This window comes from Lutjanus erythropterus, chromosome 19 (genome assembly GCF_056507025.1).
Source record: "Lutjanus erythropterus isolate fLutEry1 chromosome 19, fLutEry1.hap2, whole genome shotgun sequence".
Lineage (NCBI taxonomy): Eukaryota > Metazoa > Chordata > Actinopteri > Lutjaniformes > Lutjanidae > Lutjanus > Lutjanus erythropterus.
Window position 1 is genome coordinate 18,069,822 of NC_139335.1, and position 121,896 is coordinate 18,191,717.

The 121,896-nt window shown below is 38.7% G+C and overlaps 8 protein-coding genes across 18 annotated transcripts; 5 read left to right on the top strand and 3 right to left on the bottom strand.

The window, feature by feature from the left end:
- Positions 1 to 31,655: 31,655 nt before the first annotated feature.
- Positions 31,656 to 37,715, bottom strand: LOC146309620 (GTPase IMAP family member 8-like). The gene is made up of 6 exons (XM_084744326.1): positions 37,521 to 37,715; positions 35,220 to 35,942; positions 34,245 to 34,958; positions 33,794 to 33,915; positions 33,022 to 33,667; positions 31,656 to 31,923 (listed from the first exon to the last, which is right to left on the bottom strand). The coding sequence occupies exons 1-6, from the start codon at positions 37,558 to 37,560 to the stop codon at positions 31,739 to 31,741; spliced, it is 2,430 nt and encodes an 809-aa protein (XP_084600452.1). The 5' UTR covers positions 37,561 to 37,715; the 3' UTR covers positions 31,656 to 31,738.
- A 2,639-nt stretch (positions 37,716 to 40,354) lies between these two features.
- Positions 40,355 to 54,193, top strand: atad5a (ATPase family AAA domain containing 5a). 2 transcript variants are annotated; one of them, XM_084744285.1, is made up of 21 exons: positions 40,355 to 40,418; positions 40,690 to 42,491; positions 43,284 to 43,362; positions 43,469 to 43,627; positions 44,161 to 44,284; positions 44,371 to 44,631; positions 45,151 to 45,299; positions 45,579 to 45,729; positions 45,857 to 46,183; positions 47,422 to 47,518; positions 47,659 to 47,732; positions 47,827 to 47,963; positions 48,057 to 48,234; positions 49,046 to 49,213; positions 49,354 to 49,596; positions 49,703 to 49,767; positions 49,880 to 50,069; positions 50,773 to 50,918; positions 51,019 to 51,860; positions 52,459 to 52,617; positions 54,013 to 54,193. In XM_084744285.1, the coding sequence occupies exons 1-21, from the start codon at positions 40,365 to 40,367 to the stop codon at positions 54,089 to 54,091; spliced, it is 5,484 nt and encodes a 1,827-aa protein (XP_084600411.1). In that variant the 5' UTR covers positions 40,355 to 40,364; the 3' UTR covers positions 54,092 to 54,193. The 2 variants fall into 2 exon arrangements, with proteins under 2 accessions (XP_084600411.1, XP_084600412.1); XM_084744286.1 differs by having other exon boundaries at positions 51,022 to 51,860.
- Positions 54,194 to 57,484: 3,291 nt separating this feature from the next.
- Positions 57,485 to 65,190, top strand: adap2 (ArfGAP with dual PH domains 2). Its single transcript, XM_084744803.1, has 11 exons — positions 57,485 to 57,833; positions 59,773 to 59,897; positions 60,007 to 60,098; positions 60,363 to 60,451; positions 60,724 to 60,836; positions 61,782 to 61,931; positions 62,039 to 62,122; positions 62,377 to 62,439; positions 63,224 to 63,301; positions 63,402 to 63,630; positions 64,891 to 65,190. Exons 1-11 carry the CDS (start codon positions 57,746 to 57,748, stop codon positions 64,917 to 64,919), a joined length of 1,140 nt encoding a protein of 379 aa, XP_084600929.1. The 5' UTR covers positions 57,485 to 57,745; the 3' UTR covers positions 64,920 to 65,190.
- Positions 65,191 to 66,268: 1,078 nt separating this feature from the next.
- rhot1a (ras homolog family member T1a) lies at positions 66,269 to 88,858 on the top strand. 3 transcript variants are annotated; one of them, XM_084743666.1, is made up of 21 exons: positions 66,269 to 66,659; positions 70,640 to 70,698; positions 70,901 to 70,982; positions 71,086 to 71,129; positions 71,935 to 71,988; positions 72,117 to 72,169; positions 73,284 to 73,392; positions 75,452 to 75,553; positions 75,696 to 75,794; positions 76,010 to 76,118; positions 76,249 to 76,369; positions 76,940 to 77,024; positions 77,181 to 77,326; positions 77,535 to 77,635; positions 78,006 to 78,136; positions 78,660 to 78,743; positions 78,891 to 79,013; positions 79,455 to 79,657; positions 81,561 to 81,683; positions 82,317 to 82,403; positions 87,675 to 88,858. In XM_084743666.1, exons 1-21 carry the CDS (start codon positions 66,623 to 66,625, stop codon positions 87,790 to 87,792), a joined length of 2,070 nt encoding a protein of 689 aa, XP_084599792.1. In that variant the 5' UTR covers positions 66,269 to 66,622; the 3' UTR covers positions 87,793 to 88,858. The 3 variants fall into 3 exon arrangements, with proteins under 3 accessions (XP_084599792.1, XP_084599791.1, XP_084599793.1); XM_084743665.1 differs by lacking the exon at positions 82,317 to 82,403; XM_084743667.1 differs by lacking the exons at positions 81,561 to 81,683; positions 82,317 to 82,403.
- Positions 88,859 to 90,674: 1,816 nt separating this feature from the next.
- On the top strand, positions 90,675 to 96,941 carry LOC146309624 (uncharacterized). The gene is made up of 10 exons (XM_084744864.1): positions 90,675 to 90,753; positions 90,844 to 90,921; positions 91,121 to 91,153; positions 92,305 to 92,391; positions 92,557 to 92,654; positions 94,021 to 94,259; positions 95,197 to 95,300; positions 95,381 to 95,456; positions 95,542 to 95,607; positions 96,754 to 96,941. Exons 1-10 carry the CDS (start codon positions 90,691 to 90,693, stop codon positions 96,801 to 96,803), a joined length of 894 nt encoding a protein of 297 aa, XP_084600990.1. The 5' UTR covers positions 90,675 to 90,690; the 3' UTR covers positions 96,804 to 96,941.
- Positions 96,942 to 98,577: 1,636 nt separating this feature from the next.
- Positions 98,578 to 103,767, bottom strand: c19h17orf75 (chromosome 19 C17orf75 homolog). The gene is made up of 10 exons (XM_084744863.1): positions 103,420 to 103,767; positions 102,919 to 102,993; positions 102,282 to 102,407; positions 101,372 to 101,509; positions 101,136 to 101,190; positions 100,896 to 101,015; positions 99,946 to 100,010; positions 99,648 to 99,787; positions 99,446 to 99,549; positions 98,578 to 98,946 (listed from the first exon to the last, which is right to left on the bottom strand). The coding sequence occupies exons 1-10, from the start codon at positions 103,560 to 103,562 to the stop codon at positions 98,731 to 98,733; spliced, it is 1,182 nt and encodes a 393-aa protein (XP_084600989.1). The 5' UTR covers positions 103,563 to 103,767; the 3' UTR covers positions 98,578 to 98,730.
- A 2,016-nt stretch (positions 103,768 to 105,783) lies between these two features.
- Positions 105,784 to 114,869, top strand: LOC146309626 (BUB3-interacting and GLEBS motif-containing protein ZNF207-like). Of its 8 annotated transcripts, none has more exons than XR_014772460.1 (13): positions 105,784 to 105,919; positions 106,927 to 107,053; positions 107,144 to 107,282; positions 107,363 to 107,545; positions 108,406 to 108,481; positions 108,575 to 108,645; positions 108,813 to 108,967; positions 109,740 to 109,832; positions 111,339 to 111,566; positions 111,764 to 111,902; positions 112,368 to 112,891; positions 113,490 to 113,546; positions 114,069 to 114,869. XR_014772460.1 is itself a non-coding variant. In XM_084744518.1 (12 exons), exons 1-11 carry the CDS (start codon positions 105,879 to 105,881, stop codon positions 112,529 to 112,531), a joined length of 1,416 nt encoding a protein of 471 aa, XP_084600644.1. In that variant the 5' UTR covers positions 105,784 to 105,878; the 3' UTR covers positions 112,532 to 112,555; positions 112,811 to 114,869. The 8 variants fall into 8 exon arrangements, 4 of the variants coding, with proteins under 4 accessions (XP_084600644.1, XP_084600642.1, XP_084600645.1 ...); XR_014772461.1 differs by having other exon boundaries at positions 112,368 to 112,555; positions 112,811 to 112,891; positions 113,490 to 114,869; XR_014772458.1 differs by having other exon boundaries at positions 112,368 to 113,546.
- A 611-nt stretch (positions 114,870 to 115,480) lies between these two features.
- Positions 115,481 to 121,029, bottom strand: LOC146309627 (sterile alpha motif domain-containing protein 9-like). The gene is made up of 2 exons (XM_084744187.1): positions 121,005 to 121,029; positions 115,481 to 120,236 (listed from the first exon to the last, which is right to left on the bottom strand). The coding sequence occupies exons 1-2, from the start codon at positions 121,027 to 121,029 to the stop codon at positions 115,606 to 115,608; spliced, it is 4,656 nt and encodes a 1,551-aa protein (XP_084600313.1). The 3' UTR covers positions 115,481 to 115,605.
- Positions 121,030 to 121,896: the final 867 nt, after the last annotated feature.

Sequence of the window (121,896 nt, forward strand, 5' to 3'; positions counted from 1 at the left end):
ACTGCCAACACCTTTGCAACTAGTTCTCAGAAATCTGTGATCAAATGGAAACATGGTGTGAGCCTAAAATGGGCAACCACATAAGCTTTAAAGAAGTGCCATGGCTAAATGCTCTACTCTCTGGGACAAGGCACACAGATCTGATCAAAGATGACATCAAGGATTCAGGAATGATGGGACTACTGATGGAGAGAGAAAAAATTGTGGTAGGATTTGACGAGGGATTTTGGGACGATGATGAGGATTTCAGTTTTGTCACTGCTGAGTTTAAGGACGTTAGTTTGTATCCAGGCTTTTATATCAGAGTGGCAGGTTGTGTAAAGCTGAGTGTCATCAGCGTAACAGTGAAAACAGAGGCCATGGCCGCGCATGATGTGACGAAGGGGAAGCATGTAGAGGATGAAGAGAAGGCGTCCGAGCACTGAACCTTGGGGGACACCTTGAGTGACTGGGGCTGTATTACAGTTGGATTTATTGATGCTAATGAACTGGTGGTGGTCAGAGATGTATGACCTGAACCATAAATAAATGCAGAAATAAATAAATACACTTCCGGCAACCCTTTTTGGCTGAACTGTCCCTTTAACTTGTAGACTTTGATTTTGTTTTTCACTGTCTGAATGCGCCTGAATTCTTTAGTGATGTAAAAACAAAAAATAAAAAATTTACATTAAATGAAAACAGACCATCAATCAAACAAAAAAGGGAATGGGATTATTATCTCACCGCAGTAGCAAACAATGCCTGACTGTTATGTATAATACCATGACGTAAACACTGGTCTCCATACCTCGCCAAAGCTTCATACCCCACCATCCCTGAGCACACACACACACACATACACTTATTGGCACTTGCACATGCAGAGGCAGACATTTTGGCTGGTCCAACCCCTGCCTCACTGTCTTCACAAACAACTGTTGTTGATTTTACAGTGTCTGTGATATCGTTCTCCACCAGATCCAACAGGCGTGTGTTTGTGTGCATGTGTGTGTTTCTGTGTGTGTCTGTGGTCGTTCTTGGCGCAGCGTGTCAGCAGTGGAAAGAGCTGGGGGGAAATTTTGACACTTTTCCTTCTATAAAAGAGGCTGTGAGACCTGGAAACCTCTACGTCCCTCCTGAGGTTAGACTTAGTTTGTCTGTCTTATAAAGGGTCGCTTCACCCAAATAATAAAAAACATATTTTCTCACTTACATCTGGTGGAATATGGCCATGCAGAGGGTTATATCTGCCCAGGTTTTGAGACATCTGTCTCGGAGATTTCTGCTGCCATGAAATTTTATTTGTTTTTCCAAAAAATTATCAGCAGCATCCCAGACACAACAGCCCTGTTACTCTTAATGACCCACAGAACACACTGTCAGCAGTTCTCATCTCAACTATTTCTTTCCTAGAAAGTTTGAATAAACTGATCCCTCTCAGCTTACCACACCTCCACACTTTTTACTCCAATTATATTGCTGTTATTGCACATCATTTTCCAGTCTTAAAAAGAAGATAAAACCATTTTGGTGGAAAGTGCGCATTCCTGGGCAGCTGACTGACATTTAACAGTTAACTACAAAATCAGTAATATGTATTTTTCCTCTTACCCGTAGTGCTATTTATCCATCAAAATTGCTTTGGTGTGAGCATCTATCAAATATAATGGGACCAAATGGCACTCAACTTGTCATACTGAAAGTGCAAAAAATAAAGAAAGAACATAAAAACATACATCTGAAAAATTCAACACTAGTGTCTCTTTCCAGATACCATGAACTGATTACTCACAATAATCCCCAGACCTTGTTGTGAGCAGTTTCATGTATGCTTAGGTACATATGTGCATGCAGATATGTATGTATGTATGTATGTATGTATGTATGTATGTATGTATGTATGTATGTATGTGTATGTATATATATATATATATATATATATATATATATATATATATACATATATATATATATATATATATATATATATATATATATATATATATATATATATATATATGTATATATGTGTGGATTGTCTTGAGTAAGCAGGTCATAATTTCAAGAAAGAGACATTCCTGTCGAGTGCCATCCACCATCATGTGTTTCTCAGTGGAGAGTTCCTTTTATTCCCCTGCTGCTCATTCCACCTTAAAACTACTTCATGCTGTTTACCCCTGCACCCTGCATTTCATTGCAGGAGATAAATATCACACCCAGTCAGTGTGTAGTTCCTCTACACACCAGCCAAAACAGATCCCAGGCGTGGGTGTAGATTTCAGAAGGGACGCAGGGGAGACATCCCCCTCAATATCACAACATGTGCATTTGTCCACACCACTAAAACCATGAAAGTAGCAGATGAATCTTATTTTGACGAACCACTAGAATGTCTCTGTTAAAGAAGGTGGTGGGAGTCTCCAACCTCAAAACCAATGTTTGCAGTCTGCCAGAAATCAGTTAGAAAGAAGCAGCAATCATGAACAGTTGATAATCATTATATTCAATTATATTTTGAATTGTTCCGGCACCTGAATTGTGTGTTTTCCGTCACTTAAATGAGGACAGAATGCAGGGAAGTATGTGTTTAACTTTCACAATTTCCTGTGTAAGGACCCCCTGACACCCCACTTCACATGAGTCCCAGTGTGGAAACAAAAGCTATATGCCTTTGGTCCCAGAACTGACACCCCACAGGTAAATACTGAACTTAGAAAGACTGCTCTCCATTACTTTGCATTTAAATAAATTTGACTTAAATGGCTTTTACAATCTTATCTCAATGGATGTGAATTCAGACTTTTAATTTGGGACCTTTTTGTCAATGTGTGTTTGTTTCTGATGTTGTTTTATGTGTTTTTCTGTATCTCTTGCAAAGGAGAATGAAATCATTTTTTTTAAAAAGTTGTTTTGTTTGACAATTCTGTCAATGTCACAATTTAAACTTTTCATGAATAACTCAAAAATAAGGTGAAGGTACATTATTATTGTTATTTGTAACCTGTTTCTGTCAGCACATTGAAAACACAGGAGTTGGATTTGCAGCTTCATCTAAGTTGGCCTCTTTGAGGAAGAGGAGAGAAACAGTAGTGTGTTTAAGGTGTAATCAATATTTGCAGTGTAGCACCACCTGTTGAAGCACTGCCAGTCTTGCTATATTACAACCTTTGTTTTCATAGCCCCGTACTGAGCATATAAATGAAGACGTATCTGCACATCAGTGTACATGAGAATGTCCTCCTCTTTGTCAGATGTATTATTTGGGGTTTCATTCACAAGCAAAGTTTATGCTGAGTCTGTTAAAATTGTTTACATGTGTGATGTGTGTAAACACACTGTGGAAGACCCAGTCCTGGGTTTCAACCTATATGAAATAATAAAGTTTTTTGTTTTTTTTTATCATCTGCACATCAGAGCCAACAAGAAATTTGTCCATGCAAATCTATTATCACCAACAGAGTCAATAGTTCAACAGTTGTAAAAGTCATTAGAAGCCACTGCCAGAGCGTCTGTACCACACTATATCACAGCTGCATGTCTGTTAGCGAGCCGACACGGCAGCAATAGGATCACGCAATATGAAACAATAAAGTAGATGTGAAGGAATTTTTTTGTTGTGGTGGAAAATACCATCTCATTTTCAGATGCTTGCCCTTAACTCTAAACTACTTTACACTTGACAGCACTCTTTAATGCACTATACATTTATTTGACAGCTATAGGTACTAGTTACATTTCAAACTAAGATGGTACATTCAAAATATTAGAGCTTAAGCAATTAGTAATTATTTTTGCAATTTTGATAATCAGTTAATCACTTACAATCAATCGATAATTAACTGAATATTTTTAGATTTATAATTTATAATTTTTTTTTTTTTAATTCAGAATTTTAAAAAATCTACAAATTAAAAAGTAATGAATAAAATTTTTTGTCACATCCCTAAAAAACACATGATAAGCTTATAAAATGAAATACATTTGAAGATTTGACTTCTTTTGGTGTGTGACCCCTAAACAAAAAGCGGAGTGGGGCCACATGTCATGTTTCAGATGCGTGTGAGCTGCCCTCTAGATCTCTCACATGCTTTAATTAAAATAAAATAATTGTAAAATACTGGGGTTTGCTTGCTTGCATTTGCTTATACAGAAATTTAAATGCAGGGTTGTAACTTGTAATGGAGAATGTTTACTGTATGGGTAAGTAATGATTCTGAGTGTTTCTTCTTCCATTGCTTAAAAACAAATTAATTTCATTGCACTTTAGACTAACATTGACAGCTTGATGAGGTCAAACACCTGCTTACATTTCTATCAAGTCATAAATAAATAAACACATAAATAACATGCTGGCTCATAATGGGTGCACAAACATTATTTTATTATTATTTTATTATGTTCTTCTTTTTTCTTATTATTCATAGCAATAATGTGAAGCAAGTGAGTCTGTGTGTAATGAGACAGACATTAGGAGTTGGTCTTATTTAATGTGCAGTGTTGTAGTGTGCAACAAATTGAATCCTGAATATAATTCATGTTTGTTTCACAAATGAAAACCAACTACTAACTGTGTTGGGTTGGTTTTTATTTACTATCTATTATAATAGAGAATAACCTAACCATTTCATCTTTTGGCCCAGTGAATCTATTTGTAAAATATATATATATATTTAAATGAAATCATCACTGACTAAATTGAGATTTACTTACACTGCATGCCTATTTAGTTATTTTGTGCTATTTATTGTGTCATCTGCATACAAGGACTGAGCCCACATGAAATTATAAAACACAAAAATACGTTTGTGGTGGTGAAATAATCGTCAGAAATACACATACGTCCTACATTACAATGCAGATCAAGAATCCTCAAGAAATGTAATGGTCATCAAATAATCAAATAATGAGCAATAAAAAAAAATGGAATCTTAATTTTCAGTCTCATTTATGTCACACAACAAAGTCACTTTTTCAGTGAGACAGTTAAACCTGCTGGTTACAGCCCGTGCTAATTTACTGAACGCGACTGTGCCTAAAGTCAACTTTAACTTTTACTTAAATTGCCTCACATAAGGCTCCATGCTGCAGCTGCTTTACAGCAAACCAGCTTTCCTTACACTTGCATGTTTATATCCCCGCAATATTATGTTTTACATTTACAAAGAAGGGAAACATAAGTTTTTCAAGGCAGGAGTAAATCAATTCTAAAATCTTTTTTTCTTTAATAGAAAAAAGTGGAAAGACTAAAAAGCTCTTTTTAACATATATATTGTCATATTCAGGGTTCACGATATGAATGAACTGTGAGTTTTAAACAGTTTTTCTCCTGTAATGTAACTTTTTTTGTTTATAATTATGAGGTATCACATTAGATTACATTTAAAACATTGGTTAAAAAAAAAAAAGAAAAAGCACGAAAAGACAAATTACAAGATACATTATTGATTAATCTCACTTGGAACAATATTATTTAACTAATACCATTTTATTTTAGCTATTTAATAATTATTTATTATTTAATTGTTATTATTATACTGCATATTATCCCACCATAAATCCCATCCTACTGATTATATACATATACATACACATACACATATACATCATACATACATACAAATGTAATAAAATATACACATATATTTTTTTCCCTGAATTGTTATCTGTCATTTGCAGTGATTTTTTTTATACATATTACAGTCCATGTTATCAGTTTTTGCAGGGCTGTAGTGAAGTAAAGTGAGTAGCAGCAAACATCCGATATGGGCCAAGAGCTTCTTTAACAAGTGCAGGTGGTGAAAGGCAGCGTTAGGACCGGAGTGTGTGCTAATGGGCTGCTCTCAGCACAGACAATAATAATAACAACAACAAAGTGCAGCGCTGAACGGGCCCCCTTCAACCGTTTCCAAATGTCATTCCAGGCCTGCATGTAATGAGTCTCAGTGCAGAGTTGAATGGTTGGTAATTGCTGAACAGGGGAAATGGTTTGTCACCATAGCTTCCTTTAGTTTCCCAGCTTCCTCTGCCTGTGTGTGTCTCTGTGTGTGTGTGTGTTTTGACATCTGTCCTTTGGTGTGTCAGAGTAGTGTGTCCCCAAACTCTAGGCCTGACCTGATTGTCTGCACGCTGCAGGGAAGTGACCCACAAATTGATGACGATAAAAAAACAAAAAGGAAAAAAGGGAGATCAGTTCATTAGATGTCTGAGTTTTTTTTGCAGGTGGTGCAGATATCTTTTTGGATAAGGAGGAAAAGGAAGGAAGCTGCATGTAAGCGTGGAGGGGAAATATGGCTTTCTGTGTCTGCTTATTGTATTTGTCAGTGTAATAAGAGTCGAGAACCATGCTAGCAACTCTATGAGGCTGTACTTTGGGAAAACCATACATTTAGCTAAATGCTAACAAGTTATGTTAAGTGGTAAATTCCGTGACATACATTAACCAATGCACCCAAACATGATCTTTTCCTAAACCTACCCAAGTTATTTTTGTGCCTTTATTTTGAAAATCTACCTAGACAATCCATATTTATTATTGCTAATTTTACTGTAGAGCTCTGCATGAGGGGAGGATTTTTTTTTGTTTGTTTGTTTGTTTTGTTTTGTTTTTTTGCCCTGAACCAAACCAAACAAATATGCAAATATTGGAAGCTTTAGCAAAAATGCAAATCTCCATTCTCCTCTGTTTCAAGTTGATCTGTGTATTGGACATAACAGCCTATTTTTATACCGTCACAACTCAAGGTCTATTTACTACCTTTTTTCCAGAGCCTTCAGACATATTACATGGTTTGCTTGGTTGTCATGGGGTCGGTTGTTAACATGCTTGACATCTTTTCTTCCATAGCATTTTTAGGACTTGTACCGAGCACCATGTGAAATGGATGACAGCTGGACCTTGACCTCTGTTTTGTAAACAGAAATGTTCAATCTTCTTGTTTATATAAACAAAAAATAGCGTAAAAAATTATAGGAAAAAATTTGTTCAAGGATAATTAACATTATGGTGCTGCAATATATACCCATGTTAATTGTTTCATGTCCTAAAAAGAAATTACTGTATAGAATTTACAGCACAGATATCATTTCTGTGGGTGTTCATATGTGTGCTTATGGGAAACAGGAGATGGGTTTGCGAAGAGGAGCAAAGGAGGGAGAAGAGAAATATTCAACCTTAGAACAGAGTTGTGGTATTGTAAAGAACTCTTTGCCCGGGTGGCGATTTTGTAAAGGGTAATTTCCATGTCATATCTGATCAAATGTGACGTTGCTGAAAGAGTACTTTACCCCACACTCCCTTCTCCAGTGTCCAGGTTTCTTTACATCCAGGGTAACAGTTTCCCCAAAGAAAATCAAACAGATTAGACACATGCCAAACATATCAATGTAAAGACCATAGTTTTTGGGGGTTTTTTTTAAAAAGGGGGGGTGTTTTGTTTAATACCCACAGTATATGCTAGTAATAATTGGCAACAGCTCCCCACATAGAGTATACTTTTCCAATAGCTGGAAATATGCACATACAGAATGGTCTTCCTTCTGCTGCACTGTTGCACATACCATGTTGAATGAGTGAAGGACAGACTGCATTTCATGTTGATATTTTTTTCATTAATATCTGAATGATAACTACGTTTACACTTCAATGCATTGTGTTTGTGTGTGCGCACGAGAGAGAGTTTTGCCACCACATCTGGCCCTGTGTGTTATTGCAGAGGTCAGGGGTCTGCTGGGTCTCTGCAGCCACCGCTTGTGTGTGTCTGGAGCGGAGCTGCAGGTGAACGCCACAGGCTGATAACCACAGGTCAGGGTCATTAACTCTGTTCTGTGGGTGTGAGTGAGACTCGGAGAGGGAGGGTGCTTTGAGGGTGAACAGGTGGCGATCTGGTGTTCAAAGACAGGAGGAGACTGTAGGAAGACTGTGTCCCAGAGAAAACACTGAGTACAACTTGCTCCGCCTAAAAAAACTGCAGCTGGTTTGATTAGCTTATAAGGTGCCCTCCAAATACTTCTATGCCATTTGCTACAATAGCTTGTCTAGTGGGTTAATTTGCTAACATGCTAAGTCGTATAACTCACTTCTCTGACAACAGCACCACAGCTTCAACGTTCTACTTTGAAATTTCTATTCAAGGCCAAAATTAGCGTCTTAGATAGCTTGTTTCATGTAGAGTTCATTCATTATTAATACTCACTGTCCACAGAATGAATAAGTGTCTGTTTATGAGGTGTAAGAAATCCTTAATAATCTTTTAGAGGTCACAGTCACTGAACTCAAACTCCAGATTGTGTATTGGCAGGATTTACGACCTGTACTGCAGCCCTCGACGAGATGGTGAACAAGATGCTTTGATTTCACTTTTGGGGAGCTCTCATGTTGTCAGTTTCTAACATATGTCAGTGGACAATCTGGACAAGCTAATAATGAATTAATTATATAAAATAATAGACAAAATAATCGGATTTAATGTTTTATTCCATTCTTTGTAAACAATGTGACATCATTATAGCAACATAGGGTCATGCATGTTTGTTTTACTGCCATTCTGTCAGATTTTTTTTTTTCTGTTCCTTCCAGAAAGTGTTGTCCGTCTGTGGTCTACCGTCCTCAGTCTGACTGAATCCATGTAAATGCAGCATAAAACCCAAGTTTAAAAATACCAGACTTTTCCTTTAAATTTCTATCTCAAGCAGCTTTTTCTTTTAGTATTGTGTTTACAGCTGATATGTATAGGGAGGTGAGTGAACCATTTTTGAAACGCTGGATTACTCCTTTTGGGCTAAAAAAGGCAAAACATCTTTTTCTGATTCAGGTTCAAGGGTGAAGAGAAGTCCGCCCGCTATTTTTAGCGCCAAGTCCAAGATGGCCGACCTTTGTCCTTTCTCTCCCAAGGTCAGGTGTCAGGGGTGAAATGTCGGCAGGCTGAAATGACAGTTTATTTTTAGTGCAAACAAGACTGCTATTTAAAGAGCTACATAAAGAGGCTGGTCAGATAATTATACCACCGGTTGGTCGGCTGCCATTTATCCACCCACCCTACCGGTCAATTGCAGCCATATGTGGACAGACTAGGGGGTCTGCCCTGCTGCCACCATCTGTGTGTGTGTGTGTGTGTGTGTATGTGTTTGCATTAATTTTCCCCCATGTAAATGTTGGCATCTTTCCTTTCCTGTGTTGAAAATGTACACCACTTCATATGCTCTTGTGTGCTTGTTCATGTAAATGTAACCATTTGTCTTATGTAACCATGTAACCCAGTACATGTGCATCCATGTGTGTGTGGTTTCTCTGCATAAATGTTAGTGTCTCCCAGTTGCTCTGTTGTTAGTGTGGCTTCAGCAAAACCCTCTCTTCAATTTGGCTTCAAAACTCAAAACACACTGTCCACCCTTGTGCAGCCGTCCTCCCAGTGTGGAGGGAATCATATCAAACTGAATCCTTCTGAAACGTTGTTTACACCGCGCCCTCTCAAACCACCCAGATGCTTCACTGAGGATGACAGTTTACACTATGTTACAGCAAGGTAGTGTGGATGAAAAGACAGATGTCCTCCAGTGTGACTGAGGCGCATGACGAGCACATGAAAGAGAAGAGGTACTCACTGCTCAAAATGTACAGCATAGTTTTAGAAGTCAAAAAGCAAGAATACGTGTTGAATAACTGCGTATTTGACAGAAACGCTATTAGAATATAATAGTCAGTGGTAGATAGAAGACTGAAAATCTGCACTCAAGTACAAGTACTGCACCATTACTAAAATATTGCTCACTTACAAGTAAAGACACAGGTACTTAAATAAAAATTTAGGCAGTGACAAAACAGCAGTACGTGATGAGCTGGGATGAGAACATGTTGCCAAACCTGTGCCAGCTGCAGCATTTTGGGGCTTTTTATGTTCTGGTTTTCACTGGCCCATTAGCAATCAGAGCACCTCATTGGCTACAGAAATTCAGATGAAAGGTTTGGATATTTATTCAAATTATTCTCAGTCCTCAATTATGATTTTAAAATGAACTAAGTAGATTACACAGTACAATGTAAACTTAAGCATGAGTAAGTAAGTAAAGTACAGACTTGAAAATGTATTCATACATTTAGTACAAATTACAGTAATGAGTATTTGAAAATAGTTACTTCCACCCCTGATAATAGTTTACATAATGTAATACTGTTATTGTGTTGCAGTTGCAGGAGTAAACTTCAGACTGAGAAAAGCGCAAAATCAGTGTTTTGGTTTTATTTTTCAAGTCAAGGATAGACGCTAATATTAAGTACAGTCCCCACAGGCCACTAAGACTACGTTCACACTGGAAGTAAAAGTGATCCTGATCTGATCATTTTGCTCTTTTGTGACTCAGAAATGATTTTCTCATGCCCGTGTGAACAGCACAAATCACATGGAATCTTTTCAAGTCTAATTCCGGCCACTTTCGTATGAAATCCAAAATCAGAAAGACATTTGAATTTTTGTGTTCCCACCTCAGTCATCAGAATTCATGTGACTTTTATTATTGCCTGAGCTGTCTTGCAAAGTTCATCTAAGGGGAGGCTCGCAGTCTCAGACTTTAAAAAACCCCAGAGGGATGCCTCCAAGAGCGACACTACAAGCATACCTGTAAAGTAATACTTTGAAGCATAATGGCACTTATCAAACTGCTTTGAATTTATGGAAATGTAATATTAAATATAATACAGGCTATATGATCGCATGATTGCGATAAAGTTGGACTTTATACTAATATAGAAAACATCAAGGAGGTTGCATTTCCCAAAAAAAGAAAACAATGGAAAACACCTGGTGACCACATGCACAACAAAACTCCCTACAATACCACTGTCTGTGTCATGACTAAATTCTCACGAGGCTTTGGGGCTGACTTACCAGTTTCACTTTGGTATCAGAGGTAAAGTTTCTTCATGATTTAGCTCTTTCTCTCTACGTCTTGGACTTTCTCTCTGTGATCTCTCCTGCCTTTGCTTTCAGTTTCACTCTGCCTCCTTTGCTCTCTTCGCTCCAGTGTTTCTCTCAGCCACGTTAGTGATGACTTTCTGAGCTAAAATTGTCATGCTCAGCTCCAGATATGAATCAGCAGCCACTTATATCGTAACTCATTTATCTGTTATAGCAACATGAATCAATACTGCAGAGGTTGCTCTCATGATTCAGTGATTTCATTGTCCTGACCCCAGTGTTTGATTTTAATCATTAATTATTTATAACAATCAGAGCAGTAAGTTCCACCACAGTCCAGAGCAGATTGACTTAATGGAAACAAGTGAGACTCTACAGCCACAGTGGAATGCTGTAATCACTGTGTTGTGCACTGTAATGTTTTCCTAACTATTATTATTATTATTATTATTATTATTATTATTATTATTATTATTATTATTTTGTTGTCTGTTGTCTTGCTGTACAGCTGGAGAAATCCTGTTAAAGTTGATCTAATCAAACATTTGCCTTGGTCCTGAGTCGAGAATCAAGGAAGGGGGACAGAGAAATTACGTATTTAGCGACAGAGAAAGACAGCTTTTAAAAACTTACAGTTGATATTTGAGGCTTTGAAGGTTATGGAGTCAGAACTTTGATCTTTGAAGCACATCGAAGTACCTACACTCTTGACTGCATCAAACAGAGAACACATTACCTAAATTTCCCCGTGTAGGACACAGAAGAAGATGTGAGCAGGTGGCTGCTGGGCGGTGGAGGTGGTGAAACTTTGTTTGCATGCAGCACACAGGGTCAGTCAGTCAGTCAGCAGCACATTGGGGGGAAATCACTGTGGTTTGTTTAGTCAGCATGATTCTAGAGTGGACCACAGCGCAACCTGCTTTGGGGGGAAACTTTAAGTTTCTACAGTGTTATGAATGTGATAAGTCCATGTGATACCATTCCTTTCATCAATGGAAAAATGAACTCACTCTTTCCAGGCTGAGCTGCGACACTGGCAAGAAAATGAAAATGCTAACATCAAGTTGCCAGCTTGCTCACAATGAAAATGCTACCACGCTAATGTTTGGCAGGTTTGCCATGTTCACCATCTTAGTTTAGGCTGTTAGCGAGCTAACTTTTGCTAAATAGCAGGAAACACAAATTACAGCTAAGGCTGATGGTAATGTCATTATTTTACAGGTATTTTACAGCAGCTGGACAAATGGAAAATGTGACCTGATGATGACACTCGGGTGATCATCAAAGTTATTAAAATCCATCCCGAAGGAAATGAGTGTGTGTACCAAATTTGATGGCAATCCATCCAATAGTTGTTGAGACATTTTGCTCAAAACCACAAATGCCAACAATTGTGGTAGTGGTGGTGAAGAGAAAAGCCAATTGATCAGCAAAGGCATTTGGATTCATTCTCTGAAAACCATAAATATCTGTACAAAGTTTTGTGGCAATCCATCTAGTAGATGCTGCAAAATTTCACTGGGTGTGATTACTTTGACTTTAGAACCATTACATTCTCCAGTCTTGCCGAAGTTGCCAAAACTTTTATTAAATATTTTCATTTTTAAAAAGTGTTCAGTGAAAAGAAGTAAAAAAGAATCAATTAATTTTACATTCACTGTATTTCCCTTCACTGGAGCCTTCAAGTCTGTGTGCAGAAATTATGCAACATGCAGTGTTTTAACTAAGGGTGTTTCAATCAGGATTTTTGGGGCCAGTCACTGATCACAGAAAACTGTATTGGCTGTTGTGCAAGAAAACAGATGAGTTTGCTAAAAAAGATTTTGATAACATTTTAAAACATAACTTTTTAAAATCAGCCTATGGGATATTAGAATGATTTTAGCATCTAATGATTAAAATGTAAATAGCATATATAGACCTGAGAAGCAACATAAATTTCATGATAATTTTGTTGTAAGCTTTTACCCACCACTGTGGCAGACAGTCCTCCAAGATTTACTCACCAAATGGAAAATCTACCTGCATATGACACATGGCAGGAGTTAATTTTGGATCCTGCTGTTTTGTCATCTGATCAGCTGTTCTGATCAGTCCTTATATAGACCAAAGATCAAAATATTTAGAATGAAAATCATCCAATAACATTGGTGGCCAATGGATGAACACCATTACTTTTAAATGTTTGACCTGAGTAACAAACTCCATGTACAGTAACATGGAGATGCTCAAAGCTCCATTATGCATCCATGATGCATGCATGTGAGTTGTTACACTTTGATTTTTGTTGCTTACAGTTAGTGAGTTAATTGATGATTATCACTTGGTTTGGTCATGCTGTAAAAACTAAAAACAAAGTGGAGACAATAAATGGACCAATTAATTTCAGACTCTTAATGTGTGATGCAAATTTTAGAAGCACAGGAAGTCAGTGTAGTCAGAAGTGTGGACATGTAAGAAACAGGAGAGAGACAGAAGTTAAAGAAAGAACCGCAGTTTCTGGTGAGTTCCAACATCAATCAGAGGCTGAGCTGAACACAAATTCACAGAAACACCCTACAGACACAGTCTGTGCATCCATTGCTAGCTAGCATACAGCCTGTGACTGTACAGTTAAAACACTAGCTGTTTGGGGCACATAAGGCAAATGTTTTTTGCTTTGTCTGAACACACCTTTAGTTCTCTATCTCAGTATCATTAAGGGTTCTAACAGTCAGCTGCAGGTCAGGGCAGATCTTGCTAACACAGGTAACAAAATATTCAGAAAAAAGGCAGAATCAGAGAAGAGAAAGCTGGAAGAAAACTTGTATGTTTTGTTCTGAAGAGTTGCTTTGGACCCTGTAGACTCCACACTTCTTTGCCCACTGATCCCTATCAACCAAACAGACGGCTGGCGCTCAGTAGCTCAGCTTCCGCAGCAATTACCTTCTCCCTCGAGACAATGGCAGAAACTGAGAGTATAGGCTGCTTCTCTGTGTGTATGAATGAGCGAGTAAAAGTGTGTGTGCATGTGTATGTGTGTGTGTGTGTGTGTGTGTGCACGTGTATGTGTGTGTGTGTGTGGGGGGGGGGGGGGGGGGGGGGGGTGCATGCTTATAGTATGCTTAAGTATGCATTTCTGTGTGTGTGTATGTGTGTGTGTACGTGGTTTCTGCTCTGAATCCAATCCCCAAAGCGGCCGTGTCAGAAAGTTGAGCTTACTCACACAACCAAAAATACCCATAATCCCTCCACATGCCCACATGAGGTATTTAGTTTCCCCTTGACACACGGCCCCCAGCTCCTGAAAGTTGATGCACTCTGAGGTTAAGCCAGTGAGACAGCGAACAGTGTCAGAAATATTTGATTTGTCATAATCACACCATTAGCCTTGTGCAGTAGGTGGGGCTGGTGTGTTGGGCTGAGCAAGCCCCATGATTGGTGGATTGCAGCTAAATTGCCCATATCGGAGATCAGTCAGTGGCTCTGTGCATATATGTGCGTGCACACATTTGTAAAAGAAGGACATTTCAGTTCTGTACATCATAGGGCTCAAAAAAATAAAATGTTATTTTTTAACAATGGTTTTTGACATGCATGTGCATGTTAGCTTATGCATGCACCATAGAATTAATTATATACGTAGAATTATATTATTATAAATTAAAATAATAAATCGATAGTCAGAATGGTCAGAACATCAGTCTGCATTGATCTATTGGTGAATGTGGGTGATTCTTACAACTATGCAAAGCTGCTATACACTGTAATCAAAGCTTCTCCCTCAGCTCATGAATTCCTTGCAGCAACTGAAGGAAGCACAACTGATCTGCAGCCTCTGAGAAGTGCCATGCCAGACCACAGTGCTGTGAGACACAGCCTCTCATTGTTTACCTTCATTATTTTGCCTAAAAACAACACCCGGCTGCTACAGTATAACCATACAGATCTCTGAACACACCAGATTGGTTGGTTAGGACTCAATTTTAACCTTTTTTATGAAGGAGACAGCAAGGCTCATCTGCAAAAGCTTTTTAGTAATAAGTTATGTGACTATGTGTGAGGTAAGATATGTTAGAATTATTTTGTTGCTAAAATAGCGACATCTAATAAAATCATCAGTAAATCACTTCCTTTTTACTGATGAGTGGTCATTATCATGTTTAACTGTGACTGGTGCAGGTGTTTCAGAGTGATGAAACCAGTGACGTGACTGGTCAGAGACTATGGTCTTTATTATAGTTACGAAAGGACACGGACAGCTGCAGACCTCGTGGACGCCTATTAGTTCTGTTTATACTACTTTCTGGAGTTCTCTTGGAGGAAGCACTCCTCACATGCAACAGTTAAATGGCATCTGTAGTGGCTGCATGAAAAGGTCCACAGACAAGCCTGCGAATCACAACAAGCGGGCGGGTATGTTTATGCCTGCACAGAGCCTACATGTACCTACTCTGATGACGAAATTTATGCCAAGGGACCCTTGTGTGCTTTCAGACGAGCAAAATACCAACAATTAATGATCACCATATCCGCTGATCTATATTTTCCTTCAGGCATCCATTTGCATGTTGTGCTGCTGAGTCCGTGCACGTCAGACCTACCACCTTGTGATGTGAGCTCTTGCACCCTTGTAGCCTGGACATTTATTTTTTAGCAGATATCTGTCGGGACTTGGGACACCCAGCTTGAAACAGGCACAGTCCCAGTCCAAATGGGATGCCTAGTCCCCTTAGGTTAGCTTAGCTTACCATGAAGACTGGAAACAGGGGGGGAATTGTCTCTGTGCTACTGCACACCCAACAGGGATGGAAAATTTAAATCATTTGCAAGTAAAAAGTATCAAACTGCAGAAATAGAAATATAGTACAAATATGAGATCTACAAAATGTTCACAATATATCAAAGTAAAAGTAAGGACTCTGCATGTTTTGCTATATTCAAATTTGAAGCACTAATATATCATGTTGTTTAGTTCCAAAATGTGTCTAATGCACGTGTAATGACAACACACTGACAGGATGTGGAAAAAGTGACGCATTGTTGAAATCACCACTGAAGGACCAACCAGAAGCTTTTCAGTTTTTAGACAGACCCAACACGCACCTCTTAGTTGTGCAACATTGTGGGTGTGTTTGATTTGGGTCACTTACTGTGCTCTCTGGGTGGTGCATTAAACCAGTGATTAACTGAGGTAAGTGCAACCTGTTTTTAACTGTATGCTGAGGTACAGTAATGCTAACCTTAACCCATAATGACGTTCATCTTTAATTTTATTGCATTGTTGTGGAATGTTGTGCAGCCCCGGTCTGGGTGTGCCCACAACCCCCGCACTTGCCGACAATGCACACCGTCACCATGTAGCCTTTGTTTTCCAGAGGGTCAGCTGAGTGCAGATTTGGACGTCTGCTGTCCTGCAGCCACAAACACAACATCAGCCAATGATTTATTACTGTCATCCAACCACCATCATTCAGGACTTTTGTTTTTATTCTGTAACAGAAATCAGTTCCAGTTACTGCTTACTACCAATTAATACACTGAGTGACCTCAGTGTATGAGTCTGATCATTTCACACGTTAATACGTGAAACTTTTTGACTATAAGATATACTGATGGTGGTGAAATGCTTGTAATTTAATAACAAATATGTGATCTAGTTGACAGGTATACCTGCTGCTGATAGAGAAGACAAAGTGAGCTAAGTAACAAAGCAATGAGCTATTCATAAATCATATTAAGTGGTACCCATAATTCTCGTACTGTGACCTGCCTCACTCATTGTTGCTTCAATTTCAAAATACACCTTTTCTACAGTTTCTTTAAATAATTTGATGTAAATTAAAAACAGGTGTAAATATTCTCACTATGCTGCAAAATTGGGGGTTTAAGGACTTGATTATAGACAGAAATGTCTTTACAAGACCAAGCTTTTTGCAGATTAAACTCCACTTTATAACGTAGTTAAATCAGCTCCAGCATGCATCAGTGATAATGATCCTATAATTTTTATTTATAACACTCTGAGAGGGCCCATTTACCAAATGAATGCTTTAACTTTTTGATATTTTAGGTACATTGTGCTGATAATACTTTTGTGCCTTATTAACATTTTGAATACAAGACCTTCACTTGTAGTGGAGTATCTTGAAATTGTTGTGTTTGTACTTTTACTAAACTAAATGTCCTGAGCACTTTTCTCATCACTGGTGACCTGTAGTGAATGAGTAGACGTTTTGTCGTCTCCATGATGCTTTAAAGGGAGATAAGACTCAATGAGAAAAACAAAGTTTACTCTCAGTATTGTTTTAGCTGTGTTAATTGCTCAAAGCAACATAGTGTGTGAGTGAAAAATGTGTGTAAGTGTGTATTGTACTGTGTGTGTGTGGTGTGAAGTTACAGTGTATTGATGCAAGTGTGAACACTCAAAATGTACCACTTGTCCGTGAATGAATGTTTGTGTATAATGTATGTGTCCATGCACATGCTGAAATGTGTGTGAAGAGCATCTGTGTGTGTGTGCATGTCAGTGTGTTTTTCTGAGAGTAATTGGAGAGAGCTAGCAGTCAAGGCTCAAGGATAAGATAAGATTGCAGAAACCAAACGCTGCTGTCAGGAAATAACCATGTAACTGCAATTTCAGTGTTTTTCTTCTTCGAAGTGAATGTTTTGCTGTCGGTTTTTTGCATCGAGTGAGCCTCATCAACCTCAAGGTATTTGTTAAAAACCCATTGCAAAATCTGAAGACTGCATCAACACGAATATTTAAAAAATAATATAAAATAAAGTATTTCCCTGTCCTGAAAGACTAGAGTGACTTTGTGCAGATACGTGGTTTTTCGGTCCGACAATGGCGAGAAGCATCTGGTAACACTTCTGTGTAATTGCTGCTGAGAAACCCTGAAGATCTGAGAGGAGAAGAAAATTCCAACATGTTTTTCCTTCGTCCTTCTCCTGCCCCGTTCGCCTCGTGTTGGAATTTCACCAGAATTTAGGCAAAAACAAAAGAGACGGGTGTTCTGAGTGTAAGAAAAAAAAAGAGAAACACTTGGATGAAATACAAGGAGGGCGTTTTTCTGACTGTTTATGGCGTGTGTGTGTGGGGGGGTGTGTGTGTGTGTGTGTAAAAGGTGTTTTCTAATAGCTATGCTGAGACCCAAAGTTAAGTCGTGAGGAGAATTAAATGGGCACCATTTTTTTGCAGCAAACACTAAAAGACACATAGCACTAACTGAAAACAAATGATTTCTAATGAATAATTGCTCGAGCTTGAAGTGATGCTCCACGAGCTCTGTGTCTTTTTCTGTTTCAGTAACAATGAAAAGCGGATGTTGCTGTGATATTTCTGCACTTCAATTCCCAGAGATCACCTGTCATTCAAACAGTCTCTGTTATAGGTTTTTCTTTGGATCTTTTAGCACTATTTGTTTTTTAAAGATGAGTATTATCCCTGACAGAGGAAAGGCTTTATTAGGCAACAGGTCCTCCAACCTTAAAGGAGCAATATGCAACAATGGTGCTTCCAAAAATGAGTCCTAGAGCCTAAATAGCAAGTTTGAGCCATAGGCTGTAGCATTGCTGTTGGAGAAGAAAGTTTTTCAACTTCCCATAATAGCAGGATCACTTTTATGATTACCTTCCATCAATATATTATATATTTCTCCTTTAATAACAGGTTGCTTGTCATTGCTCTTAAAAACTACCCACATGACAGACTTGTTTCTGTTTTATGAGAGAGAATGTTTCTTAGTATAATTAGAAATGTTCATACTTACAATACCTCATGCCTTCATAGAAAGAACAAATCAGTGTTAATGTTCATCCATCCATTATCTTACCTGAGGAAAGTATGCAGGGTTGTGGGGGAACAGGTCCACAGGCGTATCATCTTCTTGTTTTTGGCCAGAGAAAACAAAGAGAACTGTGTCTTTTTTTCATGAAAAGAAAAACAAAAATGAAGGCCTGTTTTCACAGTTCGTTGATGATACGATAAAATATACCAAAAAAAATTATGAGCTTAAGAGATTTGTTTTGAACTTGTTTAACACTTCCAAATTGGAAAAATCAGCTTTGAAAAATGTAAATTTTGCACTGCCTTAAAAAGACATCCAGAGGCAATTCACAGATGATCAAGGTTCATTTGAACTGCCTGATTTCAGCAAAAGAAAAAATACATTCTCATTTTTTTTCATTACTGTTTTTGTAACAGGGTACAGGAACAAGAAAATGACTCTAACTCTCTGTATTTTGCATCTTTATTTTGAAGGATTTATACCAGAAGGGGAAAAACATCAAGGCAGCACTCATATTTACCCACAAAGTGAATTATTTGGCAATATACTTGCTCCATATGGAAATTGATTCAATTTTTGTATTTATTTACTAAAATTCCCCTGAACAGTGTCCTCTTATACTGTCCTGCCACCACAGTCCAGATAAGCATGGACAGCACCGTAACTGGTTTTCAGAGCTAACCAGCTGTGAACAGCTGCTGTCAGACTCTCTGTGGCTCTGTTGGAAAAAACAGGGAAACTTCCGGAGCTTTTACAGTCACTAGGAACACATTTATGTCCCTCTGAGAGTCGCTGTGGGTACCTGCGTTGTAGCTCAGTAGCGTCTAGAGCCCTCCTATTGTTTGTGTGTCTACAGGGGAGTCTCGTACACATTAATCAGCCCTTAATAATACAATATAGCACAGTCATCAGCAGTTTACTGCCACTGCAGAGGATTTGCATTTGGTAAGTCACTACAGTAAGTCATTTTTTGGAGATACTACATCATTTTGAAAAAAAAAAAAATTTTGAGATACTTATTCTCCCAAAGCACTTTTTCCTGAGTTAATTTTTTCAAATGGGAATGCACACTTAAAAACACCCATAGTGTGACAAGTCCCTGAGCTGTTTCTGGTTGACCTGACTTGAAAAATGTTCAACTTGCCGTGCTTGTCACTGTCACTTTTCACCCAGCCATCCAGTCACAATGGAGGAGGGGCAGCTCATACTCTTTGAACTTCCATCCTCCATCCAGTTTAAACTCTTTAACTCTCGAGATTTCATAAACTTACCCAGACTGGCGGGCCCATCCTTGTTCCCTACCTCGCTGGATTGTGCCGACATTTTTACAGTCAGTATTTGTTGATAACACAAACTATCTGGGAAATTAGGTACTGTCAAGACAACAAATGTTCCATATTCCATATCACAGCAACCAGAGGGTCTCAGCTGAAATAACCCTGTGCCTTCAAGGTATCCTCATGTGCTCCCAACCCAGTGTTTTCAGAGGAGCGCCTGACGTTTACATCCAGGAAAAAAACGCTGGGCCTTAGTTATTATTTTGAGATTCTTAGTCATTATGTCATTTTGAAATATTAAATTATTATTTGGGATACTTAAGTCAGTACTTTGAGATACTAAGTCATTCTTTTGAATGAAAGTCATTATTTTGAGATACTAAGTTATTTTGAGAAACCTACTTATTGTTTTGAGATACTAACTCACTATTTTGAGGCACTAATCATTATTTTAAGAGAGTAATTCATCATTTTAAGAAAGTTTCTCATTATTGAAGTAGTTATTTTGAGAATAAATAGTCATTATTTTGAGATACTAACTCACCATTTTGAAATATTATACAAAGTCATCTCAAAATAATGACTTACTTCATTTTTTATGATATTATTTTGAGAAAGTTTTTGATTATAATGACTTACAGGAAATGGGCTTCCTCTACTCTGGGCTCCGTTTTATATTTCAACGCACAAAATAACCAGAACACCTCTTTTACAAGAAAACAGAAAGTGGGAGTGGGATTTACCTGTGATTTGCTTATGATTGGTTATTGGAGATATGTGATAGAAGAAGAGTTTTTTATGCCATAAAAAATGCAATAAAAATACTCTTAAAAGAAGACCAGAGGAAATATAACAGATATAAGTGTCTGATGTGTATTTTACTACATTTCACAGAAGTGCAACGAGTAAAACAGAGTGGGGAGATAATGGGTGTTTGTTTACTCTGTAGTAAAATATACTGTGACTGGATCTGACAGCCTGTTTAGTTCACAATCTGCTGTGTAGTGACATTTTAATCAGAAGATCACATGGTGGGACATGCAGACTAGACCTGGTTTCAACGCACACACAGACACTGACCACACACAGCCCGCTATCACCAAAATAAATACTTTATACCCACACATAACCGCATTTCGCCAACATATCCAACCACACCAATGAGCCCACCCTGACTCTGCATCCAAATCCGCCATCCCAACTGACTCTAATTTAACGTTTCAAGTCTCTGTGTGGCACCAGGGTGGCAGGGTGGCAGGGTGGCACCGCTGGGGATTTGTGGGTGTCTACACTGCCAGGGGGGCATGTGCCCACAAGCTGTCTGCCAGGCTTCAAAGCAGCCTCTCATTTTGTTTGGTGAAGAATGCTGCATTTTACACACTGTCACTTCTACTGAGCATTTTGGGAATTACTGTTGTGAAGCTGTTTTTTAACCCTTTATCACTCGAGTCTGTGACTGTGCCAGCACGGATGGGAGGTATGCATGTGTGCTGGCATGGATGTTGATTACCACTTCTTTGTTTAGTGTTATTTACTGTAGAACAAAGAAAGTGCTTAGAGATGTATTTCGATGGTAGAGGGGGAAGACAGTGCTCTTTGGTGGGAGCAAAAATATAAAACACTGAGATCCAAGGTACTTATCTTAAATTGTCAGTTCACCCAGATGACAAAAACATACATTTTTTTCTCTCTTACCACTAGTGGAAACCTAATACAAGAATTTAGTGGACTTTTTTTTTGACTTGATGTTGACTTGAACAACTTGGACAACTTATGTGGGGTCATATTAATGTTGAAGGAACTTTGCAAATCTCTTCTGGTTGCATTTGGCAGTTGTGGTGGAATTGCAGTATGTGCTTCACCACCTGTAGCCTAGCAGGGATCTGCACTCTACTGAGTGCCCCCCTCTAGTTGGTGTATGAATTCTTGAGTTGTGGCCAAAAAGTGTTTAGTGAGGCTACTGTGAAACTGACACCAAAATCTATTCAATTTATCCTCTAGTCCAAGTGAAATAGCTTCAAGGCGGTCTTGAGATATCATACTGACAGGAGTGGGATGACCTGAAAACATAACGCATGTGCCCAAAAAAACATAAATACATAAAGGTCATATAAAAAGGTTTTCAAGAAAATATGAATCACAGAGGTCCTTCAGCATACAGTCATGGTTATGCACTAAAAAAGGGGCTGAAAAAATGAGTTCAGTAGAATTTGAAATTGGCACAGGACAAGAGGCGGGTTGGTTGATCATGAACACACACACACACACACACACAAAAGTGACTGCATGATCCCCTGGTGGGGATAACAACAATAATAATGATAAAAATAATAATAATATCTAACATTTAAACATGCATAATGCCACAAAGAAAGGAATAGCTGAATCAACAATTAAAAAACAAACATAGGCTAAATATCATATTTGGTATTGAGGTCATCTAAAACTACCAGAAAATATTGTGATACTTTAATTAGTTTACTGTCTACATTTTTAACAGGTAAGCAGTAATTGCATCCAAAAACATTTTTTAAATAACCCTCCCAACCTTGTCAGAGAGGATACTGAGAATGCATTAAATGTATGCTGATGCAGATGCAGATCTCATTTTAATACCAGGTGTAAACGGGCTGTCCTGTCCTGCCACTCACTCCCCCGGCTCCTGGATCCTTGTTCACCTGTGCACCTGCCATCGATCAGCCCTTCACCTCTCCCAGGCTACACACCTGTGTCCCATCAGCTCATCCACCTGCAGCTTACTAACCCCAGCTTTCCTCTCACTCATCGCCAGATCATTGTTTCTGCCACCGTGGAAGTTATGCTCTGGCTTCTTAAAACGGTCGTACCACTGCTCTGCTAGCTCTGCCACACCACGCTGCCTCGCTGTTCTCCATGCCTCCTCATCCCTATAACACCAGCCCTCCCATGTTCTCCACCTCCCTCTTACAGAAGTAACTTTTAAATAAATACTCTGCTCTTCTGTGCACTTTTGAACTAAACCTAACAAACTCACCAAATCTTAGGAATCATGATTAATATTTGCAGTGTATTTGCAGGCAATCTTGAAAAGTTACAGCTCTCCCTTTTGTTTTTGTATTTTGAAAAAGAGTCATAATGGAAACTTGCTGCGTGTAATTTTATGTCATGGTTGTTTCTTTTCATAACCATGAAAACCAATGCTACAATAAAGTATTCAATTACGCCAATACACTTAAAATGTAACATCACTGGGAGCAATCTGCAGAGGGGTCCCAAAAGCAGCAGAAAAAAACTGTAAATTGAAACCAAATCTGAGTGTAAAGTTTGTCAGCTTGACTCGAAGAGCTGAATATATAACAACTTTCCAGTTTCACAACTCACAAAAATAACTTTGAACTAATTATTCGTCTTCGGTTCAGTTAACTCACACCTTTAAAGTCTGTGTAAAGGAAATTCAGAAACAGAAATATTTAGAATACGTTACTGCTCACTTCAGTTCCAACAAACACAGTGGGTTCTCAAAAAATGAGCTCAATGGCACAAGCAAGATATGTGAGGCTTTAGATACACACACAATACTTGTTAGCAGGATCAATTAGTTGATCAGAAAAGTAAACAGTATCGCAAATCGTTTAATTTAAATGTGTTAGATGCTGCAATAACTACAAAATGTCCGGATCTGTATGTAGGTAGAAATATCAGATATCAGGATCTGTGCAAATAAAATCAAAACTATCACCATGGCAAGATACTGCTATTTTATTTTACACATCATTTGGACAAACTGACTCTTTAAACTACAGAGAATACTAAATCCCTGTGTATTTGACTGAAACAATAAGAATTCAGAATAAAATACGTAATTTGAATAACCATTCCCCAACTTCTTATGCAAGATGAAAGCTCATTTCATCATGTCATGTGCCTCATGACTATTCCTAGATCTTATTATGATTTATTTTTTACCACTTTCCAGCTCTTATTTTTTCCCAGCTGTTATTTCACATATGGTCACATCACATCAATATAATCAATTACGATTTTTAATGTCTCTGCTGTGTGTTTGTGTTGTTAGTGCACTGCAGGCAGGCTTTTACAAACACATTGCACTATTTTGAACTAAAACTGTATGAAAAACACATCAGCATTGAAACCATATGTCACACACCAACAAATCTCTCATGTTTACTGTCTTATCATGTGTTTGAAAAAAGATGAAACTGTTGTACCAGGGAGAAATATCACTTTAACACCCTGTGTTGATGGATTTGTACACACACAAGCTGCTGCCTGTGTAATCAGAGATGCTCTAAAGCTCTAATTCAATCTGCCCTCTCGCCCTCAGATGGATAAAAGACCACATACAGTCTGTAATTAAATGACCACCCACACAGACAGGCAAACAAACACACAGACAGGTAGGAAACAAATAAAGGTTTACAGAAAAATAAATTTTAAAAATTCAAGGTAGGCCTGTCTCTGTTTTATAGGTGTCTGTCTGTTGCTGTACCATAATGAAGTAATTAACAGTTTAATATTCTTAAATAGGGCTTCATGTGATTTAAAGGTAAAGATGAAATGGGCTGCAACTTAATCAAAAGCTGAGATAGCCTCTAATGAGATCTGCTAAGCTAGTCACCTTTAGCATTATCTTAGCCAGCTATTTTAACTGGTCAGAGACTATTTCATGATCAGTACACCCGCTGATCTTCACCATCATCCAGCTCATTTGCACCTTGCACTGCTGCACAAATGTGAACCAAAACAGAAGGTTTGCATGTAGAGGCACAGTCCGTGTGCCATACCTACCAAATTACACTTGACATTTATTAAGTTTCAGCTGAAGGTGTGGAATATTAAACTGAGGGTGCAGTCTGTGTGGGACACCCAGCTTGAAACTGGTACCGTCCAGGTCAAACTGGGATGTCTGGGCACCATAATATTAACACAGTTTTGCATACCAATACTTTGAGAAGCTTTTATTTGGGCATTTGAAATTCTTGAAATACATTTCTAATTTGTAACTGTTATATTTCGTCAGCTGCTCTGGTGTTTGGTGCAAATTTCCCTTAAGACAAAGATGTAATCAAAATGTAATCAGATTTTGCTGCTAAGGCAAGAGCACTGAATGACACTAAAATACATCAAGAGAAACAAGAGTAGCAAACACGAGCTCTAGAACTAGCAAATAAACTTAACTAGAAACCACCAACACATCGTCAAGCCTAAACAAAATAATAGGTCACTTGCCAGTGACTCCTAAGACGACATATGATCACCGGAGAGAACCAGCAACAGGCGGACTGAACCTTAAATATGTGATGTAAGTCACGTGATATGAGTCACGTCACATTTAACACGTGGTTAACATTGTGAAACGCTCGCAGTTGGGTTAAGTTTAGGCCACAAAACTACTTGGTTAGGTTTGGGTCATTTATGAAACATAACTTAAAAGAAAATAAGTTAACGCTGACTTTTGGTTTCCCACGGGACACAAACCCAAATCTCCAGGATGAAAGTTCTGTTCCATCGCTACGCAGACTCTTTATACTCTTTATATTGCTCCTTTCATAAGTACTACAGCCATAAAACATCACTGCCTAACAATAAATGTAAATAAACTGCTTGCACAGATGACATACTCAGCATTTTTTCTGAGGACGGGCTGGGAATTCACCCGTAAATTCACAATTTGTCTGTTCAGTATAAGCAATACAAGGGGGTTTAGATGGGACACCTAAAATGTGACAGTATCAGTATGGTCTTTGTTTGTTTGTTTGCTTGTTTGGTTGGTTTTTTGTATTTTCAAATTACAAATTACTTGTATTTTAATTTAATACAGTTTTCATACTAGTATTTCGTATTCTTATTTTAATGCATTTGATAGGCAAGGGTATTTTTTTGGTTGTTGTTGTTTTTTCTGATGTATTTGTGCCCATCTCTGCGCATAATGACAGGTGACACTACATCTGAAGCTGATGTCAGTTCAAAAGTACCGAAAGCTGTTTTTAACTTGAATATTCACTGTGTCCACTGAGATATATTATCAATTCGATTGTGTTGTCATTTAAACTGCAGCACGTTGTGTTGTCAGTCCAGTGATGGTTGAGCCAGATCCCAGGGGAGCAGCACAATCTCACACACACATTCACACACACAAACACACACACATAGAGCCCCTGGTCTCTACTGCCCTCTACTGTTCATACTGAGACCTCAAGTGACTGAAGAGAAAAGACTTTTGTCACAGATGATCGTAGTAGTAAATGCATTACAGTTTAAGTATCTTGTTATTTTACTCTGTTTCATTGGAGGTATGCTTGTTTTGATGAAATGTAATGTATAGTAATTTTGTGATTAATTTGTATAAGTTGGGCTGCTGATAGGGAAATGATATTTCCACTTTGACTGAACACATTTTAGGAGAATTTCAATTATCTTTAAGATTGTAAACTATGTTTGTAAGCTTTTATCCTCCTGTTGTAAACAATTCACAACAAAGGGCACATATTACTTAATATAAGTATTCATGCCATTGTCCATGAATGTTCTCATTCCTCCAGGTCATTGTAATCTCAAGAAAAGATTAGCTCAAACTAGTCTGACACGCATGAACTGATGAAGCTTCTTGGATAAGAGGCGAAACGTCTTCAAAGACATATAAACAAGTCCAGCTGCCTTCGATTTAATCTTTTCTTGATATTCATGACATTACATTTTACTTGGAAATGTTGTGTATATTTGTATTCAGTCAGTCCCCCCAGGATTTATGGGATTTTTGTGGCTTGTTGCAGCCTGATCTCACAGTAGCTTTTCTCAAAATTGTGACACATGTTATGAAGTGTTTGTTGCAATGAAACTGCAGGAGCGATGAAATTTTTATAAAACAGTTTTTCTTGTATGATTAGTTAAATATCTAAGGCAACTTACTCTGAAAAGAATAAAACATCCCTCTGTTCTGACTGTTTGTAGCAACTTAACCAAAAAAACCTTTTGAAATCTAAAAAATCTAAGGAAGTTTATTTTATTTATAAATAAAGAAGTGCATCTGGGAGTTATTCCACAAAGAAACAAAGTATTTTTGAAGTTCAAACTCAGTCAAAACAGCAAGCACAAAATTACTGATAAAAAATTGACAAAATAAAAAAAATAATAATATAAGTAAATAAAGTAAATAATAAAGCACTGAGTAGATTCATTGAGACTTACATGCATGACGTTTGTGCAGGGAACTGCTTTGATTGGTGGAACTGGCAGGAAGCTACAATGATTGGACAAATTTGCAAGATCATGCAGAATTCACAGAGATAGGTTGAATTTGTGTGCATTGAGACATTGAGATCACAACATCACAACTTCCTGGAGGGACTGTTTGATACTGATGTCCTGTTGTCATGTTCATTGTAATGTAATTTAGTCTTTATAGTTACGAGTGGTTGAACACGTACTTTAATCCCATATTTAACTAAAAGTAGCAATACCACAATATAAAAATATTACATGACCAGTAAAAGTCCTGCAAGTGTGCTCCACCAATTTAATATTGTACTCCTCAGACTGTTACAACTAGTGACAACGGATCTCAGATAATTGTAATGGAGTAAAAGTGCAATATTTCCCCCGGAGTAAAGTTGTAAAGTATCAGAAAATGCAAATACTCAAGTAAAGTTGTGTATTCATTAATATAGATATAAATTTAAATGATTGATTGCTAAGTCACTTGCCTCAGTTTATCATTTCACAACACGCCACAACAGTCTTGTGTAATGTTTTTGGGGTGGAAATAAGTTTTACCTCACAAGGGACATTTTTCAGGTACTTTTTCTTCACATTAGCCCTCGCATTTGAAGGCTGTCGATCCCACATTAAATTACATTTAGGCTTCAGTGAATCATTCTCAGTATTGCTGATGCAGAGAAAACATTTGTTTAAAATCATTAAGTAAAAGTCCTCTTTCTTAAAGGGATTTATTGTGACGCACTTTGATTCACATGATTTTGTGCTGTAACAGTTTTGGATCAGGGCTTTGGTAGCATAAAAGCTGTTTAAGTGTCAGTTGAGGCAGTTGGAGTTAAACATGAGGAAGCCGTCCGTCCTTCTATCCCTGAGGGGGAACGGAGGGAGGAATGTTTTCCCGTCGCACAAAACCTTTGATCTCACACCCCCTAATCACTTCCTGAAGATTATACAGTACGTGCACCTCCGCACTGCCCTCACTTATGTGTGTGTGTGTATGAGTGTGTGTGTGTGTGTGTGTGTGTGTGTGTGTGTGTGTGTGTGTGTGTGTGTGTGTGTGTGTGTGTGTGTGTGTAGTGTGTGTGCCTGCCTGAGGGCAGCCAGGGCAGATGTAGTCCTCTGTGCCCCGCCTGATGACAGACAGAGATAGGGAAGAAACAGAGACAGAGGCATGATGTCATCAAACAGGGACAACCAAGAAGAGTTATAAATAAGTTTGGCAGTCACGCTGAAGTTCAGAAAGCGTATAAACTGACCGAAAGAGTCAGCACATTTTTACACTGCAAAAATAAACACATGGAAGTGCTGCTAAAGTCATTGAGCTGGTTGTAAGTACGACTTTGGCAGGTCTCGGTGTCATTATGGTTTTTGGGGGCAGTAGAGGCGTCTCAAGAATAGCAGAGGCAGAACTGAGGATGCATGAGCATTAGGCTTGGAGGATGAGCATATCAACATATCAACAGCTTTGATACTTTGTGGTTGAATAAAGAGCATAGTCCATCAGCTACAACATGACTTTGAAATAGGGATGAAAAACAGTATGTGATGCATGCTTATGTCAGCCAGAACAAACCAATTTCGAACCAATTATATCATGACACCCATCCAGCAATCAATCATCAGCTCCCAGTGGTGCAGAGCTAAGGCTAAGCTTCATTAGTTGGCCTGATAGCAACAGTATGATTCATCAGTGTCTAAGATGTTCACCAACTCAGAACTACGAACTGAATTATTCACTATAAGTGAAGTCGTATCTGGCCAGTCAAGCAACACCTGCATTCAATACTTTTGGTAACCAGATCTGAAAAACAAAACAAAAAAACTATTTATATGGTTTTGCTCGAGGCCAGTAACAGCAAGCTTTCTTCATCAAGAAGAATTTTCAAAACACAGCATCAAATGAAGTATTCATGTGGATTTCAAAATGTGTAAAGATTGTTAGAAGAGCTTACATTTTATTGTGTTGGTGTCACAGGCCATGCAATAGACAATATTTACTTTGTTTAAACAATAATTTTATGGAATGATTGTACGGCAGTACCACAAATTGAGGTTGCTTTGACTGATCAGTTTGGGTCCATACCCTCCCGAACAACGCACACACATTTCTTGACCTAACAGCACTCTCAGCAGGATGACATCGTCTCATCCGAAAAGTTATGTTTAGGCACAAAAATTACTTGGTTATGTTTAGGAAAATATTCTGTTTTAGGTTAAAATGACTACCTCTCTAAGGTTAGAGGACCATGGTGACGATAATAAACACACGTCAAGGAAGAATCACGCTTGTGCTTCAAAGGAAAGAAATGTTTATTATTGGTTGGTTTTTCTTTTACATATTTTTGATACATTTTGTAATATGAACTAGTTTGTTTTTGAGTGCACCCTGGCATTTAGGGGTTGATTTGGTGCCGAGGTGCCTGTTAACTCAAAATTCATTCCACCATATTATCATCAGGTACCCAGCTGTCTCATTGAAATTACACTTGTATACTAATTCTTTCTCCCAAATATGTTATTAGGGAAACGGCACTGCTGTCCGAGTTATGCTCAGTGGCAATATTTTTCAAGTGAGGAAAGCGCTGTATATTTGTAATCTTCTTTATAGGTTTGCCACAGACATTAATGCATTTATTATGAGGTTTAGTTAAAGAAGCAAAAATACTTCAGGTCAGGTCAGGTTGATTCCATTGCACTAAAACTTTTTACACTTTACTACATTCTTAATATAAACCATTGTCCCCATGTAGTCCAATCCTGATATGAGACCTACCATTATTAAGCAGGTATTATAGAGAGCTGCAGTCCCTCCCCTAACCTCTGTGCGAGTGCATAGGGTCCATGTAAGATAAATTTTGGCATCAGAGGGTGGACGCGTAGGATCTGTGCAGGCATCTGCATAGGTATTTGTTGGGACTGCATGGACATCTCTTGAGACTTGTCTTTATCATATGGATGCCAATTCTACTATACTTGTGTGCAGAGGCAGGTTTAAGGGGTGGCTACTGAGGCTGTTTTCTCAAAAGCCCCACATCTTTTACGTTTTGACAATGATTGTACAAGTAATTTCTCTCAGTCCCTCTCTCACTGCACTGCGTGTGTCAATGCGCAGTACTGGAGTCTAAGAGAGAGGCAGTAATACGCCGCCAGCCAGCACGTAGCCTCCATATCCTGCCCTGAAGAAGAAGTCAGTCAACAAAATTTAAGAAAAAAAAATCAATAAAAATATGGCACTACATTTGAAATACTCCGTGCCATCAAAGGGGTATAAGTGAACTGTCTCAAAGGCCTTCTTTTCTGCACAACTTTTCTGCACAATACAAACACTGTAAAAGACGAACACATAAGTATGTGTAACTAAGTACATTTACTCAAGTACTTAAATACAAATTAAATACATTTAGCTCAAAATATTTCCATACTTTCACTCATGTAAGGTTTTGAATGTAGGACTTTTACTTGTAGAGTATTTTCACAGTGTGGTATTAGTGCTTTTATTGAAGTAAAGGATCTAAATACTTTATCCACCACGGCTCATCTCTGCAGCTGCTCTCTGAAGATGGACCTTCTCCCAGCATGCAGTGTTTGTTTTTTTTTTCCAGTTGCAGCTCTGTTCTCCACAGAGAGTACATTATCTTCCTCTGATAATTGCTCTCTGCTTCCACACAGTGGTTGACGGTGTGTAAATCAACAGCAAGAAAGCTGCTGATTTACACAACCCTGCAGCTTTTAACTTGTTGAAAGAGCAACACTGTGCTACAACATGGAACCATTTTACATTACACTGACATTTCCAGTGCTCCATACGATTGAATGATTCTATACAGATAAATCATGTTAGGATTGTTAGGTCAACATAAAATCACATACATTTAAAGGGACCGTTCACCTCAAAAAGTACATATTTTACAGTACATATTCAGACTTCCGCCTGGGTTCCTTCACTGTATGTCATCCCACACTCTATCCCGATTTCTTGTGCTCATTTCAGCTCTCCTATCCATTAAAGGTATAAAAGCCCAATAACATATTAAAAGAAAACTAAAGAAAACGTTGAGTTTTTTTTTTTGGCGTTTTGATCACCACAAGCAGAGTGCCATCTAGTTCCGTTTTGTGACAAGGACGACGTCTCATACAGCTGATATTCCCCAATAAATAGCACAGACAGTTAAGGGAACAAAAATTTATTTGGGATTTTAATGCTTCCAAGTATAAACCATAGCATTTTCTTTATTGATCTCAGTGTTTAAGTAAGCCATTACTATTGTTTCCACTCCAATGACTTCATTATGTGCACAATACAATAAACAGTCAAAATTACACTAATTGCATTTTCATGATAATTAAATGTAATGTTGAGCTATAGGCTTATTTTTTATCAGTTTACAGATTTCACTTTAACATAACATTAGCAGTATTTATGCCAGACACAAACTACTACCACTGAGTATAGATCCTTAATCTTGTCAGTATCCAACAGTGTTTGGAAAACACCTGCTGTATACTCTGTCACTGTATGTACCTCACATTACAGACTGCTGGTGTGCTTCATCTATTGAGTTTCTACAGTGTCTGTCTCTGGTTAACAGTTGTGATCTGTGAGAGGACTTCCGTCGAACATCTCCACATGACTGGCCGAGTCACTCATGCTGTCAATCCCAGAGGTGCCATCGGAGTTCACAACTCCACTTCTCAGCCATTCAGACACCTTTTTGCGTGCTCTTTGATAGCAGAATGTGTCGACTTCCGAGGGAGCATCTCCGCTCACTGAAAACAGAAGTTGAATGGTGTAATTTATAACAATAATGCGCATATGCAACATTTTAAATTAAATTTCCATGAAGTCAAAATCTATGTGACTGAAGGTGCCCTAGTAGCTCATTTGGTTCAGCATGTACCACGTGTGCTGACTTCAGCAGTCCTATCTAATAAAGACATAAAAGGCCCAAAAACAATTGAATATAAATTAAAAATCTATTTTAAAAGAAACTGTGCAGTTTTATCACACAGATTACATTAAAATGGTTGATGACTCACCCTGCACTTTGGGTGTTACTAATCTTGCGCCCAATCAAATGCTTTCGAATTTATGACAAGACAGAATATGGAAGGTGTTTCTGGGGGCTGGGCATCACTGGATAAAAGCACAACTTTGCGGAGAAAATATTTTCTGGTTTTCTCTCTGATGTCCTCTGGCTGCTGAATGGACATTAATGCTAACTTTAGCAGCTTACTTGATAAAGTAGCTAATTGTGACTATTGTTCATTATCAGAGGGCAACAATCAACAACCGGGCTCAGCAGCTTTCTAGAGGACACGACCGATCACTGTGACAAACACAGCCTCCCAGACCAACAGGGAATACAGCACAGAGGTCGTACCAAGGTGGTGTTCTTACTGGGTTTGACTCCCAGCTCAGCTTGGCTAACTGAGATAACGGGATTGATTAGCCCCTGGTTAGCTAATTGCAATTAGCTCAGTTGGCCCTAGAGTCCTGGAAGCCAAGCCAAGTTGGTACTGCAGTCCATTCCCTGTCATCAAACTGCCGTCAGTGGGTCTTTGAGGCTGTTTTGGACCTGGTCTTGCCATGTTCACTGGGAGCTCTTAGCCTGGGAAGAGTCAGAGCTGATATGACCACTGTCCTTCCTAGCTTTACATCCATGAACTGCTTGGCGGGAGGGGCGTAACACACATTCAGCACTATTGGCTGCTGCTATAAACACCAACCAATGTCTGCAATAAATCTGCCCCTACCTGCCTGTTTTACAACATACACATAACCATTAAGCACTCCACTAGCTGTTTCATGGGAACTTAAGGTATTAATAAGGTTTCACTCATTTAATGTATTAATGTCAAACTCACTGCTTGGAATGAAAGCTCCATCGATGCTCGCTCCCATCTTCACAGGTGGGGCAGTTAGTTCCATGGGTTCTTGTGCTATGGCTTTCAACATCCGGTCTATTAGCTCCTGTTGCCTCCTGTTCCACTCCTCTTCTGTCAGCATGAGCTTCTGCTTTTTGTCTTCAGTGGTGAAGTAGTGGCCCTCGTTTCGTGTTATCATGTCATTCATTTTAAGGAACAGTGGAAGGCCATTATAAAAACGACTGCATGAGATAGCGTGGTATCTGTTTCCACACTTTTCCACGACCCACTTCAGGTCTTTGCCTTCTGCAGCGATGTACTCCTCGACAGATCTGTCACTGAGCCAGTCAGCCCAGGTGAACAGCACCATGCAGTGTCTCCAGACTCTCTCACCGAATGGCATCAAGAGCTCGACCAGTATTTTGCGGTCTTTCTCAGTAAAGGTTTTGGACATGGGAATAACCAGGAGAAAAGCATGAGGGCCTGGAGAACACAGGGAGACGCTGCGCAAAACTTCACTTTTGAGCCAGTCAGGTGTCGTCATGTCTGTCAGCCATCCTGGTGCCTCAACAACTGAGATATTTATTCCAGAAACATTTCTCTGATGTTTTACACACATTGTGGTTCTTCTCTGATGTTGGAATTCCTACACAGAAGTAACAGAACAAAAACCAAAAGATTATAGTAGTCATAACAGACTTGACAAATCAAAACTGTTCTCCCAAATCCTGTTCCTGGAATATTTTAGTTTGGACAGTATATACTGGGTTACCTTCTTCATCATGTGTGCTTCAAATAGCTCTTCAAAAAGGAGCCCGTTTGCAGCCATGCTCTTCCCTGACTGTTTGCTGCCAACAAGCACGATCCTCATGTCAGTGATTTCCTTCCTCTCTCCTGGAAAAAAGTTTTTCATCATAAAAAAGTAATAATTACTACATTAATCATGAATTATATTATATAAGCACACCCCCAATTCCAAAAATGTTACAATCCTGTGTAAAACATAAATAAAAACAGAATGCAATTATTTGCAAATAATTTTTGACATTTTTGTATTCAATTTAATACAGATATTTAATGTTCAAACTGTTAAACCTGATTTTTTTTGGTAAATTTATACCAATTCTAAATTCTGAAGTCTGTAAATAGACTTGGCTACCTCTCAGGGTCACACATTTTGTGCATTTTCCTTATTTACTGTGATATGGTACCATTTTGATTACCTCTAAACAGCTCTTGCAGTATTCTTGCTTGTCTTTGAGACGTCTGCTGAATCCATTTAGCCGTCTTGTCTCCAGTCACTTTCCTTGCCTCCATCTGCTCTGCACGGCCCAGGTCAACTTCATAGTAAGGGTCTTTGCTTCCTGCCCACATCTCTTCAATCTTCTCGAGGAGCTCTGTTACCTGCACCACATTGCCATAGTTCATGTTGTCCAAGACATGGTACGTGTTCCCGCACTTCTCCGTGAGCCACTGCAGACCTTTTTCACTCTCTATGCGCTCTTCCACAGTCTTCACTCCCAGCCAGTCACCTCGTGTGAACAGAACGATCGTGTGCTCCCAGACTTTATCCGTGAACAGACTCATGTGCTCCTGAACCGCTCTCTGGTATGATGCATTGAATGCAGATGCCAAGCCAACCACCAGGAGAACAGCGTGGGGTCCTGGAGGGCACAGATGCACGCTGTTCTCTATTTCAAGTTTATCCATTTCACAGGTGTCCTGGAGGGTTTGGTTGTAGAGCCAGCCAGGAGAATCTACCACTGTGAGCTGCCTGCCTGCCACAATGCCGTAGCTCATCTTACAGTACTTTGTTGTTCTTTTGTGGTTAACAGCAAATGCCTTTTTTCTCAGGATGGTGTTGCCTGCTGAGCTCTTTGCTGACCACTGTGCCCCGATCATCACTAATCTTAAATGTTTTGGTGGGGTTTTGCCACCTAAATAGAAAGAGAAAATATTTTTTTCAGTAATAGTAGGAGTATTGACAGTGTAAACTAACTGGATTTCTGTGTTGCTATGATTAGCGGTTGCGGTAACAGTGTATCATTAGAAGATTAATATCGACATCAGTATCAGCATAAAAAGATTGGACATAGTTGTATGCATGACACAATAATGAAGATTTCATTAATTAATTCATATAAAAGCTCTTGTACAAATCAGCATGGTTAAGAAATAAGCACTGAAATGTGACTTACCCTCAATCAGTGCTTTGAGTTTCTCTCTCTTTCTCTGCACTTCAGCAAACCTCTGTGATGCTCTCGCAACCATTGCCGCCATCTTCTCTTTCAGAGCGTTCCCATCAGCACTATCAACAGAATAGTGGCCACCAGCATTTTCTGCAACCATTGCTTCTATTTTCTTGAAAAGCGCTATCACTTGAGCGCTATCCCGCTTGTTGCTAACATTGAGGATATGCTTTCGGTTTCCACATTGTTCAAGAATCCACTGCAGCTCTGGCCATATACTGATTCTGTATTCTAACTGTTGTTCACTACATGGAGTATTTGCTGTAAACAGCACAACGGTGTGCTGAAACACTCCTTCATGGAAAAGTTGCAGGTGCTCTTCTAGAGATTGTTTGAAGACCTGAGGAAACATCATACCAACAGGAATGACTAGAAGAAAAGCGTGAGGCCCCGGGGCACACAGATGGACACTGTTCTGGATCTCTAGCTGATCCAGCTCTGGGGTGTTTTGGCGTGGGTAGTGCCACCACCAGCCAGGAGTATCAACCACAGTGACCTGTCTGCCGTGTACCTCCTGCTGCCTCACAGCACTCTGGGCAGTTCTTCTGTTGGTCTCAAAAACACTTTTACCCAGTATGATGTTGCCAGTTGCACTCTTGTTACTGGGTTTACCGGTCAATTCTCTCCCACCAATCAGTACAATCCTCAACTCTGGAGAGTGGTGAGTTTGTCCTGTAAGAGAGATGCGGTATTCTTTATACAAGTGCTTCATATAAAACTAGAACTGTGTCCAGAACCCACATATGCTGGCTAAGTAATTTAATCAATAATAATTATACACTGTAAAATATCATACAGGAATTTAGTAGAATCAGCTAACCTTTTCTGATTAACTTAACTTTACATACAAGTTTCATTTATGTATGTATTTATATTTGTATTATGTATTCATATATTATTTATTTTGGCGTGAGATGATGAGTTGAATGAATGTATGTACTGTACAGAGTTCTATAAACTCATTAAATTAAAATGTCTAAAAAAAAATGATCAGCATACTAACAGAAAATCTGTGAAGGCCCCATTAACGCTGAAAATTATAGATTTTGGAGCGACATATGCTGCCATCCAGATCGTCCGTCTTTTTCAGAACTTCAGTAATTTGTGTCCTCAGTTCCCAAATGCTTACTGAGTGTTATTAAAAGAAAAGGTGATGTAACACAGCAGTAAACATGCCCCGTCCAAACTTTTTGAGAATGCACTGTAGGCAACAAATTCAGAATGAGTGTATATTTACAAAAAAACAATAGTCTGTTTAAAAGTTAAACAGATTGAAGATTAAATGTCTTGTTTTTGTACTGTATTTGATTGAATATCGGTCAGGTTTTTGCAAATCATAATTTATACAAAAGATGTTAAATACAAATTTACCTCCACCAGTCTTTTCAAATTCAGTCAGTTTTAAGGCTGTGCAGACACTTCTTTTTAGGTTAAACCAAACAATTTATTTTAAAAGTTCATATAGTTATAGTGAGGTATACCTAAGAAACTGGAATCTCAAAAACAATATCATCACTATAGTGTGCCCACATTACATCTGTCAGGAATGCTGTTGTGACTTTTCATGTGGATATTCAGTCAGTGCTAAGCGCATATTTAGTCAACTGATGCAATAATTCGCTTATTTTGACAGAGAAATCTGAGATCTCCTGCAAAATCTGTTGTTCTGCAGAGTATTTCAGGTTGGATTTCTAGTCTCTACCTCTGGGTGCCTAGTGGGAATGGTATATGAATACTTTTGTCACCTAACACCTAACAGGTATGTTTTGGCCAACAAAGCAATGGGTGTAGTCTGTTGAATACATTTACTGTCAACACTGACTGGACATGCACATGAAAAGTGGTGAATTTTCCCTTTAAATGCCTGCTTAAAGCCTCACAATGCAGTGACCTAGTTTCCACAGACTTACAGCAACATATAAATACCATGAATTGTCTACTTCTCAGGAAAGAGAACAGTTTACAGTTACAGTTTACCGTTTATCATGTATGTTTTTGCACATTTTATCCTGTTAATTTTAATTATGGTCAGGTGAAATACCTAATATTTATTTGTTCAGTTGTTTTAACCTGAATTCAGCAGCCTAGCAGAAACAATTTATAGGCCCAAATGAATTGCCCCTGTTAATTATACTGACTTACAAATGAAATAAACACTATTCTATTCACCTGGCTGCCCTGCTGAACCAGTAGTATAAGACTGCCATGAGTGCATCTTTGGCTAAAATTTATGAAAAGGAGTCAACTTACCAGAGGTGGACACACCTTGCACATTGACCATCATTTCCATTGTTTTTTCTATCAGGTAACTCAGTTTATAATAAGAAATAAACTGACTAAAAAGGCCAAATCAACAGCATTCTCTAGCGACATCTGACAAACCGTTTGTACACAGGGAAGTTCATCTGGAATGAAAGTCACAAAAACAGGAAGGGCAACTTTCAAAGCACACCCCACTCTGTTTTACACGGAGGAAACCAATACCGAGCATAGTGGAAGAACATACCTCATATGTTCCAATACTGTGCATGTTACTTTGAACCTTACCTGTGTAAATGTTTTCTCAAGTGTTTGGAAGCTGGTGCTTGTAGAGAATACAGAATTATGGAAAAAGTAATACAGCTAGGGCACTAATACATTGTTGTTGTAATCTCTTATTTGACAGGAATAAGCAACAATAATAAACATAAATATATTGCAAAGTTTGGAAAATGTGTCTAATGTCTGGTACTAAAGAGGGCAACGTATGCAGATATTACAAGCTAAGGTGCAGAGTAGATTTTTTATTTTATTTTTTTATCTAAAAATTGTAGACTAACTCTCAGAATTGGCAACACCACACAAACATACTTACTGTACCACATTTAGTTGTTAGTATACATGCTATGTAAAGATAGATTATTATTATTATTATTATTATTATTATTATTATTATTACTACAAATAATACAAATAATATTTATCATCATAATAATTGATAATGACAAATATTTCCGTATATCAATGTCATGTTGAATTGGCGCAGCCACTAGAGGTAGCTGTCGCTTTTTCCTCTCCATGAAATGCGACACCACGCGCCATCTTTGTTATGGGCGCGCGACGTCATATTATGACGAACCCATTTTCTTTCCCCTGATTGGTGGAATTCGGTCGTGCTAAAGGTCACGTATATTTGGCGCTCATCATTCCCGACCGGTCTGGCGCGTTTTTGAAAGCGTCAAGAAACATGTATTTTGAGTTCCTACCGAGAATAACTCTGAAAATATCCGCGTGTCGTTTTTGACTTTGCTTCAGTTATCGGCGGGTGATATGCGGAAGATGTTTGGAGCACGTCTGGGACCTGTGAGGAGCAGAGGAGCTGCTTTGGGACTAGCATCGAGCGAGGTCTGCTAGCCTGTTGTTTTACAGTGTAATTTATATGTGTGGTGGTTACAAACAGCTGTCCGCCTCACAGAATGAAATTTGCCTCTGTTGTTCATTCACACACACGGAGAAGTGAATAAGAAAAGACAAGAAGACGGTCTCTGAAGTTGCAGCAGGTTACTGGTTCAGCAACATTATCGGTGAGTATTTTCCTCGACCTTTGTTTTCCTGGTAACTCGTCTGTCACCTACAGTACACAAACTGGAACAGCTACTGGCGCCATGTCAGGAATAATACACATTTTCATGTTACAAGCTGTTCCTGCAACCCCTCTATGAAATGATATAAACCTGCTGAACATAAGACATTTATACTGACTGTGCTTCGCTGTAACCCTTACCTTAGTTTGCTATTAATGTTGTTTGCAGTACTGTGTGATGCTCAGGGCTGTTTGGTGTTTACAGCAGGGTTATTCAACTTAAATATCACATGATCAATCAGTGGCTGCAAATACAGTGTTAACATAGACAGTATATAACTATATTGAATAAACTGGTCGCGCGAATCTCTTTTCTGACTGTAATATTGTCATTATAACCAATACGAGACAGAAGCCAGTCATTCCAAAAAATATATGAAAGTTATGGATACGAGACTTGACATAGTAGTGCAAAAAGTAACAAAAAGAAAGGCGTCAATAGATGTTTTTTTTTTTTCAGGTAGGTTCATATCCAGAAAAGGTGGGGGAACAAAAACAAAACAAGATGAATATTAAGGCTGTGTACTGGCAAACATCTTCCCAGGCGTGTATGATTTATTGCACTGTGATTCAAGAAATTGTGATATATTGCAATACTCTAAGCAAGGTGATTACTAGTTCTTTAATTTTAGGAAATCTGTCCTATAAAGAGCTCACCACCATAACATAAAATCTGAGTTAAATTGTCACTTACTTACTGCAAGCAGAACAGTGAAGATGGATAGCAAAACACTCAGTAAACACATATCGGCTGACTGGTTCATCGATATGTTCTCCTGTTTATAACAACAGCACTTCCAACAGACATAAGCTGCTGGTTTATTATTGTGGTTATTGTGTAAAAGTAGCTCAGAGAGCTGTACCAGAAATAATTTATTAAATCACACACGCCAGCGTGGTTTGCAGCCAGCCTCTTGTGGGCCATAGAAAAATTAAAAAGGGCTGAATCCGGCCCGCAGACCACAAGTTGACCAGGCCTGTTTTATGGTGTCAGCAGCGTCAGATAAAGTGGCAACTGATTTTGCATAAAATATTATTAATGGGTTTTACATTCTGCTGTGCATTTGTTTGTTTAAGATTTTGAGTGCTGTGGTTTTAACTTAAGTGTTGAAGCACAAAATGTTATTGAAAACCCTTATACTCTACTGAAAACTTAAGTCAAAGTACACCTGAACTGGTTTGTGCTTGTTATCCTGCCATCCTTGAATATAATTGTTGTGGAACTTGTGCCTTTATTCAATAAATCTGTTAAGGAGGGACAGGAAATCTGAGAATTTGGACATTTTATCTTTAGAAAAAGACTCAAAACAATTCATTGATTATCAAAACACTTGGCAATTAATAGGTGACAACTAATTGATTAATCAGCTATTTGCTGCAGCTCTAATCCGGGACTTAGACTTAGGCAATTTACTGCTCTTACAGACCTCCATGTGCATAACAATGTTTTCATTTGTTTTAGGTCTCTTCAAATGATGGCCGGTGTTGTGGCTATGGCATCTGTCATTGAGGACTTTGACACCCAGGTAATTTCATGACAGTGACAGGGCTGTACATAGCAGAGTCCAACCAATATATATGATCCAAAAGTGCAGTGAAAAAGTTGAACTGGTATTTTTAATAATTCTTAGTACATTAAATAAAACACAAATAGAACAATTTGAATTGAGAGAACGGATCAAATATACATACAGATCTGTCTATAAATATAAATATATAATATCTGTCCAATACATAACAAAACTAATAAATACAAATTGCATTCTACTGTTTTATTAACTTAATCTCTTTTTACAGCCATGCAAGAAATCTCGCAAAGATGGTGGCAGCCCTGTTGTCAAGACAATCACAAACTATTTCTCTCCTGTGCCCAAGCCTGTGGAGAAACCCTTTTCTCCTCCCCGCTCCAACAACATCATGGACTACTTTAGCCGAAAGGCTCCGTCCTCTAAAGAAAAGATCAGCTCACCCGAACAGTCAAAAGAGAACCGTCAGACTCCGCAGTCTGTAGAAAAACACACCAGCCCAGAGCTGTCAGTGAAACAACCACCTCAGAAACGGGGTAGAAAGGCCAGCAAAGTTGCAAGAAAACTTGTGGAGGCTGAAACTGTTAGCTCCACAGCGGATAACAGCTGCCTGATTGTAGAAGAACCACATGATGGCACAGATTCAGCAGCAGAAACAGTCAGTAGCTGTGGTGTTCTTGGGAGTGATACTGCAGCCCTGCTGGCCCAGCTCAGTGCTGAGACATTTAGCATGGTGGGAAAGTCAGAGAGGAAAGTCACAAAGACGGTCAGTGAAAAAGATGAACATCATGAAGATGCTTCCAAATGTGGGAACAATGTCAAAGTTAAGCCAGAACTGAACAGTATTGACTTATCTCCAATTGTACCTTCAAAAGCTAAAGCAAAACCAGTAAAAACTACTGCACGAAATTCTAGGAAGAAACAACAACAGGAGGCAAAACATTCAGAACCGGACGAGAAAGAAACAGAGAGCTCCTTGTGTGATGTTAGTATGGAGGTCAATGTGGATGAGGCCTCTCAGTTAAACAGCAGCACTGTCACAATCTCCTTCGAGGATTTTGTGCGGAGCCAGAGCCAGGACACAGAAGATGAACAGGGCAAAGAAGATGAACATAAAATCACATCAGATGCAGAAGAAATGGACACTGACCAATTGGACATCCCTCAAGCTGAACAAAATGTAGGTTCTGTGGAGCCACCTGTCCAGATCTCACCCCGAACTGTTACCATCCAGGCTGAAGTGCATGTCTCACCCAAACAGGAAGCAAAGGCAGCTGGAAAGGTAGCTTCCATCTTCAGCAGGAGAAAAAAGGTGACGAGTCCTGCAGAGGTTGTTGCGTCTCCTCAGATGGAGGCTGGGCACCAATCTCCTTCTACCACTCTGACTGTCAAGCGGAAGTCCAATGTGGTTCTTCAAGAAGAAGATCTAGAACTGGCTGTGCTTGAGAGTGAGTCTGCACCCAAATGCAGTGAGGTGGAGAGGAAGCAGTTCATGGCTGCCTTCAAACAGCCCAGTCTGGATGGGTCCAAATCAAAGCCTGTTAAGAGCCAGGGCAAGCAGAAGCAGCAAGGAGAGAAGGTTTTGGATGATGCAGACAAAGTTGCTGAAGAGGGTGCCATAATTCCCCCTTATGTTGAGCAAGTCCCTGCTGCCTCTCAGGAAAACAAAGCAGCTAAAAAGAAACCAGTGAGAAAAGGCAGAAAGACAGCTGAAGAAGAAAAGGAGGCAGTGACTGTCCCACCTGCTGCCGCTCCTGTTGAAGAAAGTGTGGCCACAATTGTTGATGCTGATAATATGGAGGAGCCTCCAGTCACCTCCACTCCCTCAATCCCAGCGCTGAGGAGGTCCAGAAGAGAGGCTGTGGTCAGGCAAACACCTGAGGCCAACCCACCAACTCCTACCAGAAAAACCAGGAAAAAGAACGAGCCGAATGGTGGTGCTGCTGTTGCTGTTGCTGCTTTACCTACTGACAGCCCTGCAGAGATGTCCACCCCAAAGAGACACAAATCCAAACATGGAGTCTTTGTAGCAGAGATGGTGTGCTCACCTGACGTAAAACAAAGTCCAATCAGGTGACATGCATATAATTATTATCTAATACCATTAAACATTTTAAGACAAGGACTTAGATAGACTTAGACACTCAGTTGCCAGTTTATTAGTTGCACTAATGCAATCTAAAGCCCAGTTCAGACCAAGATTAATGACGAGGCTATTTAAAACTTGCTACTATTTGCAATGTGCCAATCTGCAATGTTTTTAAAACTTGTCAGTTGATTAGGCAAGACATTATCATCTCCATCACAACTACTCTCTGACTGTTCAGGTTTTTATGTAGCTGGATATAATTTGTTGTGTCTGAAAATATAAATGAGCCTAGTGATAGTGAGTTACTGCTATAGTTGCATAATATGATTAAATGATAAAAACATGAAAGGTGTGTGTCGAGGGAGAAAGAGAACCCCAGACCTGCAAAAGATCATGCAAGAGTAATCATTTCAACCCAAGTTATTTTCTGATTATTTCACAGTGGTTATGTTTTATGTTCCCAGCACAAATAAATACTCCACAAACCACTGCACAAGGCGATCTCATCCGCCAACTTCGTGCTGAGACGGGCAGTTCCCACCACTGCAACGTTCTACAACAGTTTCGTCTTGTCATGAATCTTACATCTGAACTGGGCTTAATATAACAGTCCTGCAATAAACCCTGCATTTACGAAGGTTGAAATATGCATTTTTTGTTCAAAGTGTTTTAGAGAGGTGTTGATTCAACTGTGTGGTCATTTTGGAGGATGCAGTTTGTGCTGCTGTTGCCTGTGTTTGCCATGTTCTAATTCAAATGTTTTCTTTTTCCATAAGGATCAAATTTACTAGAGTCCACAGAAATGTTTCTAAAGCTGAAGATGGAAGTGGTTTAAGCAACACATTGGCTACTAAAGTAAGTATTATGTATTTTACAAATTTCAGAATTTAATGAGCTGGTGTACTGACTTGACAAAGAACACTTTTGAACATAATCATAATACTGTCTCCATCTCTTTCAGACATCAAATGACTCTAAGAAAAGGAAACAGGCAAAGAAGCTGGTGGAGAAAGCCAAAGTGATTCAGCAGAATAAAAAAGCTGCTGTTGAGGAGAAGGGCACCTTAAGGCGATCCTTACGAGCTGAGGCCGCCAACAAGAGGAGCTACTGTGAAGATGAGGTACCTTCTTTTTTTTTTTTGATGAATTGGTAGAGTTGGCCTGAATTTCACACTTTTTCTGGTTTTGACCAATAAAACATTGGCAACAAAATAATACACAAGTTATTCACAATACACAAACACAGGAATGCACAATGAGACTGCTTACATTAATGTTGCACCTTTGTTATGGACGTATGGACCTTTTTGGACTGGAAATAAAATCGTGGACGAGTTTTTCAGAATCTTCGTGGGATAAATAGATCCTTTTGCAATATTTCTTAAATAATAAAATCCAGTTTTAACTATGTTTCATGTGGCTCTTGAAAGTGACGTCAGCATCCAGGATGGCACTGAGGTTTCTTACCTGTGTGACACTTTTCGGAGATAGTTGGGATCACTTAAAAGAGATTTCCTGTCTGACAGGATATTTGAGGACCTCCAGAATGGCACAATGGGCCACCATCACATTATAACACAAAATTAAGGCCTAATGAACACCTAATTGTGTATTCCCTCTTTTTTTTTCCTCACTATGCGATTTTCATTGTCAGGATTCTATCATCTGCCTGGAGGACGACCAGACTGCTGCTCCTCAGACAGCACCAGAAAAGACTAAAACCCAGAAGTCTTTACGCAGTCTGAATGATGTTCTGGGAAAGGCCAAGCCTGTCCCAGGTAGTCTTCATCACTCTAAATCACCCTTTACTGTCCAGCATTTAGTTGAAATCTCATCTAATGTTGCTGTCTTTTCTTTCTCACAGGCTCCAAAGTGACGTCGCTGGGCCAAGAGAAGACTGCTCGGAAGGTGTCTGCTGTGATTTCCATTTTTGATGAGAGCAGCCGTGAGGGCTCCGACAATTCCCAGGATGACGAGCAGTTCAAGGCTCGCAGAGAGTTCTTGAAGAGTGGTCTGCCAGAGTCCTTTAGGAAACAGATCGCCAAGACGGCCGCCACCAAGGAGGCGTACTCTCTCTCCTGTTCCTCCTTTCAACCAGTTGTACACATAAAGCAACCACCAAACGGTGAGCTGTTCCTACATAGGTGGAATGTAACTAAGTGCATTTACTCAAGTGCTGTAATTGAGTACATCTGTAATTTGAGTTCCTTGTTACTTTGCAGGTTCAGAGTAATATTTCAAAATATAACCAGCAAATAAATTAACATTTAGATGATGAAGATAAGACCTTTAATCTCAGAAGCGAATTCATGCTACTCAGTAATTTATAAATAATATAATGAGACTTATCTTTACCTGCTACTACATTACTGTGCTGTACACATTCAAAGCATTGATAATTATATCTGAAGTGGGCCAGTGTGCACACTGAGTAATTTTATTTTTGGATCTTAACACTCTGTGCTTCAGTAAAATTGTGAAAGCATGACTTTTACTATTCTGTCATTTCTACTTTTACCTAAGTAAAATAACTCAGTACCTTATCCACCACAGTATATTGTTATTATTACCAAGGAGTGGTAGGAACAGATCATTTAAGAGGGACAAGTTCCCAGTAAGACTTGTTTTTGTCTTGTTTTGACAGATTGTGCTTTGTGGAGTCTACTGTGGCCTGAGTCTTCATTACTGTGTCATCTGAAAGAGCTGTGGTGCCAGCCATCCAACTCACTCCCACCTGTTAGTGGCTCCCTGTGTTTGAAGACAGAACCGGCCCGTAGAGCCATTTGTGAACGGGTATGTAAAAACGACTGTGATAACCTGAATCTTAGCACTTTTTCCTAAATGCCCTAAAGTCAGCTCCAGATCAAGCCACACTGCCTTGTTTACTTAAATGCTTAGCAGAATTGATATTTCAGAACACATTTAGTTGATAAACCCCAATACCACAGTAGACCCCTATACAAAATAAATTTGTGTAAAACATAATAATGTAAGTAAAAACCTTTCCCCCAAATAGCTTGTGTGGTTTCAACAGCAGATTTAATATTTATAAGTATTACTTTTCCTTTAAAGAGTTCTGGCTGGAGGCCTGAGATTTCCGAAGGTGTTCGTCAACTTCTGACAGAGGAGGTCGGCATCTCCAATCCTCTGTTCCCCGTTCAGATGTTCATCACTCGTTTCCTGAAGAGACGCACTGATCACCAGCAGCAGTGCACAGCCTCAGGTCAGTCTCACTGCACGAAAACAAAAGTAGATGTCTTGTGTTAACGCTATGTTGATCAGTAAATTCTTACAAGCAATTTAAAAAGAAGTCAGTCTTATTCTCAATAATCCATCTCGTTATTTACTAGAACCAGAGGCTATAACCACAGTCACCAGCACCGCAGTGCCAGCTGAATCAGTAGGAGGGAAGAGGAAGAGGATGGATGATGAAGGGGAAATGACAGCGAAGGTGGCTAAGAAGCAACGGGCCAACTCTTCAGAAGAGAACATTTCTACAGTGGAGCCGGAGACGACAAAAAGGGGAGGCCGTACAAGACGAGCTCGGAGATCCAGGCCAGAGGACGGGGCAAACGAGAAAGCCAAGGCTTCGGTCAAAGCTGCTCCCATCCCGCCTGAGGACGACTCTGTGGTTGTGATAGATGACTTGATTTTGGGAGAGGACACTGGAACAAAAGGTAACAAATTAAGTGGTCTGAATCAGCCAGTTTTTATTATAACCCCATGGCTGATTTCTCTGGTAGTACAAAATTTAAAACTTCAGTGTATTGTACTAAAAATAGCGCCGCTGTCATCGACTCCACCACAACAATGTTAAATTATTTTAGAAGTTATGAGAAGGAAAACAAACCTACCAAACAGGCATGACAACTAACAGATTGTCAATGGTATGCTAGTAAGAGATCATCCATCATAGTTTGAATGTTTGCCAAATTAATCAAGTCTTTATTTATTTATTTGTTTATTTTAGTATAAAAAGCCAACAAAACCTAGGAAATCTGACTTGATACAAAGTTATGCAACAACTGTGGGAAAAAAAACAGCAAAGTGGAACAAACAGACCTACACATATTGACTCCAGGTCTTTATCAGGCTCTGAGAAACACATGATCAGTCTGAATTAAATGACAGCCATGGGTGGTATTCTAGTAGATAACCCATAGAGGGCACTAAAATGATGCCTTAGGCTTCATACACATACATGCCCCAAAAAAAAAAAATAATTGTGACAGTGATTAACATTAAGTGAAAATATATGAATTTCTGAGAAAAATCTTCATATTCAATTTTGCCAAGATCAAAGAATAACAAACTCAACTGAGTGACAGTAAATTGTAAATATATAAAAGCATTTTAAATATTAGTTAACCGTGGCAGAACATCCACCTCATCATTCAGTCCTGGAGAATTTGTGTTTTTTTTCTTTTAATGTCTACATTAAATGGCACTGAGCCTCTAGGACTGAATGATTAGGTGGACTGTATGCCATTCCTTTAATATTCTTTGCCTTTCTATATGCTTGTATTATCCACAGTAAGAATAAACTACAGTGCAAAGTTCAACATTCACATTTAAATATTATGAATATGCTACAAAAATTTTTAAGTGCTTTCATATCTGTTATATAAAGATATTCGTTATACTTTATTTATGTGTTAAATTAATGGTATAATATCACCAGAGTGCCTTAGTTTTTTTTCCCCCATGGTTGTGTATAACTTTATCATGCAAGACTTCCTGATTTGTGTTATTTATTGGGTTTTTGTTTGAGCATACAACTAAAAGTATTATGCATGTTAACTTCTGATTTTTTTTTTACCCCTAAAAAGAGACAAAGACATAAAAAATAAATAGAAAAACAAGTTTGTTCTGCACATATTTGAATCCTCAAACTCCTTTATTGTGCATTCTGCAGATTTGTTGACGGAGGATGTGTTATGGACAGACAAATATCAGCCACAGCACTCCAGCGACATCATAGGCAACACTGGCTCAGTGAGGAGGCTGCACAGGTGAGGAGCTCATCTAAAGCTTTAATTTCACTGCACCTGCATAAAAAAACAGTGTCCACTGTATTTGTAAATGGTGTGCAATGTATTTTTTGTACAATATGGGCTTGGGACCATGCAAATATTTCTTTTTTTTCCTACAGCTGGCTAAAGGAATGGAAACTCCGTGCAGACCGGGAAGAGAGAAAAAAGCAGAAAGACACAAAACAAGAGGAAGGTAGGAGATAAAAAATCTTTTTTTCTTTTCATAACTGCTTCTGTCAGCTTGATTCGTGTTTGTTTTGACTCAATGGTGGCTGTTTGGTGTCCAGACTCAGACTGGGACTGCGGAGAAGAGGACTCCCAGGATGGAGAGGACATGTTGTGTAATACAGTGCTTATCACAGGACCCACTGGAGTTGGAAAGACTGCTGCAGTCTATGCTTGTGCTCAGGAGTTGGGCTTCAAGGTACAAAAGCTTTAAGGTGCATACAGTAACTGCGACACTTGTGTAGGATTTATCGCTCTTATTTTCTAACGAACTTCCCCTCTGTCTCACAAGGTGTTTGAGGTGAATGCTTCATCTCTGCGGAGTGGCCGTCTAATTCTGTCTCAGCTGAAGGAAGCCACTCAGTCACACCAGGTGGACAGCCAGGGAGTCAGCGCCCACAAACCCACCTACTTCAACAGTTACAGCACAAGCAGCAGCACTGGCACACTCAGGCCTGGATCCTCTCCCAGTATGTACAGTGCTGACCCTGAGAGCACTATTAATAATGACTTGCTAGCTTGTAAAATAGTCTGTTTTATGCAGATTTATATACAGTAGGAATTAGGGCTGCCCCCTAAAAGCTGAAGACTCACATTATCAGTCAGAGACCCCTCAGTCAATTGAAATTCTTCCAGTCCAGCAGTCGTTTTGCTTTTTGTTGTCATTGCATTGACGTTACATGATAAAACCAATAGAAGCTTACAAGAATGCACAGGGAGAACATTTCAATTAGTAATTATAAATGTATTCATCACTCTTAGTTATATTTTTATATTAGCTGTCACGCTTATTAAAAAAAATCTTGTGACAATATGAGATGGTGGTTGGCTGATAGAGAGGGGGTTACAGGTGTGTGGTAAAGAAGTTTCAGCTCTTGTTTTATAGCTGCATCGTGCACAGAGCAATGCAACAGCATCTTTACAGTGTCTAAATCACCACAAACCACAAAAATAACCGATAGAAGTGTAGAAGAGCGATAGAAGGGAATGCATGTCATGCTTGGTTGTTTATGCTTGTTCTTGCCACTGACAGGCTCAGATTGTTCTTTTGAGTGGGATTGTGACTGTGAGAGACCTTATTTTTAAAAAGTAAGGTGTTTTTTTTTTAACCATAAACAGCTGTTTTATTGCTCTTGCCAAACCCACCAGATTCCCTTTGCAGAAATGTTTTAAAGATTTTAACATACTCATGTATGCTGACAGAAAAGTTTCTTAGTTGGGGACAGCCCTAGTAGGAATGTTACAAGCACAAACTAATCGCTTGTTTTCTTTGTTAATCAGGAAAGGTTAACTCTCCACGTAGGGTGGTTTCCTCTCCCAGGAAACATCCCCAGTCTCCAAGAGGTGCTAGAAGAGGAGGCCTTGCTCCCACCTCTTTAGCTAACTTCTTCAAAATGGGTCGACCCACCAACAAGGAGACACCTAACACTAACAAGAATGAACAAACTGGTAAATGCACCTTCAGTCTGTCAGTTATTTACTTGTATGATGATTTTAAACTCAATTTAAAGTTGTTACCAGGACTTAAATTGTATTTTTGTTGTATTTGTTGTTTATTTTTGGTCTCTTTCCCTCATCTCCTCATGTAGCTGCTTCCAAGAAAGTCACAAAAGCAAATGAGTGTGCCAGTAAGCATAAAGACACTGCAGTCAAATCACCAACAACTACCACCCCTAAAGAGAAAAACAACGAAGAGCAGAACAAGAAGACAGCCACCTCGCTTATCCTTTTTGAAGAAGTGGATGTTATTTTTGATGATGACTCAGGGTTTCTAGCTGCCATCAAGACATTTATGACCACTACCAAGAGGCCAGTCATCCTCACTACCAGCGGTGAGTAGGAGGAGGAAGGTCAAAGGCAATTTTTTTTTGTTTGAACATGCATTTATAATTTGTGTCTCATACTTTCAATTTAAATTAAATTTTATATGTCTTGTAGATCCTGCCTTCAGCACCATGTTTGATGGCAACTTTGAAGAGATCCATTTCAAAACGCCCTCAGTGGTGAGTGGACGGTTGCTGAACATTAATGTTTCACTGTTGGATCTAATTGATTGAGTGATTGAATTTTTCTGTATCAGCCAATTCATTTTAAGTCTTTCTCTCCCTGCTACAGTCAGATGCGGGCAGCTTCCTGCAGCTGTTGTGTCTAGCAGAGGACATGAGGACAGACCTGCGGGACATCGGCTCTCTTCTCAGACTCAACGACTGTGACATCAGGCAGAGTTTACTGCAGCTGCAGTTCTGGACTCGCAGCGGAGGAGGCCGCCACATGACCAGGCCGCTGACACACCCTAGCAAAAATGGTAAGAAGATGATCAGGAGGAGTTGAAATATTAATGCTGTCAATTTTATTTTATTTATTTTATTTTACATAGCTTTGTCTGCTTTTAATCAGTTGAGAAGCATTTTCAAAATCAAACCATTTCTGTCTGCTGTTGGTCAGGAGAAAGTTATTAATGCCTTATTTCATCCCATCTGGATTACAGCAACTCTCTATATTCTAAACTTAGCAGGGCTCAACAATTAGTATCGCCAGCTTGTCTGGGGCAAGTAAATCTGGCAACTCACTAGCCTGACCAGGCAAGTGGTAAAAAATTATTAAAATATATTGACAATTAATCAGTAAAGACTTTTTCATGCAAAATGACAAAATGTCAATAGTTGTTTGTTTTAAAATGTCAGAAAATGGTGGAAAAATATCAATCAGTGTTTCCCAAAGCCTAAGCTGATCTAGGCAAATGTCTTATTTTACTCACAACCCAAATATATTCAGTGCACTGTCATAGAAGAGTTAAGAAACCAGAATCGATTCTCAAAGTAGTTAGTGATTAATTTAATAATCGATTAACTGATTAATCATTGCAGCACTACTTTTCATGTAATAATTTTATTTAATTGCAATATGTCATGTCATCTGTTGAAACACAATGTAGGTGTTAGTATTATTATTATTACTATAAAATACATTTCAACTTAAAAGTATTTTCCCCCTCATTGTTTGAATAGCTGAAGTAAAGGCAGAGACTGAAGAGGCAGCCGGCCTTTCTGTGACCATCCCGTCCACTCTTCCTCCCTGTGACACGGACTGCACTCAGAGCATGCTGGGCCTGCTGAATATTGGACCCAAGAGAGACATTTGGGAGCTGCTCAGGGTAAAACTCTTAATTTACCACACATACTCAGCGTGTGTGCTTTTCTTTGTTGATTCATATTGTACTTGATTTAAGATATTGACCGGTCATGTGTTGTCAGCAGAGCCATTGTGCTGTGGAGGAGGCGTTTGGCTCTGAGCTGCTGACAAACTGCAGGCGACGAGGGGTGGACCTGCTCTATTCCAACATGGAGACACTCTTACCTCTACCACTCACACAGCTGACTACCTCCACCTACAAACTAGAGCAATCAGTTCCTGTATCACAAGAGCACCCTTCAGTTAATCCAAAAGAGATGCTGTCCACGGCAGAATCAGCTGATTGCTCAGATGATGGCAGTCCAGTTAAAATGTCCAACAGAATGAAGAAGACCAGGAGGCGGCAGCGTCTGTCAGACCAGGATGGACAGCACTCTGATTCGGACTCAGAAGATGGTTTTCTATCTCTCTGCAAGCCACAGGGCGCTACTCAGGAAAAGGAGGAACTCAAAAAGAGTTTAGTCTTAGAGACAGTGAAGAGGAAGCCGCTGACTCCTGAGGAGCGGCTGAAAAGTGTTCCAGTCTCCCAGTGTCTAGATTCAGTCGCTGACTTTTTAGACAACATGTCTTTTATGGACTCCTCCTTACTCTGTCATCCACAAGGGGGTGACGATCACAGAAGAACGTCGGCAGTCAGTGCAGTGGTGAAAGATGGGATGACAGATGAGTTGAGGGTTGAAGTTGACAGAGGAAACTGCGTGACAGAAGATTGCGCCCTGCAGATGCAGGCTGCTGTGGAGGCTCTAAGCTTCCACAAGTGTCGGGTTTTGGTAGCGGAGGCCTGGGACAAAGCCCAGCAGCTAGAAGGGGAGCTGGGAAAGGAGGCTGCAACAGAACTCAGCCTCCCTGTGGCTGCTCATCATGAAAGTTACACCTTCAGTCAGGACGGCCCCTGCCAACCACAGTGAGTCTTGCTAGTCTTTGTTTGTCAACCTCCTGCACAGTGACCCAGTTGTAGACACACGGTGGCTTTTTTCCTCTGATGTCACTCTCAGGTGGGGACAGTCAAATGCTCTTATCAAAAGGATCATATTGTACTGCTGTGTTTTAGATTTTCAGGTCATATAAACATATGAAATCTGACAAATCATTATCATTTCACTGACTCTTGATTAATCAGCAGCTTAAAGCTACTACAAGGAGCTTTGTATGTGAACAAAAGCGGTAGTGTTTCCACTGTAATAACCACAAAATATGAAGTCAAAAACACAATTATAGAAATAAAAATCTCCTAGGTTCTCTCCGTCAATTGTTTTTTTCAGTCGCTGCTCAATCAGAAAGCAGTGAAATGATAACACTTTATCTGGTTCTCTACATTTAAGATTTACAGTCTGGAATACAGCAGTATGACATTTGAGCTTCCCACCCTGTGTGTGATGTCAGAGGAAAATTGCAGCCATGTAAATATGGTAAATTTCTCATAGAACGAGTGAATTATAGCTGACCAGTTTAAACGAGTTAAACCAGTTCAAAGAAAGGTAACATGCCTTGATATGTTACAGGCTGATCCAGCGGAGGAAAGAAGTGATGGGGAATTTGATGCTCAGAGGAGTGTTTGGTACTCTGGGCAACAGACCAGCAGCTGCTCTGGACTACCTGCCTGCTCTACGCACCATCTGCAGATCAGAGCAGCTCAAGGAGCAGGGAAAGGTGAAACGAAGGTGAGCATGCAGGAAACCAAGGGTTTTGCTTTGTGTTGAAAAGTGTTGGGGCCATTAGGGTGCAAATGAAAAAACATTTCTAAACCATCTCAACATATGCAATTTTAGGCAATATAATAATTGATATGAGGTCAAAGTAGATAATTACAGTGGATCAGAAAAAAGTCCCCATAACGTTGCTTCAAAAGAGCATAGCATGGGCTACAACAGAAACGATAATATTAAAATAACATCGACAGCACAAGTAACAGTCATCCATCACATTCACAGCTGCAACACCTCGTCAGTCAATCGAAAAATACCACTATCAGAACTACTGTACAAAGCTCCAGAGCGTGTCAGTCAGCCAAGCAATAACCGTATCTATTATCACTTCCTTAAAATGTGACAAAATTGAAACAACTGAAGAAATAATGTTAACAATGTTAGCTAAACAACAATAAATCATGAAGTTAAACTGCCTTGCTGTTTTGATGCTGCATACTTTTATATACATAAAAGAAACCAAGAACAAGGTTATAAACATTAACTAAAACTAAACTAAAAAACAAAACTATCACTACTGTGAAAGAAAAAAACATTTTAGTTAACTGAAAAAAAAATTAGACTTTGGGGGAAAAAAATTTGTGTACTAAAACTTAATATACACAAAATGTCTTAAGTCTTTGTCAATCTGGTAAAATTTATCAACACAACAAGCACAAGGAGGAATCAGTGAATGTGTTTATTGAGACTAGGATGTTTACATGACTGTGAGTCAGTTATCTGCACAAAGTGTTTGTATTTTAATACCTATTCTCACTCATGACAAATACCAACATGGAAATACTAGTTTAAAAAAACTAACATTGAAACTAATAAAAACTAAATTGAAATGACCAAACCCAAATAAAACTAAACTGAATTGACAACAAAATAAAAATAAAAACTCAAGCAAATTACAAAAATAACAATAATAATTCTGAGAGTTCATGATGCAAGTTCAACCAGTCATCACTCAGTTTCTCCTTTGTTTAACATTTCTTTGTGCAAGGTATTTTTCAGAACATTGTTTACAAATAATGCTTTTTAAAAAGTGTTGGACAAATTGTCCAATTCTAAAAGTGTTGGGGACATGTCCCCACATCATTAGCGTGAATGACACCTTATGCGGGAAACCATACTTAGTCTTTCACTTGGCCATCACGTTTTAGTTAAACTGTAGGCAGGATGTGGTTAAGGACCTCATAGCAGGCAGCCAGTATTTTTTTATTTTGACACTTGGCGCCTGTCAGTCATGAATGTGTTAGAGTGTAAGCTGAATTGAATGTAGGACAAAGTGCATGCATGCAACTCAATTCTGTTGAAATGGGTCCCCAGAAAACTCTGAGCTATTTCTTTTTTTTCCACCTCCAGGTTCCTGCACTACCTAGATGCAGTCCACCTGGGCCTAGACAAGAGCACCCTGCAGCACCTCGCTGAAGACTTCCCCTAAACCCTCAGCTGTGTCCTCATGATCACACAGAGGCCTTAAACACAGACTGCCCTGAGAGTGATAACACGGTGAAATGACAGAGTACAGCAACGCCGTTCATGGGGGAAAAAAAGAGATGAGGAAGAGTTTTTCATTTGCATTTCGGGCGCAAAAGTCAGACTTTCTGTATTAATGCCAAGTGTGAAATAAAATAAGTCAGAGGGAGTTTTTTTCCCTTGCATGTTGAGAATAAAGTCAAAATGTTGAGAATACCGTTTTGACTTTATTCTTGAAATAGCACACTGCAGAAGTGAGTCCTAAAGCCTGGAAATTAATTAGCATATTAGCACTTCTGGTCCCCTCGTCTTGAAGTCGGTGTTTTTTGAGGTTTCTGAGGTTAACACAAGCTTGTCATGTTTTGTACGTCAGTAAATATTCCACTCATTAATTTTGAAGCTCTTACATGTCCTAAAAAGGGAGCTACTTGCTAACAAGTGGCTAAATAACATGACAGGTTGTCACAGATATTATAAATGTCATTAGGCTGAACTCTAGTAACTTAGTGGGGGCGACATTAAGTCGTGTGACTGTGGTGTAGTTCGTTTATAGCATATAACATTAGCTTTTACTTAGGCTGATTGCATTTAGTTTCAGAAGTCATAAAAGTGGTGTCTGCAAAGATTATTTTGCTGAACAAAGCATGTCAGTATCATAAACTTTTGATCTCCACAGACTTTCCTGCACTAATCCAAAATCCAATGGAAAAATCACATTGGCTTTTTGTGGAAGGAGCCAGAGTGATGCTAACTTCTGGGTTGGGCAACAAAAATGCATCATCCCTGCAGCACTCTGTATTTTAACTTTATTCTTGATATTTCGACTTCACTCTCAATATTTAAAAAGAAAAACTCCCTCCTCTGACTTATTTATTCTTATACCTGGGATTAATACACAAAGTTTGACTTTATTCTCAACGCAAAAATTTTATTCTTGAAATGCAAAATGAAAACAATCTTTTCTCTTTTTTTGCCTTATGCCCTGATACTGTTACATATTTTTAAGGTTGATAGTTTTGGGTATTAAATTGGAAGAAGGAACACATTTACAGGTTGTGTTGTGACACACAGACTAATAGTCATGCAACAACATAATCTCTTTATGATCCTGACCTTGGCATGAAATGAGCTGGCTTGTTGGTAAAAGGTGTGTGTACTCCACGTTTCTTCTAAGGTGGAAATGACTGAATCACTGAAGTTATTCTCACCTGAAGGGCACAAAAATGAATGACCTCAAATGTGCTCTGATTCAGCACATCTTCTGGTGCTTTCAAAAATGCACTAAATATTACTACTTTATATGATTTTTGTAATATTAAGCTGTGCTGAAGTGTGCTTTTTTTGTACAGTAGTGTTTTATACATCAAAGACTCATTTAGCAATTTGCATTTTGCAAGGAGTTTTTATCAAGTAGAAATTGCTTTTTATGAGCAAATATGTATCATTAAGGATTTGTAAGAGATTAACATGTAAAATAGAGTTTGCTTCTGTATTTGTAAAGGCTGTGTAAATCCTCATTCTCCACACAAAGTACTGTTGATGCACCCTGTTTCTGTTGAAGTTCTTAACAGGCAGACAGCTTTTGACAGAAAATTAATGTCACCTTCACATTCCTCACTTTTTTTTTTTTTTTTTAATCTGGTCTGTTTTGTATGTTTTATGATTTTTCAGCCTTAAACGTGTACACATTATTCACAGTGGGTTTTGTTGTGACCAAATAAAGGTTTATCACAACCAGATAAATAAAATGTCTCACCATTTATTGGCTTAGTTTCCAGTAAATACAGTACAGTTTCCATCCTGCCCTGACCTCAGTGTGATTGATAGACTGATGATGAAATTTGTTAACACTTTCCAATAAGTGTTTGAATCATACACTTAATGCTTTACTAATGCATGGTGTGCCAGATCATATACTTAATTTACGTGCATCAAGTTAGTTGAATTTCAGTCACAGAAAAGTTTAATTATAGTGGAAGACATCTGACAACTAGTTTGATTAAAAACAAAGCTTAAGATAACTTGTGCATGACATGAAAATAAAAAAATCAGTGTCTGAGAACAGGTACTGCTGCTCTTGGAGAAGCTGAGCAAATCTGAAATAAACTAAATGTTAATTTGGTTAGTTAATGAACGTATGAAGTAAATGTGAATGAACATACTTTAACTGGTGACCTACTGAGTGTGAGCTAATCACATAAAATCATGGTGAAATTATTGTTTGTTAGTGGTGAGCAACAGGACTGAATGATACTTTCTGTATTAAATCATCATCAGTCATGCATTAAAAGAGACTTCTTCTTCTTTTCTGTTACATTCGTAAACTGGTCACCATTTACTTACATCACTGGGAGATTCTGTAGGTGTTTTCCTGTGAAACTCCAGCAGTCTTCAGTGGACTAAAACTAAACCCGATCTTCAGTCAAAATGAGGGTCAGTAGATAATAATTGAATTTTCATTTTTGGTTGAACTATCCCTTTAAGCATTACTCAAGTATATAATTTGCAGTGGTGGAAAGTAGCTAAATACATTTACTCAAATACTGTACTTAAATACAGTCTTGACATACTTTCAAGTATAATTCACTCACAAAAAGAAATAATAAATTTATAATTTCTAACCTCCATATAAACCTTATATACGTATTATTTTGCCCACAGTTTAAAACCACCATTTCTCCCCACCTCTGTGGCCTGAGCTCCTAATTCTATTCGGATATTAAGTTATAGTTTAATCTTATATAGTTATTATTATATTCCCCTCTTATTGTGTTATAGGTCGTAGAGGTAAATGTACTTTTTACTCACTACGATTATTTTACACTTTTAGTTACCAGAGTTGTTATAGTTTTGTATTTTTAATTGTATTTAAATGTATTTTTGTTTTTATTTATTTCTCTCTTTTTTGTTTTCTTTTGTTTTCAGTTCAGTTATACTTTCTTGATTTAGTTTTATTTTTATTGTTTTCTATTGGTTTCTGAGAGTATTAGTTAGAAGGATTAAAATGTAAAGAATTATGCAAAATCAGCCCTTTGACTTGGCATGTTCACCACCAACTCACCATATAAGTTAAGTATTAATTACTGCAGCAGTAATGTGTTAATATTTCTAGTAATCTGCATTAGTGAAAATATCAATCATGTAATTAATTAGTGTACAAATAAATGTTTCCTATATCTAAAGATGACTCGTGTATTTCAAGTAGTCTGTGAGGTGTGAAGGAAATCTCTTTCAGTTGCCCCCGGTCTGCCCCTGCCCCTGCCATTGCGCAGTGGCCAGACTGGTTTCAGGTGAGTTTGTTACCAGATTAATGCCTCATCAGCGTTGTTCATTGGAAGAAAAGCACCGCGCACAGAGGCGGTGGGTTGATTTAACAACCGCGGCGACAAAAGCGCGACTCATTGTTTGCTGCTGTGCGGCTGGACGCGCTCCAGAGGAGAAGGGAGGTCCCTGCTGTGTGTTGTGACATCCACGATTTACATCTGTCGCAAGTTCCAGTTTTCACTATGGACGTTTTGTCAGTCGTATTTCGCCACGTGTGAGGCTATGTGACCACCATGTTTAGTTTCGACAGCGGGAACCCTCGTCGTGTGAGAAGAGACCCCGATTTTGTACCGAAATGTCAAACCGAGAGCGAAACAAAAAGATCTTACTGGAACTGGTGAAGCAGCCGGTGAACAGCCGCTGCGCGGACTGCGGCGCGCCCGGTGAGTTTCACGTCTGTCTGTCTGTCACTGGCTGTCAGATTTATTAAGTGTTAAAACTGCTTTCACAGGCAGGATCTGACTGTCAAATATAGTTTATCATAAACTCCTACATCATCGTTCATGGCGTAAAGATGATCACATTATCTTTCTCTACTTTTGTTGATAGGATTTTTTGTAATGAAAATCTACAGTTTAAGAGTTGATTTTACTGTCATTTTAAAGCTGATTAGTCTTAGATGAATGTGACTGTTTTTTCCTGAACAACAGGTTCGCCACTGTCACCTCTAGTGTTTGAGAAAGTACTTTAAAATTGTAGCAGACCAAACTAGGGGAGACCAGGGACCATTGACCATTCTTAAGTCCCGCACTTTTCAGACCCTTGGGCAACTTTCTCATTTCCTGTTTCCTGTATTTATATACTATTTGTTATTATATGATATATATATATATATATATATATATATATATATATGTGTGTGTGTGTGTGTGTGTGTGTGTGTGTGTGTGTGTGTATGTATTACCATATTGTGCAACACCACTATTAATACTAATAATGTTACTTATGAGTTTTTACATGGTCTAAATTCATATGCATTCAAAGTAATATTAGTTACTTTAATTTAATTATTAATAAGTAATATAGGCAACTATTCCAGTGGTAACTGCATTTTAGTACTTTGAATTGAATTAAAAGTAATTTTAAATTAGAATTTTGTGAAATATGTTATTTGCTAACAGAAAATTGTGTCCACACAAGGTGCTTAAATTGGGCCTTGTTGCTAAGGGCTATTTGTAGCACATCTTGAAGCCATGATAAAATCTGCAAGCTGGCAGCACTTACATTAGCATAGCTTGTTCATGTTTAACTAATAAACTAGAGATAAAATAATGTAAGTTTAAATTTGCAGTCATCTAAACTTAAGACAACAGGAGAAAAAAGTCGACTTCCTCTTTACAAGCAGAGAGAGAACCCTACTGAGCTTGTGCAGAGTATGTTTCATTTCTCTAGGTTGTTTCTGATTGGAGGAATTGAGTGCGCTACAATTGCTTGAAGTTACAGTTGTCCCCAGTCTCCCCTACTAGGTACTTGACAATGAAAATGGTTGCACTACACCTTAACTACTCTAAAAAATTGCTTGTCCAACCAAAACTACTTTTAAAAAGTAGTTCAAGTGTATCAAAACGACACCATGGGAACTCATCACAAACTAAGTCTGGAGTCTCTTGTTCTTACACAGAGGTACAAGTGAACTGACACGGAGTAAAGTGTGGGTGTGTTTGATTTAGAGACTAGGGCAGTTAGGCAGCCTGGTGATGTGTTTAAAGGAATATATAGGGAGCAGTTGTTGAAGTGGAATGAGGAAAATGATGAATTTCTAGGATTCTTTTGTAGAATATGGGAATTTGCACTCATCGTATTATGCATGATAAAAATTAATTTCTTAAGCTACAGTTCATTCTTGTCTGTCCAAACTCATGATGTATGTATCTAAGATTATAAAGGAGTTAAATATTGAACTTACCACTATATTGACCTGTAACTTTGAAGGATATAAAATGTCATCACCTCATCATTTTATTCTATTAGATATTTGTGTGTAATTTTGTAATAATTAGACTGTTTAGACATTCTTGAGTTATGGCCAAAAATGTGTTCAGTGAGGTCATGGTGACCTTTGACCTTTGACAACCAAAATCTAATCAGTTCATCACTGAGTCCAAGTGGCCATTTGTGCCAAATTTAACAAAACTCCCTCAAGGCGTTCATGTGATACTGGATGCTCTGGTGCTCATATTCCTAAATTCATTTTTGTTTATTCAAGTACACACAAAGATTTGAACTTTGTTATGGCCCAGCACAGCGATGCAGTGTGCACAGAATGAGTATATAGGAGTCCAAAGTGTTACATTTAAATCCCACCTCTTCTGTACACCTCAGATCCAGAATGGGCATCCTACAAGCTGGGTGTGTTTGTGTGTCTGAACTGCTCCGGCATTCATCGCAGCCTGTCCAGCCGGGTCAAATCCATAAAGCTGGACTTCTGGGAGGATGAGCTGGTGGAGGTATGGACAGTTTTATGATAACATAATATTAGCTCTTCAGCTGAAAGGAAGCATTGGCTGTGTCCATATCTTGTGACAATCTTCACGTGTCTTTTTGTGACCCGGCCAGTTCATGAAATCCAATGGCAATGCCACCGCTCAGGCTTTGTATGAAAAAGCTGTTCCAGCGTACTACTATCGGCCTCAGGAAAAGGACTGTGTGTGAGTATTCTTCTCAAAACTGTCTTTTGTGACCCGCTCTGTCGTCATAATGGAATATTTTGGTGACTGCTGACAGGGCAGTGCCACAAAAATAGAGAAGTGCAACTACTGACTGTAAGAGCGAAATGTGGATGGATTTCTGCTGCTAGATCAAAGAGTAATGAATCATGTTCTTGTGGTGATACTGTAGCTTGTGTTGACTAGTTGCTGTAAAACAGTTTTTGTCTGTCTAAGAATTTTTTTTTGTTTCTCCTTAAACCGCAGTGTCTTAAGAGAGCAGTGGATTCGGGCTAAATATGAAAGAATGGAATTTACAGGAGAAACCAAGTATCCACCACTTTCCTACACCACAGGTGATGTTTCTACTGTTTTCTAATACACACGTCTACTGTAGAGCATGAATCTTTATCAGTGTTGGTGTAAACCTAATATGAACAGTGTAGTTCCTCATATACATGCAGAACTGTGCAGGAAAAACCAGTTCTTTGCATAACAAAAGAGCCAGGAAGTGAAAACTTGTCAGATTGTTATTTTTTAGCCATGCAACCAAAATATTTTCATTTTAAGTGAGACCTGTGTGTATTGAAGCACCTGTGACTCAGAGGGTTTCTTGAATTGAATCCAGGTTTCTACGAGGGGATGCTGTGGAAAAAAGGGAAAGAAAACACACAGTTTCTGAAGAGGAAGTTCGTTCTGTCAGAGAGAGAATTCACCCTGACCTACTACAACAAGGAAAATGTGAGTTCCCTGCAGCTCTGACACAGCTGAACTGCACTGTAAAACATAACACAACAGTGTTTTTTTCTAACAATTAAATGTTTTAATAATACAAGATGTGGAGCTGATATTAAGGGAATAATTATGTTTTTTTTTTTTTAAGTGGCGTACTTATCCATAGTCAGTGTATTACCTAGATGATACCTAGTAGATGGCGGTCAGCATGCCTCCAATTTGTAGAAGCAGCAGGAGTACTGGTGTAGGAAACTAAGCAAATGTATTGCTGTGGACAGGGTCAGCAGAAAAATATATTTTAACCACCTAAAAAAAAGCCAGCCTCCCCAAAAACATTATCAGCTTAAGTGTACACTATATTTGGAATTTTTTCACAGCTTTACCAGTCTTTTGAGTCTGATTGTGTGTGACCGGCAGTAGATGGCAGGCTCTGCCCCCATGTTGGAGAAGCAGCAGAAGTGCTGGTGTTGGAAGCAAAGCAATGTGCTGCTGATCGAAACATATTTTAGCCATCTAAAAAACAGCTCACCCAAAAAAAATTGTGCACTATATTTAGATTATTTTCACTGCTTTACCCTGCTTCTTAAAGGTAGCTGAAGCCGTTATATAAGCCAGATATCACTGTCTTCGTCTTCGTACAAACATTCACTAAGATATCACAAAACCTGTTTTTTTTACCATAACTCAAGAATTCATTAACTAATTATGACAAAATTCCACACAAATATCTCATAGGGTAAAGATGTTATCGTTGTTGATGTTATAGAGATCTTGATTGACTTTATTTATTTATTTATTTATTTATTTATTTAACCAACTTTCTTCAGTCTGGTGCTACCTAGGACCATGCTGCAAGCACAGCTAAAAATGAGTGTATTATCAGAAGCCTGCTTATTAAATGTAATTGCTTGTACTAACTCTGAGGTGCACCTCTATACATTTGTGATCTAGGAGTCCAAAGGCCCTAAAGCTGTAATCTCCATCAAGGACCTAAACGCCACCTTTCAGCCAGAGAAGATCGGTCATCCTCATGGGCTGCAGATCACCTACCAAGATGACGACCACACCAGGAGCCTCTATGTTTATCATGAGAGTCAAGAGGTGCGATAGCATGATCAGCCGAAGTATAAATAACAACAGCTAGCACTGATTGTCATTTTGCAGCTTTGAGGCTGTGGAGAAGCTTAGGATCTCTTCTTGTACTCTAGGAAATAGTCACGTGGTACAACGCCATTCGTGCTGCTCGCTATGCGTACCTGAAGACAGCGTACCCAACTGGGAGTGATGAAGAAGTAAGCGTCAAACCTTCTCAAATCCAACTAAACTAACAAAATGTTTACTGATTGTTTCAGTAACTCCTTGGTGTTGATTAACTTTAAAATACACTCTAAATAAGTAAATAAGAAAAATGGCAGTTTATTCACAGCTAATTTAGTAAACTTTCACTTTCAGCTGAGTCAACAGCAGTAAAAACAGAAACTTGCCTGTTTTTGCTTTTGCTTGTATGTTTTAAGACTTAACTCGTGTACCTTCATCTCTTTGTCAGCTGATACCAAAGATAACAAGAAACTACCTCAAAGAGGGATACATGGAAAAGACAGGGCCATTGGTAAGTTATTTAAGAACAAAAATGTGAACATATGCAGATACATATCCATACGTGAGATTTATTTGTACATTTATTTATTAATTATTTATTTTGTCAGCGCTCAGCTGCTACTTTGACTTTTAAGACCTGAGACAGAGGGTGGCAGAGCTTTAACCGTAAAGGCTCCAGAGCTGTGGGATAACCTTAAATAGCTGCTATTTACACCCTCATGATACAGATAAACCATGATGTGACCCTAACCCAGCCTGACCATAACCTAACCAGGTGATTATGTCGCTTACATCTAACCAAGCTGTGACTGAAAACTAAGACATAATCATTAAAAAGACCATAACTTACAGGTACAACTGACATGTAATTTTACACCACAGTAAATAACAGTTGTCCTGTGTGGGACTTAAACTCTGTTCTCTGTCCAGTCATCCACTGCAGTGTTTCATCGACACTGAATCTGTCACACTTTATAGCTAAAATAAGGATGGCGGGCGTGAAAAGCTGAATTTCTGCTGCATGTCTATTCGTACCCAGGTACAAATAGACACTCCTGCATTATTATGATTTCATATGCACTGAGAAAAACCCAGACAGTTGAGTTAATAGTGGTTGCTGACAGTAGCAGTACATTTGACTCCGTTTCTGTTCCTCTTACACACACAGACACACATTCAAACATACTTGATTGAAACTTTCTGTAACAATTGATATGATATGATAGAAGTGTGTATGTAAACTGCATTCCTTAATGTAAAGTGTTTACAGTGTTTAAATGTGCTTTTTTTTACAGCAAAAGGAGCCATTCAAAAAAAGGTGGTTTATTTTAGACTCTCAAAACAGGAAGTTGTTCTACTTCAAAGGCCAGTTGGTGAGAACTGAACTTCTTTTACGCTGTGCTGTGCATTGCTGTCATGAGTCGACGACCATTGTGTTTGAATGTTTCTGTCTTTTTATGATTGTGCATGTAGGACGCAGAGGAGTTAGGGGTCATTTTCATCGGCACAGAGAGCAAAGGTTACTCTGTGAAGGAGTGCGTCCCAAAGCATACTCGGGGAAACAAGTGGAAGTGTGGTGTCATGGTGGAGACGCCCGAGCGACAGTTTGTCTTCATGTGTGAGCAGGAGAGGGAGCAGAGAGAGTGGCTGGATGTCCTCAGGCAGGTCCTGCACAGGCCCATGACACCGCAGGATTATACCAGTAAGCAAGGCTAGAAAATACTGCAAACATGTCAATATACACTGCAGATAAGTGGCTGCTTTCTAATAATTGCTATTCCTGTCATTCATGTCATGTAAAAGCTTCAACTTCATGCATTTTTTGGGTCTGGCTAGCTGAGGATGTTGTCAGCCAAAGGGTGAGAGAAATTTTCAACCCATAAAACCTCTCATTTTCTGCATTAAATGCCTTCGCTAATATGAAACTGCCACCTGGAGAGACACAAAATATTTTCCTGGAAAGTAATACTAAAGGTCCAGTGTGTAAGATTTCCATGGATCTATTGGCAAAATGTGACAGAAATAGATTATAATATTCATAATTATGTTTTCAATAGTGTATCTAAAAATAAGAATCATTGTGTTTTTGTTACCTCTGAATGAGACGCTTATACTGTATCTACAGAGAGTGTGGGGATCCTCTGCGACTAAGGCCACCATGTTACACCGCCATGTTTCTACAGTAGGCCAGAACAGACAAACCAAACACTGGCTTGAGACAGACAGGGCTTGCCATATTTCTCATGGCCACTGTAGGTCATCTTAAGTGCTTGAAAGTTTAGGGTGAGACTAGTTGCCACTAAATCCTACACATTGGCCCTTTAAATCTACATAAATGGAATGAAATTAATCAATCAAATCTTCAGGCCCAAGCAGACCTCATACAAGTTGTTTGCTTTGTTTTTAGTGAAACCTTAAAGCCTTACTGTTTCCTTCAAATATTTGCCAAACATAAAAAAGTATACAAGGAACTTTCACATCGTCTTGATTTTTTCCACTGTAATAACCACAAAATATGTTAAAAATAAATTCATCTCAGTAGAAATCTCCTACTGCTTCCTTTTAACTCCCTTAAAGTGTGACTCACTCTAACTTTGCCTGGGAAAATGCATGTTTCATCTGATTTCAAGGAGAATCTGACCCAGTAGCAGACATTAAGAACAACTACATAAAAAGCCAGTCTTCTTGTGGATGGTCTCATTTACTTATGTAGGTCATAAAGAGGCATCAGTATTAAACTAAGACTGTTTCATAACCAGTTAAAAACTCCTCAGAGTAGGTTTAATAAAAAGGCGAGGTTAATGAGTTATCTGGGATGCCTGCTTCAGATTTCCTCTGCAAAGTCAGCACCTGTACTCACATATGTGTTCATGCCTGAACAAACCTGTACACAGCAGCACAGAAAGTTACTCAACCACTGAATTATGCATCTGTGTGACCCCACTCTTGTTTCTCATTCCAGTTGAAGCAAACATCAAGTATAAAAGATGAACTACAGACAGGTGTGTCAAAAGGATGATGGGAGAAGACTGCAGCATCTGAAAAGACAAGTGCTCGAATGACTGCAGCATAACAGATGAACAGCGTCACTGGAGTGTATCAACAGCGACTCTCACCTCTGGAGTAAAACATCTTGAACCATGACTCTTACTATGCTCCGTGCCACAGTTTGGATTAAAGACTCTGATTAACTGACAAGAAAGTACCAAAAGTAAAATCATATTTGTATTCAAAAGGGAATTAAAAAATATTTAAAAAAAATAAAAAACATCAGAAATGTAGCATGATAACATGCGGTGATCGTAACTTATCTTCTATACAATATAACAGTGCTGATCTAGAAGATAAGTTACGATCACCACATGTTATCATGCTACATTTATGATGTTTTTTATTTTTTTTTAATATTTTTTAATTCCCTTTTGAATACAAATATGATTTTACTTTTGGTAGTAAACATGACTCATGATGCTATGCCCAAAAAGACTTTAAAAAAATTGTACTGTTGAATTCATAGATTACATGTGAAATATATTGTATGTTGGATGACACTTTAATTTAATCTAACCTTTTTAGCCCCTTTACAGTGGCGACAGCATTGTTTTCTATGCATGCTCTAACAGCATTTATAATTGTGATTTTTAGCTTACTTGACTTTGGCACCACTTCCAAATTTTGCTGAAAATGGAATTTAATAAATAATTACATCTACTGACATCTAAACATCTATTTTTTGGTATATTCTGACTTCTCAACACCTTTCTCTTTTCCATCTACAATTGTATGTTTGCAAACATGTATCGTATGTTATTATCAATTCTAAAAATCATAAAGTTCAATATTAATTCTAAAAATTGTAAAGAAAATCACCAATATCTGATAAAAATTGCAAAGAACCCAAATATCATTGTTAAAAGTTGTCAAGAACCCCTATATCAATGCTAAAAATTGTGAAGAACCCCAACATCAGTGTTAAAACTCATAAATAACCTAAATATCAACATTTCAAAAAGAAATACTTTGTTGCATTTAGTAAGTAATCTGAGCAATACATTTACTCAATTCAAACTATTTCAGCTTGGGATAAGGTATATTTTATTTTAGGTTTTTTATGTATTTACCCTGGTTTAAAAAATGTGTTTTGCTTGTATCTTATACATATTTTTTCTTTCTCGTGATCCCCTTTGTACATTTAATAAGAGATAACGCGGGGGGACTCATTATAATAACGGTAAAATAAATACATAACTACAGTTCCACTCTTAGGCTCCAGAGTGCAGCATAATGCGTTTTTTACATTTCATATGAAGTTTGTCCTGTCGAGCTTGCTGTAGTTGCCGGGTACTGGAGGTCGGGCATGCCCATGGAACATCCACTGCGAAATGCCATTCAGCTACCGAAAAGACTGTGATTAACCTGAAATTACAGAGAAATGTGCCATAAACTACTTTATAAATCGTGCTCCTGCTGAGCTGATAAGTGGCGGGTTGAGAAGAAGCGCGTAGAAAAGACGAAGCAGCCCAGGAAAGTGTCCGTCCGTTTTGTCCTACAAAGGCGCCCAGAGTTTGACAGCGGCAGGACTTCACTGCGCAGGCCTGACGGTTAGGTAAACTGCCGGAGGAGGTGGACGGCATCCAGAGGACTACATGAGACAATAAAGACAGCCCTTTCTGTAGAGGGAAGCAAGCAAAAACATGAGGAAAGACGTGAGGATACTACTTGTAGGGGAACGTAAGTAGCAGGCGTTTTAAATCCCGAGCGCCTCATTAGCTAAAATGCTAGTGAGGGAGCTAAGAGGCTACAGCTAGCAGAAGCACTCAGTGAATCACTCGCAGTGTACCAGGCAGTGATTATATGTACAGTGAGGGACTAGTAGGTTTTATCCCGCAGTGTGTAAGAACCACACACAGTGGCTGTAAATTAAGTGTACGAGTAAAAGAAATATCTATGGTTCAAGTTTCTATTTGGTATTGATAGCTAATTAAGAATCACATGGTTCATGATGTCTGGCTCACGAGTATTTCCATACACTGCCATCTCTCGACAATTAACACACTACTGATAACTCAGTGGATATTGTGTTCTCAGCATGTTCTAAATGAGAGGGGAAAAAAAGTATTAAGGAACTGTATTAAGAGAAAATGTAATAAGATTGGTTTAATATGCATGACATCTGACCAAAAAATGAATATTTTAGTACAGATCTTTTGTGTGAAATAAGGGGTGACCCCCACTAGACTTGCAACGATTAGCCCATTAATCAGTTGATTAATTGAAAGTAAATCAATTTCCAACTTCTTTGATACTTTATTGATCGTCTCAGTTATTTTTCAAGTAAAAATCTTAAACATTTGCACGTTTTAGCTCCTTAACTGTAAGAGATTTGCTGCTTTTCTTTGTCATTTATGGTCGTAAATGAAAGTCTTTAGTTGTGGTCTACTGGTTGGACAAAAAAAGTAATTTAAAGATATTTGGGTTCTGGAGAATAGTTATCTTTATTTTCCGCAATTCATTTATTTGTTTTATACATTGTATAGACAACAACAAAGAATTAATTGTGAAAATAACAGAAAAACTTAAAAATTGCCTACACACTTGGAAGGGAAGGGGAGAGTGAGGCAAGGTGTTTGCAATCTGCAAGCAGCGAGCTAGATGCTACTAAATCTACACAGAGGGGTCCTGTTAAAAGGTCAGAAACTAGTAATAAGAATGCTTAAGTTTATGTCTTCAACTTGATTGTTTTGGCCAACAAATACTCCAGAACTCCCAAATAATCACACTAGCCATCACACTAATCAAAGAAAGTAATCTCTCAAGTGAGACCTAAGCGACCATTTGATTATGGAAATAGTTGCTGATAGGGCTGGGTGATATGGACACCATCAATTATCACAACGTACTTGACCACATACATTGATATTGATAATGCAGCGGTGTTGTAGGTATGATTTTTTTTGGTGCTTTCGCAAAAAACATTAATTTAAAAACTTAGATCTTTAATAAGTAGTCATCAGTAATGTGAATATAATGACTAAGTGGCTAAAGGCAAATAAGAGAATGCTAGAACAATCTGCTGTAATGCAGCCTTTCAAACCAGGAAAGTACAACATTTATATTTCTTCAAAAAATCTTAAGACCTTATCTAGTTTCATATAATTGTTATATATTGCCCTGTCCTTGTTGCTGCTAAATTTCCTGTTGATCGACTAGTGGTATCAGCTGTACAAGGCAAAGAGATGCATTGTATTTTAAGCAGAATTATGGGAAAATAGTTTGTGATAACAGGATTTTAACCTTTTCCAGGAACCTGAAGTGAGAGCAGAATTAAGTCAAAAAGGCAGCAGATCCCAACCTCCCTTAACTGTGTTTCACCTGCTCTGTTTGTTCTCTTTAAACCGTGTGTGTTGTTGGTACTATTTATATTTGAGTTGTGGCTATGTAAGATGGCCTACATTGCTACCTTAGCCGAGTTGGTACTGACTGTTCCTTAGAGAGGTGCAGCCAAAATTTTACGTGCCAACTTCAGTGTTGTGAAGTTCAGTTTGTGGGATCATGCAGATAGACTGTCAGGACACTGGGTGAGAGAGAGAGATATTACAAACTAGGACTGCAGATAAGGATTATTTAAATTTATGAATCATTTGATGACAATGTCTTCAATTGTTTGGTTCCTAAAACATTATTATAGACCAAGGAGACATCTTCAAATTGCAGGTTGTGTCCAACAGTCAAAAAACCCAAAATATTACATTTATAACAATGTAGAACAGACAATAACAGCAAATGTTAACATTTTATAAAGTGAAAACAGCAAATATTTTGAATTTCTGCTTGATAAATGACTTTGATTTATCAAAAAATATTGGATGTTACTTTTTTGTCTAATAATCAACTAATCGTTCCGATCACACTATCAAGCAATCCCCCAGTACAAAAGGCTTTGCAAGTTATGGCTGTTAAAACATTAGGCTATCTTTTAAAGGTGAAATATGTAATATGACTCTGCAACTGAACCTACATGAGTGCAAGACAAGCCAGCTTTTTACAATGACAAGTGAGGACTAGCCTTACACTGCAGGTTGATCAACTGTTTATAACTGTCATTTGTCTGTCGATGTAAAGCAAAGCCTGTTATCCACAAAACAAGGCATTTTCTGATACTGGTATTGGTATCAGAACAGTAGTTCTTGTTTTTGGTTCTCCTTTTGTGCCTCTCTTTTTCTAATATTTGCTTGTGTGCAGCTAGAAGCCACCTATTTCTAATTTGATAGGGAATGTGGGGAAATTATGTATATTTACATCAGAAACACTTATTTGCTTTCTGGGTATCCTACTTTTGCTTTTTTTCTGTGAAAGCACTTTGTAAACTCTGTTTTCAAAGATACTATACAAATAAAGTTGTTATTATTAGTAGGGCTGCAACTAACAATTATTTTCATAGTCCAATAATTGGGCGACTATTTCCTCAATTAATTGATTAATGGTTGTTGTAAAATGTCAGAAAATTGTGAAAAATGTTTATCAGTATTTCCCAAAGCCCAAGATGACATCATCAAATGTCTTCTTTTAGTCATAACCCAAAGATATTCAGTTAGCTGTCATAGGAGAGTAAACTAACCAGAAATTACTCACATTTAAGAAGCTGAAATCAGACAGTTTTGACTTTTTTCCTTAAAAAATTACTGGAACTGATTTATTGATCATCAAAATAGTTAGTGATTAATTTAATAATTGATTAATCGTTGCACCTCTAGTATCTTACTTTTGCTTTTTCTGTAAAAGCACTTTGTAAACTCTGTTTTAAAAGGCGCTATATAAATGAAGTTATTATTAGAATTAGAATTATTATTCCATTAAAGTCCTATATTTTGATGTGGTGGCTTATCACTAGTACTGAGGAAATGTTGGGTATTGACTTTGAGAATAAAATTTTTGCATTTGTGCATGCAAGAAAGGAAATTCAGTAATGTAACTGCAGGGGTACTTATTAAAATATTACACCTATTAAAAGATCATATTTAAAGAAATAACTGTAATATATTTTCTGTAATAACTCTTAAAATGATGATGATGATATTTCATCAGATTTTGGAGGCATGCTAAATTTAAATACATGATTTTCTGACAACAATGCTACAGCCGCAGTGTCGTCCTTTTAAAAATTTCTATTCTGGTCCATAATTTGAGTTGGTGTCTTTATGAGTCGTAAGAAATCATTGACCATCTTTTAGAGGGAGTAGATGTTTGGATGTTTGTAGTGGTTAAATTGAGCAATATCTTAATGGAGTCTGGCAGACATTAAGGCAGGCAGTCACTGAACTCAGTGGCTCCAAGTCGCTATCTGGACTGCAGTACTCACTTTTGGATGTGCAGTACTGCTCCTTGAGGTCATTCTTGAATAACAGTGCAACTCTTTGGTCAGTCTATGAATCATTGGTGCCATTTCAAATCACATTGCTCCACCCTGTATTGTGGCTTTGCTCTGTGCTGGAATTTACTGAATGCTTGTGTGACTGACTAACTGTGGCACTTGGCTGCAGCTCTTAACCCTCTTCAACTGCTCTTATCTCTGCCTAAGTTGTCACTTAGTAGATTGCCCAGACCACTAAACAAAAAAATGTCAGAGGTCATGTGTTGATGACCTATAGTCAGTAAAAGAGACGTGTAGTGCCAGATTATAATAAAGAAATATTTTTCTTTTGTCAATACAGCCAAGGTGGGGAAGACGTCACTGATCATGTCTCTCGTCAGTGAAGAGTTTCCTGATGAGGTATGTATCAACAACCAGTCAGATGATAGATAAGGTAGAAAATCTAACCTGTTAACTGATCTAGACAGTGTGTTAAGGTTGGACTGTAGATTTAGTCGACTGCTCAGTTGACTGAATCATGATGATAAAAATAGACAACAAGTAATATTTATTGAGGTTTGGGTGTTGCCAGAGGTTTGGATCATTGTCCTCTGTCTTTCAGGTTCCTCTACGAGCTGAGGAGATCACCATCCCAGCTGATGTCACCCCAGAGAGGGTGCCCACACACATTGTAGACTACTCAGGTAATTCCTGCTGCTGTATTGGTAGGAATAGTTTAATTTTGGCAACAAAAAACTTGCATAACATGGAACATACTGAACTGATTTGCCTTTGTGACACCTTTAGAAGCTGAACAGTCAGACGAGCAGCTGTACCAAGAAATATCAAAGGTTGGTCTCACTTCATTCTGACTCTCATTTCATCTTGTCATATCTGTACGCCGCGTATTTCATATGTGCATGAAAGTTAATACTGCTATCTTGTTTGTGGTCAATGCAGAACAAGACAAAAATAACAATAATTTCTTTGCCCCCAATTCCATTATTTTCTTCTGTCCAACCCACTAATGCTAATTTGATGAAACAAGGTAGTGAAGCTGCAAAGATTTGTCAATCAGACAATAAGGAGAAGATGAATTGCCATCCATTTTGATAATTGATCAGACAGACATTTTTTAAGCAAAGATGTCAAGCATCTGCTAGCCCCAGCTTCATAACTGTAACGTTTGTTGGCCTTTGTCATCTATGACACCAAATGAGCTTGGAGCCATGTTTACGTGTGTGTGCACACGGTCTGAACTGGGTGCGTGTGGTGTGACGGTGTGTGCGCACAAGGAAGGAGCATGCTGGGGCTTCAGGAGATTTGAAGTTTGCAAATATATATATGTGTAATATATATACACTTATTATAATATAGTATGTATAACTTTCTAAGCAGAAAACCAAGCAAGCAAGCAAATACATGAAAAAAAAAACTGCTGAGAAAGACAGGAAACCATGTATATTTATAGCAAAACACACATTTTCTCTAGTAGCTTTGACCAGCAAATAATAATTTGTGTCTTAGCATAGCATAGTCATGCTGTAGAAAACTCTACCTGTGCAGTGTCTCTGTAAGAAGTGAGCCATGCCCTCACCGGCACTGGTGATTTCCAACAACAAATTACTATCCTCATACTGTTATTTGTCTTTACAGGCAAACGTTATCTGCATAGTTTACTCAGTCAACAACAAGAAGTCCATTGAAAAGGTGAGTATGTTTTCTCCCTGTGCTTCATCAAATACGTGAACTTGAATCCTAATCTGAGAAAATGAATTTGTGTTTGTAATGAATGTCTGCTTGGCTACAACGTTCGATGTTGTGCTTTACTCCTCTAGGTGACAAGCCACTGGATCCCCCTCATAAATGATAGGACAGACAAGGATAGCAGGTGTGTTCATGTCACTTTGATAGATGTGTGGTTGTGTGTTATGTATTTGTCTTCCCTGTTCGTCACATCAGCCAGGCTGGTGGTGCTGGTATGATGTGCAGCTGCTGATCTGGCTTTTACTTGTTCCTGGAGGTCTGTTCCACTAATATATTTGGCTCATACACCAGTTATCATGTTTCACTGTGGGTTCTGATTGGTTGAGTTATGGCATATTAATGTACTCTTACCATCTTAATGTTTGTATTGTGTGCAGATCAGGATGCAAGCTGGAACTTTTCGCTATCAGTGTTTTTGTTAATATTGAGGATATGGTCACTGGAACAAGGGCTGATATTAATCTAGGTTGTTGGTTTCAGCCTGTGGGATTATCCATGACAATTACATTATAATGCAGCTGCTATTTGTTTTAATCAGCGGTGTCAGCAGTTCAGGCAGCCTTTTTTTTTCTGGCTATGATCAGAATATAGAATAATTAGTGAGAACTAGGGAGAGGTTCAAGCTCATTGAATGGTTTAAAAGAGGGATATACATACATACACTCATTTTTACCTGCTTTCCGAGTGTTTTCCCACTGTTAAACCGGTCAACTAGTCTAAATTAAAATTTGCGTTTAACTGACAGTAAAATTAGTCACCAGAAACATCCCTAGGTATAAGCCTGCCATTGGCTGCCCATTCCGGGAAGCATCCGCTATGTGCATGTTACTGTTTTCAAAGTCCCCATTGCTATGGTAAATAACAAATCCTGCGCTGATAACCTACACGAGGAAAATGGCAAGTTAACCATAACCTGGTTGATGTAGTTCTGAATGCAAACAAGCTAGCAGCTGTTACCTTTTCTTTTGCAGGGATTTACCTATTTTAGTTGCACCTCCCCACATGCAACTGTTCCAAGTTATTACCTGACACTATTTTGCAGGTGCATGGTTGCCACATCTTGGGCTTTGTGCCACCCAAGACTACTGTGATTGGTTTAAAGAAATACTAACAAGCCAGAATGTTTTTCCCTATAGCAGAATGATAATGCATGGAAGCAGACTTTCCTCCAGAACCGACAGCACTATGGTAATCGTTGCAGCTCTGTGAGGGTGTAATAATGAATGGTTTTATTGCAGGGTACCATTAATCCTTGTGGGAAACAAGTCGGACCTGGTTGAACACAGCAGCATGGAGACCATCCTGCCAATCATGAATCAATACCAGGATATTGAGACCTGTGTAGAGGTAAGAGATCAATACACACCCATAATCCCATGCACACATAAACCATTTGGATCCATTGAGGCAAATGTGGAAGTAAACTTTGATAAAGCACTTGAGTGCGATGAATTGGCAAATGATGTATGAAATCCAATACTAGCAGGGACTCTTCAGAGTGAGGCTGGCTGTCTGCAGGACAGATGAGCCCCCAGCTGCTCTTTGGCTGCAGTCCAGCTCCTGACTCCACTTACACTCTGACTGAGTCATTAACAGGTTTATATTACTGAACCCCGCGCCCCAAGGCCAAGGCCTGCTGAGTGATGGACTGTGAGGGTGTTGAGAGGCTCTGAGGAAGCTGGCCGCTGTCTGCATTACTGTTAAATTCAAATTTCCCTCTGTCACATGAGGCGGCTCAGTCATGCCGTCCTCGGGTGGATTAGTTACAAGGTTAAAATAAGGAGATGAGGAGGACGTGAGAGAAGACACATACAGAGTGGATACAGTCGGAGTTCATTCACACAGCTGGTGAGAGCTGAACTCATGAAAGACACGTGAACCAATGTTTACTGCTGACTATGTGTTCCACCTGGCCCAGGGTTGGTTGAATGTCCTGCTTCTCTAAGTCACTTACATTTCAGTTCTCTTGAACTAAGGGGTATTATTAAGTATTATTAAGATCTTTTATTTACAACCCTGATTCCCAAAAAGTTTAGATATGTATATGTAAATGTGTAAAATGTAAATAAAAGTGGTTATATAATGAAATATCTTATTAATAGTACCTAAAGTAATGTTTTTTGTAAATATGCACTTACTTTGAATTTGATGCATGCAACACATTCATGTTTGGGACAGCATAGAGAAATAGAAAAATATTATTAAAAAATAACTGGGCCCAATTTGCTTTCTTAAAACAGCTGTATGTCTGCGCAGGTGGAACAGCTGCGTCTGTGTACTGGTGGAGCTCATCAAACACTTAAATTAATTGATTAACCAGCACAGATCTCCATGAATTCACACACTTCTCACTGTTAATGCAGTTAGGGTTGGTGTTGTCTCGCTAAAATAAGTGAGAACATCCCTGAACAAGATGCTGCCTGGGTAGCAGCATATGTTGCTCCAAAACCTGTATGTACCTTTCAGTATCGATGGGGCCTTCCTGTTTATATATGGCTTTCTTTTTTCATGGTAGAGGCTTGCATTTGTTGATGCAGCGACAAACTTTACCAACAACGGTTTTAAGAAGTGTTCCCGAGCCCATGTAGTAATATCCATTAAACAATCATGTTGGTTTTTACTGCAGTGCTGGTCACGAGAATTCAGTGTTTCGGCCTTGCCCCCCTGTGTGCTGAGAAACTTTAACTCACCCCGTCCAGCCTGTGAATGACTGACCCTTTCAAGGATGCCCCTTTGATACCCAATCATGATACTGTTCTCTGTTACCAGTCGAATGTTCCAACTAGATGTCTTTTGGGCATTCCACAATTTTCCCAGTCTTTTGTTGCTCCTGACCCAAATTTTTTGGAACATGTTGCAGGCATCAACTACAGAATGAGTGTATATTTACCAAAAAAACAAAAAAAAAACAATAAAGTTAATCAGTTTGAGCATTAAATATCTTGTCTTTGTGCTGTACTCAATTGAATATAGGTTAAAAAGTATTTGCAAATCATTGCATTCTGTTTTTATTTACATTTTATACAGCGTCTCAACTTTTTTGGAGTTAGGGTTGTAAATAAAACTGTCAGTACCACAATTTAAAAATACTCTGTTACAAGTGAAAACCCTGCACTCAGAATCTTACTTAAAAGTACACATGTAATGGATATATAAGCCCTCTGAATTATAGTGGAGTAGGAGTGTAAAATAGCATGAAATTAAAATACTCAAGTAAAGTATCAGTAACTCAGAATTACTGCACTTGAGTAAATTTACTTAGTTGCTGTCTGCCGCTGTTCTTTGATCATTGACCGTCATTGACACTTTTACACTTAGTATTTTGGGAAGCTGTTGAAGTAAAGGTGACAGTGTTGGTCTTGCTCAGGGCTCTCACTCACACATGTACCCTCTTTCTTTTCTTCAGTGCTCTGCCAAAAACCTGAAGAACATCTCTGAGCTCTTCTACTATGCCCAGAAGGCTGTTCTCCACCCAACAGGACCACTGTACTGTCCAGAGGAGAAGGAGGTGAGGTCTATATGGCAGGAAGACATACTCATACATACAACAGAAATGTATCATGAGAGAAAAAGTTAGTTAACGTTGGAATCTTTCTGCATTACCAAAGTTCATGTAACCACCTAAATTATTACTAATGTCTGTATTACAGTTGAAGCTCTCTTGCATTAAGGCTCTAACTAGAATCTTTAAAGTGTCTGACCTGGACAATGACGGCATCCTTAATGACAACGAGCTCAACTTCTTCCAGGTATGTTTTCCACTTGATCATATCACTGTCCGTGTTATGGCTGCGCAAGAGTTCAAAATTGTATTTTCATCAGTAGTCCAACCTGGGGAACCTGATTGGTGTTTAGCCTCATTAAGATGTGTTGTAGAATATGAAAAAAGCTGGATTGGTTTAAACTCCTGATTAAAAACTTACTAAGCTCTCATCAATGCATCACTTGTTGTCTTTGTCTATAGAGAACGTGTTTTAATACACCACTGGCGCCTCAGGCCTTAGAGGATGTAAAGAATGTGGTCAGAAGGAACATGACGGATGGAGTCAAGGACAATGGACTCACACTCAAAGGTCAGACATTCAACTGTTTTTCTTATTTTCATATTCCTCCTATAATCCCCTAAACAATCCTTCTTTTAAGCTTTTCTTTTTAGTACATTTTTGGTAATAATTATTGGCTGCTGATCCCATCCATTTGCAGGCTTCCTGTTCCTGCACACCCTTTTTATACAGCGAGGTCGACACGAGACCACTTGGACGGTCCTAAGGAGGTTTGGTTATGATGATGACCTGGAGCTTACACAAGAATACCTGTTCCCCTTGTAAGTGCAGACTTGGGTTTTTTGTAGAATGATGTTCTTTTTCTTTTGAAGGTACAGTGGAGACAGTTATGAGGTAGATATCTGAGCAGAAGTTTCATGTTGCTAAATCAGCAGGTCTACAGGTTTCTTGTCTAATTTATCATCATTGGGTGTATGAAAGTGGCCAAACTGCTATAATGCAATGTTTTGGTTTTATGCTGAGGAAAGGTATAACTTATGCCAAGTACGTTACTAACATCAAATTATTTGCTATTTTGTTTCTTGATTAATTGCTTAACTATTTGATCTGCAAAATGTTCACAAAGTAAACTGCCCACACCCCAATGATATGTCTATCATAAATTACATTACAATTACAGTTACTGACAAACAATGTGTTATTAAATTACACTTACTACTCAGAATGTTGATGATTACAAAGGAGTTGCATTCAGATAATCTTTTTGGGTTGCTCGGCAGGGATCTGTGCTCTAAGTGCACTGTTCCAGTTGATAATCAAAATAGTGTTCTTCACTTTTGAAGGCTGCCTCAGTTGATTTTTTTTTGTTTCTGCCTGTCACTGTGTCACAGGTTAAAGATCCCCCCAGACTGCACCACAGAGCTTAACCACAACGCGTACCTCTTCCTCCAGAGTGTCTTTGACAAACATGACAAAGTGAGTGCTGAGAAATGTTGATTTTATTTCTATAAGCAGATGACCACTTTTGGCTTCAGTTATGTCTCTGTGCCAGTTTTTATGCATTTTACCTGTTAGCAATGATTTTTATGTCCAAATATTTGTGTTAATGTGTTTCCACTTGTCATGATCCAGGACAGAGACTGTGCACTCTCACCAGATGAGGTGAAGGACTTGTTTAAAGTGTTTCCCTACATGCCCTGGGGCCCAGATGTCAACAACACAGTATGCACTAACGACCAGGGATGGATCACATACCAGGGATACCTCTCCCAGTGGACGTGAGTGTGGAATATATCTATTAATATACACACACGCACACCACGTAGACGCCGGTTTTAGTTTTAAACAACCTGAATACATTCACACTACTGAAGGACATACATGACTGCAATGTGTGTCAAATACACAGATCATTTTACAAAATCATGCTCTTATATATTTCTCATGCCACCCGCCTCATCACGATTTATGTCTTTTCTGTGGCAGGTTAACAACATATCTAGATGTACAACGTAGTTTGGAGTACTTAGGTTACTTGGGCTACTCTATCATTTATGAACAGGAGTCCCAAGCTGCTGCCATTACAGGTAAGAGAACATAATGCAGATTAATAAATTATGTGTACAGCGTTTTTGTTCATATAAAGTTCATTTTTTCCTTTTAAGTTAAGTGCATCTGCTTTCCTTCTTTAATGAAATAAAATATAAGCAGCCTGACATGACCTAAACATGTGCCAAGAAATTGGCATGAATCTTTTGCAATGAATGTGTGAGTTAGGTATGTGTACCTGCAAAACAAAACTGATGCAACTGTTATTAGCAGACCTTTTATAAATAAAAATAAAAATAATAAAAATAAAATAATAAACCGAGTACAATCACAGTATATATTCTCAGGTAAGTTGCATATAATATATTATTATATCTCTAAAATGATGCACATTCCATATTCTTTCAGTGACGCGTAACAAGCGCATTGATCTGCAGAAGAAACAGACCCAGCGCAGCGTGTTCCGCTGCAACGTCCTCGGGGCCCGAGGCAGCGGGAAGAGTGGCTTCCTCCAAGCTTTCCTGGGCAAGAACCTGCAGGTCAGTGGAAACAATGGCTACAAGTCATTTAAACACAGAATAAACTGTAGTTTACCCACATTTTTCCCCTCATTAATTGATACGGTTGATCTAAAACTAGGTGGGTGAACTCTCATCCTCATTTCAAAGAGTTTACTTGGGTTTACCCCCCAGAACACACGTCTGTTGAAGTGTAAGAAGATGAGTTGATTCTTACGTAGAGATGTCATACATTTATAGGATATGGGTATGTGGCTTTAAAAAGTTCTCTTCACCACTTTGCTTTAAAAATCCTGTTTCGCTTATAACTGGGTGACCCCAGTTTACACAAACAAGATGCAATAAATTTAATTTGATTCCCCTTGGAAAAGACTGAGGATGACAAACCATCAATGTGAGCACTTTGTTAAACTGCCTATAATTTAATTAAGGTCCTTACTTGGGGTTGAGGATGAACAAGCTGGTGTTGAAGGGGGGACCTTTATAAACATGTAAATAGTCTCTGTGGATGTCTGTTGTTGACCTTGTTTATTATCCACCACAGCGACAGAGGCGAATTAGAGAAGACCACAAGTCCTTCTATGCCATTAGCACGACCTATGTTTATGGTCAGGAGAAGTACCTGCTGGTAAGAACCACTCATCGTCTGCTTTTTGGATTAATGTTACATAATCTGGGTGTATTACATTTACTGCGTACCAGTATTAGTACTGCAGAAAGTTAATCCGTCCATCTGCACACTGTTTCTCTCCCTGTCTTGTCTGCACTCTACAAGCTCCATGAGGTGATGCCAGATTTTGACTTCCTGTCAGACGCAGACTTAGCCTGTGATGTGGTCTGCCTGGTGTATGACGTCAACAATCCACGCTCTTTTGAATACTGCGCCAAAGTGTACAAGGTATGTTTCAAAAGATGGAAAAATGCTCATTAAATGCACTGAGACCTGTTGTACTGAGGCCTGTATATGATAAGGACGGCACAAGATCGGTATAAAAATATGGATTATAGCAAACATGCTAATTTTCATCTAGGCAGGTAACAAAAAAGAAGACCTTATAAATGACAATGTACAAATACACAAAACCAAATCAAAGACAACATAGAATGCACAACGTGAAGTTACAAGTGATGCCTTAGTTTGTCAACGTATGTCATTACATTTTAGGAGTGACCAGTTAGTAAAAGACAATTCGATATGAGCAAAAAAATATTGCTGTGTTAGAACATGCAGGCAGTTCTAACTGCCTAATTTGTTCAAAATTTTGTAAATTAAATTTTTGTTGTGTTTGACACCGTGACACGTGTCTTACTTCTGATATTGAACGGTTGTGTTTGGCAGCAATACTTCATCGACAGCAAGACACCATGTGTGGTGATTGCCGCCAAGACAGACCTGCACGAAGTACGGCAGCACTACAGCCTCTCGCCGCAGGAGTTCTGCCGCAAACACAAGCTCCACCCACCCCAGCCGTTCACGTGCAACACGACCGAAGCACCCAACAAAGACATCTACACTAGACTCACCACCATGGCCATGTATCCGTGAGTATTAACTCTCTTTCAGGCCTCATCTAGTTAACCCTTTACACCTCTGTGAGTCCTAATACAGTATCCACCATCTTTTCCTGTGTGTATCCACTTTTATCTCTCACCTGAATGTATCAGATGGTGACATTTTGCCCTCAGTATTCAAAGGTTACAGCATAAAAATTAATGAAAGCTGTGTAACATGTAAACTTTGGTCAGTCGATGATGACCCAAATAATTAAAAGCACACTCTGGGTCTCTTTCGCTTCCCTGTAAGGTGTGTGTGTGTGTTTGTGTGTGCAGTCATGAAAGTCCCCGCCTGAAATTCTTTGAGGTCAATCCTTTGACTTTATAAGGTGTTTTAACTGCTCAAAGCTTTCTGATCAGATTAGATTTCAGAGTAGATTAATTAGCACTCAATGGGATGTGCCCACTAAATCTCATTGTAGCAGGCCAGAAATCCTATTGTCTGAATTTAAAGGGCATAAGTAGTAAGACTTTGTTTCAAAGAAAAGTGCTTACTGAGGTGAGCTTCATCCAGTGACTACACAGACCTAACAAGGAGTAAATTAATCTACTGACTGAGGGTGAATACTGGCTCAAACAGTGAATATATGATTCCAGGCTTTTTATGTTGAGGTACTTTCAAAATGATAAGCGGTTTTTCAAAATGCAAACTGAGCTAAGCCTCATTTTATATAGAAACGTATTTACACATTTACCATTACAGTCACCAGGTTGGACTAACCCAGTGCTTCCCAAACTTTTTCTGGCATGCCCCCCTTTCAGAAGCCATAAAAACTTAACGCCTCCCCAACCCCAGTATTGTTATCAATTATATACAATAATTGGGGATAACAGTGGCTCTGTGCCCCCCCATGGGGGCCCACCCCCTAGTTTGGGAACCATTGGACTAACCTAAGATGAACTCCAGCCTTTTTTCAAACATTTATGGCTGAGCGAGCAGCCATAGCCAACCCATAGACATAGGCTATGATGCACATTTCAGGTGACGAAATATTAAAAATGTTTTTCAGTCAGCGTGTAGGCTACACATTTTTACGATTGAAGAACGTAAAAATCAGGCCTACAACAATGATAAATGAAAATTAAAATGTTTTTATAAAGAATATAATTTTTTTGTCCAAGCCACAGGGAGCCACTGGAGAGGGCTGCAGGTTGCTGACCCCCGGTGTGGCCGGTGTTAATCAGCTAATATATGCAGATGCAGATATAGTTGGATAGGCCAATATTAGCCAATAATTTATCGGCCCTGATAGTTATTGTGCATCCCTACTGTATTTTTCAACAGCTTACTGAAATCATGAAAACTCAAGCCTTTCACATTACTGTCTCCACAACATGTTTGCAAAACTTGTCATTATTGTCACTGATTGTTACCATGGAAACTTGGCTTTTAGTGCTGGGGATAGAGAGGCTAAAGCTTAAAATACTTTTATCAAACACGACCCATGTTCTTTTTTGTTCTTGTTCATAAACTGGCTACTGTTAAAATTGAAACATGGTCACAGAAAGGTTCCAGCAGAACAGATTTTGAGAGCTTTTACATTTCGTTATTAATTTGCGATCCAGATTATTTATTTATTTATTTATTTATTTATTTATTTATTTATTTATTTTTGTTGCGACTGTCCCTTCCTTCCTTTGTGATTTTCCTCTCCTTGTGTGTCCTTGTGTTTATTCTCCTTTAAGCTTTAGACTTCGTTGTTGATTATGAATACTTTTGTTTACTTTGAAATGAGGACTTAAAGATAAATGGCACGTCCTTTGATGTATCGTAGTTGTTTCTTTCCTGGTTTTGGCCTCCTCCTCCTCCTCCTCCTCCATTATGTGATGTTTGGTGCGTGTTTTCTTTGTATTGTGGTGAATACACGCATTTTTGTGTGTCTTTCCGCAGCCACGCCCGTCTCCGCTGCATGTGTGCCTGCAACAGGTGCACCTATTGCCTGTGTCAGAACCTCCTCAAGTCGGAGCTGCTGCGCAGTATTAAGGCCCAAATCCGCAGGGTCGTTTTCAACAGGTTCATACGTACAATAAGTTCTAGTGTTTTAACATAGACTCATTCCTCCTCTCTGTATCTCCCACCCTCGGGTTGGACCTCCAGGACGGGGTCACAGAGAGGCTCCTTTTTCACCCAAGCTCTCTAACACTGGTGATGGTGACAGCTCCTCTGCTTTCCTTTAGTGCTCGCCAGTGGTCAGGTTTACACTGCATATCCACTGCAGGGAAAAGGGAGTGTTACATGTGATTAACTGTGATGGTAGTGGTAACTTGTGTCAAAACATGTTGAAATAAATGGTTTAGTCTGCAATTTGTGATGTTAAATTTTAAAAATATACTTGGGCCTAGATACTTTAGTGATTGCTTTCAGGGATTTTTTTGACTTGCTGATTTGTTGCTGCATAGATGTCATCTGTTGAGATTCATTGACTTGTTCGGCTGTACCTCCACAAGGTGACGCTTTTTGACAAAGATCGATCTTTGGTTGTAAAGTTCACAGGCAGGCCCTTTCAAAGTGATTAGATAAGACACTTGAGAATACGGCCACATGTTACTTTTCATTCAAATCAAGAGTAATTTGAGATTTTATCCACTTCTTTTGTGGTGTACACAAAACCCATCAGTCATGTTAGTGTCTTGGTCTCTGCTCCAGCTCCAGCCAGCCCAGCTGCTCTCTGTACAGTTTGACACAGCGAAGTGTGACCACTCTGTGCCAGCTAACACACAGGCTGCTAGCCAGGCAGGTGACGGTGTGTCTGAAACTGTGTGAAAAATGCATGATGTTATTTGCTCGTGCAGTGCAGACTTAACTCATAATACTGACTCCTGTGCACGCAACACAAACATGTTGTGAAAGTAGATACAGAAGTTGTGAATTTAAAATATTTTTATTTCATTCAGAGGCATAGATACATTTGTTTGTATTTTGGATAGGATGGTTCTGTGCATATTTGTACTTGTATATTTGTAAAAGTTTTTTCATATAATATTATAGTGCTATAAACAACTATAATATGCCTTAACCATCTTGTCGTTTAATGATGAGTTGTGTTTGCTCCCTCTTTTCCTGCAGTGGATATGCAAACTGCAAATCTTGACAACCAAGCATATAATTTGCACAGATAATGAGAGAAACACAACCATTCTCCTTGGCTTGTGCTTCAAACTGAAAACCTCATTGAAATCTGCATGTTTGCATGTTTGCTATGTGATATTCTCTTTTTATCACATAGAAGTATTAAAATCTATCATCTATTAATTTCTCTACGGCACCAACCTCACCGTCAATTATCAAAGTTCTTAATTGATTATCTCTGATGTTTTCAGTCTTGCTTCATCTCCACTCCTTTTCTTACCTCTGAAGTCTACACTTACAGGAGACATTTTCATTTTGAAAAACACATTTTTGTCAGTTTTTTTTTTTTAATCTAGTGCCCGACTGATATATTGATAAACCAGTAGACACAGCGATATTGGCATCAGCTTATATGTTGTTCGATGTTTGCCAATATGGGAACTTTTTTTAACAGAATGTAAGACAGACAAACTGTTGTCTGCTCTGTTTGTGTTTTTTTATTTCTATAGTCATGTGTAATTATTAAAAATACTGGTCAAAGTTTAATATTTTACTGCTCTTGTTGTTTTGGACAATAAGGTTTATTGTTAAATTGTTTCAAGTGTGAAACACTTTTGAGGGATCATTGCAAAAAAATGTATTATACATATATTCTATATTCTGTATTTTAAATTCTGTATAAAGAATAGCACCCAGTATATCAATATCAGAATCTTTAATCCCTAATATCTTCATCCTCCTCAAAAATCCAGTATCGGTCGGGCTCTAATTGTATCCCTCCTCATAGACTAAAATTAAAAACTGCTGTTCATCTTCTCCTGTGGGTTGAGACTTCATAACTTTAACAGGCTGATGTTTAAATCAGAATGTGTTTCTTTGATATGTATATTGATCGTTTTGTACTGTACCAATCACCCTGTCATTTCATTCTGTTTTTCCTATCTTGTATTTCCTGTCTTTGTGTTTTTCCTTCCACTCTATAGGTGTACACACACACGTTTTTGGCTGCCCGTCTTCCTCTTTCTCTTGCATGTTTTCACCCTCTGCTAAACTGCCTGCTGTCATGTTGCATGGCTCGCCTCTTCTCTACCTCTCTGGGCTCACAAAAGGCATGCCTCAGCAAAATACTGCCATCTACTGGCAGCCGGGAGTAGATTTCTCATCTGTCCATCTGTACAGTAAAGAGAGCTTGGTGTTTTGAATAAGATGGGGAAGGTTTATTGAACCACAATGCAGGGTTTGAATGGCTGTTCATGGTGTTGGATTTGGCAGATTTGTGTTGTGTGTTTGCTGAATTTGGTAAATAATTGTTTTGGGTTTTTTTAGCACAGCGATGGCATACAGTGCAGGGCTTCTAGTTGGGCGTTCATGGACCCAGGCAGAGCTACATAGTGTTTCATCCAGCACTAACCCTTTGTGTTGATGCCTGTTTAATCTCTGGGAGCTGTTGACACTATTAATAGCATGGCACCTTAGAGGCCAGCCCTGGCAGTGCAAGGGGGGATAACACACCACATTGAATGGCCAACAGGTTTTATGCAAAGTGGGCTGGTTGACTGAGTTAAATTATGCTTTAATTTTTCCAAGTCATCTTACGTAGTGTACAATATTGAAATTCTTAGGTCATCAAAATTTCAAGAAAACAACCAGCAGCCCACTTGAGCAACGTTTAATTTAAAGCAGTGCAGAGGCCATAAAAATTTAGGTTCTCTAGCGATTAATATGGTTTGCCCTTAAATTTGTAACAGATCAAAGAATCAGGCATATAACTGCCATACAATGTCTGTAAACAAAGTGAGCAACAAACCAAATTCCAAAAAAGTTTGAAGTTTGTGTAATATGAAATTGAATACAGAGCAAAGACTAGATGTTTAGTGTTAGTGGTAGTTGGTGCCCATGGCATCAGCACCCAGACTGTTAAATGCCTGAAGTCATACTCTGTTTTTATTTTCATTTTCACAGCATCCCAACTTGGAGTACATAGAGATATTTCCAAAGAAACTGATAGACGAAAATTGCATCTTTTGACATTTATTATAGCTCATAACTGGCTCAACATTTCCAGTCATGCTGCCATGTGGTGTGTACAACATGTAGTGTGTGTATGTGTGTAGCTTTTTTGACTTGGTTTGGACGGCGTGGTGACATTTGACTATGTATGCAGTCATGGTTAAGCTTGTGCTTTAAGGGTTTGGGTGTTGATTGAAGTTTTCAGGGCTGGGTAGAGCTGGGTGATATGGAGGAAATCAGATATTACAGTAAGTTACATTTCATAGTCTATTGCTAGGTAACAGTATTTTTGGTGAAACTACTGATACTTGAACACAATTTTTAATATAATCTAGTGAAATTTCACAAAAGAACCAAGAAACTGAATCTCATTAATCTCTTGTCAACCAAAATCAATTACCATGTTCACAATCATCCATGACTAAAATTAATTAATATGCTGTAATACAAAAATAAATAACGGCAGCCGAAAATCATTTCCAAAATCAACCATTTTAATGTACAAAGGCTAGGACAACATTTATGCCTTGTTATAATATTGTGACAATTTCATATGATGAGATAAGATCAAATCTTTAAGTCATTGTTAATAATATGCACAAAATTCTCTGATTTCAGCTTCTCATAGAGAGATAGATAGATAGATAATAGGGCTGCAACTACTGATTTTTTTCATTATCGATTAATCTGTCAGTTATTTTTTTGATTAATCAATTAGTTGTTTTGTCCATAAAATGTGAGTAAATGGTGAAAAATGTTGATCTGCAACAACCCAGAGATATTCAGTTTACCATCATAAAGGAGTAAAGAAACAAGAAAATATTCACGTTTGAGAAGCTGAAATTAGAATTTGGACATTTTTCATTGATGACTGACTCAAAATGATTAATTTGTTATCAAAATAGTTGGCAATTAATGTAAGAGTAGATTAATAATTGATAAATTGTTTCAGCTCTACATGATAATTAACTTTCAATAAGACACCTTGAAGACATCACCTGAGGCTCTGATGGCCATTTTTCTTTTTTCTTTTTTTTAATTTTACAGATTAAATGAATAATTGATTAACAGAGTTATTGTCAGTTAATTACATGGTAATGAAAATAGTCTCTATGAATATTATATTGAAGTATCTCCCAGCTTTACTTGCCGTATCTGAGTGTGCGCGTGTGAACACAACCCAGACAGCCGTGTGACTGGGGGGTGTGTGTGTGTATATAGAAGGTTGCTGGGCTGGGTGGAGGCTGTGGGGGGCTACCTGCTGTCAGAGGAGGATCTCAGCCTAACACAGCAGGTTTCAGCCGTCTCCAACGTGGAGGGGTCCATCTTTATGGAGGCCTCTGCTGAGCAACTAATTCCCCCAGAAAGGTAACGGCAGAAAACAGGTCTACAGAGCGAAGGTGTCATATTTGAATCATGTAGATGGAAAGGCGAGTACTCCTTTGGAGTCCTGTGGTGGAGAATTTTAAGAGAAGATCAATATCAGTCTCATTCCTGTGAAAGGGACTGTTCCCCGCTAAATCAAAGATACATATCTTAATTCTTACCTGTAGTGCTATTTAGTCCAATACCTGGCAACTCAAAACTCTAGTCAAACAATCCAGATGGAAAAACAGCACTACAGGTAAGTGGGGGAAAAACAATTTGGTGGTGAATTTCCCCTCTAAATATGAAGCTACATCAGCTGCCTACCAGTACGTCTAAAGCTCATTAATTAACATGTTATATGTTGTGTATTTAATCTGCCCCCACAAAAAACGATGAATAGAAACAACTAACTGCCATTTTACAGTGGGTTATATGCAGAACTATTTCTTGGTGGAGAGCACTAACCTCCTGGAGGCTCCACTGTTCGCCTGGCAGCCGCCAGAGCCAACAAATACAAATGCTCCTCCTGTCTCCAGTCTTTGTGCCAAATTAAAGCTACTACAAGGGACTTTCATATCATGTTGTCGTTGAAGGCCCCTGTGGACAAAAAGCAGTGGTGTTTCCACTGCCATAACTAAAAAAAACTATATAGAAATGGAAGATCTGCCTTGTTGATGGTCTCTTTTGCTCATGTAGGTCATGTAGAGGCATCAGTATAAACTTGAGACAGTCTCATAGCCAGTTAAAACTCCTTGTAGTAGCTTCAAGCAAACCTCCGTCAAGGTAAAAGGCAGTGAGGTTGAGTTATTCGTCTCTTTTCTTTTCCCAGTAGAGGAAACCTGTGAGGACAAAAGGTGTTTTTGGCTGGTTTCTCTCCTGATCCTACCAGAGTTCAGGGTTCCAGTCTGTGTGTTGTAAGCTTAACAGTCAATGCTAAGCCTAGATAAGCTGTTGGAATGGTTTAATTTATAGTCCAAATTTGCTGTTGCAGCTAGTATGAAACACTTGGATTTCCCTTTTTTTTTTTTTTTTTTTTTTTTATACACTTTTATGTCTCCTTCATTTCCTTTTTTCATTGCTTGCTTTTATTGCAGTCTGCACAGCTCCCCAGCATTGTGTTTCTTGCCAGATCAGGTGGATCTGTGCTTAGCTGGGCAGGTGTTAACCCAATTTCAATAATCCACTAGTCATATTTTTATCTACTTTTTCCCTTCCCAGTGCAAATAGGAGCAGCTCCTTTTCATAGTCCAGCACCTCTTCTTTTTTTCACTGCTTTTATTCTCTCGTCCTGTTCCCCAAACCAAAACTAAACCAAATGTCAAGAGAAAGCATGTGTTCCTGTTTCAAGCTGGCATCTCTGGGCACTGATATTCGTCACTTACGGCCTGATTTAGGGAGTTTCCACCAGAGAGGGCACGTGACTTTGTCTTGTCATTTGGCAACTCTTTCAATTGTGGTTTTAACACTGTAGAAAAAGAAACTGTGCCACAGCAGTGCTCATCGTGTTAGATGCTTTCCCCCCCTCACCTGCTTTCCGTCTCCTGCTCCCTCTCACAGGCACATGGCTCAGGCTGACCTGAAGAACTCCACCTTCTGGCTGAGAGCGAGCGTCGGCGCCACAGTGTGTGCCGTGCTGGGCTTCGCCATGTACAGAGCGCTTCTCAAACAGCGGTGATCAGACAGCATGAGACGGCTATTTCCCCTGGTCCCTTTGTGACTCTGCCCCTTCCCTCCTACCTGAAAGACTCAAAACAGACTGGTTAACCAACCAATCAGGCCTCAACTCCACCTCATCCCCTTCACCCACCACATGAGCAAGAAACAAATGAGCAAAACAGTACATTTTGTATGCATTCAAAAAAAAAACAAAGAGTGAGGTTTAGTTTCTTTTTGTTTATGTTGTGGGGAAAAGGGGCAGGTTACCTTTGAAACATCACTTGTCCATCGGTCAATTTGTAAATGCTGACATTCTGTGATCTGTTGGTCTAGTCTAGTCCAGGTCAGACACTACTAGTTACTGGACGCTTTCAGCTGATCCGGTCCTCTGTTTTTTTTCTCAGGTCAGTATTAATTAGTTAGATGGTTGGAGACCAGAGAGAGGCAGCCATACACAGAACCACCACAAAGGGACTTGAATCTGTTTATAGATGTGTATATGCAGTATATTATGTATGTATTCCTTAGGATTGGACCCATAGACAGCATCATAAGCCAGAGGCAACACCTACAGGTGTCTGTGCTACATCTAACACTAGAACGTTCATGGATGTCAAGCACTTGTTTATTTGTGTGTTAATTTATTAACCTTTTTCTTTGTTTTCTTGTCTGTTTTGAGTGCACTGCATGAAACAGATGGAGGGATTTACATTTTCCATGTATTTTTGTATTTAGTATTATCAAAGCTGTCCACATGGCGTCATCAAGACTTTCTGCTTTTGTTTTTAATTCTCTGGTTTTCAAATAGAGCTTTGTCCCTCATTATATTTTTATGAAGTTAGAGGCACCATAGAGCAAGAGACTGTGTTACTAACAACAGCCATTGAGCGCACCTCTTCCACCTTAAAATTATGAAAGTGTTTCTTCTCATTCTTCTCTTTTCCAGAATTTACGTGAAAGAGTTGTATGATCTGGCACTGCTGTTTTAACCCGTGTTATTGGGTTAAATGACCGCTAATTTAACAGCAAAATGGAAAATAAAATGGTTTTAAATATCTGTAATAAATGACATTTACACCCACTGATGTCATTGTGCTTGTGTGTTTGTCAGTTTGAAACAGGAAAAAAAGGTTTGAAAGGTTGAAAACTAATTTAAAAAGGTGCAGCAATATTGTAACTAAATTTTTGAAGTTCTTCTTCACAACTAAAGCACTCTTCTTAGTGTTTCTTCAGCACATTTTCAGAGTTTCAAATTTGTCACAGTTCACCTATTTATTTTTTTTTTCAGGTTTGCAACTTTGTAAATGGGAAAATGAATTATATCAACATGTTACAGAGACTGTAGAGCCAGTAGTTTGTAGGATCATGTTCTTCCTGGGATGATGACAGATTTGATCATCTCAAGAGTCTCCTAACAGCTGAGGTGACCTGCTGGTAGCCAGACCATATTTCTTCATAGCTCGTTATTTGGATAAGCTGACCACATATTGGGGATCTGCATGGTTACTTTATGGCCTGAAAAGCCACATATGAACAGTCCTAGAGCAAAAAAATTACAACAGCTTTAACCTGCTAATGTCAGACTTCACCTGAAAAAGCTGAATAGCTGAATTAAAAAGTAAAGTGGTCCAGGCAACCCATCAACATGCTCCTGCATCACACCCCCACCCCTTTTTGGGTGAAATCACCTTCTGTAATTTGACTGGCAGTCAATATAGATTCTAATCTCTGCCAGTGTAAATGTGTGAAATAAGAAAACAAAAATAGGTTTTTCAATCAGTCTCTATCAAAGTGACATACAACTACTGTATTGAATCTTCAGGAGATGATTCATTGATAATGATTAAAATCATTTTCCATGCAATAATGGCACATTTTGGGTCTTTGGGTCTGATAAAACAAGACATTTAAAGACATCATCTTGGACTTGGACTTTGACCAACCAGCCAAGTGAAAACAAAAACAAAATGAAAAAAGAAAAGAAAACAATGAACCCTGCTCATCCTTACCAAAAGAATAATATTGATTCGTTATCACAGGTCTTGGAGGTCACAGACAACTAAATACTCATATACAAAATATATCCTTTTAAATTGTTTTGTGTACAGATTTGTGTATAAATTGCGATTTTAGTTGACATGTTGAGATCTAATTTTGACAACATCAGAACGGACAAAGTCTTGGGGACCCTCAGTGATTTTTGCCACCTCCCTTATTGGGGCCCCAGGTTGGGAACCAATGCTAGATAGTATGGTGATGTGAGAATTTGAATGCACTGTTTCTTTTTCAGTTTCAGACTAATGCTGTCATATCTATGAAAAGTGAATGTTATAAACTCAGCTCTGATAGAACAGTTTGAGGGTGCAAATGGACGTCCACAAAAGTTTTTTTTTAATGTTTCAAAACTTTTTTTCTCAACATTTGCCCTACAGTTTTCATGTCACCATTTACAAGGTTTTAAAACCTGGAAAATATAAAAACAGACACTGTATACAGAGTGCTGCGGTTGTGAAAAAGAAAAACTCAAAAACAAAATGTTTGCAGATTAGATTATTAGATGATTGCATCTTATCAAAACATTGCAAAGTTTCAGTCTTGTAAAACTTTTTTATTAGATTTCAGGCTTTCAAACAGTTTCAACCTTGAAAAGCTTTTTTTCTGTTTTGAATTATGGTATTATTTTTATCCCATACAGAACTAGAATTGCTCATTTCAAAAGTAGATGTGTGAAATGACTGTTCGCTTAACTGCTTGTGTGGGACTTTTGTGAGGCCAGTGAATAGAGAAGTGCGTAAATGATGTGGCCGTAAATGATACTGTTCTCAGCTCGTGTGAGGAGGAAGTTGCGCCACATACACAGGTAGATAGACTGAAAACAACTTCCAGCCACAGTGTGAAATCAGCATTAAGGGCAAACATGTCTATAGATGGGACTAAGTTATTGTTTGAGGGTTTTCTGCAGAAAAGAAAAGATACTATGGTAAGTTACAAACTATATTTGTGTTTAAAATGATTATATGTTTATTAAAGAGTGACTTTGGTTCTAAAATATTTTGTTTTCTGACAATAGAAAATAAGGTGGGTGACATACTGGTTCAGACTTCAAAACACAACCTTGTTCTTCTACACAAAGAAGAACGGCAGCGCTGTAAGTAAACATTTGCCATGGTGTGAAGTTCTTTAAATTCAAAATTTATGAATTACTTGAATTACACAAATTTGTTGTCGATGTCAACGTATTGTTTAGGCTCAAAATAATCAACTGAAGGATGGTTACAGGATCAAACTAATGAAACTGACATTGGATCTCTGACTGAAAACTTACGTTGACTTTGTTCTATTCACAGTCACACTTGAGAGGCAATTACTACATTTACACAGTAAGTCATCCAACATCTGTTAGTCAGTATACAAGAAATGGCTTAGTAGTTCTGATAGGAAAAGCTTTTACTTGATTATTGCACTTAATTACATATTTGAGGTAATTTACCGGGCTAATTCCATTAATTTATCTACTTCAGTGTATTTCAGTGGAAAATTGCCCCAGAAATGTATTTGTGCTTCTATTTAATTTACAGATTCAAATTATTATTACAAAATACAATCAACAAAAGACACTGTGTGTATTATTATAGATTAAACAACATATTAAAATTAATTAAAAGCGCCACTTGTCCATGGTGTCCTGGAGGCTTTTTTTTAAGATGAAAATCTATTTTAAAAACATGTATCATGTGATGATCTAGAAGAACTTAAATGTACACAGTGAGATACAACCCCAATTCCAAAAAAGTTGAATATAGTACAAAGATAAGATACTTAATGTTCAATCTGATAAATGTTATTGTTTTTGTAAAAATATTCTCATTCTGAATTTGATGCAGGGATGTCCTTGCTTACTTCAGCAAGACAATGCTAAGACACACTGTGCTTACAGACTGTTACAACAGCGTGGCTTCGTAGTAAAAGACTTTGGGTATTAGACTGACCTGTCTGCAGTCCAGACCTGTCTCCCACTAAAAATGTGTGGTGCATTATGAAGCTCGTAATCGGACAACAGAGACTCCGAACAGCTGAGCCACTGACGTTATATGTCATGCAAGAATAAGAAAGAATTTCACTTTCATAACCTCAAGACGCTTACTTAGAAAGGTGATGTAATACGGTGGTAAACATGCCCCTGTTGCATCTTATTTCAAACAAGTTTCAGGCATCAAATTCAGAATGAGTGTATATCAGTTTATCACTAAGTATCAGTTAGTTTATGGGTTTGAAATATCTTGCCTTTGTACTGTATTTGATCAAATATAGGTAGATAAGGATTTGCATGTCATTACAATGTGTTTTTATTTATGTTTTACACAGTATCCCAGTTTTCTTTGGAACTGGGGTTGCAGGTTTTAACATACAAGGAATTCGCTTTGGTGTTTTGGCACAATAAATGTGGTTGGTAGGAAAATACAAAGAAAGATGAAAAGCAAATAAACAGACTGATTTACCTAAGTATTTGTCTGTTCATCGGTCGGCTCAGGTGCAGTCGGTTCGAGAAGTCCAGAGAGCAGACAACAAGCGGTTTATGTTCGAGATCATCATGACCAATGGAAAGAGAAAACTGTTGGTGAGTCACCACTGTGGTCTGACTGTTGAGCTCTCGTAAAAGATCATCAATACTTAGGTTTGTGATTGTGGCAGATCTGGTCACCCGTGCCTCAATATCCTTCCTGTGTGTGTGTGTGTGTGTGTGTGTGTGTGTGTGTGTGTGTGTGTGTGTGTGTGCATTCAGGCAGCAGAGACAGCAGCTCTCAGACAAGAGTGGATAGGACACCTATGGCAAGCCATGCATCTGTCTACCTCTGGGGTCTTGGACTCCAGAAGCACACAGTAAGTAAGAGGAGGACTCCCCCATCATGACAGAAGTAAAATAATACATTGGTCAATGATTATGTAAAGCAGTAAAATGTTTCTTTCAGAACAGTTTGTAGAAGACCTTTAAAGATATTCAAAAACAAGAGTGGTTCTAAGGAAATTGTATTTTGTAAGAGATTCTATGTTCAGGGTGCATAAACAATAAAACTCAGTTTTACCAAGCTCTGACTGGTCTTTTTAGGACTAGTTTCAGTTTTAGCATTGTAAGCTGCACTGAATGAAAAGCATCCTGCAAGACCTTATAGCTTGATTCAAAGAGGAGTGTGTCATCAGCATAAAAACATATCTTAGCTGGATTTATCCTGCAGTGTAAGTCATTTATAAAAAATAGAAACTCTGATAGCGACTAAAATAGATATGGAAATAGATGCGTCCATTTCAAATGATGCCACTGCCCACATTCTTCCATGTGATCTATTTTGGCGTGGATGTGCAGCAATACATCCCCTAAGGGATCCGAGGGCGTAGGTTTTGTTTGGGTTGGTTTGGTGTAGTGGTGTCAATAAGGGGAGAATAGAGTGTAAGCCAGACAACGCTACCTGGGGAATTTCACCCCAAGAAATACTTTAAAGTACCTTGAATATTGTTTATAAGGTAGATGGTAAGGCACACAGGTTTGTTACTGATTAAGAGGCTGAGACAGGTTGTCGTAATTAAAGCAAAAGCTTTATTTAGAACAATAAACAAAATAATCAAAGTAATAAGCAGGGACAGGGGCTGCTGGAAAGAAAGAAAAAGATTATTAACAAACAAGGATGTGGTTGATAAAATTACTAAAGAAACTAGGAAAACTGAGCAGAGGTTACTTGTTGAGATGCAGACTACATGGAGGAGTGTCTAGGGGTGCTACAACTGCTCACCACAAGTGGGCACAGGAAATATCACAGCAATCCCCAAACAAAGTGCTGCATTCTGTGGTGTCCCGGTGCAACTACTCACATGCAAAGGTGAAGGGACCTCACCACGGGTGCCTAGCTTCTTACCAATATGGCTCTCCGCTCATGAAATAAAGAAACTCACAGAAAATAATTAAGAAAACAAGTATGTCTCCCAGTTGGCTGAGCAACATTACAAAATAACTGAAGACTGGACTAATAGAACTCAATAAGGGGAACTATGGCAAAACAATAGGCAACTGGGGAAAACTAAACCACGAAGCCACAGCAAGGACAGAGCATGAGGCAGGAAGGGAAGAACAAAGGCCTAGGGGTGACTTATATTACCTGGCTCTGATTAGGAGGTAAGCTGAGGGATGAGTCAGGCCAAGGCTGCAGAAGTTACCCCAAAAGTTCCTTGCACTGACGATTTCTGCTCTCCTCAGGCTTCAGGTGTGTGAGCAGCGAGACAGAATGAACAGCATCGTGCCGATCTGCTCAGGGGACAGGGACAGGGACAGCGTGATGGAGACGCTGCCTGTTCGGCCCCTCTCTGCCCCCACAGGCCACATCCACCACGAGATCAGGAGCATCGCATCGCCCATCTATGTGTCTGAGGAGCTGAACAGTGAGGAGAGCACATACCAAAACATATCACCGGCCTGTAATTACCAGCAACACAATGGTAAATGATATATTGAATTTATTTGATATTTTACTTTTATAATAATCGTCCTTATTAAATGATAAATTGATAGTTAATTAAACTTTAGTTAGTTCATACTTATTTTGCTCTTTATGTATTAGGCAATTGTAAAATTTTATAAAAATCCATTGTAACGTCATAATGACCATCCAAAAAAATGTTTATAGATGTTATTCACAGTATTTATTAACCACTCACATGGAATTACAAACATCAGTTTTTGCAATAACCATCCATGCAGTACTCCACAATCATATTAGTAATAACATACATACAACGTCCAGGAACCAAAAGCATATAAACTACTTGGATATGTTTCAAAAAAGATCATTCTTTAGGTAAATATAAGTATGTTGTTGTGTATGTAACTCAACGCGATGTAAATGTATTATAATCATTAGTAATACATATTTCTCCTCTGTTGTACGGTGCTTTTTATCCATCTGGATTGTTATTTTGTGACTTGCAGAGTTTTGGAGACGTCATCTGTAGAAATGTCTGCCATCTCTTGAATATACTAGAACTAAATGTGGCTCGTGGTTTGTGGCTTGTGGTGGTCAAAACGCTAAAAATTACATTTTAAAAACCCAGCAGCAATGTGGAGCATGACTTGGTTACTCAAGATAATCCACAGACCTCGATGTCAGCAGTTTCATGTCAGAACTATTTTCTTTCTATGGTAGAATCTAGCAGAACTACATTCTTCCTACTAGAAGAAGAAGAAACCATCAACCATTAACCCCAAAGTCTTACAAATATCTGTTTCATCGTGTGTTAATAATTATCAGATTCTTAATATTGTTTGTTAACAGTTAAGTAACTATTAACTAAAGTTTAATTAACTATCAAACTACCATTTATTATTGATGGCTATTGTACTTAAATCTTCAGTTGAGTTTCAACTACTGTGTTTCAGATTACAGTCTTGACAGTCATCAGTGGTCCGGTGGGTTGAGCAGTGGAAAGGCACAAGAAGGAGACTATGACGTTTTGCCAATTAGAAAACGTATGAGCTTAAATGTACTTTGAATTTAATATCTATTATGACATAAAATACAGAATTATGGTAATTAAATGTCCAAAGTTGTATCTCCTTAGAGACCATTGCTGTACCGGAGATGGATGAGGACGTGTATGACTTTCCTCTCTCTAACAGGAAGGCTGCTGAACATGCAGGTGAGATCACGTGTTTGCTTTGTTCAGACTGCTAGCTTTTAAATACTTGAATGTAGCATACCATTTTGTTTTTGGTGTTTTCCAGACCCTGCAGAGAGCATCTATGATGTACCGAGCTCTCTTTTAAGGACCATGCCTGATCACACTTTAGGTAAATCCTGCTTCATGTTATTGTCACCCATCACCTTGTCAATATGTCTTCCTCTCGCTTATTCTTATAAACAGTAAAAGTTGGGACATTGTGTAAGATGTAAATAAAACAGAATGCAATGATTTGCAAATACTTTTTCACCTATATTCAATTGAAAACAGTAGAAAGGCAAGATATTTAGTGTTTAAACTAATTAACTTTATTGTATTTCGTAAATACACTCACTCCACAAAAGTTTGGACAGGGGTATGTTTACTACTGTGTTACATCACCTTTACAATAACACTCTGTCAGCATTTGGGAACTGAGGACACTAATTACTGAAGTTCTGAAAGTGAAATTCTTTCTCATTCTTGCTTGATATACAACTTCAGTTGCTCAATAGTCCAGGGTCTCTTTTATCACATTTTGTGCTTCGTAATGCACCTGAACACATGAACTATGAAGTGACATTGTAGTAACACATGCAGAACGTGTCTTGGCATCGTCTCGCTGACATGAGCAAGACGTCTGGATGGCATCATATGTTGCTCCAAAACCTGGACGTACCTTTCAGCTTAAACGGCGCCTTCACAGATGAGCAAGTTATGCTGTCTTTAAACGTTCCACTGTTTACAGTCTACAGTCCTCTTTAGCCTAGAGGACATGATGTTCATGATTTCCAAAAACACTTGAAATATAAATTTGTCAGACTGCAGCACACTTTGAACGATAAACATTAAACATATTGTCTTTGCGTTGTATACTTTAATCTATTTTTTGCCTGTTTGTTTGCTTGTTTTTTGTTTTTGTTACCTTACTAAATACGATGTGCTGTTAAAAGGGTGTGCGTTATAGCATTAGCTTCAGCCTAAACCTTTTTCAGACCACAGAAGTGTCTTAATTGTTAAATAACTTTATTGTGATCTTTTGACTGCATTGATTAAGTCATTTTTTGTAAGAGGCTATGTATCTAGTTCTATGAATTTGTAGATTTATACATAATGAACTAATTTCTACTTGCAGATTTAGCTCAAAAAGTATTTGAAATGCATTGCATTCTGTTTTTATCTGTTTTAGAGAGTCCCATTTATTTCGTTATTGGGGTTTGTGCAATGGGCACAAAGTTCAACGGCTTTACACATGTTCTCCTCTGTATGTCTCAAGCTTTCAGCTCAGAGGAGCAGCAGGAGAACGAACTGTACTGGAGGGTATGAGGTCCAGTTTGAGGACTGCGGCCCGCTCTTACCCACCGGACCCATTTCTTTGTACAGAAGACTGTTGCTGCCTAATATTTTAGTTTTGTGCTCAATTCTCTTACAGGTTTGAGTTAAACTATTTATGCAACTGATATGAGTAGTTGTCACCCGTGGACGGGTTCTGCATGCAGGAAAACAAGCACAACCACAACAATGAGGTTCAACTGTGGTATTTATTTCAGCTCCTTCTATACAAGATAGAACCACACAGACATTTATAACCATAGAGAACAAGCTGTACAGAAATATCTACACATCACATGCCGAGGGTCAGTCAAACTATGGTTCACAATAGTAAAACGACTCTTTTACATGTCACCTGCTTCACAGTTTGAAAGTGTACACCATCAACATTAATATTGCTGTATTACACACTTTGGACTGGTTTGAAAGGGAATGGTTTGAGCTTGGTTCTAAACCCCTTTATGGGTTTAACTGAATATAAAAACTTGTTACAGATACACAGTGAAAAGAAAATAAAGCTAAAGCATGCTATCATTTACTGTGAGCACTTTTATATATGACCTACTCTTATTCTGTATTTTAATTTATTTTCAGTTATTTGTCTGTGGGTATTAATGTTGCTGAACCTTTTATAACTAAACGAATGCTTAGTAAATGTAGTGAGTGACTGGTAACAAAGTGCTCATTTTGTTTTTTTTCTCATCGAGTCTTCAGCTGGTGATGGCTGGGAGGATTTTTGTAAACAGAATATGATATCCAAAAATTACACTATATCTACACTACTGCATTCCCAGAGAAGGACTATACTGACATCCAATATCACTCCATAGACATACAGTACTTATGTACATACAGTAGCAGTATTCATTAGACAAAAATAATATGGTAGTGCAGGTACTGGGATTAAATGTAAGCGAGGCCTATGTAACAAGCAATGCATAAAAGTGATTTGTGCATTCTCAATATTTTTCTTCTAGTACAATCAAATATAAAACAAAACAATAATAAAATAATATTTGGACATCGTGTGAGCAATAGGTAAGTCCACTCCAACGAGTGGAAGCTTTCGTTTGGATCAGTTCTGTGTTGTGGTCATTGTCAGTTAGCAAAACACTAATAATAATATTTGGTTCATAGTATCATTACACACTCACGCAGCACAAAAATGCAAAAGGAAAAAGAATGGAAAGTGCCACTCTAGAGTTTAATCTAAACGGACCTGCACACTGATTTTTTTTCTTTTGAATTCACTTGTCATTTGATTTTCTCAAATGAACAACTAAACTTAAAGCTACTACAAGGAACTCTCATATTTTGTTGATTTTGGAGGCCTCTGTAGACAAAAGTGGTAGTGTTTCCACAAAATACGACATCAAAAATAAAAGTACCTGAAATGAAAATATCCTGCTTCCTTTTTACTGGCTAATGTACTACTTACTGTAAACACAGGCTTGTTTCATCAGATTTCATAGAGAATCCGACACAGCGTCAGGCGTTATGGATAACTACACAGAAATAACAAATCATCTTGTAGATCATCTTGTTTGTTTATTTAGGGCATACAGAGGCATCTAAATTAAACTGAGACAATTTCATAACCAGTTAAAAACTCCTTGTAGTAGCTTTAATAGTTAAAATCAGTGTAGTGATGTTACAGAGTCAATAAAGTATTTTTAGCCCCAGAAAAAGACACTTTGTTAAGGGGAGGGAGAGTGAAGGCTATATTTAAATTCTGAATTTGCCATTCAGATGGCTGTCAATTCAAAATTTTTATCTGGCAAACTGATGTTTAACATATGATGTAGTGTTAGGTTTAGACTGGTGGGAGTTACCTGCTTTGTGGCTGGAAGAGCAGACTCTCTTACCAGCAGCAGAGAAAGTATCCAGGCTCCGCATCTCTGAGTTACATGTTGTACTGGGATCAGGCCTGGGCCTGGGATTGTTCCTTGAGGAACTCCTCCAGGACGCTGATGATGCTGCAGGCTTCAGGCAGGTCGCTGTGCTCCGCCCTGGCGTTCTGCAGCAACACATCCCCATTTCCGCAGCCTTGCAGGAACTGGCAGCAGCGAAACAAGGCGTAGTGACTCATCTCCGCCTGCCGCACAAAACGCTTAAGGCTGTTCATGTCCTGAATGGCCTGCGGAGTGAGAGTGGTGGTTGATAGAGAGGAAGAAATTAGTTGAAAAGGGGAGGAGGTGAGGATGAAGTAAAAGGCAGCAATAAAAAAATGTTCTCCAAAGGGGAACTGAGAGCTGTTGTCCACAGATTTTCTCAATCTTGTGGGCTCGTGGGATTTTTACAGCTGATATGTTTGTTTCATAAGCTTGTAACAAAGGCATGTAGATTGACAGAGACAGCATATGTTGCTCCAAAACCTGTATGTACATTTCAGCATTAATGTGGTCTTCACAGATGTGACAGTTAGCCATGCCATAGGCACTAACACACCCCCATACCATCACAGATGCTTGGGGTTGGTGGGGATGTCAGATGTGCAGTGTAACTGTGGTTGTAAAAGTATACTCAAATTCACATGACTACTGAAAAACATGATCATGAGAATCTTGTCCTGAAAGGAGGATCCAAACACCAAAAAGCTTAAGAAACCTTGTTATAGTCTGTCTGTGTTATCTCACCTTAAGTTTGAAGTTCTCCAGAATCTGCCTGAGCAGGAAAGGATTACAACGCTCCGCAGCATTTAGAAATGCCTGAATCCAGTCATCACAGAAACGATTACTGACTGCAGGAGAAAACATCTTTGTCAAACCTTTAAACTTAGACAGCAGAGATAATAAACATTTTTTCCTCATCCAGTTTAAGTCATGGAGCATGACTTACCAGTGTTAGAGAGTGTGGGCGGGCTGGTGGAGCAGTCTATGGTGAGGTCAGAGTGTGTGTCCTCTGAGATAGCCTTACACAGAGAAGCCGTGGTAGTGTCTTGTTGGGACAGACCCTGCAAACTGGCTGCTTTGATGAACCTGGTACAGAATACAGCAGACATTTAGCAGCTAATAAACAGGTAATTATATGCTGTATTACATGGAAACAAACAGGCAGGCAGACTTGCTACTTTTTTAAGCAGTCTTAGCATTTAAAGACGTGTTAGTGTAGTTGCAGAGGTCGTCACCTCACTCACCTGGACACATCAGCCTTTGTCCTCTCATCTGAATTAATTACCTCCACGTGTGTGTGACTCAGAGCCTGCATACAGAAAATAAAATACAGTGTTCTGGAGAAAATGTATGCCTTACACAAACAAAGAATTTGAGGGCTTAGAAAATCAATCAGTTGGATTACAAATGTGTGGTTTGGTTAAAGAGATAGATCAGAGATACAGTTTGGGGGTAATTTACTGTTTTTTTCCCCCCAGACAGACATTTTTAAGTATTTGGTGTAGTGTGGAGTTATTAAAAAAAAACAGCAATATTAGGAAATCTTGGCTCAACTGTTGATTGTCTATCTGATCAAATAACATAAGAGAGTAAATTAGGAAAAGTTCCAAGTTCCCAAAAAACACAGTGACACTTAACTTTACACAGGTTACTTTCTATGCGTCCAGATAAGCACACTATATTTTTTTTCTTACAGGAAAAATAAACTTTTCAAAGTAAATGTGTTATATCGATGGTAATATTTTCTAAGAAAAAAAAATAGTGTAGTTTATCAAATGTAATTGTTTGAGTAAAAACCAAACACCAGTGAGCTCCACTGTAGGTCCAAACCACTGACATATACAAAGACAACATATGAGAGCTCCCTAGAAGTGAAGATAAAACATCTCAATCACCCCCTGGTGGCAGTATCAGTCATAAATTCTGCCCCCTCCATTTCAGCAGATGGAACATGGGCCAAATTAAAACATTACAATACACATCAAATAATTTTTTCTCAAAGATGGTTTCTGTCATTTTAAGTAGTTCACTAACAATTTATTGATTTTTAACTGAAAGGATTATTGCTCAGATCAGAGTATATGGATGCTTTAACTCTCAATATTTAATGTATTTTAGTTCCAGGACCTAAAACGAGGCTATTTGGTGAGCATGTTGTTTTTGAACTATACTCTAAAGGTGAAAAATGACTCACAGCATGCAACAAGAAGCTGATGTTGTTCCCAACCAGCTGCACCACCCGATGAATGTGCATCACAGACTCCTCATACCACCGGCTCAGATAGGGACGCACCTCTGTCTCAAGGTTCTGCAGCTGACACACACACACACACACACACACAGACATGCACATACACAGAGACAAATCAGTGTTGCATTATTAAGGTAAGGATACATATATCTAACTGCATTACACTGTTATAATGTCTCATACCTCTGGGGTTTGCAGGCTGCTATGGAGGCCTTGGACGTATTTATCAAGCTCTAATCTAAACGTGTATCGGGTCAAGGAATTGAAACTACTGCCTCTTTCTCTCTCTGTATGAAGTTGCAGAGATGTGGAAAGCAATACAACACTGTGGGAAAGAACATTCGGTAATGGTATGGATTGTGCATAAAGTTACTGCTAAGTTTAATTTCATGAAGATACTATGCAACAGAAAACTGCACAAAGGATATAGGTTCAGTCCTTTTTCAGAGCCGCCCATAAAGCAGATGACATATCCGTTTCCATCAGCATCAGGCTGCTCAGGAGACCTTTCCTGCTCCAGCAGACAGCAGTAGCAGCCAACTGCCTGCTCTGGGATACTGGGAAGAGTAAATAATCAATACATTTGTGTTAACCAGCTTACTTGTTTGTCCACCTCTGAATCGTCATTTTATGCTAAATTCATTTTATTACTGTGATGGAATCAAACAGGCTACATTCATTATGAAATCACTTCAGTGTTGCATCGGTTCAAAAAGTCAAACACACTTTAAAAAAACATCACGCAAATATTTTGTGAAATTAGCTTTTTTCCCCCATTAACATACCAACTCAAGTTAAACTTATATATCTTCAGAACACTTCAGAACCTATAAACATGAGTTCAATCAGCTCATTAAATTAAGTTTCTTAAGAAACATGATCAGCATATTAGCAGACTTCCCAGCATGCATTGTGTGAGGCTTAAAACTCTCCTGAAACTCTTCTTTTTTGTAGTTTAAGCAAAACATATATGATGAAAAATTTCTGCACTTTTTTAAAAATAAATTAATAAATTCACTGGGAACAGTTGCACATATTGGTTTTGTGCCAATTATGGATCAAAGTAGCTGAAACTGTTGGTTCTTTGTGGGAAATTAAGAACTTAAAACTGAGAAAATGTAAAATAGATTTGTATGTAATGTTCATCAGAGTGACTTGAGAGCTTAAGCTTATTGAACATGGTTTCTCAAATGAGTTATTTGACTTGAAAAGTTTACCTCTACATGTCTAGATCCTGAGTTATTTTAATCAATCCTTGATTTTGTGTCTATCTTCATTAGTATGCAGAGTTAGTGAAAATGTTGTGAGGAAATATGTTAAATTTGTTACCTGAGTTCCACAGTGGCGATGTTGCCCATGCCTCCCAGCAGGGCTCCTTTGCTCAGCCTCCTTGAAATGTACGTCCGCAGCTCAGGTTCCGCCTCCGACGGCAGGCTGCTATCAATTAATGTCAGGCTGTTGGGAAGGCAGAAAGTCAGTACGGACACAAGCAGCCAGTGGAGGCGGTGAGGGATGTTGAAGCCACTCAAGTCAATGGAGAACAAATGGAGAAAGCTGATGACCATTAGCCACAACCAACACAACACACAACTGAGTCACATAGCTGCAACCATGCTGTCCCCTCCCTGGGTAACAAGAGACAAATAGTCACAGACAGAATGTATTTTCCTATTTAGCTTTAACACTGTCTTCAGACATTCAAAGGAATTTCATTCACTTTTTGCCAGCTCCATTTGACACATGGAAGTGGGGACCCATTCCAATTGGGAAAGACCTAAAGGCCATGTAACTCAGCAGCACAGCGATGACCAATCAGAGCAAAATCACAGATGAGAACAGCATTGATTCCATGTTGATTGGATTTCCAGTGACAGCCCGTGGATACACCAATGCACACGAGTGAAAGCCATAGAGAAACGACCACTGAAAGCAAGGAGAAGGTAGGTGAGGATGGCTCCTTTGTTACCTAAAGTCATCCTGACTGGTTGTGGAGTCTGCTCGTCTCTGGTTCCATGCCACATTTTCCCCAGAAGCCTCAGATCTAAGACAATCGACAGTTCACTCATCACCTGGTTAGTTTTTAATGTATAAATCTGGTTTTAACTGCATGAGAGTCACTGTCAGCAGGTTCAGGAACAAGGAAATACAAACACTAAAGAGTGCTTTAGGGTAAGAAAAAAAAAAAAAATATTCATTACACACACCAGGGACCTGGTTGTACTTTTTGTGATGTCCTGTAGGATAAAGGTAGCAACTGTCAACAATAATATATAACCCAACAATAAAAAACATATTAAAATCCCCATATAAAATAGGCCTTATGAGCCCATACTTATATGAATATTATTAACACCATTACATCATGGATGTATTGCACCTTTCCATTATTAATATAAATGACAGGAAGCTGTAGCAGCACCAGCAGCTGTTTTAAACAAAACCTGGGACAGTAAGTATTATCGATTACCTCGTGCCCTGATAGAGATAGATGGTGTAGTAGCAGTTGAGCTGAATCTTCTGGCTGTATCCAGCAATGTCTTCGCTGTCAAAGTCATCTCTCTCTTCCACGTCAATCGAGTCTTGGAAGGACGAGGTTTGGGAAGTAAACATGATCCTACTGCTGCACGGAGCAAGCTAGCAGCCGGCTAATATGGCAGATAACAAGGGCGTTTTTCTGTTGTTTGGCTGTGCGAGGTTGATTGTATTTTTATATATTTATTATTGACGCTGTGGTCTCTGGCTGATGTTAAAATTGTAAAGGCGCATTTGCAACAGCTGCAGGAGCGTATCCCTGTTCTCGTTTATCTGCCTTGAGCGCATGCGCAAGATCTGGGTGTACGCTCTAAATAGTGTCCGACTATGATATTAACCTGTTATGTTTGTTCCCGGGACAGTCATCACTGAAGGTAAACATGTATGCCCTATTACTACTTCTACTACTACTACTACTACTACTACTACTACTACTACTACTACTACTGCTGCTACTAGTACTACTACACTGATTTGTTTTGGACTGTTCATAATAAACTTAATAAAGTGCACTTTAAAAATTATTCATTAACTCTGCCCAACAAACCATTAAAAAAAATCTGAAATTATATTCCTGAATCCTGCTTATTCTGTCACACTGACCCAGAAACAAATGGACATTTATTTTATGGATACATTTCTGTTTTTCTTTTCTTTCTTTTTGAATTTCCTTTCTTTTTGGATTGATGTCCAAGCATAATTTGGAAAAATAATTTGGGAAAGGTTGATCTAGTTCTTCTAGTCCTTGTTTGATTTTCTTTGTGATGGATGACTTGGTTGATGCTCTGTGTGGACTAACTGGCTTGACTCCATCCATCTAATATTTCAAGTTTAGAGCTCATTCCTCCTGATAATTTCACTATTTCATTTTCACTTCCTGTTCCATCTGATCACAGATGTCAGTTACCGCACAGCCCTACAATAAAGAGTTCATTCATGTCCTGTCCTGTTCTTAAATGCAGAGAATAAGAAAGTGTAGGTAGGTGGGTCAGTATATGTGGGACAGATCAAACCAACCCTAAAACAACAAATATCTGAACAGAAAAATGCACTCAGTACAAGCAACACATATTATGCAATTTCAAAACATTATGCTGCAGAAAGTCACAGTTCATCCTCTTCTAGGGTTGCAAATTGTAAGCACTTTACTTAATTGATCATTGGTAACATTAACAATCAATCAATTGATTAATCGTTATTAAAAAAATATATATAAATTTTGCTTATACCATGCAATACCAAATGCATTTTCCCCTCTTCAATTAAAGCTTTACTTCCACAGCAACATATTGCATATTCTCTCACAGCATGACATAGCCTATGAAACATCTAAATATGTAAAGACCTACATATTAAACACATATACTTAAGTATCAGATAACATGTCACATGCACTCATAAAAATAATCGTTTATATTTCAGATCGTTATTTTATAATATTGATTAAATTTTACTTGATCGATCAAATTCTTAATGACTTAATTAACCATAGATTAATCCTCATCATCCCAACCCTCTATTAATATACAGTGGAACGGAGAAAGTCATGATGCCTACTTGAGGAGGATATGTTCTAAAGAAAGTGGCCCAGACAGAAATGTTTTGGCACCAAATGAACTTAATAATGATTTCTGTATAAAATGCTTTTTGAGTTAGGATCATCATTTAAGTGCGTGTCTTTATTTTCATTTAGGATATGGTCTTAGTAGTGAATGATGGCCAGGATGAGTGTTTTGTTAAGCTTCGTGTTGTATGTAATAGGGTTATCTGTAATTGGTCCCTGTATCTAGGTACATAGGGGGAAAAAGTGATTGGTTCCTATAACTGGCCCCAAGCTGTGCTATCTCTGTCAATGTGTATTTTAACAATTTGAACCTGCACAGCACTGAGTATTTTTCCTTCCTTGACTCAAAGACTTGAGATGTGCTACCTTTTCAGTCTCTTGTGCAGTGTCTGATCATTTTACATAAAAGTAACATAAACGATAAATAAATAATAGTCTTGGTCCACTAGAGGGCGCCTGCGAACACAGACTTTTTCGGGGCGCTGATGACGGTCGTGCCTAGAAAGGAACCCCAGGCACGCGAAAGATCTCGCGAGAGTGAAATTTGTAGTCCAAATCACGAGCTTCCCATAACCTTTTTGTCCCTAAACCAAACCACATCTTACCCAAAACATTGTAACATAAAAAATTTAATTTGTTTGTAAAAGGTGCGCGATGGAGAGACAATAAATACAAATCTCGCGAGAGTTTTGCAACTCTTGGGTTCTCTTCTGGACACGACCGCTGGAAACCTGACCGACGCCATCTTCAATTGCTTCATTTCCGCTCTGGTATGTTAGTCAACGTTATTTTATCTTACTGCGTTAGCAGGGATTGAATTTACAGAAATCATGGGAAGAAAGAAGAAAAAGCAGATGAAGCCTTGGTGCTGGTATCCTTTTCCACATCCTGCTTTTATTGTTATAACGTTTTCTTGCTCTTATCTAGACCTGAATCTGTGGTAGACAACCTTATCTTCCTCTGTTTACTAAGATAATATCAACTGTTAGTTAACCTGAGCTTCTTATAACATGACTTGTATTAAATTATAGGTGTGTAACGTTAATGTTAGGTTATGTGGTATTTTTAATGTGTGTCTTTTGAAAACGTTTTATTTACAAACAGCAAAATTAACGTACAGTTCAGTAACGTACAATACAATACACAGACATAGTCAGGTCATACTTTAAAAATGTTATGGTAGTTACATAAATTTAATGTTTTGATGGCTTCTTAGAATATAGGACCAAATTAATTTATTGTTTGACTTAAAGTTTCAAAAATGAAACAAAATTCAGATTTATGAATATATGAATTTGCAAGTAATAGGATTAATTTGACATACTCAAGGGGTAAATAAGTAAATTTAATGAGAAAATGAAAATTTATAATTTTTATAATTTTTTATATATATGTATGTATGTATATATATATATATATATATATATATATATATATATATATATATATATATATGTATATGTATATACATATATATATAATATGTAAAAGGGACCAGACCATAATAAATGACTTGAATTATATTTTCTGTATCCAGTTGACAAAAAGAGCAGTCCACATCAATGTCCTCTTCATGTCGTTGCAGAAATACTTTCAAGGGATTAAAAACAATGAATTAAATGCCACTTTAAAAAAAAAAAAAAAAAAAGTAAGGCTAACTTATTTATAATCAGATATGTAAATGGTAAGCTTGAGATTTTCTTGCAGGCCCGATCTGATGTTGGTTTGTTTCAAGGGGAGACTACTTTTTCCAAGTAGAATGATTTATGTTTATGTACTATGTTGATGAGTATGTAAATGCACATTATGTTCAGCCATGATGTAGCACCGCAATGATCAAGTTTTTCAGGAAAAGAGTTTCCTAAACCATAGTCTCAGGTACTGTAACAGGGATTTTGATGATGAAAAGATTCTCATTCAGCATCAGAAGGCCAAACATTTCAAGTGCCACATCTGCCATAAAAAGTTGTACACTGGCCCTGGGCTTGCAATCCACTGTATGCAGGTAAGGAAGCAATAATAAGGAAACATCTTCATAAACACAAATAAAATGACTTCTTTCTATACTAAAATCGCCATATCACCTCTGTCACAGGTGCATAAGGAGACCATTGATGGAGTTCCTAATGCAATACCTGGAAGAACGGATATTGAGCTGGAAATATATGGCATGGAGGGTATTCCTGAAAAAGACATGGAAGAGAGAAGAAGAGTGCTTGAACAAAAAAACCAAGGTACTGGCACCAAAGTATCTCAATCTACTGTCTTGTTATGGTAAATTCCTGAGACTTATTATGCTTGTCCCTATTTTCAGAGACTCAAAAGAAAAAGCAGAACCAGGACGACTCTGATGAGTATGATGACGATGACGAGCCTGGTCCCTCCTTCCAGCAGCCCGCTGCAGGCCAACCCCAGGCAGGCTACATTCCACCAATGACCCAGCCTGGCATGCCTCCTGGCTCCGCTACTCCAGGGATACCACCGGGCAGCTACTCAGGTGGGAAACAAACAATGATAATACATCTGTTCTGTACATATTTATGGACGTGCTGCACAGCTGTTGAGGGAGCAGTCCCATATTATGGCTTGACAATATATTGATATGAGACTAGATATCATCTCAGGTTTTGTAATATGGCATAAGTGTTGTCTGTTCTGTTATTTGCTTTTACCCACCTACTCATTATATCCACATAAGTGATGATTATTTATCAAAAGTGTGTCGCATATTTTCTTGATTAATAAATGAGTTGTTTGGTCCATAAAATGTCAGTGTTTCCCAGAGCCCGAGATTTGGTTCTCAAATGTCTTGTTTTATCCACAGCTGCTGCTGTAACGATGAATTGATTAGTTGTCAGCTATTAAATTTATCAGCAACTATTTTCATAATTGATTAATTGGATATGAGTAATCTTTTAAGGAAAAAAGTCAAATTTTTCCACTCCAACTTCTTAAATGTGAATATTTTTTTATTTCTTTACTCCTTTATGACAGTCAACTGAATGCGTTTGTGCTGTGGACAAAAGACGCTTTATTGGGCTTTGGGAAACTGAAAACTGAAAAACTGGCTTTGGACGTCATCAGTCCTGTTATATTCTTTATTTGACACAAGCACCGGCACAATGTTTTGAAATGGCGTGCTTCACAGGAGTGAAATGAGCCTCGGTATCATCCACCCATCTCTCACCATGTCTTTTGTTATGCATCTAATTCCTTTGTTTTAAGGCACTTTGGGCTGCATTACTTGCAGTACAGATGTATTATGTATTATTATTATATAAATGTATTACATAATGTAAACTATGTTGTTTTGTGATAACACACTTGAGTCTGTATGAATGTATCTCTTTGTTTTAGGAATTCCCCCAATGATGCCTGGTGTGCCACCGATGATGCCAGGAATGCCCCCTGTACTGCCAGGAATGCCTCCAGGGTAAATACTTAGGGTTATTAATCAAGTAATTTTTGTTAATCCCCTCCTGATTATATCTATTATGTTAACCTTGCATATTATTGATGTATTTAGGATGATACCAATGGGTGGGATGATGCCTCCAGGTCCAGGGATGCCTCCAATGATGCCAGGTGTGCCACCAGGTAATGCTCTGCCAGCGTACACCCTCAGAAGGCTAAGATCATTGCCTTGATGTAAATTATTATCATTATTATTATTTTTTAAATAAGTGTTTGTAAATATGTTAGTGCCCAACATATGTTATATAAAAATGTTGTGGTGAGGTCTTAATTTGTTCTGCTGGTATCAGGCATGCCTCCTCCTGTGGGCCACCGTCCGGGCGTCACACACATGGCTCAGGTCCCCCCTGCTGCAAACGTGCTGACTCGGCCTGCCGTTCCTGCTGCCACTGCCCCCTCAGCCCAGCCTGATGTCACAAAGCCTCTCTTCCCCATTGCTGGACAGGTAAACATCTTTATGGCATCATTTACCACCTTTTACCTCCCTCAGCACTCCCTATTAGGCAAAACATTTCCTTTTCCAGTTGAATAAGAGATGTTTGATTGGCTCTCTGTGCTCACACAGGCTGATATCAAGGAAAATTTACCCAGCAATTCCTTAAAGCTACAGTTCAGTTTATTTGAAGTGGGGTTTTATGAGTTATTTACCGATAATCAGTCTGTTAGCTACAGCTATTGGCACGTCCCCAGTTTTGAGAAGCAGAGAGGAGCACCGGCACAGAAACTCAGCAAAGTGCTGTTGTGTACAGAGTCAGCAGCAAAAGGTATTTTAGCTTCTTAAAAAAAGCTCCACCTAGAAAAACCATATCAGTTTACATGTACGCTGTATTTAGAACACTAAATTCATCACTTTCACTGAGAGGGTGATATTTTGATCATATAAAAGTAGTTTCCCATCAAAAAAGGCTCTCTGATGGCAAAGTAAATTGGGGAAAAATTTCTAAATACAGTGTACACTTTAACTGCTTTTCCTTTTTTAGGTGGTAAAAGTATATTTTGTTGTTGACTCTGTCCACAGCAGTACATTGCTTATCTTTCTATAATGGTACTTGTGATGCTTCTCCAAACTGGGTGCGTGCAGACTGGCATCCACTATAGCTAACACACTGACTATTGATAAGTACCTCATACAACCCCAGATCAAATAATCCGAACTCTTTAAACTGAAGAAATATTTATTTATGTTTCCTATTCTTTACTCTCTTCCTGTGCTGCAGATGGGCAATCGTGTTGCAAGTACAAGTACAGGCTCATCAAGTGCAGAATCTCAGTCTGCCTCCCCTAAAGCTCTGTTCCCTATCACATCACAAGTATGCAGCCATCTGCCTGCTCTATTCTAATGACCTGCAGCTTTACAATTGGCATGCACATAATTGTGTTTAGTTTTGGCTGTGGTATATTTCGGCAGATTCATACTGTTTTATTTGCCAAAGCTTTTTTTTTTTTTTTTAGCCGGAAGTTGTAAAAAAAAAAAAAAAAGTGGGTATAAAATACTTAAAAAATGTTAATCGTTTCTAGCAACATGCCTTTGTTTTGCATTTTCTTTTGCTACAAATCTGCATATATAGAAAACTGCTGGAAAAATTTGCTCAACCACCTCACCAATATCAAAAACTGAAGCATTATGCAGATTTGTAAAGTGAGCTTCTTATTTCTGAACTGCTGCAGGGTGATGTGGCGCAGCATGCGCTTCTGGACTTGTTTTCTTGCAGGCTCAATGTAGTAGGTTTTACTCTAGCCATACTTTAAATGGTTACTCTCCCATCTGTGTAACAAACAACAGTGGTGTTAACATGTTATAGAAATAACAAAGACCCCATTCATAGACTTGGCATTGACATGTCATCATGCAGTGGAAATACAAATGGACACAGCAGGGTACATGACACGTCCCACTCACTGTAAGGGTTTTAGTTTGATTCATTCACTGAAATCTCTCTAAACATGAATTCTATACTGTCCAGCTGCTAAAATCCAGAGGAGACAGGAGAGATATTGACTAAAATGTTCATAGAGGTTGCTTTCAGTAGTTAACCGTTCAGAGTAATCAGCTTTACAAGTAGCAGGGAGTGAAATGAAGCCCCAGCATTTCACCTCTCAGGCTACTTACAGGCTACAGCTCAACCCTCTGATTGGTGGAGGTGTTCCTGCAGCATCTTTTTAGGGCAGTAAAAATTCAGTTAAATCTGATATTTATCTGTAATCAGTGTATTATCTACAGTAGATGGCGGCCCACATGCTCCTATTACTTGATGTACTGGGAATCAGACTAAACAAGCAACTATCTTTCAGCAGCTGACAAATCTTACTTATTCAACTTTTAAATGTACCCTATATTTGGAATATTTTACCTTGCTGTCAGACAGCCTTTACTAATGGGAAACTGAAGGTGAATCATGTGGATGTCTGATGAGTCAGACTAATAGTGATTTAACTTCAGTTTCCAGTTTGAAAAGTCTGTCTGATGGCAATGTAAAGCGGTTAAGTGTCTAAAATATGATTTGTTGCTGAACCTGTCCTCAGCAGAACATTGTTTAGCTCCTGTTCTGGTACACCCCTCTGTTTCTCCAGACTGGTGGCATGTCAACCACCATCTACTGTAAGTAATACACTGAAAGTACCTCATTCAACTCCACTTGAATTAATCCAAATTACCCCTTTAAATCTGTGTACAAACAATAATATTAATGCCAGGCTTTAAGTAGACTAACTATAAATGGGAGTAACCTGAAAGTATGACTAAAAGTGTCCCGTATGTGAATTTAAATACCGTCTAGCAGAGTGTCTCTAATGTGTTTTCCTCTCTCCCCCCTCAGAGTCAGCAGACAGTGTCAGGGTCCCCCCACCCTCCCCCCTCTACCTCCTCCGATCCCTCAAAGCCCACATTCCCGGCCTACACTCAGGCCACCGTAGCTGTGGCCAGCCCCAATGCTGGAAGCAGCACGGTCTCCAAACCTCCCTCTACTGTGACCAGTAAGCCCGCCACCCTCACTACCTCCAGTGCAACCAGTAAGTTGATCCACCCTGATGAGGATATCTCACTGGTGAGTAGTCCAGCTGCAGCTGCCTCTCTTTATAGTTTTTACAGTAAGTAGCATTTTGAGAAAATATTTTTAATCAAAGCAAAGTCAATAGATGTCTCTTATAAAATGAAAATTATTTTCTTGTTTAGTTCTTCTGTTTAAGCTGCAGCATTTCAGAGTCAAATTATTCTTCCTTGTTTGCTGTCTGTGTCCTGTAGGAAGAGTTGCGGGCTCAGCTGCCCAGGTACCAGCGCTGTATTCCCCGTCCAGGCCAGGCCGCCGCCGCTGCCCCGTCAGTGGGTCCTGTGGGTGGCATGATGGCTCCTCAGCAGCCCAGCATGAGGCATCCCATACCTGGTACACAACACCTGCCTCTAGCTCAGAAAAAAACTTTTATGCTTTTTGCTGATCTGTTAACCAGAGCTGTTTATTCTTGTTCGGAACAACATTTCTCTACAGGATGAGAATCTCTCTTATGTCATCATTATGTAACTCATTATTTCAGCTTTTCTTCATAAATGTTGCAACTTAAGACAAAATATTTAATGGTGTTACATTTGCTGCCATGCTAGTGGCTTGACTTCAGGGATGGAAATATCAAGCTGTTGGTCAGTCCATCACTTTGGTCCAGACCATTGACATAAATAAAGATGGATGCCACTCCTCTTCCTGCCACTGTACAAAAATGAAGCCATGATATCCCAGATACGAGCCACACAGAGCTGCTAGCATGGCTGTGGAATATTAGTAGCAAAAAACACAACTTTCACTACATTATAAAAAATAAAAAATAAAAAAGCCAACCAATCTTTGTTCTTGCAGGCCAGTATGGTGGTCCACCCCAGGGGATGCCAGGCTACATGCCAGGAGGGATGCCTCCATACGGACAGGCCCCCCCTGTGGTTCCCCCAGGGTACCAGGGAGCCCCTCCACGGCCACCCATGGGTATGAGACCCCCTGTCATGTCTCCTGGAGGTCGCTACTGAAGCCTGCCTTCCTCTCTTCAATAGGTTTGGACACTCAACCCTTTTCTAATGTCCTCAGCTGCTAGACAAACCAGTATTGGTATTGTAGTAGAACAACGTATTGTGTATTCTACTACTGAGCTATGAGGAAGAGACACTGAATAAACAGCAAACAAAAGAGCTATAAAAGCATCACAGAGCGCATGGGAAATATTTACACTGTACCTAACCAAGACTATGAACTGTTGTTTCAAACCATCTCTGTTCTGTGGCTTTTTTTCCTTCTCATGTTTCATTTAGGTGTATAGAAGTGTAGTAGATATGGTTCGTAGTGTTGTGAAGGCGCTGGAGTTACATGGGCAGTACCCACCCTTTATCAAGGCAAGTTTTATGTAAATACATTTCTGTTCTAAGCTTAACAGTGAGGCCTTCACAGCACATAGTGCTGTTGGACTTTACGTCCCCAACTTTGTTTGGTGAGGGCTTCAAATAACTGTTGATGCATTCATTTCTGTTTTGTTTTCATAGTTTAAATGAGGAAACACTCCCTCAACGTTAAATAGATGGAGTACTAAATGAAATGGTATATGTATTGTTGTAAAACTGTATTGTAATAAAATGTGGCAAAAATGTAAGACTCTTCTTTGCGGGACGTTAGTGGGAAAAAAAGACGTCACAGCAGGTTTGTACTCCAGTCATGAACTACATGGTGATTGTGCTTTTGTAGGTTTAATGATGAACAAGATCAACAGAAATGTGCATCTGTGCTTTGAATTTTTTTGTTGATTTGAAATGAAAAATGTTGGTTTGTTTTTCTTTTTGCTCTAAACAGTAGATTGAATTTGTTTGTATTTATTGCTGTTCTGTACATGGCACTGGCAGGCTAGACTTTGACACACTGAGTGCATTGTACAGCTGCATAACTTCCGGGTCGCTGGTGGCTGTAGCGCTAAAACCCAGATTTCTCTTCTCCCTGTAGCGATGCCATGGGGGACTGGCTGAGGCCGTGTCTCAGTGTAGCCCTGTTCAGCCTGAGGCAAGTCTCACCATTTTTTGTCTTCTCATTCATTACCAGGGGCCCTCACAGCTTACACGCTGTTGGATCTCAATGTCCCCAAACTTGCAGCAAGTTTGGTGAAGGCCCTTGTTTGTGTTGTTGCGTTTAGGCACCATTCTTTTTCAGGCATGTGAATTATATTCTTGTTAAGCTCTTATCTGCCATTGAACCTGTATCCTCCATTGATTGGTGAGAGCATCAGGAAGCTTTGTTTTCATTTAATAACTTAATACTGAAAGTATAGAGATATTAAATGAAACTATATTCCTTTGTAAGCTTTTGATATGAAGTAGTCCTCTAGTCTGCAGCAGATTACGGTCTGAAATATTGATGGCTTGGTTAAATCAAATCATTTGAGAATCCCACACACAGACACCATTAACAGTCTGTCACATACAGCCTTATTTACATTAAATGTTTGTTGGGAGGTTTGTGATGAACAAATGACTTTTCATATGCTTGTAAAATGGCTTTACCACTTAATCCTGTTTGTTTCATCAGCTTTCCTCACTTGATCATTTGAATTTAACTACTTACATGAAGGAGAATCTCTACCAGTAACAGGTTAGTTAAAGCTGTAAGTACCACTGCTGTAATTTTAATTTCCATCGACCTGTGTTTTGTGTGCTCACATAATATGAGATTTTAATGTTTGTCTTTTTGATGAACATAAAATGAGCCCACAACAATTCTGAATCATTTTACACTGATGATAGCCAATCATTCTGTTTGATCTGGAGGGATAACTGTAATAAATCATAGTTAGTGCTGGAGTGTGTAGCACATTTCTTCCCACTGCTTCTGCTTGATGTGATCCACATCTCAGCATATTTTCTGGTGCAAAGTACCTCGATTTAAGCTAATGATTTAATACTTTACACGTGTAATACAGGTAGAGACTTCACTGGTAAGTATGGGCTCATTATCACTTCTGTTAAATATACTTATCCAGCTAATATTGAATATTTTTGTTGCTTAAACTCACTGCTGTGTAAGAGAATATCAAAGAAAGATAATTGGGTTTATTAAATATCACAAAAAAGTTTTACCTGACAAAGCATACAGTTACATGAAAAGGTTTCACAGGTTTTCCTTTACTAGTAGTTATTCCATACCTTGACTATGAATATAATGGTACTGGGACAACTTTTTTTTTTTTTTTTTAATTGAATCAAAAACTCTACGCTTAGTCATGAATATTTGTTTCAGGACTTATCCCTCAATACACTCTACAGGATATTATTTGTGATTTCTGTGCCAAAGTCTAAATGTTTGTTTTTCCTTAATAAACCAATTCATGAACTCCAAAGTGTCTCTTCAGTGTTTCCCCTCTGTTATCATTTAATATATTTGAAAACATTAAGCTGGAGCTCCTGTTGATGTAAACCGTAATAAGCGTATCAAGAGCACTTTTTGTCAGGGCACATGTAGCATCAATTAAGAAAAAGTTCAGTATTTACCCTATGATCATATTAGTAGTGATACAATAAGGAAAATTGCTTGTGAAAGTTATTGATGCCTGAAATGGAATTGAAATCAAGACTTGAGTGTCATGTTCTTGCAGAAATGCTGACTTAGAAGCTTTTTTTTTTTTTTTTTTTTTTTTTTTTTTTTAAAACAACCCTTAAAATCAAGAAAATTTTACAACCTGTGATGCTTTGGAGCACACTAGTGGGGGTTGGGAAACAGCGATTTAGAGTATAATAATGTCCATAGTCTTTTGCAGACATAGATACTGTACTTTCACTTATTTGACACACAATATAGAAGGTCAGTCAAGACTGCAAAAACCAATACATGTGAAGAGAAAAACACCGGCTGGCAGAGGAGATGGGAGTATTTTAGACTGAAGATTTGGAGAAACAGAAACCCCTTTGATTGAATGCATCTGTTGATAATATATTAAGCAGAAATCATCATTTCTTTAGACTTGTGTCCTATATGAAAGGGTTAAGGTCTGTCTAAGCCTTTGTAGCTCAGGATTATGTAATGACCACTGTAGCCTAGGACTGTTATTTGCAGATTTATATTCATACCATTACTCTATTACTTGGATGTCAAAGGCAAACACTCCATCAAATGAAAAGCCCAGGTAGAAGGTGACACTCTCATTTCCATTTGGCAAGGAGGCAGAATATCGTGGAAGGACCCTGATCTTGCTGTGTCTGGTTCCTCCGTTCACAAACAAGTGTCCATTTTCTGTCCATCCTTCAACACGTTTCAGTAACTTCAACACTTCCTTTGTTTTCCACACTTCCCCTCCAAGCCATTTCAGTTTTCTTTCACTAAGAGTGCCTTTGATCTGCTTTTCGATAGCAGTTCTGTGGACAACCTTGTTAAGACCTCTTCCTTTTCCTAGAAAGAAATGGGTCACGATTTTGCTATGCCTCTGAGAAACATCTTGGCTTTTTTGCCAGCAGAGTCTCTGAAGCGTGTCAATGGCTGATAAAAGGGTCTGAGTATCAGCAGAACTGAGCTCATTGCTAGTCTCAGGCCAAAACAGAAGGGAGAGAAGGAAGAGAGCACTTGCTGTTGACATGTTTCTCCCCTCTGTACTAAATCTCTTGCTGAGATCTTGCAGCTTTTCAAGGGACAGGAGCTTTGAGGACCCGGGTAGAATGCAGTTAAGAGCTATCTGGCAAGTGATGAAGTTTGTAAGTTCTTTTTGGTCCAAGCAATTCCTCGTCAAGTTTTCTGGGTACATGCCAACTATTGTCTCAAGTTTCTGTCCTGCCCTCTGTGGATTTTTGTCATAAAGTAATGAGATGATGGATGTAAAATTTCCTCCACCGAGCTTGTAGGTTCTCATCTGTCTTTGAAATGGAGAAAACCTATCAGCTGGACTGGTCATGTCAGTACTGTTGCTTTCAAGCGCTTTGTCACTTTCATCTGGTAGCGTGCAAAAAAATCCAGCATATACAGCACTCTTTCTTGTCAGCCATTCTCTAGGCTTGTATACTTGTTCTGGATCCCTTGCATCAAGCTCTTCATCCTCTTCACTAATGTCAGTTTGAAAATAGCTGAGGTCTTCAGAAATGCACTCAAGTGCGTGGCCCAAACTCTTTTGTAATCCTTTCAACTGCTGATGAAACCTCTGCCAGGGAGTTTTGACCCCTTCTGGTATGTAGTCTGTTAACAAGTACTGCAACAAATCTGATCTTCCAGTACTGTTTGAAAATATGTTTACTTCTGACAGGAAATGTAGCAGCCTGCAGCCAACATCTACTTCCCCCTGGTATGAACTGTTAAGGCTGACTGTCTCTTTCTTTGGTGTTTTCTCTGAGGCCCGAAAGGCAGAAATTCCTTTGAGTGCAATGCTTATGATTTCAATTGCGCTTTCAGGGGATGGCTGTCGTTCCTCAAGAGTGTCATACAAGTGGTAAAACCACCACTTGTAAACTTGTCCTAAGGTGTCAAGGACAAATGTATCATACGGAAGAAGAGACTTTGCTTCCTTTGCCCATTGTAGTGCCTCTTCAAATCTCAGATTTGTGTAAAGCAGCCGGGCCAGCTGCTGCGCCACATATGGCTCTTTTCCCAAAGCTATGTGAGCAGCTTTCATGAGATCAACAGCTTTCTGAACACCACCTCTTTCATTAGTGACATGCTCAATAAGGGGTGAAAAAGCTGTGTCTTCAGGATCTCCTCTGCTCTTTTTGTTGCGTCTGATGAAAAGAGTTCTGATGAACTTCAGGAACTCGTCTCTGGCGAACCTATGATTGATAAGTACACTGTCATTGATGAGAGCCATGGTAATGTCACTTTGAGGCAAATTTACAGACAGCTGACTCAAAATTTCCTTTGCCACCAGTGAATGAATAATCCGTATTGATGAGATGTGTGTTGAACCTTCTTTGAGGTGGATGAAAATGAGCTTAGCCTCTTCACTGAGATGATCCACAAATGCATGGTACCGAGCTCTGTCCACATGAGTATTCAAGCCAAGAGATGCCTCGCAGTGTGAGACAGATATGTATGAGTCTCTGACATAGCAGTTCAAGAGAGCCACAAATCTGATGAGGCGAGTGATAGGTGATGAATGATCAATTTTATTTAAAATGTTTTTCACAAAATCCTTAATGTAACTTGACTCGAACCCTTCACTCATCAGCACAAATGTGAGTATGAACTCCGGTTTAAACTGCAGTTTGAGTTCCTCACACTTTTGTGAGAACAATGGCTTCTCTGCTTCTGTAAGCTTGTGTGTGACTGCTACTGTTTGAGATGGTGATGCTCTGCACATTCTTTCTGGATCATTTGACCTGTTGCAGATGAGGAGGATGAAGCATAACACAGAGGGTCTTATTTTCTTGGTTGCAATGACATTTCCAAGCTCCCGTCTGAGATCATTTATATAATCGGCATTGCGGTCCTCCAAGAGCAAGAGCACTGGCAGACAGTTGTTTTTGTCTTTCTCTTCATGTTCTCTCAATGTTACTGCATGCTCACACACAATTGTGATTTCATTACACTGTTTAACAACTGCACATCGTACTTCTTTCCTCCAACTCCAGAGGATCTGTCGTGCCACTGTGCTTCCACCACTGCCAGGATGGTGGTATATATTCACACTCTCAATGGGACGTTCGGCTTTGGTACGATGTGCTATCTTGTCCAACATTTTGCTTGCTTCATCATAGGCATCCCTCTTTATGAGATTTCCACACTTGCGTTTGTCAGCAAGCCAGAAGTTGATCCAGTCTATCTTTCCACCACGATAGAAGTGGGTCTCAATTTGTTTGATTTCATCCTCACTCATGATCTCCACTTGTGTATCATCACATTGGTCAACGCTGATGATTTCCAATGAATCAAGCATAGCCTCCCCAACTGACTTTAAGAAGCATAGACCTCCTTTTAGGACTGGCAGTGTCCTTGTGGGTTGATTCTTTGACAGTTGAATGCTTTGAACTGTGGCGTCTACATGAGTCAGTGGCATTTCAACAATGCTGATGTCTTTGAGTGAAGACATGGGACAAGACATCTGGACAAGACTTGACCACTTTTTGTAGTTTTCCTTTGACTCTGATATGACCGCCAGATAATCATGTCCATTCATCTCTGCATAGAATTCATGGAACGTCTCAACAAGTGGCTGCTCAACGTTTGACATGAGCAGGAAGAGGACTACAAATGAACCCTTTGGAAGGATGTCATTGCAGATGAGAGACACGGCCTTTTTCAGTTTCTTCTTTTGTGTTTTGATCCAGCTTTGTTCATCACAGGTTCTCTCTCCACCAGCGAAGTCGTTTCTTCCATTGCAGAAAATCCAGCTTGTTCTCTCAAAAAGCTTCAGAGACTGAATGAAATCGGGGATTTTCAATTCATCATTTTTAGCATAGTCATCAAGGAAGTGAAGAGTTACAGCCCTCTGCTCCTTATATCTACCACAAAGACCAGATGTCTTTGAATCAGGGTCAAAATCAAACACACAGAATAGATTCATGTGACACAAGAAGCTTATGCTGCTGAGATGCTCTGGCTGAAATGTGTTGGTCACTAATATGTACCACATAGAGTCATCTATGTGTGTTTTCCCACATGTTAAGAGGATGGAGAGTTTCCTCTTTTGATCCTCTCTACAGTCAACAGCTGTGTGATTGCTTGAAGATTCTGCCTCTTCCCTCTGTTGATCTTTCTCTCTCAGTTGTTGAATAAAATGAATGAGATCATCATCAGGTATGCGTGGTGTGTTAGCGCCTACTCTATAATAAGGAACTTTCTCTTCACATATGACTTTGTTGCTCTTCTCAGAGAATTTTGGGACACCAACAGAGTAAAGCTTGTCTTTCACTATGCTTGCTTTTGGCACAACATTATATTCAATGACCCATGTTTTCTCAGTAGCTTCCTTGTCAATGACCTCAATAAATCGGGGGTTCCTTATGCACATCCTGGCATCGCTTTGTTGATTTGAGTCTTTGAAGCATCTTTCAATGTAGTCTAGTGCGTCAACAAAATCATCCCGACTCTTGACAGGTACTCCGATAATTTCACCATGCTGATGTTTGCCTCTTATTTTATCCATGATCCCAAAATGAATTGTCCCATTGGTTCGCATGTTCATGCATGCACATGCAAATCTTAGCACCTCACTTGCTACTTTAGTTTGTAGCTTTTTTGAGTCTAGTTTGTGTGCAAACTCCAGTGACTTATATTCATGACAGGGAACAATCATGTTTTCAGTTCCTGTCTCTGGAGGAAGCACATTGTGTTTGACATATCTGCAGTTTTTTTCGTGTTCATCAAAGTTCTGATAGTCACAGAAAGTTACTCCTGTAGAAGTTGAGCTGTCATTGCACTGCACAGGTGTATCCTCTCTGTCTGCTCTGTCACAAGGTTTTTGTGAAGGGGGGGTTGGTTCCTGTCCTGGATGTAACACCTTTTTCTTTGTGTCATTTCTGCCTTTACCATTTAAATCACTTTGTTTTTTCAAGTCATTTGGGTCTGACATTAAAAGTGCATCTCTTTTCTTCAGCAGGTGTTCAATTTGTCCACTTTTCATCCCAATTGTCCTGCTGAGGTAGTCCCTCTGTAGAGTTGTGAGAACTGGTCCTGTCACCTCCTCCTCCTCCAGTTTTATTATGTATTTCTCTTTTATTCCAATACATCTTAACCAGGAGCTCACATGACATTCTGTCCATCTGTCACGGGACAGATCTTGCCAATCTGTAGAAAAAAATGTTAAAATCTAATGTCATAAAAAACAGTTTAATGGGTATTTGACCATTTTACAGTAAATAATTTACGTAACTGTGAGTCATTGTATTGTTACAAATAAAAAAAGCAGCAGAATCACATCTTTGAGTGAGCATGTGATCGTGTGAATAGTCATTATGTGGCACATTGTTGGGTACTTTCATTAATAACTTGATTTTGTGTCAAAGGGAAACTCCTCACTAAATCATGTGAGGAGGAAAAGCACTGCAGCACTGACCTCTATGGGTTGAAAAGTCATTTGTGATCATGTTTTATTAGGACCCACACCCAACTGTAATGGAGCATACATTGTGGAGTTTAGTAGTGAACAGTGTGTGGATAACAGCATAGTACAGTAACTGCTAGATAGCAGTGCATGCAGAATTCTGGACCTGGATGTACTACAGGAACAAAGAAAGTATTGTGAATCCCACGCCTGTCACTCAGTCACTGATGGTAAAGGTGGATGTGTGTGTTTTATCAGGGTGGTGGGAGTGAGAAGGCCACGTTTATCAGATGAGTAGCCCTTATTTTACTGTTGTGCCACAATATTGCATCATGCAGAGCATCTTGTAAGGTAAAGGTGCTCAAAAGAATTCACACATTAGTGCCAATGAGCATTTGGTTTGTCACAGAAGCATTAATACTGTCTCCTTGAATTGTCACTGATTCCTAATGGCCCCAAATCAAGCGCTTATTTCTGCAACACTATAGTAATATGCAACATTTCATACTCACCCGTCTCTGAGGAGCTGCTTTCCATTTTTATGGATGTTTCTAAGAAGAAGAAGAAGAAGAAGTAAAAGACTAGCTTTAGTATCTGTTATATTGTAACTTGACATGCACAAGCACAGATCAAAGGTCACTCTTACCATGTGGAGCACAAGACTAGAGCGTCATTGTCGATCATTTCAGTCTTTTAGTGTCTCTGTTGGTGATAAAGCAGTGTTATCACATCTTCACTTCTTAACATTGTAAATGTGTGTTTGAAATTTTAAAAACACTTTGTCAATTTAGTTTTGTATGTCTGATGTCAGTTGTGTTAAAAACCTTGTGATATGAAATGCATAACTCAAGTATGGACACTTTGAAGTGAACAAACTCAAAATACATCGCTTTGAATTAAAACAGCTGCATGCGTGGTGTCAAGTTACTGTAGCAGTAGGAAATGTTACAGGTTGTTGTGACCGCCAATCAAACAAACAAATACAGTATGAGGGCAGAAGTTTCAGGGAAGCTATGAAAACCATGGCCGCCATGCTCCCTCAGTTTGGCCTTTTGGATCTCAAAAATAATGGCCACAGTGGCCTTGATGCCCCGCCCCCACTGACCCAGCTGATTTTCCATGTTTTCTTCTCTGCCTCTCTCCTGTCAATACGTTTTTAGGCACCAGTGTCTTTGTTGAGATTCTGAATTCTTATTGGGCAACATCAAGTGAAATACTGCGTAAATAACCAGTAATAGGTCCAATTTCTAGCCTGTTATGAACCGCTGGAAAAACCACTGGTTAGTTATGACTGCAGTTTGGTAAGTTAGTGAACTAAGAAGACAAGAAACATTTTACTCAATTTAACTGTTATAAATATCTACTTCCTCTAAAAGATTAGTTATGATTTCATACAACTCAATA

Coding starts and splice junctions, on each gene's coding strand:
- LOC146309620 (XM_084744326.1), bottom strand. CDS start 37,560: ATGGAAATGATGGTCAATGTGCAAGGTGTGTCCACCTCTG. Junction 35,943..37,520: donor GCAAGGTGTGTCCACCTCTG/GTAAGTTGACTC, acceptor TCTCTCTTACAG/GACAAACTCACCACTCTCCA. Junction 34,959..35,219: donor ACTCAAAGCACTGATTGAGG/GTAAGTCACATT, acceptor CTTTCTATTTAG/GTGGCAAAACCCCACCAAAA.
- atad5a (XM_084744285.1), top strand. CDS start 40,365: ATGATGGCCGGTGTTGTGGCTATGGCATCTGTCATTGAGGACTTTGAC. Junction 44,285..44,370: donor AAAGGCCAAGCCTGTCCCAG/GTAGTCTTCATC, acceptor TCTTTCTCACAG/GCTCCAAAGTGACGTCGCTG. Junction 49,597..49,702: donor AGTCATCCTCACTACCAGCG/GTGAGTAGGAGG, acceptor TATGTCTTGTAG/ATCCTGCCTTCAGCACCATG.
- adap2 (XM_084744803.1), top strand. CDS start 57,746: ATGTCAAACCGAGAGCGAAACAAAAAGATCTTACTGGAACTGGTGAAG. Junction 60,452..60,723: donor ACCACTTTCCTACACCACAG/GTGATGTTTCTA, acceptor AATTGAATCCAG/GTTTCTACGAGGGGATGCTG. Junction 62,123..62,376: donor CAACTGGGAGTGATGAAGAA/GTAAGCGTCAAA, acceptor TCTCTTTGTCAG/CTGATACCAAAGATAACAAG.
- rhot1a (XM_084743666.1), top strand. CDS start 66,623: ATGAGGAAAGACGTGAGGATACTACTTGTAGGGGAAC. Junction 66,660..70,639: donor GATACTACTTGTAGGGGAAC/GTAAGTAGCAGG, acceptor TTGTCAATACAG/CCAAGGTGGGGAAGACGTCA. Junction 73,393..75,451: donor ATATTGAGACCTGTGTAGAG/GTAAGAGATCAA, acceptor TCTTTTCTTCAG/TGCTCTGCCAAAAACCTGAA.
- LOC146309624 (XM_084744864.1), top strand. CDS start 90,691: ATGTCTATAGATGGGACTAAGTTATTGTTTGAGGGTTTTCTGCAGAAA. Junction 95,457..95,541: donor GAAGGCTGCTGAACATGCAG/GTGAGATCACGT, acceptor GGTGTTTTCCAG/ACCCTGCAGAGAGCATCTAT. Junction 95,608..96,753: donor CATGCCTGATCACACTTTAG/GTAAATCCTGCT, acceptor GTATGTCTCAAG/CTTTCAGCTCAGAGGAGCAG.
- c19h17orf75 (XM_084744863.1), bottom strand. CDS start 103,562: ATGTTTACTTCCCAAACCTCGTCCTTCCAAGACTCGATTGACGTGGAA. Junction 102,408..102,918: donor ACCAGTCAGGATGACTTTAG/GTAACAAAGGAG, acceptor CCTTCCCAACAG/CCTGACATTAATTGATAGCA. Junction 99,550..99,647: donor GCCCACACTCTCTAACACTG/GTAAGTCATGCT, acceptor TTTCTCCTGCAG/TCAGTAATCGTTTCTGTGAT.
- LOC146309626 (XM_084744516.1), top strand. CDS start 105,879: ATGGGAAGAAAGAAGAAAAAGCAGATGAAGCCTTGGTGCTG. Junction 107,546..108,405: donor ACCACCGGGCAGCTACTCAG/GTGGGAAACAAA, acceptor TCTTTGTTTTAG/GAATTCCCCCAATGATGCCT. Junction 108,646..108,812: donor GATGCCAGGTGTGCCACCAG/GTAATGCTCTGC, acceptor TGCTGGTATCAG/GCATGCCTCCTCCTGTGGGC.
- LOC146309627 (XM_084744187.1), bottom strand. CDS start 121,029: ATGGAAAGCAGCTCCTCAGAGACGG. Junction 120,237..121,004: donor AAGCAGCTCCTCAGAGACGG/GTGAGTATGAAA, acceptor TTTTTTCTACAG/ATTGGCAAGATCTGTCCCGT.